This window comes from Gopherus evgoodei, chromosome 18 (genome assembly GCF_007399415.2).
Source record: "Gopherus evgoodei ecotype Sinaloan lineage chromosome 18, rGopEvg1_v1.p, whole genome shotgun sequence".
Lineage (NCBI taxonomy): Eukaryota > Metazoa > Chordata > Testudines > Testudinidae > Gopherus > Gopherus evgoodei.
Window position 1 is genome coordinate 12,439,796 of NC_044339.1, and position 143,527 is coordinate 12,583,322.

The 143,527-nt window shown below is 47.4% G+C and overlaps 4 protein-coding genes and 1 non-coding gene across 10 annotated transcripts; 2 read left to right on the top strand and 3 right to left on the bottom strand.

The window, feature by feature from the left end:
* Positions 1–519: 519 nt before the first annotated feature.
* LOC115637061 (forkhead box protein L2-like) lies at positions 520–2,751 on the bottom strand. Its single transcript, XM_030537899.1, is given in 2 exon segments — positions 520–2,153; positions 2,155–2,751. Coding segments are annotated over 2 exon segments (855 nt in total). The 3' UTR covers positions 520–1,895.
* A 1,380-nt stretch (positions 2,752–4,131) lies between these two features.
* TMEM201 (transmembrane protein 201) lies at positions 4,132–58,961 on the bottom strand. Of its 5 annotated transcripts, none has more exons than XM_030537914.1 (12): positions 58,858–58,961; positions 47,488–47,608; positions 45,225–45,419; positions 40,034–40,210; positions 38,809–39,194; positions 37,882–38,085; positions 24,173–24,396; positions 17,206–17,277; positions 14,213–14,503; positions 13,311–13,442; positions 8,397–8,488; positions 4,132–5,507 (listed from the first exon to the last, which is right to left on the bottom strand). In XM_030537914.1, exons 1-12 carry the CDS (start codon positions 58,959–58,961, stop codon positions 5,430–5,432), a joined length of 2,076 nt encoding a protein of 691 aa, XP_030393774.1. In that variant the 3' UTR covers positions 4,132–5,429. The 5 variants fall into 5 exon arrangements, 4 of the variants coding, with proteins under 4 accessions (XP_030393774.1, XP_030393772.1, XP_030393776.1 ...); XR_003997141.1 differs by having other exon boundaries at positions 5,447–5,507; positions 6,633–8,488; XM_030537912.1 differs by lacking the exon at positions 4,132–5,507 and having other exon boundaries at positions 5,858–8,488.
* Positions 58,962–62,119: 3,158 nt separating this feature from the next.
* Positions 62,120–63,192, top strand: LOC115637076 (protein AMN1 homolog). Its single transcript, XM_030537919.1, has one exon. It carries the CDS (start codon positions 62,331–62,333, stop codon positions 62,976–62,978), a length of 648 nt encoding a protein of 215 aa, XP_030393779.1. The 5' UTR covers positions 62,120–62,330; the 3' UTR covers positions 62,979–63,192.
* A 4,065-nt stretch (positions 63,193–67,257) lies between these two features.
* Positions 67,258–100,147, bottom strand: SLC25A33 (solute carrier family 25 member 33). 2 transcript variants are annotated; one of them, XM_030537918.1, is made up of 8 exons: positions 91,443–91,729; positions 83,462–83,539; positions 82,446–82,625; positions 76,271–76,348; positions 73,990–74,090; positions 71,552–71,618; positions 69,748–70,031; positions 67,258–67,714 (listed from the first exon to the last, which is right to left on the bottom strand). In XM_030537918.1, exons 3-8 carry the CDS (start codon positions 82,490–82,492, stop codon positions 67,512–67,514), a joined length of 780 nt encoding a protein of 259 aa, XP_030393778.1. In that variant the 5' UTR covers positions 82,493–82,625; positions 83,462–83,539; positions 91,443–91,729; the 3' UTR covers positions 67,258–67,511. The 2 variants fall into 2 exon arrangements, with proteins under 2 accessions (XP_030393778.1, XP_030393777.1); XM_030537917.1 differs by lacking the exons at positions 83,462–83,539; positions 91,443–91,729 and adding an exon at positions 100,056–100,147.
* A 12,274-nt stretch (positions 100,148–112,421) lies between these two features.
* LOC115637101 lies at positions 112,422–112,578 on the top strand. The gene has a single exon (XR_003997161.1). It is a non-coding gene; the product is annotated as a U1 spliceosomal RNA (small nuclear RNA).
* The last annotated feature ends 30,949 nt before the right edge of the window (positions 112,579–143,527 follow it).

The following is a 143,527-nucleotide window of genomic DNA, read 5'->3' on the forward strand; positions in this document are numbered from 1 at the left end:
TACTGTAGTTAGGTCGACCTAGAAGCCCCCCCCCCATGTGTAAATGCAGCTAGGTCAATTCATTCTTTTATCAACCTAGCTACCACATCTCAGAAAAGTGGATTAACTACAATGAGGGAAAAACCTCTTCCATGGAACTTATCAACTGTAAAATTCCAAAACTATTTCTATGTGTAGCTTTTTTTCTGCATTTAATACCCAAAGTTCAACTATCATCAGCAGGTGGTTTGTTGAACAATATATTAGGATTCACATTAAAGCAACAGTGGAAAATTACTTATGTCAGGATATTTCTTATATACACACTTGCTTCACCAAAGTCCCATAACTAAAATCTACTAAGGTTGCTAATATTTTGTTTGTGTTGTATTATGGAAGTTACTTTGAAGAACAAAAACTACTTTCAAGATTAAATATTAGAACTCTGGTCTAGTTTGGGTTACACATTCTTTTAAATCCAGGTAGATGGGAACTCAATAGTAATAAAAACTAGTTTAAATAAAGCCATACGTTTTATAAAGTAACAAATATTTATTTAAACAAGTCTCAAAATGTAACACACCAGAAAATGCTGGAATGCACACTGATAGTATCTCAACCATTCGTTTCTATAACAAACCAATCTGTGATTTCGATTAGAAATACTATTTGTGTTTAGAATCTTTTCTGGGCAGGAAAAGAGCTGAAGCCACCCCTGAAATTTAAATGACAAAAGGACTGTTGCATTGCCATTATATTACCCTGTTCACAATAATTATACTAACAAGGAACAGTATATAAAATGTCATCTGACTTCACTTCAACCAAAATAGTTTCTCTTTAAATATAACAACATAAGGATCACAACAACATCTACCCCAAAAGTCTTTGGTATTTAACATCTTTTTAAAAAAATAAAGTTATTCCTTTACATAGTGCTTACAAAAAAGTTCAGAAATCAAGTTTTGAAGGACATTTGCAAAAAGTCTTTTCCAGAAAGTAAGTACATTTCACTTTTTAAAATGATGGCACATTGCTTTCAGTTCCCAAAACAATTTCTCAGACTTGACTTAAAAACGGAATATCAGCAGATCAACTTCTCTTACTTACACTTAACAGCCCAAGGTCAGGCATTTTCAGTTTCACTAGTACCAGAGAATTTAACACAGTAAAAGAAACAACAGTTATGCAGTGGAGAATTCACGTTTCTCAGGAGCCACCGGAAAGAATGAACAAGACAAGGATACTTTAAAACACTTCAATCATCCAAAGGAATAGAGACGGCTTTTTAATTCCTAACAGATGTACCAACCAACCGTTTTCAAATCTATTGTCCTTGATGTTTCTTCAGTAACTGCATATTTTAAAGCGGCTTTCGCAAATAAACGTCTCTGAAAACGTTAACACTATTCTAACTCAAATAAACACATTACAGCTTCTACAATAACTATGTAACAGGGAACGTCTGAAACGCTTCATTCTTTCCTTGGAACAAGAAAGTTTTGACCCCAAATTAAACAGTTATTTCAAATACTTTGCAGACAGGGAATTTCTATAATATTGGGGTCTAGTTTTGCAGAACAAATAATGTCCTCGAGGACCCTCTGCCCGGAGAAGAATCAGTTTGGAGAGTTAGAGCTGCAGGGTGAATCTCCGGAGCCTCTGATATTTCGAGTGAAACTCACCCCTCGCTGTATCCGTTTGAACTTCGAAGTTTTAAGATTTGTGTTTACATTGATAATGTGGTACTATCCCAGTTCCTCCCCCTTTTCGAAGCAGGGGAAGTACAGGCTCGCTTCCAAAGTCCATTCCGCTGTGGCTCCTCTTTTCAGAATCGCTGTTCCCCTTTCAAGCGAATTCGCACCCCCTTCCTCCAGCGAGGCTCCCCCGAAACCTCTCAACGATGGGAGCGCGCGTCACATCTCGCCTGCCTGCGACACCTCTTCAGTTATTGCGCTAACAAGGGAGGGCTCCCCGTTATCAAGCCAAACGCAGCCTGGGCTCCCCCCAACGCTCAGAGTAGGAGCAGGGAGGAGGGGAGCCCCACTGCCCTCTCCTGTCCGACTGCCAAGGAACCGCAGGTCTATGCCGGCGGGCAAGGCGCCGTAGGGTCTCTCCTGCTCCCCCCAGTAACGCATGAAGGGCAGCTCCGGGGGCGGCTGGTAGGCACAGCCGGGCCCCCCCCGTCGCAGGGCTGAGCTGCTGATACGCCCCCCCTCCGGGCAGCAGCAGCCGCGGGTAGGGGCCGTAGCCGCTCAGCTGCACCGTGCACTGGGGGCAGCTCGGCGGGGCTTGCCCCGGGGGTGCCCAGGCGCTGCCCACCAGGTAGGCGGCCGGGGGGCTCTGGTGGGGCAGGTAGTAGGGCGGCTCCGGGCCGGGCCCGCCCAGGGGGGCCCGCGGGGGTCTCTTGACCCGCCGGCGGCGCCGGTAGTTGCCCGGCTGGAACATGTCGTGGAAGGCCGGGTCCAGGGTCCAGTAGCTGCCCTTGCGCTCGGCGCCGCGCTCCCGGGGCACCTTGAGGAAGCAGGCGTTGAGGCTGAGGTTGTGGCGGATGCTGTTCTGCCAGCCCTTCTGGCCCAGCCGGTAGTAGGGGAAGCGCCCCACGATGTACCGGTAGATGCCGCTCAGCGGCAGCCGCTGCTCCGGGCTCGCCCGGATGGCCATGGCGATCAGCGCCACGTAGGAGTAAGGGGGCTTCTGGGGGGCGGCCTCCCCCGCGCCCTGCCCGTCTCCCGGCGGGGGACCCGGCGCTCCGGCCGCTGCGCCGTCCATGGGACCGGCTCTCCGCGCCCCTCGGAGGAGGAAGGGGGGCCCGGCTGCGCGGGTCGCGGCTGGTGCTGGTTCCGGCTCCCCCTGCCAGGCACTGGGGGTCCGGCGCTCCCCCTGCCAGGCGCCTGTCTGCGCCCTGCTCCCTGCCTGCACTTGTGTCCTTCCCGGGGCTCTCCCCCAGCTGCCAGCGCTCCCCGCGGTTGTTTAGGGTCAGGGCCAGGTCAGGTCTTTGCTTTCATTAAAAAAAACCCAAATACAGCGGCAGGTCAAGAGGTTGCTGGTGGCACCTGCAAATCCCCCCCCCCCCCCGCTCAGAGGGCAAGAGGGGGTGAAAGGAAAACTAGTCCCCTCCCTCCTCACCCAAACTTACCAAACACAGGCTCAGCCATCTGCCTGCAGGAGAGAGAGGTGGGTCAGGGGCCAAAGTTTTCCTGCCCTGCAGTGAGAAGGGGGGGGGGTCAGGGGAGCACCCCCTGCTCTGACACATCCCCTCTTTCACTAGGCCCAGGCCCTGAGGTTGTTGGGGCTCCAGTAGACTGAGCTGAGGCCTTGTCCGCACTAAGCACCTGAACTGTGTGTAAGGGAACTAGTTCAAGCCTCCCCCCCAGCAGGGCTGGATCACACTCAGGCTCAGCCTGTAATCACCCTAAGTCAGGGCACCTGTAAGACCCAGGAGGTACAATCACCCTAGGCAGTACCTCAGCTACCAGCTGCAGAGCATGCTGGGAGATTGCACAGGCCCAGCAGTACCCTGAGGGCAGACTCTTCTAGGGTGCTGTTGCCACTAGAACAAGTGAACCAAACAGTATCTAGCCCTACTGGCAGCATAGCCCCTTCCTACAGGCATAAAGGGCCTTGAGCTAGGATAATGCTGGGGGGTATTTCAATCCTGTTCCAGGACACACAGGCTGTTCCTGGGGGATTTTGTTCTAATACAGAAAGTTGTGGGCCGAGGGCCTCACTGAAAGGGCCCGCTGGTAAATTTAAAAGAATACACAGAGCAGAACCTACTTGCCTCTTTGTTGGATAGGACTATAAATTCAGCCACAAAAAGAAAGTGCAGTTGATAAGTAGTTAAGAAGGAGTTAATTAATTGATGGGAAGTGCCTTAAGCACAGATAACTAAGATCAAGAAGAGAGTGCAAGATGGTTTAAGGCAGGGGCAGATAACCTGCAGCACGCGAGCTGATTTTCAGTGGCACTCACACTGCCCTGGTCCTGGCCACCCGTCCCGGGGGCTCTGCATTTTAATTTAATTTTAAATGAAGTTTCTTAAACCATTTTAAAAACCTTATTTACTTTATATACAATAATAGTTTAGTTATATATTACAGACATAGAAAGAGACCTTCTAAAAACGTTAAAATGTATTACTGGCACACGAAACCTTAGAGTGAATAAATGAAGACTTGGCACACCACTTCAGAAAGGTTGCCCACCCCTGGTTTAAGATCTACCACAGGAAAGTTTAAAATTAGTGCCAACAACTGTTATACTTATGAAAAGATATTAAATAATTTAAAGTAATTTAATGTTGACAGGTGAACCTCCTCCCACTGAAATCAGTAGCAAAAGTCATAGACTTCCACCACAGCAAACCTGTAAACAATATTTGAATGACAAAGTATGGGTCACTGATACTATGTGAATATAAAGTTATTTACTAGTGGATTTATACATCTATTAATTTAAATGTGAAAATTAAATTAGCAATTATACTAGATATGTTTTGCAGGGTGTGTGAGGTAGAGGCTAGTAAGGAAAATTGGGATGTGACTAAATTTTAAGTGTTTACTTACTGTCAGCATATTGAGAAAGTTACCAATCTCTAAGGAATCAACACATTGGTTTTGAAACGCTCCAAAGAAAGTGATCCGAGTTGGGCCACAAGTCAAAGTAATGAACCAGGCTCCATCTAGCACTCTTTATCCACCCTACAACAGCCCCAGTTTAGTAACCCCAGCAGCCTCCCCTTATATCAGGTAGAGGACAAGGTCTGTTGGATGATCTCATAGCTGAAGGCGGCATAGTGGCAGAATAGTACAGTGCTACGGCAGCTCCTTTCCACACTATACCTGTCTCTTATCACATTCTGTCACATTCATAAGCACAACAGTTCACCAACCACTAAAATATAAGTGAATGAGAGAGGGATAGTGTTGATCAATCTTGATTCTGGTTACACAGCAGTTCCTGTTAGATCCTTAAAGAGCCTCTGCAGCTGCTTCTAGCCACTCCCCTAACCTCACCAAAGCTGTCTTAAGTACAAGTCAAAACCTTACCTACTTCTGCCATTCAAGTTATTGGTGCTTGTTTGTCTGGGCAACAGAGGCTCTGTTCTGCAGAAACAATTTGTAAAAAATGAGGAAAGAGAAACATATTTGAGTGTCGTTTGGTTGTATTTAGATCCAAAAGCAGCAGTAGCTTGATGCTAGTGGATCATACAAAGCTGTCATGCTATGTTTAATTGATTACTAAATCTCTCATCTTTCACTCCTTGGACTTAAAAATGCCCATAAAGTAATGAGAGCAGAAATAGCACAAAGATATTCAGGATGAAATATCCCCACCACCAAATGATAGCTCTCCTTTGAAACAGTTTCTTTTGAGGCTGGTTTGTAAGCAAGTATGTACGGATTATGGAGGTGAGTCTCCTCTGCAGGAATCGAGTTACATGGTGTTTAAGTACTTGCACACTGCGAGGAGAATACATTACTACCACTGCTCTGAACTGTAGACCCATGAAATTCCAATAATACCTGACAGGAAGAAAAAAAAATCAAATGCACAGCTACAAAGAGGGGAAATAAGTATCTGGAGATTATAGCGTATCACAAATTGAACGAGAGTCAACAACGTGATGCAGTTGCGAAAAAGGCAAATATTCTAGGATGTATTAACAGGAGTGTTGTTTTTAAGACATGGGAGGTGGTAGTTCTGCTCTATTCGGCACTGGTGAGGCCTCAGCTGGAGTACTTTGTCCAATTCTGGGCACCACACTTTAGGAAAGATGTGGACAAGTTGGAGAGAATCCAGAGGAGAACAATAAAAATGATAAAAGGTTTAGAAAACCTGATTTATAAGGAACGGTTAAAAAAAACCTCTGCATGTTTAGTCTTCAGAAACAAAGACCGAGGGAGAACCTGATAACAGTCTTCAAATACGTTAAGGGCTGTTATAAAGGGGACAGGGGGATCAAGTGGTCCTGCAGGACAAGACATAATGGGCTTATTCTGCAGCAAGGGAGATTTAGTTGGATATTAGGAAAACTTTCTAACTCCAATTCTCAATTCTGCCACTACCTCACTGGGTAAAAGACTCTTACCCGCTCTGTATCTCCCTTTCCATACGATTACCTAACGGATTGTGAAGCATTTTTAGATCCTTAGATTAAAGTGATATGGCAGTATTATAGGAACAATGCTCCACATACAGGGAGGATTACTAAGGACATAAACAGGTCTTTTCCGTTTAACTTTGATTGTTTTAGGATTATTATAAAATTCAAAACACTGAGCCTTGAGATAAGAAGGAATGAAAACTATCCAGTAGATTCCAGCATGAAATGGAAGGGAAAAAACATACCGAATAAAGAAATTGAAGAACAAAGAAGTCTCCCACACTGGAAGAAAAAGTGTCTATAAATTAGCATCCCCTGTTCCATAACAATAAATAGATTTTTTTCCCCCAGAGAAACTTCAGAAAGAAGAGACATTGGCAACCTTCAGGACACGTTAACAAAGAAAACACTAGCAATAAAAGGGGGGGGGGAAGTGATAGTCTTTAAAGTCTACATTCAAACAAGCAGCTCTGCTTAATTCACCCGAACTTTCAATATTTTAACTTCCGCTACAAAATTAAAAGCAATGAAAACATAAGTTTACCTGACAAGTATAAGCAAAACCCTGCCAAAGGAGAACATAAATCACAATGTTGTTGTCATAATTGGACCATCTTGATACTGAAGAGCTTGCACGTGAGTTCGGGGGGGCTCAGTCTAGTGGCCCTTATGCACTCACATGACTAATCCCGACTCATGCAAAGTTGTGCCATGGAAGTAAATAGCACTACTTGCATATGTTGATTGCAGGATCAGGATCTAGGCATCTTCACTCTTACTGACATACACACCTTTCCCTATGAAACACTGGAAGACATAATGGCAAATTACTGTTTGTATTACAGTATAGCCTAGAGGTCCCAGCTGAGATCAGGCCCGATGGTGCCAGGTGCTTTACCTACAAATAGTACGAGTCCCTGCCTCGGCGGAGATTAAATGACAAAGTCTACCAAAAGACGCAACTGAATGTGGCTAACAATTAAGAACATTAAGTTAGCTATAGGAAATGGTTTTCCTTTCAGCTGGAGCAGCTCAGGCTTCTAAAGATGATCTCTCTCAATTGTCCCCCTCTCTGCTCTCTAACCTTGGTCTCTTCCTTGCCTTGAATCATGGGCCTCTCCTTATCTTGCCAGGTCCCATGACAACAAGGCTCAGGACTCCCAAGTAGTAATGCAAAGATATTGGCTCAGTCCATGTTGGAATTGTAGCAATTCCATTCTGGGTTGTCATGATGTCCCATCCTCCATGCTATTGCTTTGAAATGGAGTTAAGGGAGGGTGCTCATAAGCCGTGCATTTTGTATCCCACCCAGCCAGCTGAAAGTTGTCCTTCCCGAGCCCCAGCCTGCACAGGGAGCAGTGGCCTGATCTTACACACAGATGCAGCTCTGGGGTATTACCATGTGATGCTGCTGCCAAGACAGGTATCACAAATAACCACATTTTTACTTACCTCCTCTAAATGAAAATCAGGCACCAAAGACATTTAAAAAACCAATACATCTATGAAATCAACACATTGGATAGTAGGATTATAAAGCAGTTTCCCATCATGCCAGTATTTATAACTATTTGCAATAGAGTCCGAAGGCTCCCATCAATGCTGAGACCCCACCATGCTAGGCAGGTAGGTCAGTATCTATCCCCCAGTCTCATTTTTCTATGCTTAAGTTGCATTGTATTTGGCACAGAGAAACCCAACAGGCATAGTGCATCCCAGCTAGCTAGCTGGAGTGTGAGACTAGCACTGGGTTCATAGACAAGTTACGTACCACTGGGTGGCCAGACTGATAATGGAGAATAAATAGGGGACCATACACAACTAGCAGGAACAAACTCTCGCCATTAAAAAGACATTCTGGTCCATTTCCCATGGGTAGGCAGCAGGAATCCCAAACGGTAAAGGAGAATTTGAAAAATGCTTCGACAGACCCGCATCATCAATAAGAAAGCAGTGAAAGGGGAAGTGCCTAATTTTTCTAGCACATCTTATCTAACACATCTCCTGTGCTAATGAATATAACTCATACGTCCTGCAGAGAGGAGTCTAGACGATTAAAGGACTGATAATGGGGAACAGACCCCCTCTCTCTCTGACTAATGATGTAATAGCAAACTAGAAATGAAAGTTACCACCAGCTAGGTGGCAGGTCAGTGGCTGACATGGTACCTGTTGGTGGGTCCCAAGTTAATTTCTAATGGATACCTGTAGACATCGCAAAATCCTGATTCACAACCGGCACCCTGATTGGTAGTCTCAATGGAGGAGAAAGAATTAAATGGCCAAGATGATCGAGTTTCCCACTCACCTTAAAGGCAATTCCCTCCAGGTCAGGGTTGCATCTCATTGGTGGGCAACTGCATAGGGGCAACTGGCATTGCCGTGAGTTGTCTGCTAACTCTGTGTAGATTTGACATCACAGCTTGATTACAAGGTGCACATGCGCATACACCTGCGGTCTCCCCTGCCCCACGTGTGTACAAACACACACACACACAAATGAGACACATTTAAGTGAGATTTAGAATTTTAACTTTTTTTGGTTTTTTTTTCCTTTTGTTTTTTAAAGAAAAATAATCCTCTTTAAACACAGAGCATGAACTAAAAACCTCCTCGGGACAGAGTTCCCCGTAACTGGAGCACAGTGTAACTAAACTGTACAGCATAAGAGCCCAAAACAAGCATACAGATAACATACAACATTTCTTTAGTAGGAGATAAGGTTTAAGACTCCTCTTCATCATTCCCTCCTCTCCCCCCACCCCAACTACCCACTTCTACCAGCAGGTACCTCAAACCCCTCCCCACTCATCGAAGGACACAGAGGATTTGATAGTCACTTCTGGAGGCAGCTTTTATGGAAACAGCTTCCTTGCACTGACCAAATAGGTGCTTTCTGACATTCTTACAGACATCTGGGATAGAAGTTAAGACTAAGATGTTTCCAGGAAGGGTGGCTGGGAAATATAGCAGTATCCAGAGGCAGCACAGGCTCCCAGCTGCATCCCTTTAGAGACCCCCAATTAGTTCGGCAATGTTTCACAATGTTACTGTCACCCAGGAATAGAGAGTGGGATTTGGACATTCACAGGCCAAAATTTGCCACCGAGTAAGCGGGCTGAACTGCAGCGAGTTCAGCCTGCTTACGTGCCAGGAATGCTTACGTCTAGGTCTGGGCTATTATAGGATATGACAACTTGTCCTTCAAACTCTCTCCACTCCCTTAACAATATACATCACACCCGCTGATACAGCCATGCTCTGGAAAAAGTAGCATTAGGAATCCAAGATACTCTTAATTCAGAGCTGACAGAATCATGGGAAGACTCTCTAAGATCTTGGGACATGGATAATAAATCTGGGCACTGAGAGGAAGGATGTGGGCATCTTTAAGGGAGAATGGGGGATGAGAGGGTGATCATTCAGCAGCAAGGCTGAGGTTCCTTTTGGTAAGAGTTCATTTACGTCCCACCTCTAAGTCAACCTTGACCTTATTTAAATAAAGCTCAAATCTTGTTTAATGTACAGAAAGTTTACATCCATCCCCACCCCCACCCCTCAAAGGCTTCTACAGCAAAAACAATTAGAATAATAAAATTCCATCCCTGAACAATATTGTACGAAGACCCATGCCACCAGCAATTCATGCACAAAGATTTTTATCGGGGAACCAGATTTTTGATTCCTCCAAACCTGTTATATAGAAACAGCAGCAGCAGCAAGATGGACACAGTGTCCGGTAGCTGGATTAAGGCTGACAATATAGTGACAAACATGGGCTCGGATCTTTCAAAATGAAGAAACTCTTCAAACATTTCTATACACATGTACACACACATGCACACACCCCAACAAGAGTGAAGGCTTTGCATCAGCAATAGCACCGCTCCTGCCTTGTTCTAGCACCAGATTTAAAGGGCTTGTGATGTTCCTCTTAAGTGATAACATCCAAGAAGTCTTTTAAACAGCTTCAGACAGGGTCACCTAATGCTTGGCCAGGAGTCCAACCAGCAGCAGATTCAGAAATGGAATTAAGGAGTTTCTGAAACAAGAAATGTGCAAAAGGGAGAAAGGAGGGGCTGGGAGCGTACAGAGTCGTGGGTGCTGGGAACAAAGAAGAAATGCTAGAAAGGGGCAAATCCAGTACTGGAGTTTGGTGGGGACAAATAAAAGCCATGTGACGTGGGGCCGTGTGCTAGATGTGGCGTTGGGTAAATGCAGCACAGACTGGGAGGTGAGAAGTGAAACGAATTTCATGGAATAAGCAAAGTCACAGTGCACATCTATCATAAGACACCCAAGGCCACCGTAGTCTACGGGATGCAGTCTCTGCTTAGGAGCATGTGGGCATGCCGAAAGTCAGGACAAGGGGCCATGACCAGGATACCACATGTTGTTGTGGGTCAGGAGTGAGTTACAGTGTCACAATGGTATGGAGAAGCTTGTGGAATGCTCACCAGCGCAGGGGCACTACCAGTTTTTTGCCTGTATGAACACTAAATACAACCCAAAGAAAGGTCAAAGGGAAACAAATCTCACAGTGAGGTTGTGGACTAGCCCAGCATGGGAAACCATTAATCCAAGTTACAAAGAGTTCTGATCAGCATCCTGCATGACCCACTATTTCTGATGCAGCTGCTAGTCTCAATCTAGGCTGTTGTGAAGGAGTTGCCTGGTAGACAGCCGGGTCAGAACACCAAAGGAAGGTCCAGACAAAGCTGCAGAGTTGGAGATCCTGCTTCCACAATCTCTTGATAAAAGCCTGTGGCAGCCAGTCAGTCTCCTCCATGTAATGAGAGAGAGGGCTTTGCTGATCAATAGGGGCTGGACAAGGGTTGCGAAGAGAATGCAAGGATACTTGCCAGACACACAGGGGGAGCAAGACTTGATTTTCTACAGCTCGAGTCACCAGCACTAAAGGCCACCCACCTGGATGGGCAGCACATTGATTAGAGTGTTAGGTTATCACTGTTTGTCTAGGAGAGGGCATGATGACTCAATAAGCAACATGAAGGAAAAGCAGTTTCTTAAAGCACCTGATCCCCACGATGAGATGAGATTTTCAGATTAATGGGGAAGTCTCTTATTGCCAGCAGACTACCATGGTGGTTGGGTGTGGAGGAGGTGGAGGAATGCCTAAAGTAAACAGTAGCAGGGCATACAGTGGGGAAGAAACATGGCAAACGCAATTCAGTAGTTCCAGAACAGAAGATGGGGAGAGGTAAGAGGATTCAAGACCAGGACAACAGGAAAGTTCTGGGCAGAGTTCTGTCATGCTTCAGAGGCCTCATCCTTAGTGTTAGCTAGGTCTCCTTTGTGCCACGTGGTTGGGATATAGGAATTTAGACACTAGGGCCAAAATTTTCAGACATGCTTAGTGATTTTGGGTGCCCAACTTGACACCTTAAAGGGACCTGATTTCCAAGGATGCTAAACACTCACCCTCTGGAAAAAAAAATTACCTGGCTCCTTTAAGGCATTTCAAGTTGGACACCCAAGAAACTGAGACTCTCAAAATTAGAAACTATTTTTGAAAGTCTTGGGCTACCACCATGGATTTTAAAGGACATCCTGGATGCTTAGCTGGTCTGGTGCATCTCTAGCTGAGAGAGACTTGCAGTTTAGCCAAGAAGGCAATACCTTAAATAGTGAATGATACAGGCCTCAGCCAACCACGAGGAGCCAGGCCTCTAGAGTTGGGCATGTTATCAGACTCCTCCCCGTTAGAAGCGCTCTTCACACAGTTTCCAAAACAGCAGGTTTATGTGGTTTACAGTACGAACAAGCTGTGCAGCTCCTGATGTCAGCAAACACACCAGTCAGAACTGCAGCCTGGAGCCCCTGAGGCATGATGCAAGTGCATCAGGGCACATCTTATGACAGTAGTATTGGCACCTCCCGGCAAGGCAAAAAACGTGGTCTGCTTTTCTGATGCAGACGTGCCCAGCTCTACAGCAGCTGTACTGGTCTGAGCAATGGACACGAACTGTTACCACGAGCCAGAATTGCAGGAAGGCTACTGGCTAGAGAGACCTCAGACAGCATATTGGATGGATGTACACCCCCCCCCCCACACACACACCTCACCCACCATGCAAGAGAATCACAGAGCAGCTTAGGTTCCCGCCATGGGTTCTGGAAACCTTAAGGAGGACATAAAACCATTCATATAGAACGAACCAGGGAGAGTGAGAGGGAGGGAGAATAGATGCCAATGAGGAAACCAGGCTGGGAAACCATTTCAATAATCAAAGCCTAGGTCCCAACTTGTCTTGTCTCCAACTTATTTGTTCAATTTCTTCTTATTCCATCACCACCGTCCATCTGAGATTGGTTAATAGGTGGGGAAGATGGGATGAGACAAAGCCAACCAGGTCATTTACATCTTCTCCAGTTCATGCCACAGACTGATTCTTTAGAAAGAAGGTGCAAGGGACATTAGCTGACCTTGAGCTGAGTATTGCAAAGAATCCCGCTGGCCACCTCCAGCATCACAACAGCCCTTCGATACGTTCTGCTCAGAAGGTGGCAGCAGCAGCTGTCTGGTTCTGTGTCACTGCAGCCTGGCAGGCAGTGGTTCATAAGCAGCATGCACCTGTGGCACAGCCATAAGTCACCAAAGCTGTGGTTGAATTCTTCTTGTGTCAGAGTCTCTTGGGAAGTAGGTGGTGCCACAGAGAGCCGGGGCAATGCAGGTCAGCGCAGGCTCTGGTAGAGGTAGGCTGATGTGAAGATCGCATTGGCTGTCAGGCTCATGGCAAGGAGACCTCGGATAACCGAGTTACCAACATGACCTTTGCAGGGGTGGGGAGGGGAAGGGAAAAAAAAAAAAGATGCTAGAAAAAGCCGTTAAGCAACTTGATGAAATAACGAACACAGAAGTCTCCCTTCCCATGCCCAACATTTTCTTTCGGCTCAGAAGTTGATGAACCATGTTTCCAGCCACAATTCAGGCAGGAAAGACTCTGATGTATTTCTCCATTCAATTCTCTCTCATTCCTTTTGAATCTCACCCACTGTTTCCTGACCCAGGAGAACACTGTAGTTCTCAGTGTTTCTCAGATGGTCTGAGGAATAAGGAGACCCTTGTAATGAAGGCACAGAGGAGATCTGCAGCCTTCTCCCGTCTCTGCCAATTATTTTTGTTTGATTATTGCCAACAGTTCATTCTCTCTCTCTTTCACACACACACACACACACACACACACACACTGCCACCCACCTCTCCAGCCTGCTAGGTCTTCTCCTTTGGTGGTCGTGTCTACCACACAGGTGGATGAATGTGACGAATTATCCTCTTTTTTGATGGAATTATTACTGCAAATACTCCCTCTTTCCATGACTGACCTCTTGTCTGTGAGAAGAGAGGAAGAGGCACCATCAGAAAAAAAATAGATGCAATGGAAATTATAAGCCTGTCACCAGAAGTGGATGGTGAAACATTGCAGAGCAACGCTGCCTAACAGGTTAGGACTGGAAGCGAAGACAAAAGCCAAATCCAGGAGCTCTTTGGCATAAATCATCAGTGTGAAACAAACAATCCTAGCATAACTGCAATGGCTGGATGAATTTCGCAAGTCAGAACGTAGTTATCCAAGCTAGAATGTGATCAGGACAATTGGGCGAACACCCGTAATCATATGAAAGCAGCTATGAGGGAAGAAAGCTCAGTGGTTTGAGCACTGGCCTGCTAAACCCAGGGCTGTGAGTTCAATCCTTGAGGGGGCCACTTAGGGATCTGGGGCAAAAATCAGTACTTGGTCCTACTAGTGAAGGCAGGGGGCTGGACTCAATGACCTTCCAAGGTCTCTTCTAGTTCTAGGAGATGGGTATCTCCCCAATTAATTATTATTATGATAATCCAAATAATAAAAAATAATGATCGGATCTTAAACAACAAGTGGAGAGGATCTTGGTTTCACCTCTAATTTGAAGGACAGGGCCTCGAGCAGTACAGTGGCCCCCTAATGACAAAAAGGATCCAATATGGACTCTCAACTACTAAAAACCATCAGCACCACTTGAGTTTTCCTTGATGAGCTCCCCTCCCTTTGCCAACTGCTTAGCTTGCAAGCTGACCGACTGTGACTGGACTGGACTCTGGGGAAGAAGTCAGGAACGTACCATGCATTCCCCGCTCGTTGAGGTTCTTTCTCGGGAACGGGGTCAGCTCAGCAGCGAAGACGTTGCTGTCAGGGTGAGTGGGCTCATCCAAGCTGATCGATGTGTGCAGGGCGTCACTCTGGGATGGAAAAAGCAGCAGCTTCTGTCCTTTCAGGTTCAGGCGTGCAGGACTGATGAGAGGCCGGCGGTAACGCAAGGAGCCTGAGCTGGAGGTGATGGACCCAGTCACCGAAGGTGCTGGAGATGGGATTGGGGATGGGGCGCAGCTTCCAGACAGCAGAGAGTAGTACTCTGAAATGGAGACGCGCCGGGGCAGAGAAAGAGGATTTAGGTTGGGAAATGTGGTAGGTGTGTTCTCCAGCTGGTCTGCGAGAGGAGGGTGTGTATGTGCCCCTATTCATTTCAAAAAGTCCTTGCCATGCTATGAGTGACAGGAGCACTTCCTATACCACCATTCTTTACTCTGAGTACACATATCTGAAGTTCAGGGCGAGGGGAATTCAAAAGTAATTCTCTGCAGTTCCCTAGGTTCAGAGCCAAAAACTATTTTTGCAAAGGAACTTGGGTTAACAAGGCATATCATAGTAGTCCTCAGTTAACTCCATTAAGGCTCTGTCTGTACACAAGTGTTGCAGCAATTTAACTAAGTTGATTTATAAAATGATGCGTTAGAGCTGTGCAACTTCTGTAGTTAGAAAAAGCACAAGACTTCGCTCCATTTAAATGGAAATAGTTTAAATTTACCATTGCCTAATAGAACAGGTTAGAAGGTCAACTCTTCTTTCACTGAACTTCTCACCTCATGCAGCCCTGGTTCAACACACTCCAATACCCCCATTCTTAATAGATCCTGAAGCAGGCTGCTAGCAGGCTTCAACCAACCAGACCTACAGCAGGGTGGATTACCTGCTCCACTCCAGGGAACTTTCCAGGTTTTCCTCCCCCCATTTCCAGATGCTTTGGAGAATACATACAAAAAACCATGAGATTCCTCCAGCATTGTGTCTGCCCCCACCACCGACCAGGTTAATAGGGGCAATTCAGCACAAACACTACTAGACTCTTACCCTTTCCATCCTTTAAGGTTCCCCAAGCCATAGATCAGCTACTTCTACTGCACCATCACCCCAGCATCTATCATGGAACTCAATGGAGTAGACTCAGCTGGGATTTCTGGTACTGTAACCGTGATGTCACATCATAGTTCATGCTGGTGCATCACAATGGGATAACTTTGGATGGGAGGGGAGAAGAACACTTAGAACAGGGGAGAAAAGGCAAGTTTTTAATGGCCTGACACCCCCTTTGGGTCTGGTCACGGGGCTCACATTTTGCATGCAGCTTATTTTTAAATGAGTGACTCTGGCAGGCACTTCGAGATAATTTGTTTGAAGAGTACACCAGGAAAGTGGTGGGTGGGCAAGGAATTAACCCAGACTGCAGCTGCATTTTGATAGTTAAAACATGGGCAGTACAAACTGGATGCAGAGGCAAGGGATCCAGACAGGGACAGAAGTTCTATCTGGGGTCAGAAGTTCAACAGACAGGTTACCGGTATGATGTGGCAACAAAGGAGTTTGATAATCAGTTCCTTGGACAGGAAAAAATAAATAAAAGAGAAAAAGGGCTGCAGATGGAAAGCTTGACATTATTCAGAGTGATCTCAACTTTTAAATGTTTTCCAATATTTTTGCAGCTAACAAAAGAAAGTGAAGCCTGGATAGCCACAGTAGCTTTTACCCTTTACTCTTCAGTTCTTCCTCCTCTTCCCATGCCTGACTCATCCCCAGTGGCCCTACAGAACATTCACCTCTCTCCAAAGCCAGTTAACCACAACTGCACACACTTGTTGCAGGGATAAAGCACTCCAGCCCACACATGCGCCCTCTTCCTGTTCTCCTCTGCCTCAAGGGTGGATGATGCTACTTCTGCAGCATTCCCCGTCCCTTTTGGCCCAAGAAATGGAGAACCTTATCTCTTATATGGCAGCATGCTATATTGCCACTGAGGGACTAAGCCAATTCAAGGTCCAGTTGTGCGTGTAACATCTCAAGCAAAAGCAGAAGTCTCAGACCACACCCCAGTGGGCAACCAAAGCCATTGCAACTGGCCAGTCTCTGAAGACGCCAAGGACTGAACGGGCATGGAAAGTAAGTTTCCCTCTTAGCTTTGAGGTGTTGCCCACCACATTAGGGTTGAAGTGCAACATACTTGCACTGCTGCTGCCCAGGCAGCTGCCTGGAGCCTGCAGGGCTCTCTCTGGCACTAAATTTAGACTTTAAAAGGGGTGAGAGTGTCTGAAATACTAGATTTTCCACCCTGTTTTTTATTCCAATGGGATACTTGTTACGAAGCCATTTGCAATAAGGTTTTATAAAGGGCAATGAAGAAACTGATGCATCACTACACTAGCAAACCGTGATCCCGACTTTGATGAGCGAGGGAAATGGTGAAGGACTTTAGCAGTGGAGTTGCACTGCAGAGACCTTTGGAGCTGTATGATCTTGAAAAATAATAGTGTTTGGGAGTCACTCTGACCCTCACCCACTCAATAGGCATCATGTTAATGTCAGGTCCAAATCCAAGGAAGGCTGGTCTTGTGTTTAAAGCACTGCACTGGACACTGGAGATTTGGGTTCAGTTCTTGATTCTATTGCAGATGCTTTAGCCCACTGGGTAAGCCACATAACCGCTCCAGGCCTGATCTACAGAATGGGGAAGTAACACTTCCTAGGTCGGTCTTGTCTACTTAATTGTAAGCTTTTCCGGGCAGGGGTTGCCTTACTGTGTAGAAGTACAGTGTGATGAGGGTCTGAGTCTCAGTTCAGGCTACCAAGCGCTACTGCAATCTTACTAACGATTATTCTGACCTTTCATCGGAAAGTGGGCAGGAGGGAAGAGATGAGGACGAAATAGGGTTAACCTTCTACCGTATGTTTTAGCAAGTCATTTCAACTCCTGGGAGCCTTGGCACTGCATGTTCTCGCCCTTACCTGATGCAGGCGACTCCTTGGACTGAGATCCCTGGGACGCTGGGCGGCTTCCACTGAACAAGTAGCCAGAATCTAAAAAGCAAACCGAAGAAACTCACCACAGGTGCTAAATACTGTAGCAAGCACCAAGAAAAGCACCTGCATTGTCCAGCCTCACTAACACAGGTGAAAAGGGGAGGCTGCAGTAGAGGGTTAACGTACCAGCTCCAGCAGCTTCCTCCCCGGACTCGTGTGCTCTGCTAGAAGGGGCTCTTCATAACCCCAAGCTGTCACACTGTGGCTAAGGGGAGACAGGCCTGACGTGCACAGGGGTTTGAGCGTTCAGTCATCCAGCCCACACTCTCTTTCTACAAAGCTGGTTTCCACCCTCACTGAGGGCGACCAGAAGGCATGCTGCTGAAATCAAACTCAACTTACTTACCTGGACCCGGGCGGCCAGGTGGCATTCAGGGACCCCGTGAAAGTGACAGCTGGCACATTGCCCTTGCGGAGGACCCCAAAGGAAAGCTGCATGGACTAGGGTGAAGCCACTTCCAGCTCTAATTCCATAGTCAGCATGATCCTGGCCCCATTTGTTGCTTCCTCTCTGCGCCTCCTTTCTTCTCTTCCCTTAAATCCTTGTTAAAGCCCCTCATGACTGGTTCCCATAGCTCCCCGCCCACAAGATAGGGATCAGAACAAAAGCCCATTTAAGACTGTGACTGAGTAGGGAGTGGGGAGTATTGACCTGGGAATGTTGTGTGGGAGTTTTACTGGTACTGTCTGCATTGGTGCTGGATGATGGTGGGATATCAGGATGTGACTTCTCTTGAGGGAGGATACCTGAGCACGTAACCTGAGCCCGGGGGGGTTGGGGCCAGGTGACACCTTCTGCCTGGGAAACTGGACAAATGCAGGAGGAGGAGCTGGGGTGTGAGGCTGGGTGAGATGGCTGGAGGGGGTCTCACTTCAGAGCTGGCTGGGGAAATAGAGGGAGGCCCAGAATCAGGGTCTGGCCTTCCTGCCCCCCCAAGATGGACCTGACTGAGGGGTCCTGTTTGGTATAACTACAAGCTCTGTTTTGGACTGTGTTCCGGTCATCTAATAAAACTTCTGTTCTACTGGCTGGCTGACAGTCACAGCGAAGCGCAGGAAGTTGAGGGTGCAGGGCCCTGTCTCCCACACACTTTGTGACAAAGACCCTCTGGAGTGTCACCCCAGGTCCTGCCCACTGCCGAGTGAAGAGCCCTCCAGTTTCAGTTCAATGTTCCCCCTTCTCATTCTCTGCCCTGCTGTGCAGTGCAGTGTTGAACAACTGTCACCTTTCCCCCTAGAAGTGGCTGCATTTCATTGACTGGTAAAACTAGAGTTAAACTATTTTGGGTGGGGGGGGGAGAGAGGAAAAAAACAGACCATGTGGCATTATTACTACACCATATGTCTCAGCTTCCCAGAGAGTCTGAGCAATGGATGCATTGTGTTAGAGCGTTTCTGGTGACCAAGGCTGCTAAGTAACTATTTCGAGGTTGCATTCCCTGCCTTTTATGGTTCAGTTCTCCTGCCTGCGCTGGAAATGTTCAGTGCTGTAGAGGGAGCCAGCACCGACTGAATGCCTGAGAAGTGCAAAGGCAAATCTAAGCACACTGAGTGCACCTGTCCTCCCTGAGGGATCCCTTCTCTGCCTAGCTGCAGGGGAACAGAGGCAGCCAGCAAACTTCAAAAAAGTTCTGGGTAGGAGGCAGGTTGAGAGTCCCACAGCAGCAAGAGGGGAACTTGCGCCCCCTCTCTCCCCACACTATGTTCCCCAGACAGCCTCTGCAGGTACCGAGCTCAGCACGCTTCTTTGCTCTACAGATCTGGACAAATGTGTGACCCTTGGTGTTTCCCCGAGAGGATCTTCATCCTTGTTTGAGTTCCTCTGAATCTTAAATGAACACGAAGCTGCTGGCCTGACGAGGAGCTGGGGAGAGGGTCTGAGAAGGCAGCAGGAAAAAGAAAGAAGCTGGCAAGGAGACTTGTAGCTTAACTGACACCAGAAGAAGATTCTACCACACTTTGCTGCACAGCACCATTTGCCAGTAACTTACAGGACTTTATTTTGGTGCTCGTTACTTTCAGGATTCCACCTCTGCTCAAAAGATCCTTCCAGTTCTCTACGATTGCAAAAGGACAAATCGAGCCAGGATCTTTAGGTTCTAAGCCCTGTGCTTGGAGAGTCCCCTGATTTGGCAGAGACTTCAGCATTTCAATGGATCTGGACCCCTGCAGCACCTTAAATGCGTTGCTAGCTCCGTGCTAATTTTAGAAAATATCAATACCAGCTCCCAGCAATCGCTTGCATGTGGCTCCCTCAGCAGGGAGCCAAGGGCCATAAGGTTCATATTTCCTGCCATACATTTGCACCATGGGGTAGCTTGTCACTATCTTAAGGGATGAAAGGTAGAGAAAAGATTCCACCCTCTCCTGCACAACTGAGCATGCAACTCTCTTGATTCATATTCTAGTGACAGAATCACACGCATTTCCATCTGTCTCTCTGGATGTGCAGCGAGGAACCTATGGTAAAGATCAGCTAAAGCAGCTAGAACCGGGAAAGCCAAGTGTTATACTCCAAACCTCAGTCCTTACGTTGTCCTTTGGGACAAAGCTATTTAAATAAACATTGTTTGAGGTGCCAAATGGGTTTGGAGACTGAAAGCCCTGTTATGCGCACAATAGATGCAGGGCAGACAGGGCAAGCTTCCATGCACTGCTCAGCCCCTGTGCCTCAGCCTGGTGCAAAGCCAGGCACAAGTATGGACCACACAAGGATGGTGGAGCGGGATTGGGGGGTGGGGAATATCACAGCTGCATGGCAGATTTGCACCTGCTGTCCCCGGTTGTAAAGGACTAGGAAGAAGGATGATGTGCCAAAAAGCCACGTCCTGCTGAAAGGTTTTTCATGGCTGTTCTTTCAACTGCTCCTGACGGATCCAGGAGAGCTGCTAGTAGCACGAGCCAAACTGAACAAAAGCGGCTCAGCTCTTATCACTGTGGTGTTATTCTAGAACCGATCAGTGGCTTGGCCTCTGACCCTTGATAATCACTCACTGACAGGGCACAGCAGAGCTTTCCTTAGATGGAGAGTGGCGTGTCCTTGCTGGTTTCAAGAACAATTTAGGCAGAGGTTTAACGCACTGGTAGGAGAGAATCTTTCAGCAGCCTTATAAATCTTCCTTGCGCTGCACAGACCCTTGTCAGAGGCCCTCCCAGCCAAGCGGGAGAAAGCCAGGAGAGTTGGAGATTGCAGGGTTGCGGCTAAGGCTGTGTTTGTGCACAGTAAAACCAGATTTAAAAGATGGGCTAATCCTCTGCCCCATCGGTATGTAGTGAGAAAAAGCAACCCTACCCGCATGCAGATGTACGCCAGCGAGAAACAGGTAAAATCAAGGTTAGTTTACACAATGAGTTACCGCTCAGCAAGCTGGTGCGCTGCCGATTCACGCCCGCCATGCCATGCAGTAACTGGTCATATAGACGAACCCTCAGTCTTGGAGTAGGAGAAGCTTAGTGACTTTTTTGTTCACTTACTTTAAGACAAAGACAGCTCTACACGTCTTTCCACAGCCACTATTGTAATTAGCTCACGCACCCCCGTCATTGGCCCAAGAACTGAACTCTTTCAAGCTTAGAAGACAGCACAATAGGTGAAGGTTGAGCACATTGGATGGGCAGCGTGCAGGGGAAATCTGCATCACTGCTGCCTGGGTTGCACTTATTTTAGATGTCTTCAAGCTCCAAAGCCAGCAAGTTTGTACCTTTGACTGGCACTGACTTCACATTAAAAAATAACCAACCAAAAAACGGCACAGCTTTGCAGCCTGGTTCTCCCCCGCATGAAGAGATTTAAAATGTAATTATTATTTAAACTCAGCAGCTCTTTTCACCTGCCTCATCCAAACACATTCCTTAAAAAAAAAAAAAACCTCCAGGAAAAGAGTGGGTGTGTTGGAAGCGTACTTTTAAATCGAGACAGACCCGGATCTCAACAGTGAAATGGAGACCACAGGCTGGGGGACTTGTTAGGGTGTTTAAAAGACCTCAGAGACACTCAGAACTCCTACCAGAGCGGGTCTGGGACCGGGGTATGGAATACAAGACCCCATTGATGGCTGTAAGTTTTCCCAGACTCTTCTGGCTCCAGTTACAGCACACTGGTCCAGACAACAGATTTGAGCAGTGTGTTTTATGCTTCTGCTGCTAAGGAGGATGGGAATGCCCCACTCTAAGGGTATGACTTTTATTAAGCTTCCTACCTCCTTCCCCCCTGCCAAAAAATACTTCTAACGCATTGTACAACCACCTGTGGGTGAAATATTTGCCTTCCCCCACTCCACCCTCCAACAAAGGCAATTTGATCTCCCATGACAGGTCAGTTGGAACAGGGCTCCCACCGAGGGCAAGGACCCACACTACATTGATTGCCATCCAGCTCCCAAAGAAAAATCTCAATGGATTGATCTTTCCCTCTCTTCACAAATGTGGAGGGTAAACTTCTCTAAGCTGCGCTAAGAGACCCGGATGTCCCTTTATTAGGGACTGGAGACTAGAATCTCTGAGGAGGCTTTGAGGACAAGATCTAGCCCACCCAGACATCTTGAGGCAGTGCTTCTATCAGAGCACTCTGTGTTGGGGAGAGAGAAGTTAACAAGCTGGTTACTTCCTGGTTTACAGCCTTACATTTCACTGAGGTCTGAAAGGGCGAGCAAGACTCAGACCTGGTCTACACTAGGAAATTGGGTTGGTATAGCTACATCCCTCAGGGAGGTGAAAAATCCACACCCCTAAGCAACACAGCTAAACAGACCTAGCCCCCAGTGTAGACAACAGTAGTTGGACAGGAGAATGCTCCCATTGACCTAACTACTGCCTCTTGGGGAGGTGGATTACCTAGGCCGACGGGAGAACCCATGGTGCAGCTGAGCCACTATGGAACTTTTTGTGTAGATGAGCCCTGAGTCAAGGAAAGCTGGAGCTTTAAAAAACCAGGAGATTGTTAAGCAAGAGTCACTTTTCAAAGACAGGCTCAAACTGACAGCGGGTAACAAGTTAACATTGCAACGTTACTCTGCAACCTACCTCAAACACCCTTTGGAGGGATGGTTCAATGGTCTAAGGATCAGATCTGCAACAAACAGTTCCCTGCGTCCACAGGTTCAAATCCCAGAAAGGTTGACTCTGCCATCCTGGCCTTTGCTACTGGCCTGTTACTGAGACAGACACTGACTATAAGGCAGGATCTTCTATCCAAGGGAGGGTCGCAACAATTGCAGAAGAGTTGGGAAGACTTTGACCTACTAGGGCCTCATAAGACTGATGGGCGACTCCTGGTATGTTTAAAATGTACTTATTGTTTTTATGTTTTCTCAGTGATGCTTTTGCTTTAGGAATAAATGTGCTTGCTTAGAATAGCAATTTATATGATGGGTAAATCACACCTGTCATCGCCCTCAGAGAGAAAGCAAAGCATCAGTACTGGCCACTAGGCAGTCTGGCTTGCTGGGGGTATTACAGTGTAAGGCAAGGGGCTGTGGAGCCTTAAAACCCCTGGTCAGAAGGCAGCGGAAACAGGGTCCCCACCCAGAGACAGGTGATGGCAGTTCTGAGTGCTGACTGGGCACTCCTGGAGTGGACCATGGAGAGAGGAATACGGATGCAGTTATCCCTGATACTGGGATAGCCTGCTGTGGGGCTGAGACATTCCGACCACTGCCTTTCGTTTCAGCAGTGGGGAAAGCAAGGCCTGTGCCTGCAGCTCATTGAGAGCTTTGGGTTGAAAGACTCTAAAGGAGACACTTTCGAAATACAAATCTGAATGACTGATCCTCTCCTCACATGATTTTTATGATTACAGATACTGAGAACTAATAACTTGCAATCTAGTTCACTGCTGGGGAATGGAACTCTGGAAAACACAAACAGAACCTCTAACTAGAAACATTAAGCTGGTCAGTCAGTGGGGGCAGTGGTCTTTATTCCTGCTTCCCACCTGCACAAACTCCACCCACAGCTACTCATCTACCAAGCTAAGAGCTTCTCTGCTCTATCTAGGCGGTGACGATACTGAAGTTAGTTGTCTAGTATTAAAATCAACTGCTTGAGCAACAGTCATGGCAGAGCATTGTAGGGTACTCTTCTGCACTGCAGGGACTGCAACCATCCAAAGATCAATGGAAAGCATTTACACGTAACCCTTACCAATAGTTGCCACACGGGCATTAAGCATTAGCTTATGTGCATTAGCACTAGCTTGCAGGCTCGAACCAGCAGGCTGGATGGCAGGCTGACCATCTTAGAAGCAAGTACTATGTCACAAATGCTGTGCCTATAGAATCTACGAGATACCTCACGTAAGACCTGCAAGGAGAGAGTGTGAATGCCCAATTCGTCACTGCCCACCAAAGTGCAGGTATTTATTCCGAATAACCAGCATTCACCACTGAGGCTAGGTCTATATTGTGTGTGTGTGTGCGCGCGCGCGCGCGCGCGCACACACCTAAGATACACAACTTCAGCTATGCGAATAGAGTAGCTGAAGTCGGCGTATCTTAGGTCGATTTACCTGGCCATGAGGACGGCAGCGAGTCGACCGCTGCCACTCTCCCATTGACTCCGCTTCTGCCTCTCGCCACGGTGGAGTTCCGGAGTCGACGGCAGAGCGATCGGGGATCGATTTTATCGTATCTACACTAGATGCGATAAATGGATCCCCGATAGATCGATCACTACCTGCCGATCCGGCGGGTAGCGTAGACATACCCTCAGTTTGCACTTTTACAAGCAACATCATAAGGTGCAAGACAATGACCTCTAACTAGACTTACTAGTCTATTAGGCAATAGGCTAGTCACACTACAGTGGGCGGGATTCCATGACTCACTCCCACTTGAGTGTGAACACAGCTATACTTTCATCTCCATCAGCTGTAGAAGTGTGGTGCACACCTTACCTGTCCTGGCTAGGGAAGGGATGGTGCCCAGCGAGAGGGCCCTGTTCAGACGTCCAGGGAGCGAGGAAGAGGAAGCCCTGCGTGGGGATCTGAAGAACTGCTGGTTCGTCAGCTGGAGGATGCTGGGGGGCGTTGGTATAAAAACAGATGGCGAGGCAGCGGAACAAGGGAAACCAATCCCAGAGCCATTGGGGAACAGAGCAACTGAATCCCCGGAAAGAAACCTATAAATGACATGCATGACAGATATTCAGCAAGGGATAAATCCCAGTATCAACTGCTCACTGTATTCTGACAGATGCACCCAGAGTGCAAAGCGACAAATCTCCACACACTCAGCAGTGCAGCTAAGTATGGGTTGGTATGCTTGGTGGGGATGCCAGCATTATGCAAATGCCTGGTCAGTCTACACAGGGAACACAGCACCAAATTAATCAGGAGTTGGCATCTGGTGATGCCAATGTGAACCCCACAGACATTCTATTTCAGCAATACTGAGAAAACCACCATGTCCACCTACCTCCAGTCAGTAGAGGGGAGGATTACAAACCAGTTAAAGGAGTTCACAACAAGCCAAGATGCTGGGCCTTGTTTACATGAGTCAGTTGCATCTGTTAAACTAAAGGGGCGCTTTTAAACTGGTTTACTTACAACCAGTGTGGACACTTACTTCAGTTTGAGTGGCTTATTTTGGTGTTGCTTGAATCAGTTCCTAATTGATTTAGGCTAAACTGAAGTGTCCGCCACAGGAGTTTTGACTGGTTTTAAGTCAGGGGTTCTCAAAATGGGGATCGGGATCCCCTCAGGGGGTCATGAGTTTATTACATTGGGGGTCGCGAGCTGTCAGCCTCCACCCCAAACCCCATTTTTCCTCCAGCATTTATAATGGTGTTAAATATATAAAATGTTTTTAATTTGTAAGGGAGGTTGCACTCAGAGGCTTGCTGTGTGAAAGGGGTCACCAATACAAAAGTTGGAGAACCACTGTTTTAAGTAAACCAGTTTAAAATCACATCTTCAGATAAACAGGTGCAACTGACACATGTGGATATGGTCTTACTCTATAGCAGAGGATCTCATAGAAAAGCAACATTGTTACCCGCTTCAGCAGTGGCCCATCACCATCAGCTCTCTCCCTTGATTTCCAGCATGGATCACAGCATTCATAGCAGGTTAAATAGAGAGCTGCAGTTTGCTCCTCCTGTATTTCGAAGTATTGCTTTTTGCTGCAGTTAAACACAGCAGCAACGTGACTAACTGATTTATTCAGGCCAATACAGAATACTCAGAAGTCTAAGACTATAGGGGTTAACTTTTGCTGATAAGCAAGGGAGCTTGTATTTTTCTTGGTTCCTGGACACTGACGAGGGTTACACATTTTTGGCGTGTCTACTGATTCATTATCACGTATCTATCAATACCGAAGTTTCTCAGCATCTAAACTGAAGATCTAAAAGAAGTTGATGTTTATACTCCAGTGGAATAATACTCAGGGGATTTCATCAATTTACATTGAGGCCTGGGGCTCAAAGCAGTTGGTGGGCCAGATTCTCCACTGGTTTAATGATCAGCTAAGAATCTGACCAGATGTTGATAACTAGAATGCCTTATGAAGTGCATAAAAATACAGTACCAATGGTGTGCACTCGGGATTGCCATGATGTTCATGGGAGCTAGGTGGTGAATGGAATAGCTTCCATCTCTAGAATTCAGAGTTAATACTCTCACCTCTGGTCATGCTAAGATACTGAACATTAATGTGGTGGGCTCTTGTTTGCTAGCACCTCAGTTCTCTAGCCAAGTTACTTTTATGACCCTGAACTACTGTACTACCTGAGCACCTCACAACCCTCAACATATTATCCTCACAACATCCCCCGCGAGGCACAGAAATGCTGCTCTCCTCATTGTACAGATGGGTCAGTGAGGTACAGAGAGACTAAGGGACCTGCCTGCAGGCACACAGAGACTCTGTGGAGGAACAGGGAGTTGAACTGAGATCTCTCAAGTCCTAGGCTAATGCCTGAATCATCCTTCCTCCTCTAGGTGCTGCAGTTCATACTGATGTGCACTAGCAAAGCTATGCAGTGGGAATTGTGCTCTCCTGTGTTGCACATTGCTTTATCAGTCTCTCTTACTTTCACGGACATACACACACAAAATATTGGAGTTCTCCATGTGGAAAAGTTTAGAAAATTTAAAAGTTCGCCTATAACCCAGAGCAGTGATTCTCAACCTATTTACCATTGGGGGCTGCATATGCAGCTGTGTGTGTGTTAAGAGGGCTGCATCCACACAACATATATACTCCCTGTATGGCCCTGAGGATGTCACATGGGCCACAGCTGTGTACTGATTGGGCGACAGATGGAGAACCACTGATCCAGAGCAACAGCCCTGTTTTCATGGGCGGCGAGTACCATCGGGTGGGGAAGGCTGTGCTTCCCCAAACAGCCAGGTGTGGCACTGCCCATGCTCTGCCCCCAGGCTCCCCCATCCTGCTTCTGCTCAGTGTTGCTCGGGGGGGGGGGGGCAGGGAGGGGTTCGGCTGCATGCTGCCCACCCTTCTGTCGCTCCAGGCCTGAGGGTATGGGGGTGTTCGTCCATGTGCCACCCGCCCTCCTGTCACTCTCGGGCTGCTGCTGCCCCTCCTGGTGCTCTGGGGCTGGGGCCGTGCTGCCCACTCTCCTTCCTCATGCTCTGGTCACAGAGCCTCAGGTGGTAGGGACAGGACTGGTGACTAGCACACCCCCCCCCCAGCTGGTTCCCTGGACCCTTTCAGAAAGCTTCCAACCAAGTCTCAGAAGGGTAGAGGACAATGTTCCAGGCCTAAGAACATAAGAGGAGATGTAAATTTAAGACAGACATACCAAAAACGCCCGTGTCAGATATTGTAAAATAAAGCTCTCACAACCATATAACAGGGCTCTATTCCATAGCTGGGACAGCCATGCCACAGGGATGCATTTTAGTTTTTTTAAATAGGGCAACACGACAACTTTCCCAATGTTTTCTCCACAGGATGACTCCATACAAATAAATATGCAGTTAGCAGAACTGCATTAGATGTCACAATTCTACCACCTACCTTTACATTGATTGGTTCATAGCCCTCTAATCAACCTAACCATCAAAAGTTTCTCCTATTTCCGCCCTCTTCCATTCCTCCTGGCAATTTTGAAGCACCCAGGGTCATCAGAGCCCCTGGATGTGTACGCATAGCTCAGGTGATCTACACAGCATCAGACACACAGAGTCAACTATGGAGCACGCAGAGTTCTGGTCTAATGACACTACAAAAAGTGATGCTTACGCAGGCTCCAGGATCCGAATCATGGGGCAGGCACAAGCTTAGGGCTATTCTACACTGGCAATGCTAAAGAATTGCCACGGCAGAGCTTTAACATGGTTTGTGTGGTCGTGGCAGAGCGCTGGGAGAGAGCTCTCTCAGTGCTCTTAAACAACACAACAAACCACCTCCATGAAGGGCATAGCTACCAGCGCTGGTGCACTGTCTACACTGTCACTTTACAGCGCCGAAACTTGCTGCGCTCAGGGGGGTGTTTATTCACCCCCATGAGCGAGAAAGTTGCAGTGCTGTAAATTGCCAGTGTAGACAAGCCCCTAGTTTCCAGTGGCTTTTTAAAATTGTTTTTTTGAAAGATGTCACAGGAAAAACCTGCTTTATTCACATTTTATACAAGATATCCCCATGTTCTATTGCAGGATTTGTAAGACAGTTAAAAACGACAGGAGAGAAAAGCAAGGGGGGGTGAGAAGCAAACTGTCAATACAATGAGGAGTAATGGGAGAGACAGTGCAATGATGTGACATCAGAGCAATCTATCTGCACACTTCAGGCCCATTACTTAGAACGTCAGAAGTCTGGGGACACTGAGATTTTAAGAAAGTGACTTCAGAGCAAAGTGATGTAGCCCTGTAGTTATACTGACTGAGCATCAACTTGTTAGAGAAATACGTTACATTTTTGTAGTGCCTGCTTGCAGAGGACTTCAGAAAGCTGAAACATCTAACCCAGTGGCTCTCAAACTTTATTACTGGTGACCCCTTTCACATAGCAAATCTCTGAGTGCGACCCCCCCCCTTATAAATTAAGAACACTTTATAATATATTTAACACCATTATAAATGCTGGAGGCAAAGTGGGGTTTGGGGTGGAGGTTGACAGCTCATGACCCCCCCATGTAATAACCTCAAGACCCCCAGTTTGAGAACCCCGATCTAACTAATCTAGTCTCAACATCTCTGTGGAGGTAAAGTATTACTCCCACTATAGATGGGAACACAGACACAGAAAAGTGAAGCAACTTGCCCAAGGTCATACAGGAAGCAGAACAGGGAGTAGCTACCAGAATTCCCTGACCCTGTGCTCAGATTTATGGTGATTTATGCTACACAACATTTTGAAACAAATAAAGCACATGCCATTCTCCTTCATGGATAATGGGGTGATAGTGACACAATACAGCAATAAGACAAATTTCTCTAGAATGAGCAGGTTAATTTAAAAAGATCACTGCACTTTCAAGGATAGAGTCAACAGCTGAAATTTTCCTCTCTTTTTAAAAGCAATCTGCAAGTATGGGACAAACGCTCAACTATCCAACTAGTTTCACTGCATCAGCCGACCTTACAGTAACCTTCTCAGGCTGGATGTGTGTTTTAATAGAAGCGAGCAGCTTATCAGTTAAACCAAAATCTTCCCTCTGCTTAGATTCCAGAGGGCCTAGAACAAGATGCGATGCTTCTCAAATCTAGCTTTACCCTTCAATGTTCCCACTCCCACAACCCACACACCCAGATCCAAGCTCCAGCTGTGGAGCTGAAACAAATGTACACAGCTGGACAGGGATGGAAATGAAACAAGACAATGAATCAGTGGAAGTCACCCATTCGAGAGAAAATACCCACTGCACACAACGCGGCCAGAGCAGCAAAGAACAAATCAAAGTCATCACATGTGGTTGGTCAGGGTGCTTTCTCCTACCGCCACACCTTGCTAAGTTTTGGGGCAAAAGGTTTGATTTTGGACAGCTCCCCTCTGTGCCTGAACACAGTGTGTCCAGCTCCCTGGCTGTTGGAGCTTTATCACTTGAAAAATATGAAGATTTTTACAGTCATTCGTCACTTTCACAGTCCATGACTGGGATTTAAGCGACTTTTTCTCCCTTTTCTTCACTGTGCACTTCCGTCCATGCGGCTCTACAGCCTTACTGTGTCCTAACCCTCCCCCGGGCAAAGGGTCTCCAGTCTCCCAGACAGTGGAAGCAGGGAGGGAAATTATATCCCTTGGATCATATTGAAACGGGAACTCTTACTGTCAAGGAGGACAAGAGTGGCCAGATAATCCGAGTAGACGGGGAGGAGAGTTCAGAAGAAGGACTCTTGGTTTGACTGACTGTGAACAAAGTTAGGTCCTCTGGCTGTTTTAAGTCAACAAGCACAGCGTAATATATGCAAAATCCTGCCCTTTCTACTACACCCATCGCTGTGGCTTGTCCAGTGGTAATGTCTTCCCCACAGCTATAGCGAGGAGTGAGTTAGGCACTGCTCAGGAGCTTGAGCGTCGCAGTAGAGCGCTCACCAAAGCAGTTTATAGAGGCAAGTGGGAAGGAAGAGGAGGAAGAACAGAGTCACTGTGCAAGCAGCCGCCACATCAGCCCCTAAAAACAGCAATGCAGGAGAGAGCTGTGACCTCTTCTCTCTGCCTCCCCAGGGGATTAAGAACGGGCTCTGAACTGTGTTGCCCCATGTTGTGCACGTACAAACACTTGAGCAGCAGTGGCGAAGTGATGAAAAAAGGCTTTGGAGTCAAACGGGTGTTGGAAATAGTCAGGGCCATGAAGCCGTTTATTTTAAAACTCAGTGTCATGAACAATAATCTAGTATCTTGAGTAGTGTTTACAGTGATTCTAAAATGACTAGACAGTCAGCCACAATCCTACTGTACAGGTACTTTTAAATATGGTTAAGTAAAACGTTGCCTGATAGGGGACAGTATGCAGGACTGGAAGAGCCGCCTCTCACCAGCAGGACCTATTCTGTGCCAAAGGCTTTCCTCAGTCCAGAACAAGGCCCACAAAGGGTGGATTTGGATGTCATCTAAGGCAACTGCACAGGGACGAACTGTCAACCTCAGGGCAGAGAGGGAGATAGGATCAGTCAGTGTTAGCATGTGCCAGCAGGGCCAACATGGACCCACTCCAGTAACTGGGCTAGCATGGAGGGGGGAAAAAAAAACAGGCAACATGCAGTCAAAACCAGATAATCTGCTTTTTCCACATATGCCTGCTCTGCCCACTGGAAAGGGCCATATACAGTCAACTTTCGGGCTCCATCTACCCCAGCATAAGTGATCCCTACACATTTCATGTCCCATCAAGGCCCACCTACAAGGATTCCGCTCTCCCTGAAGACATCCTCTTTTAGGGGACGAGGGGAGATGGCCAGAAAACCACCTGCTCCATACTCATTCACCACCCTTCCTGCGCACTCACATTCAGCACTGAGAGTTTTGGCTTCCCACCTGACCAGCAGCACTGAATGTTTTAAAGCGTGTGCGTTATGTGTAGTGAATGGCCCCTTTGGGAAGGGCGCAGGTGATTTCTCCATCGGACACCTTCTCATTGCTGCTCTTCAGAACTGAATACTGTCCCTTTGGAGAACATCCGTTACTACTAGGAAAGCCTCAAGCATTAAGCTGCACGTTTCACCCCAGCTGTGCGCACGCGGGATGCTGGTCACAAGCAGCTCTTACAAATTAAGTGCCCCACCCCCATTTCATAGACAGTCAAACAAGCTGGAGCAATGGTACCAGCTATTATATTAATATAATGTTTTATAATAAAAGCATAAATAATTCCGCTACATTACAGCCACATATATATCTGCTGCAGCATCTAACATGATTATTAGCATCACACAATTTCAGCTTGCTTTAAAGTAAGAAGAGCACACATTAAAACAAAACACTGCAACAAAAAAAAGGTTACATTTCCCTCCTTCCCTCGCCCATCTGGCACACCCAGCTCATGCACACCACAGACTTGTACCAGGGAAGGGAAGGAAAGGTTAATAGCAAGGGAAAGATGAGATATAAATACGCTAAAGTAAAAACTGCAAGGAGGTCAATTAACATGCAAAGACTCAAAGCAGGTTTCGGAAGGAGAGGAGCAGCAGCTGGGTGCGTCTTCCCGGCTGCAAATCCTTTGTGCTCTCTCTTTCCCTGCCAAGGTCTGCAAAGCACCTTGGAAATATAAAGCACCTTGGAAATATAAAGCACCATCCAAGTATCCTCTCAGCCCCAACCAGCCCCCTTGGTAGGTAACAGGACAGACGCACTAGCCCAGCTGAGGCAGAGCCATTTTGTGTTATAGAAGTTAGTGTATTCAGGGAAAGGCATGTCACTGCCCCTTATCAGTCCACTTCTAACACTGAAGCAATTGTTCCTGCTGACAAGAAGCTGCCTCCTTCAGCCTTGGAAGGGAGGCTATAGAAGGAGCAAAGTTCACAGACAGAGTTTGTCAGAGGGTGGCCAGGTTTAGACTGATGCACAAAGCCAGCCACCATTTCTCACCACCCACTACTCCGGCATGTTCATAGCATCACGCTAATAAGGCAGAGTCCTTTCTTGCCCCAGTTTGCATCCTGCACTTGGATCTGCTGGTGTGCCATCAAAATGAGGCTGATAGAAGCACAGAGCACCTGGGGCAGGAGGTTTTTAATTTGGGAACAACTATACTGCTGGTTACAGGCACATGATCACATTTGTGTGCACAGGCCTGCAAGGCTTTGGGAATCTTCAGGCAACAGCCCTGCTTTGGTGGCTGATAAAACAGACCACAAGCTTCCTTGCTGACTGATCTACAGTCCAGCTGAGAGGAGACACAGCAGGAAGGTTAGGGGAGCAAAGCACCTTAATCCCTGGTCTGGCCCACTGTGGTGAACAGCCCAGATGGCATTACGACTTGGGAGTTTCAAGAATGACCCTATGAAAAGGCAGCGTTGTGATTTATTAGCTCTAGTGACAGCAGTTCCAAAGACAGTCAAAGCAAATGCAAGCAGTCAGGCTGCAACAAGAGATGGGAGCCTTCCACCCAGATCTAACTGCACAAAAACATCCAACCACCCACCCAGTACGACTGATAGACCCTGTATGGATCACCCTGCGTATGGAAACAAGCATCCTATGAGCTACAGTGAGTTAGGCAAGATTAGCTCAAGGACGACAGGACAGATTAATTTGGAGTCTTCCAGTGAGTCAGTCACTGCCATTTCGATTTCACTGCATTGTGCAATTCCATTAAAAAAAAAAAAAAAGACTGATTCTTTCTAGCCACATGCAGCAGCACACACCTGCCAAGGTACCCAGAAATGTGAAAGTGACATGACAGTGTGTTTGATGACAGCCTCTAAGGCTAAAATAAAACTGCTTCCACTATCTTCCAGAAGCTTGTCTTGCCTTTGAAAGTTTTGATTGGAAACCTTTTAGGGATCCCAAAAATCTAGCTAAAAGCACTCTGGGCTCTCTATCCCTTCCGCAGTACAGCTTAGCAGGTACCCAAAATACCTCTCCATACACCAAGATGTTAAATTGTCAGGGCATGTATATTTCACACTCCTCCTGCCTTGGGGTCATTAACCCCAGTTTGAGTTCATGCTTCCCAGCTAGCTGTAACCGACTATCCAGATCAAGGGATTCCGGCTGTCCACAGTTTAAAGATCAATTATTGTCTCGGCTGCTTCCTGGTGTCTAACTTCCCCTGCACCCTCATCCACCCCCACAGCAGCATATCGGAGGAAAGAAAACAGGACTAGAGATCAAGCACACTGGATGCAGGATGACATAAGAACCTTACGCCAGCTTGCTGACCGTGTTTAGAAAGGTGCCAGAGACCTAGCGGCTAGAGGCAGGACACATCTAAACAGTTAGAAACAAGGGCACCATCAAAGGGAAGCGAGAGGGCAAGAAGCCTGCCACGTGACTGAGGCCCAAGTGAAACCTCAGCTGGAAAACCACCGCCGAACCTTTGGGCACCAGGAAGAAAATGGGTCAAACGGTTCTCAAAGGATTGCTGCTTGAGCTGCCATTGTGCATCTTCTTGCCAGCTGGGGAGTCAGGCAGGCTGATCCTTGGAGTGAGTCCTAGAGGGCTGTAGTGCTGGTCAGAACAGCCTCAGCCACTTTCCCTGCTCCCACTGGCAGCGTGGCAGGCTCCTGGACAGAGCAGGTGCTCAAAGCAGCACCGGAGAAGACAATTCCCCTAAGGGAACAGGCACGGACAGGTGGGCAAAAGAACTTCCACCCTGCAGAGAGAGGCAGCAGCAGCACGATATGGATTGCAGCAGCACTGAAGAGGCCATTGCCCTGCAGTGGTCTGGATCAGCTGCTGTGGCTGATGGCTCAGCAATAGGTTTGACTGGCATTGCAATCCTGGGATGGGCTCAAAACAGGTAAGACTCCTCTTGTTTGAGCGAACAAGCTCCATCCCAGCAGGCACTTGGTGTATCATTAGCCATGGAGCCTTTCAGCTCACCTGGGGCCAGCATGAACTCCCACAAGGACTTCATTAGCTCTTGAACTGGATGCGCTGGCAAGGAGGTCACAGCCCCCTTTCCTGGAACGGATTTGATGCGTTCCCTTAGCATGAGGGTCCCCACATCACAGCCTTTCCCTAGCACCCATGCTTCCACCTGACCCTGGGCCAGCACCCTTTGGACAGCCACATATCTGCCATGCACAGCATGCCCTGTGGTTACACAGGGATGCCAGAGAGGGACAAGCAACCTAGAGTGAAGAACTGGGAATGGCTGTGCAGTCACAGCCAGTGTGTCTGGCAAAAGCACAAGGGGATCAATTCCATACCAAGCGTTCACTGACACCAAGGAGAAACCGAGCTGGGCCACTGTCCTGAGCACAGTGCTCTGTGCAGCATCATGCTTCTGACGAGCTGGCAGAAATACACACAGGCAAATGATCTGATCCTTGACTTGCTAGCCCTCTGCAAACCCAGAAGGGGTCACCTGCTCATAATGGTGGAGGGGCCCTGGTCTACTGTGGAGGAGGACAAGAAGGAACTGGGACACAGCAAATGAGCAGGTGGTATTAGCTCTTTACCCTGCAAGCTACAGTGCTTTCCTCACTGACCCCCTTGTTCTGCACTCGTCTCAAAAGGTTCCGCCCCCTTGCCCTGTTCCCCTCTGCACACACACGTGATGGCTACCCACTGTACTAGCCTCTCCTGAGCTACAGACCTTACTGAGATAGAGGGCAGGCATTCAGGTGCAAATGACCTGGAAGCTGCCGACAGCTAGAGACAAGAGTGCCAGAGCGACCTCCTTTAGGTGCCTGTATAACTGGAGACTGCTGTGGGCTTAAGAATAGAAGTCTGAGTTGAACGCAAGAAGCTTTAGAGGACAGATGAGTAGAAGTGCATTTGCAAAGCTGCTGGAGCCTTGCGGCAAAAGTGATGCTGCTCATGCAAAGAGCTCACAGACGGACATCTGGCAAGTCTACCAAAACCCGCTGGTGTCATCAGAGATCCAGACCTGGCCACGAGATGATAGACATTAGCAATGAAGAGGGGAGATTATTCCCTTGGTAGATCGTTAAAGAGGAAATCTGAGAACCAGAAAGTCCTCTGGTTCAGAGCGGCCTCACAACATGAAATGAGCAAGTTTACAAGGCTAGAAGGAACCTTTCAGCAAGGCAAAGACAGAGGCTGTGGGTCTCTAGCCAGCTAAGGTGACAACACAGCAGAGGGAAAACTTGGCTCTCGCGCCATATAGACTTTGCTGGAGACTGAAAAACTTCCAAGCAGGGAAACAGAAAAGCAAAATACTGGACACTCAGCTCAACAGGACTTGCATTTTTATGCAGCTTAGCTGTGGACGGAGTGAACCTGAGTCAGATCTGGTTCAACTGCCAGTTAATTTATTATATGGTTTTACCCAAGGCAGTTCTGATGGTCAATATAGCTATAGTTACTGATGCATTTGCAAGGATTTATTAGGCAACCAGTTGGCCTGTAAGTGACCAAGAATGGCACAAATTGGGAATGATCACTTCGTTAGATGTCCATGTCAAAGACTAGGGACTGTACCACATTCATAAAGGACATGTGAGCAGACATGTGGCTTGTTCCACTTCTTAGATCAAATTCTCTCCCGCTACAATTCCATTTTGGAAGGAGAAGGAGCAAAGAGAAATACCCATGTCTCTGGGAATCTCCGGCTTGAGGGGGTGACACAAGATGGTGGCTGTGAACAAGCTTCTTCACTCCTTTCTTCCCCTGCGATGCCTTGCAGCATTTGCTTTTAACAAGAAGCCCTTTAAAGCAAAGGATTGTGCCCCCCCCCCCATCACAACTGAAGCCCTGCATGGCAATCTCAGAGAGCCTAAGAGTCAAACCACTAATAGAAAGCAAGGCCCTCACCCTGGCAGGTGCCCCATAGGTCGAGGTTGAGCAAGGCTGGCAGAATGGGGAGAAGCTTGTCTTTGCAAAGGCTGGGGCTACTGTGGATAAGTAGGTCTTGATTCTACAGAGCAGTGCTTTTTAAGAGCACCAAAGTTGCGTGCGTGCGAGAGTGAGTGAGAGAGAGGAGAGAGAGAGGGTAGAGAAGGGATTTGGATAGTAAAGTTACCTGAAGAGCCCAGCAAAAATTCTCAACAAGAGAGATTTTAGGGTAAAGCTACATGGCCAGGCTCTGTGCATGGGCTTCCTGGAACAGTCGCCGAACATGGTTGCAGGAGTTGCTGTGACAGTTGCCCAAGTTACAGGCGCACTGCTGTTTCTATAGGAAAGAGGAAATCTCCAGCAGACTTGGTTTGGTCTTACTGGAGATTTCATCAGACCAGCTCAGCATTACAACTCTGCTGTCTTGGTGAACATTGGTTACAAGTGGAACTGCAGTGAACAGTTAAACAGACATGAAAAATTGTTTTAAAAAACCTCTAGCTTTCAGATATTCCCTTCTATTTCACCATTTCTCTCGCTCTGAGTAGCACCAGCGACTTCCTCGGTGGGAGACGCAGATTCTTTATAGCAGGAGCTTCATTCTGATTGAGAGTACAACAGGGGAGATAGCTCAGCAAACACACACACGGTAAAGCAGACGACCATTTAATCTACTGTCAGGATGGCAGCTCCCTGTGCGGTTTCATAAATACAAGGCAAAAATTAAGTAAGTAAGTAGAATCTTAGGTAACGTTGCAGTTTCCCTTTTAGAACCCATCTTTTCCTGCAAGGCCTGTGTCCTACATAATCAAATGCAGGGGAATCCAGACCAGACCATCTAACCCGTGGTGGATGCCCAAATTGTTCCTCCTAGAAACGCTCAGCCAAGAGAAAAATCCTCCCTTCCCCAATGCCCCTCAGCATTTGGTTCTCAAGATTTCATTGTGACCCTACTGGAAAGAATGTAGCAGATGACATTTCATGGGCTCGTTTTTTTGGCATGGTTAACCCTAACCCTCCCAACTGCCACAACTCTAAAAAACCTAAGCACTTTCCTTTAGGTAACACCCAGCTAATCCAGATCTGTTTTCATGCAGTCCCATCGAATTAGTAACCATCCCCCTGGATTCCACCTCTCTGGCACTTCCTCCCAGCAGATGTTCTGAACTCAGATGTCTTGAATACAAAAGAAGACACTGAACGGAGTAAGGCTTATGGTTATGTATGCTGGAAGACTGACTGTACCGCACAGCATCTCCTAGTTGTGATTTGTGGCCTAGCATGTCCTCCTCCACTGCTAAGGCTACAGAGCAGAGGAGAACTCTTCAATGAAGAAATAAAAATTGTGCTTCCATTTAGATCTTCTTTACAACCCCCCCTGCCCCCTCCCCCCAAAAAACCCAGAAATTTGGAGATACAATATTTAAACAGCTGAAGTTTTTGCATCAGTCAAGATACCCTGAGTTAAATAATTTTTAAAAGCACCTCTGTTTTCAAGTTATTAATAGTTTCAGTAAAAAAAGCACCCAAGGAGCTCTTCCTGTTCAGAGTAGAAGCCAGAGCACAGCAAAAGGACATGCAGTTAGGTGAGGCTACACAATGGAGGGTGAGTGGAAGCAGGTTATTTAACAAGCTGTCTCATCCCCCTTCCCTTTAAGGATCAGCCATGCAGTGTGAGTACAGAGAGGTTAAAATGAATCCAGGAGTGCATTCCCGTCAGTGTAAACTAAAAATGATCAGCACCATTATGAGACAACGTGGCATAGCCCTTGGGAGGCTCAGGGCAGAGTATCCCTCCATGACTAGCTAGGGATGGACACGCAGTGAGAGGAGCTGGAAGGATAGAAGCAGCCAGAATCTCTTTGGCTGGAGGAGCAGAATGGGGATGAGGCTGCATTTATGGAGCAGTCTGTGAAGCAGCTGGTGGAAGATTTGGCTCTGGGGTTGCGCAGGGGTTGGTGTTTGCACCACTGGCGGAGGTTTCAGGAGGAGGGAGAATGGAGGCGGCAGAAGCGGCTTCCTTGGCTAACGGAGGCGGCAGAAACGCTATGAGCAGCTGGCTTGGTGGGAAGCAAGAGTGGAAAAAGGAGGAAAAGTCTTCACTGCGCTTCTAGGGGAAAAAATAGAAAGAAAAAAAAGAGGGGGAAATAAAGAGGAGAGAGAAGCACCAGTCGCACAGAGTTCGCACAGGCTTTTTTCCTCCTTCCCCCAGGGTCACTGCTCTGGCTCTGACCTTCGGGGCCGGTATCTCCGTTGGCCCGTTGACTTTCGTGTGGCCACTGCTGCGGTGAAGCCCACCAGGCAGCACAGAGATGTGGTGCCGAATTTGGCCGTGTCCAGCCAGCTGGGCATGTCCGCCTTCAGGTACTTTTCAGCCAAGTGCAAACCCATCACCAGGAGCCACAGGACCGAGGCGAAGGCATCGATTCTCCGCAGCCTGGAATGCCAAAAAACGAGGCTGCGCGTCAGAGCAACATGCCTACAAACCAGCCACGGCCCCGGAGGGAGGCACTGAGGGGGCGAAGTAGGTGGCAGCCTGGGATGAACAGACTGAAGCAGGTTATAGGCCACCTCCCAATCAATTGTCAACTGCAGGGTCCCCCACCTGCTCTGATAAACTACTGCTCCATTCATTAGACTACAGTACAATGAAGAGATTTGTCCATTCTTGGTAATTCAGGCCACGGTTATATTGGAATTATCTAAGACCTTCCCCCCTCGCCCACAATCTAGATCTTTCAGAGGGTCCTTGGCAATCTCAATAGCTTCCCAAGAATCCTCTCCCACAACCCAAGCACTGAATGGGAGGCCACCGCCACTCCTCACAATGATATACAGAGTCCTTTTAATCCGACAGGCGGGTAGGCATCACTCTAGGCATAGAGAGGCTCACTCACTGCCCTAGTCAGAGGCAGGGCTAGAACCCAGGTCTTCCAGTTCAACTGGCTTGGGGGATGGCTTGTGAGCACTGCAAGGGGACAGGAGGCCAGTGCTGCCAATTGCTGCATTTCCAGCCCTGTGCTGAGCCAAGGATCAAGAGGGCAGAGCAAAACCAGAGCCCCCTGCTGAGAGAGTGCAGAGAATCAGCACACCCGCCCCCCCCCCCCACACACACACCAGAAGCCCCCAGATGGACACAGAAAGCAGACAGGAGACCAACCTGATCCGTCCGGCCAGGAGCATGGCTAACAGGCAGGTGGCCAGCCCAAGGACGACGACTGCAATCTGATGGTTCCTCCCGTAGGTCCAAGCGACACTCAAGTTCCTCACCATTTTCTCTGGCAGCAGGTGGAGCAGCTCCCACCAGCCTGCAACTCCCAGGAGAGTGCGATTCTCTGAGGTCGCTGCTGGGCTTGCTCCAGTCCCATTCCTGATGGCAGTGGGGCCAGATTCCATAGGAGCAGAGGCCGTGCCTTTGAGTGAGAAGGGATCACCTGACCCATACGAGGCCATCAGGACAAGGAACACACAGCTGAGAAAGGTCAGGAACCGCAGAATTATCACCTGAGTTGGGGTGCTCATGGAGGAAGAGGATGAGCAAAAGCTCTGCAAAGAGGAAGGAGAAATATCTCTGGTCGCAAGCAAAATAAGTTGGGGGGCAGGGGAGGATCCTCAGGCTGGTGCCACCAAACATTTCTACATTATATCGACCTCCTGAGCAACTCGGCCTAACTGCGAGCCCCTGCACAGGACTGGAATAATAAGGGGCTGCAGAGAGGGGTATCAGCACCATAGCTGGGGGCGGGGGAAGCCCAGGACTGGAACTGCAGGGGATTCTAGGAGAAGGGCCGATCCCTCAAGTTATCATTCCTGCCCCTTGCTCAGTCCCACACTTGCTTCCCTACACTTCACAGTTTCCATGTGGCAGGGCAAGTTGATTCTTCCCACCCCTGCTCCACCCCCCCCTCCTTCCTTCCAGTTCAATGGTGTCCCACACATCATCCCAGTAAGATGAAGTGCCGCACAGTGAGGGGTGTTGCAATCACCCAGCCTGGCACAAACCCAATGGCAAACGTTAGAGGCCAGCTCATCAGGGCCCAAGAGGGAGAATGATACCGAGACAGATCTGGGCAGACATCTAGGGCACCATCAGTGGGACAGACAAGCTGGCAGGGGACTGTGATCACAGAGGACTCACCATTATTCACCCCTCTTGATTTATTTACAGCAGCAACATCAAATTCAGCCCAAGACCAGAGGTTAGCCCGGTGCCCAACTTAAGCCAAATGTGATCCCATTATCCCATTCAACTTGAAAGCTGAATCCATCAGAGCTATCTGAGCAGACACATGGATTTCCAGCCCCACTCCTGGGGCTGATGCCAACGTGCAGGGTTCACTGCACTGCTCTCCTTGCCCCTCACTCTACCACCCGCAGCCACGTACCTGCATATAGGGCTTGTCGGTCTCCCGGCGTTTGAAGTGGTGGCTCAGTAGCAGCGCCCGGAGCTGCCGGTTCTGGTGCTTAATGTAATATTCCACAGTGGCCTGGCATGGGCGGCACAGCTTGTAGGTCTGCTCCAAGTGGTGCTTATATACCTCGATCTCCTCGTCGTATTTACCCTTGTGAGAGAACAGGGAAGCAGATCAGAGGCACTGAACCCCAGCGGTCAACAGAGGGCACCGTCGCTCTTCCACCAATGCACAGATCCCGATCTCCATTCTATTGAGCATCCAGGTACCAGCCTGGAATTCTAACTCAATTGGGATCAAGCCACCTAACTAGCATGCGGGAAATGCCTCTCAGCCCCACACAGCCTGGGAGAGACAAACAGAACCAAGGCACAGCAGCCTTTGGAGGTTTATGGGACATGGAATGTCATCAGCCATGACCTTGCTGATTTTATCAGCTAAGGGCCGCACCCGGGGGAGAGGTGTCCCATACCTGTAAACAGGGGCCCCAGCTGGTACCTGCCCACAGCGATTTCCACTCAGCCAAGGCAAGCCAGCCAGACAAGCAGCTTCCCCTTCTGGCCTACGTTCAGCATTAGCCACCGGTGCAAACCCTCAGCTCAGATCAGTGCAATAAATCATCATCAATGGTTGTCAAAACAGCCTGTGCGAAGGGTGCATTTATCACTGTCACTGGACCGGAGATATCGCTCATCATGGCAGGTCCCAGGGCTCTTTCAACAGCATCTCCACTCCCAGGCTGTTCTGGGCTCCCTGCCCCAGCCGTGGCAACGGAAGGTCAGTTTTCTCCCAAACTTGGCTCCTGTTTCACCAGAGGGGAGCGAGGATGGGCCAGTCCCTCCCCTGCCCACATGCTTTATTGAGACTTGCAGGCTGGGCTCCTATCTCAACCCTACAGCTCAGCAGCAGCTCAGGTGTGGGGCAGCATGGGAGAAATCTTACCCTGCCCCAAGAACGAACAGGAGCCTCCATTCCCCAGAGCTGGTACCATTCCTTTTACCCTGTGCAGCTCAGAAATCCTGCTTCACAGTTATGATGAAACACAGGTGGCCCTGAACACCGCAAGATCAGGGCCCCCAACACCACAGCCCAAGAGCCTCAGAACCGCAGCTCCAGCACTCAAGGGGAGCGTCACACGGATGTTGTGCTGGCTTGGGTCTGAACTGCCAAAGGGACAGCTCCCGAGCTTTTGACAGAACCCAACATGGGCACTACTGCCCACAGGAGCAACAGCACCTCGGAAAACAGAACAGACCCAGGCTGTTCTGACTGAACTCCAGCAGGAAAACATGTCCACCCCATCCCGTCCCTTCCTCTCGTCACCCCCCGATCTGTCCCCACTCCCAGCATGGACCTGCAGAGAGATCTCGAGGATGGGGAGGTGCGACTTTGCATGAAGGCTGTTAAGCACTCCCTTTACTGGGAGGAAAAATCCAGGCACGAGGGTCACCTCTGTGTGCAAGTCTTTTTTGGGAGGGCTGGGGGAGGATAGGGGTCAAAGGCAAAGCAACTTGCTCGATGTCAAACAGCAAGTCAGACCAAGGTTCTTGATGGCTCTGGGATTGTTCCAGGGGAGATGGGCACCTTTGTCCCAACAGCTGCAAGACACTGGGAAGGAAGCCACAAAGTTGTATAGGAGAGTCGGTTTTTGGGCTAGCTGCTACTCTTACTGTGGCCCACAGCAATGGAGTGTGTGTGGTGAATGTGAAGGGGACAATGCTATTATTACTTTATATGCTGTTCGCACTTCACCACGTTCACAAGTGAGCCACAGTCCAGGAACAGGGCAGCTCTCAGCTCCAAAAATGCTTCCAAAAGTTCTGTCTCATTAACATCTTCAGCAAAGATGGGAAACATGCCAGATTCCTCCCTACCCCTATTTGATGGCTTCGTCCCCAGGCACAGCTACCCAAGCACTTGATAACTAGGTGCATCACGCGCCCTGCAGACTTCACTGCAAATGGCCCACAGCCAGGATGAGGCTGTGTGGAAGGTTTAATGCTCCTTGTTCACACAGCCAACAGGTTGCCAACTGCTGCCGTTTACTGCTCAGTCAGGTCAGAGCAGGTGTTTATTAATGTGCCGGACACAGGTAGCTTTATCCAGGGGGAAAGGTGCATCTCCCTGGCCATGGAGGGCCTGCTGGCTGGAGCGCTGTGCCAAGGGCTCCCTCTGCTGGCACATAGCTAGAATTACATAAGATGAGAGCGCTCTGCAGGCATGGGAACCCAAGGGACGGGGCTTGAAATTTGGCAGCCACTTTCGGCCCCTGCCTCTCTTCCCCCAGCTGGAGAGGAACAGTGTTCTGGAAGAGTCATTGCACTGGCATGAACTGTGGGAGGTCTTGAGGATTTGAGCATCAGGCTAGAGGGCACAAGAAAGCTCTGCAGCTCACAATGTTACTACACTGACAAAGCTCTTGGGAGGGCCATGTGACCAGGCATCTCTACAGAAGGCAGCACCATCCGGAAGGGCAGCCAGGAAACCCACATTCTCTCCCTGCCTCTGCCACTAACATGCTACTCGGCCTCAGGCAAGTCACGTCACCTCTCTGTTTAAAAGACAGGCGAGAACAATACCTCCATGGGCTTTGTAAATGATTTGTAACGGTTGGATGAAAAATGCCATGGAACTGCCACACATTATCGCCAGGGTCACAACCATCTGGACTGAGATGCTTTGGGCTCCCACCACGACACACTCTGAGAAGCTGCTCAGCTGCAGCAGGCCCATCACATTACTGCACAGCCCCTCTTTGCAGGCTTGCACAGGAATAAAGACTGAGCCAGCAGTTTATATGCTGATCCCACATGTCTAGTTAGTGTGGAACCAGCAAACTGTCAGGCAGAGGTTAATCAACCACAGAGGAAGCGAAAACTGCTGTTTCAGGAGCAAGTGGACAGAATCAGCACGAAGCAGACACAAGAGAAACCCAAACACCATGAAACTGCCAGAAGGCATCCTCATTAATCACAATCCACAGGTTCAAACCTGCGCGCTGGGAGACATCCTGATTAAGCAGGTTCCAATCACATGGAATAGATTGGATAATAAAAAGCCTATGGAGTAAAACTAACCCACTAGATCCTGGGGTTGCAACCCAGGAGGCCCAGAACTTCTCTGCTGTAATAAGGGGGCTCATTGCATGGAACAGGATGAGATCTACTGCCCTAGATACTTTGCAGGAACAGAGTTAAAATAAGAAGTTGTGGGGGAGAAGCCCACACCAGAGCTGACCATGCCCCCCCACCCCACTGGGTAGACAGCACTGATGTCAATCAGCAGCAGAGCTTCCTAGAGCTGCAAGGGCTGCAGCCTCATTGTCCCACGCAGGCGCGAAGATGAACCTACTACTCCCAGGAGAAATGTCAGCTGGACTGCACTGTTCTTTTTAAACTCAGTAGCAGGATCAGAGCAGCTCAGCTGAGGCCCTGTAGAAAAGGACAGTGTGCTTGAGAACTACCACTGTGTTGTTGTGCCCATCACATCCCACAAATTTAAGCAGAGCAAGGTCCGGCCAGAATCTAGATGGGAAAACTTCCCAAGGAAACCCAGCCTATTGGCAAGAAATTATGTTGGCTGTTCAGAAGGTGGTGCTCTTCCTTCTGTGACTGACATGGCGCTGTTTGGCAGGTTGGACTAAAGGTTAAAGTCCTAACTACGCTAGCGATCCCACGGCAACCTTTGCAAGGCTAGGGGGAGGTGGCTCCAGTTTCCTGGCCAAATTCTAACTCCGCTAATTCAATTCTTCCCATTTACAATCCCCCTCGCCAATTCCAAACCAGAACGGAGAGTCTTCTTCACTCCTGCTCCTGAACTGTTTGCACAATGTCGCTGTGCAGCACTGGATGCAGCATTCCACCCTCCAGCTGAGCAAAGGATCCCTCTCTCTCCCCATTACCAACCTCCTGGGGCCTGCTGTCATTTGTAAAGCCTTACACAAAAGGCTACTCATGCAAAGTATTAAAGGGAGGGAGTTCAAAGAGCTGCAAAAATAATTGGAAGGCTGGAGGGATTCACTCATGGAAAGATTAAAAGAAGAATACAAAACCCGTTTGGCTAAGTGATAGCTAAGGGTAAGGGGAGAGACATAACCAGCCCAGTAATGTGCTGAGAAGGGAGAGGAACTGACCTAACGAATGGGGGTATATGGGCTAAAATTCAGAGACTCTGGCTGAAGACTGGGGCGAAAATAAAGAACAGCACCCCACCCACCACCTGCATAAACAATTAAATCTATTAGGCCTCGGGGTTGCAAACACACTGCCCATCCCATATTGCTAATTGGGTCAGTGGGGTTCTGGTCCGGGAAAGGTTTAGAATCACTGTTCCAGGCTGTGGCACAGTTTCCATAGGGAAGTGATAGAAGTATCCTGGCTTGCCTCATTTCAAACTGAACAGGACAATACTCCACAAAATGGACACCCAACAGTCTGGACTCTGAATAATAAGGGAGGTGAAGACATGAAGTGGGGCTGAGTTTAACATCAGGGAAATTCCTCCCCAAGACAGACTCCGGGGGTTGCATTACCCCAGGGGCTCCTTGCTCAGAGTTCATCCAGGATTCTGCCATCAGCTCGGAGCACTTCATTTTCTTAAGCCCCTGGACAAAAAGCTCTTTGTGTAGGTGGGACAGAGTAATTCCCTGTCTGCATCATCATGCAGTTGCCATGGCCTCCCGGATAACTGGGGCAGGCACTTCACACATAGACACGTGAGCTACGCTCACAGTTAGAATGAGCAGGGGATGAGCTACCTGCAGGGTGGAGAGGAGACAAGAAACAGCCCTGCTGCCTGGAAGATGCAATCCATGGAGGAATCCAGGGCAGGGACAGCAGGAGGGCAACTTGGAGGCTGCTCCAGTGGAATTGCTGAATGTCATGCTCAGGGATCAAATCAACAGATTTGCCCTCCAGCTCCAAGGCATACATCATTCTCTGGAGACACAGGAGGGGGCTGTGGGGGCAGACAGAAAGGGTCTTGGTAGTTCAATCATCTTACAATTGCCCAGAGCTTATTGAAACGGTAGATCAGGATCAAAGACTGTTGTTCCTCCAATGCAATAGAGTGGAACATAAGATGCCTTCATGGGTAGACATGGGCACACCTGGATGTTATCTTTACCCTAACAGGATAGAGAGAGTCTGTCCAAGCCAGCACCTACCTCCTCCCTGGGTGCAAAGGATGCCAGCTGCTTGATCTTCATGGTCTGATGGTTGTTGCATTTCTTGCACAGCAAGATCTGGCTGCTCACCCACTGCTGTGGCTTGGTGGGGTCGCAAAAGGTCACAGCACCTGACACGACGTGGTTTAGGTGCTCCATGTACTGGGCAGGAATGGGCTTGTTGTAGTCTCCGTTCTGCCAAGCAGCAAAGAAAGGCATGAGCTCATGAGTCCACTCCTCTGCAGGAGTTCCACTGTCAGTGCCCTGCCCCATACAACGGGGAAGAAATAAAAGCAGAGTAAGATCCATTGCTCTTCCCCCTGTTCTGTAAGCCACTCGCAGCTGTTTTACAGGCCGTGCTGCAGGGATTTGTGCATGCTCCTGGACCATGGATTTTCTAGTGTACACACCACACAGTGGTGCAAAATCAGCACCGTACCCCACATTTCATTAATGCCCAGGAGCAGCAGCAGAGGACAGAAGGGCCCTATCAAAAACGTCCATAAGCGGCTAAAGATTACCAAGCACCCACGCCCACACAAAAATCGTTCTGCAAACGCCACTGCATATCCCGTGACAAACATATTAGCCCAGCACCTCTCAACCCTCCAGTCTAGAGCAGCCCAGCATCCACCAACCCCCAGCTGGCAAACAACGAGGTTCAATCCAGAAGACGAGTTTCCAGGCTTGTCCACACTACGTGCCGGATTGGCGGGCAGTGATCAATCCAGCAGGGATGATTTATTGCATCCAGTATAGACGAGACAAATCGACCGCTGAGCGCTCTCCCGTCGACTCTGGTGTTCCATCAGAATGAGAAGAGCAAGCGGAGTCGATGGGAAAATGCCAACTGTCAACGTACTGCAGTGAAGACACTGCGATAAGTAGACCTAAGTACGTCGACTTGAGCTATGCCATTCATGTAGCTCAAGTTGCATATCTTAGATCAACCCCATGCAGTAGTGTAGACAAGCCCTCCCATGGCACAGAGCATCGGGTTATAACCCCGAATGCAGATGAGCAGGCCACAGACTAACATCTGGGCAGGGTTTCTACCAAGATTTTAGGGTCAGTCAACATATAACAGTGCGCACACTTCAGAAGTGGGAGAAGTTTGGAAGGAAAAGAAGATGCAGGAGAGATGGCTTCTTTTGCCGTCTGTTTGATGAGCTAATTGTAGGGGAATGGCTTTAATGGAAGGGAATACATGGAAGGGCAGGAAGGGAGTCAAAGTGCCTCAAGGTCAGACTTCAAGGAAATCCTGGTTGGAGACATAAAACCAGGGGAAAGATGGTCGTGTGGTTAGAAGCAAAGGACTGGAGATCAGGAGACTGGGGTTCTATTTCTGGCTTTGTCAAAGATCCACCATGTGACCTTGAGCAAATCCTCTGTGCCTCAGTTTCCCCACTGGAAAACTGGGCCCAACCCTACTGACAGAGTGGAGGGTGGGGTTTAATCTCTCTCTGTAAAGAGAGACTCAGAGTCTTGACTAGAAGGCCCTGCAGTTAAGGCTACGATAAGGTCATTTTCTGTTACTTATTATGCCAGGTATGTCTATCCAGCAGCAGGTGTAATCCCCAGCGCAGGTAGGGCATATGCGCTAGCTCAGGTCAAGCGAGTGCCTAAAATCACCGGCATGGCCATGGCAGAACAGTCAGTGGCTTGGGCTAGCCGGCCAAGTTCAATCCTACCCAACCCTCTGGGTACATACCTGAGAAGCAGCTGTTAGCATGTATGTGTCTACCAGCACTGGGACTTACACCTCCCCACTCCTGGGTAGACATACGCTCCTGCAAACTCTCACCATTCAGGCTGAAGTTTCCCAAGCCGGGTGCCGACCCTCGGCTGAATTTACTTATTTTTTAACAAAACAAGTGCCAATGCTAGAAAGGTTCATCCATTTCAGAGAACACGGTTAGCAAAAAAATTTTATCTGTGTCAAAAAATTCCTACAGCCATTTTGTTGAGAAAAATGTAGAGTCTCCATGCTTTGGAGCAAGGACTTGAAATTTAACAGGTTCTCCCTTTCGCTGTGCCCGTGAAATTCACTCAGACTTGACCAAACTATAAACTGTTGAAAAATCTCCATTTACATGTGCTCAGCAGAGACTTGTTAGTGTATGGCAGCTAAATTCTCTGTAGATTTCATCTGCACTGGGCATGCTCTGTCATAAGGGACTAAGCAGGGATTTCCCTGCAACTGCTGCTCCCACTGGGCACAGCCCCTCCCAACAGTCTTCTGGTCAGGCAGCCCCTACGGTACCTCTTGGAAGCCATTGTATTGTTCACAGTAGGGACAGTCCCAGCAGTTGCGATTCCCGTATGGCACCACCGTGTCCTGGTTACAGAACCAGCAGTTCACAGTCATGTGTGTGGGCTTCTTCCTGTTAGAAACAGAAACAAAAGGGTGTCAAACTGAGCTGGGCCATCGAGCTAGAAGGAAAGAAACAGGGCAGCAACCTATTTGTTCAAATGGGAAAGTACAGGTGTGTTTTACATATGAGTCTGAGACTAGTAACCAACTTTCCCCACCCTATGCAGCATCAAAGTAACATCAGGATTTGAATGATCCTTCTTAGGAGGGGGCAGAAGATTTGACAGATGAGTAAAGGCAATTCCAGCACCATCCTGGCTAGCATCACTGGTGTTTGCTCAAGGAAAGTACCAACAGTGGCTTTGCTTGGAATCCCGCTCTGCTAGTTCTGCACCCCCAGAATTGCCTCTCATGCACCATCCCCAGTGTGGCTAGCATCAGTGCAACTGGAGGGTGCACGACGGTACCTGCCTCAGCAACAGAGTCCTGGCACATGTTTGCATCTGTGCTCCAGTTTCCATGGGAAAGGGAAGCTTGGGTGATATTGGAAGCTGCTGTGACCACCACATTCTATCAGGTCATGTGTGGGGACATCAGAAATACGAGAGGCTAGCTGATAACTGCTGTGTGCCCAAACTGCTCGGCGCACCTCACATTAAAAGGAACACGGGTAGATTTGGCCCAAAGTTCAGACATTGTAAACAGAAGCTTTTTACACAGCACTAGGCAAATGGATGGGCAAGGACGACTGAAGGATTAATAGGTCTTTTCTAATTCCTAAGCAGTGTTCCCATGATCTTAAAACAAAAGTCAGAGAAGGCAATTTTTGCTCAAAAGCCAACTACTTACGAGACCTCTGTATTGACAATCCAAACCCAATACACTGGGCTAGTGCATGAGAATCAGACACACTAAGCAGAACGAAACTGAGTGGTCTACTGTCATTGTGCAAGCAGAGAGCTACAGCAAGGAATTCATTGTCATAAACAGGGAACAGCTAATTAGACTGTCAGGCAAGGTGCTAGACTGGCAGCCCTGGAGACAAAATTATCCATCCACAAGACAGATCTAAAGCACTGGGCAGGAGGCCTTCCTTTGTCAACATCTCCTTTTGAGGTAAGAGGGGAGTTAAATCTCTGTGCCCTATTCAACTTGTGGTCTCTCTTCCAACAAAAATGCAGTAGTGAGATTTTGGAGATATGGATTCCTGCCCACTGGGAACTAGACTGTCACGTAAGCCACTGATTGTCAGAAGGAAACAACTTCCAATCCCCATCTTTCTGTGCCTGGGTTTGAACCATCAGCCTCGAGAGGACAGGTTCTGCAACTCCAATCCCTTGAGCCTTCCAGTCCCCCTATTTTAGAACAATCTCGATAAAATAGGAATCTCAATAAGTTTAGCCTCCTTCATGATGCGGCCTGACTGGAGAAGACCACAAAAAAGGCTTTGCTTAAAGTCTCCGTATTTGGATCTCTAGGATCTCTCGGGTAAAACTCACTGATTTGGTCTTCAACCAGGAACAGAGCCAAGAAACAAGTTTAACTCTGTGCTTTGAACTACAGTGAATCTGTTTGGGTTTATTAAAGTCAGCCAACCAGGTCTGGGAGCACAAGGACAGCTGTTCAAGCCAACAGCCAATCAATGACTGTGTACAACAGCTGTCTAGAGTGACAGGGCCAGCTGCTACCCAATCAAAAATAGCAGTCTCTAGTTATGCCACACAATGGCAGTGTCACCAATGGACAGAGCCTTGGGAAAAGCTCCCCATGGCGCACTGCAGTAAACACTTGTGTTTGGAGTCTTATTTTATCCCACAGGGTCAATCTGTACCCAGGGAGGCAGAGAGGTGGAGTTCTCCTTTGACGCTTGTCCAATACGTCTGCAGCAGCAGGGCACGCAAAAAATACACAGGAGCTCCAGCTGCTAAGAGAAACTTCCAGTCCTTCTGCTGTGTGGAATCTGCTCTCAGCCTCCAATCTCTTTCCTTTTCGGTATTTTACCAATAAGACTTCTGTCCTGGTGCCCAGCGGCAGGGCTGCCGGGGGCGGGGAGGGGAAAGGTGCGTGAGGCAATTTGCCCCAGACCCCAGGGGGCCCCCACGAGAATATAGTATTCTATAGTATTGCAATTTTTTTTTTTTTTTTTTTTTAATGAAAGGGGCCCGCAAAATTGCTTTGCCCCAGGCCCCATGAATCCTCTGGGCGGCCCTGCCCAGTGGGTATTCAAATCTGCATTAAGTTATAGGCAGAGCCAGGCATCTGTGTAACTATCATCTGGGTGCTTATATCTCACTCAACACCACTGTATCTGTGCAGCTACAGCTAGACAAGCATGCAGGACAGGCGCTTGAATGATTAAACTCAAGAAACATTCACTGGCCATTGGGACTACAAAACAAGGTGAAGTACTTATCTGGCCTGCCCTTCTTCTGGGCAGTGGGCAAGATGGTTGGGCCAGATACTCGGGCCAGATACTCAACTCAAAGAAAGGGGTAGGGGCTTGGTCTGCTGATAAATGCCAATCTGACAACCCCAGCAGGAGGTGATTGCCCACCTCAGATGGTTACTCTATAAACAAATACAGAAATCTGCCATTAAAATAAATCAGTCCAATGGCTGAGTGACAGCCACAGACTAGGGGATGGAAGAGTCAGAAACACAGCTCCAAGGAACAGCCAATGGACAGGGGATGCAGGAGGACCGGAGACTAACTGACCTGTGTAGAAAAGCCTTATAGAGCATTCAGGGCAGCCAATGGATTTGCTTAAGAAGGCTATTCTTGAGCCAAGAAGGCCCTGCCCCCAGCCCAGGTACAACAGACCTTGGGACAGAGAGTAAACCCCAACTAACCCCATTTAGGGGAAGCATGTTCTGTAGCCCCCTCCGATCCTTTCAAGTGAAATCCACTGAACAAACAGGGGGACCCTCAGTGACAACAGCTTTTCTGCAGGCCTGTGGATCACTAAGTCTCAAGGAGTTGGTGAGAGGAAGGTGGTATACAGGGTTCTTCTACCCACCAGTGTTTACATACCCTGTGCTCACTGTGAATGAAAGCTGCCTGGCCACCCAGTGCCAGGGCAAACTGAAGCAGGAACTACTTCAGTTCTCTTGGGCAGTAGAAATGCCATGGGAAGCAAGTAGAGGGGAAAAGGCTTCTTGCTGCTCTGCACATACCCAACACCATTCTCTGCAACACAACCTCATTGCAAGACACAGACGCCTTAGGGCCCCCAGGAAAAGCTGCCTTAAAGATGAAGCTGAAAATCTGCCCAAGTTCTTCTCGCAGCCACCGTCCACAGTCAATCAGCTGGCCACAAAGGCTCATTTGAACTACAGCAGTTGGTGGAACAGGAGCAGAAATGCCCATCTGTAGGCATCTCATTCTCACAAGCCCTCAGGACAGAGGCAGAAGCCAACCCACCCAGAGCATTGGCACTCGTTCATTAATGGACCGTGGCCAGCTCTGCTGGGACCCACAGAACAGCTCCCTTTGAGTCCTGGATTATCCAACCAGGGCTGGCTCTAGCAATTTTGCTGCCCCAAGCACAGTGGCACGCTGCAGGGGGCGCTCTGCCGCTCGCCGGTCCCACAGCTCCGGTGGACCTGCCGCAGGCTTCCCTGCGGGGGGTCCGGTGTTCCCACGGTTCCGGTGGACCTCCCGCAGGCATGCCTGTGGATGCTCCACCGGAGCCGCGGGACCACCAGAACCTCCGCAGGCACGCCTGCGGGAGGTCCACCGGAGCTGCCTGCCGCCCTCCCGGCAACCGGCAGAGCGCCCCCTGCGGCATGCCGCCCCAAGCACGTGCTTGGCGCGCTGTGGCCTGGAGCCGGCCCTGTACCCAGCAGCCCTTGATGAGGGATCATACTGACAACTGCAAACTCAAAAGCCAGCACATAACATGCTTATAAACCCTCCCAGTGCCTTAGCATGGGGTCTATGCCAAGAGATCAGAGCCGAGAAAGATTCTCTGAGGATGCCAACTAGGTACAGATGGTAAGGCTAGGCGCTTTCTTTCCCTTGCCCCTTTTCCCACCTTCGCGCCCCTTTCAGCCTCCAGTCCCATGACTCCTGCCATCTTTTCCCCCCACTTCTCCCTTGGTGCCTCCAAGACTGCTTTCCCTGCTCCTGCCTAAGAGACATGGCCAGAGATTAGTCACAGCAAGGAGCTCTCTGCTGGCCATCCTGGCCTCGTGTCAAAGGGAGCACTGCTGGCATTGTTACAGAATTAGTTCTGTTAAAGATCTTCTACACATTCTCTGCTGATGGGGAACTGTTCCCTCCACAATCCACAAAGGACCCTGCTGCAAGGGGAGCTACCGACTGAAGGAGTTGGGTGAATCTCAGAGAGCCAGTGAGAAGCAGCAGCCACCGTTACCACCAGTGATGAGATTATAAATGTCAGGATACGAAATGCTAGCTAGATGGCAGGAGTTAAAAGGAGTGTGGTAAGGATATGAGTACACCCCTTAATGCAAGACACTCCTATTTGAGACAGGAGACTTGGCATATAAAAAAGGGTCAGATTCAGCTCTTGAGTTTTTCCCACCCAGCCCAACAGTGCTGCTTCTTTCTACCAGCGAAGTTCAAGGTGGTGTGGGAAGTCATACAGCTGCGATAAAAATGCTGCCCTACACCAGAATACCCATCCCCATAGTGGGCTCTATGGCCATCAATAGAGTAGGTTGGGGAGGAGAAGAAAGGAGAGAGAAACAAACACATATTGAAACCAACAGTCTACTGGTTAGCAGGTGTGAATGGGAGAGTCCTGGAGATTTTGGGCCAGAGAAAGATGGTCTTCACTGGTGAGCATTCTGGATCAGAGACACAGCAATGTTAACCCCCGGCATTCCAAAAATCACGGGTACTCTTTGTCTTCCAGTTTCTGAGTCCATAAGGTACACTCTGGTCACATTTTCAAACTTTTCTTTGCAATCATGAGGGCTGGCTTTTTTAAAGATAAAAACGGATTCTCATGTAATCACAAACTGGAACATTAAGAAAAACACCAAATATCTCAACCTATGTGTAATGTGCCTCAGGTGGCACACGATCAGGATTCATCACTGAATTTGGTCCGCTGGTTGGATCATTAGCTTCCCCAGCCCAGGCCGGGTACTGACAGAGCGTGAAAAAGAATGCCCAGGCCCCCCACACCAAATACCATGAAACTCGTACTAAAATTGCAAGAGTTGGCTACCCTGGAGATAGTAAACAGTCTTATTTGCTGCCTAAGTTATAACTAAGTGGTCTTAGTACCCAGGTGTGCACCTCTCAAAAACACCAGCACAACTGGTTCCCTTCACGGCAATCTCAGCAGAGCACACAACAAGTAAGTGGGCATGAGACTTCGATCCCTAGCTCATGTTTCCTTACCACAACATTAAAACATTTGTGAGCAAGCCTGCCTAGCGGCTGTTGTGCTGTACCTGCTTTATGGTTAAGATGAGGTTGTTGGTCCCCAGGGTTGAGAATGGAGCATGAATCTCACACACACACAAACACGGTGATTTTTCATTAGGGAAAAAAAAGGCATATTCTGAACCCCAGTGGAAATTCTAGAGAAGACAAGGCAGTCTGTAGTCTTCTTATGAATTACCAGGTCCAATTAAAGACTATGAGGGAGCCTACGGTTTACCTGGACCTGCTAACTTCTGTGAAAAGCACACAGTCTTGGCTTCCCTAGGATTTTAGCTCATGTTGGTTAATGCTACTTAAGAGTGTATCTTCTCCCCTGCAGTGAAGACAAGACCACACAGAGAAAATCTTCAGAGGTTAACAGACCCATAGGTCCATTTCTGCCCCCCCCCCCATTTATTTTTATGTTGTAAATATTTTAATGCCCAACGTGCTCAAGTCAAGACAGGCATTGAAAGAACACTGTTAAAATGGGCGGGGGTAGGGGAGAAGATGCCCTTCCTATAGATTAGGTGGCCAGTCCAAGTAAGCCACAGTCTACTGGCATTCCCCTTTCAGCAGCCAAGCAGACCACCATACGGGCGTTTGAGGTCCACGTGAGGCACACTTCAGTCTACATCTGACTCCTCCTGACAGGTGTGCTAGAGAACATGCTTCTCAGGCCTTTAAGGATGATATAGTACTGGATGACACAGACACAAAATGGGGGTGGGGTCTATTGGCCTGTCTCTGAGAAACTAGGAGAAAAGGCGTGCTTTCGTCCCATCCAAAGGTTTGCTGGTACCAGAGCTACACAGCAGAACTAAATTAATACGTACAAGAGCACTTTCTACTGCAGAAAGAGCATGGAAGTTCCGTTCCCCCAAACATGCTTCTGTTTCTCACCTCCAGATTCTGCATCCTTATCAGGGCAGGTGAACGGCCACAAAGGGTTAAATATGAACCCTTCCTTCACACAAAGGATCAAGATTTCTCCAGCCCCTCCTGCTTATTCGGGATAAGAAGCAATAATCCCCCTTATGTGTCCCTGTAATGTGTTGCCATGGAAATGGGTTCAAAAATCAGAAGATCCCAACCTCACGAAGGGGATGATGGTTTGTGGTGAGAGCGCATGGGTGGGATATTACCCATCTAATTGCAGGGGAGGAGTGAGGGACGAAAGCATGGGCAGGGAGAGATTTCCCCAGGCTGGACTCCAAGGAAACTGTTCCAAGGTTCTAGAATGACCCAAGGTTGGATCAAATTTTAAAATGTATTATTTAACAAATTTACCCTTTTTTTTGGTGTTAAATCTTTCCTAGAGGCAGCCACACCCCTCTGATCAGAGAGTTAATGCTACATCTTAAATCAGTGTTCTCAATCCCCAAGACTACACCAGTCTCCCTGAGTACCCCCTCCACACCAACCCCTCCCGCTTCCAGCAAGGATTGAAATTGCTTGAAAAACTGTCCCTCAATGGAAATATGCTCCCAAGTACAGTAATTTGACTGGAAACTGACATCTACACTGCAGCTAGGAACCTGTTTCCTGCTGCAGGCAGAGCAAGGGTAGACATGCCCAGTGACCTGAGTGTAACCTAGGTCTGCAGATATTATGCAACAACGATAGGTGCTAACTACCCCATTCACCCCACTCAGAAACCCAGGTTGCCTTGGGGGTGGCCCATTAGCAGCAGGGGTTTCAGAGTTAACAATCCATTAATTTGAATGAGACAATTCACACTTCTTCCAGGTACTGCTCCAGACCTCCAGCCCAGTAGAGAATTCTGCAGAGACGTTGCTGCCACCCCATCGGCCCTTTCATGGTCTGCTAACAGCACCTCCGAGAGACTGGGAAGCACTGGTGGAATAGTTTTTGGAATATTTTGCCCCGGCAGTGCTCAGCACAGCTATGTTACCCGCAAACAGTTCTGAAGACCAGTCCCTGAGAAGGTTTTCAGAACATGGATAATTTCCCTGTATAGAAGGGGCTCAAAAAAAGCTACAATTCTCTGGATTCCACAAACACATTCCACTCGAGCCACTTAAGAAAAGCAAAGTCATTCCACTGCCTCAAGGGGTACTTTGGCTAAATCAGCACTAACCATGGTCATGGAAGCAGGCTTATTTCATGGACAATAGCTGCAGGCCATCAGTTTCTTATCTAACCTTAATATCAAATGGAAATGTCAGGTCCTGTACATGGGAGAAACACTGATTGTTGTCCTATTTATTCATTTATATAAAGCCTACATGTTTTAGAATAAACCTGAACTATTCTGCTGTAGGTGCCTTATCTCCATTTGAAACTTCAAACTGTAAATGATCCTTACACTAGTCATGGGGACCGTCTCCTACTCCAATGAAGCACTTTATGGGTGACAGGATGCCCAAGCTTGCTCTGTTACATGTCTTGTCAAAAAGCACATATCCCCAAACACTGGTTTCAAGTTATGTTAGTTCTAAACTTTTCAAATTCAACTCAGCTCAGCTCCCTGTGTGCGTTACAAATCCTGACTCCTCCCCAGATACACAAGGCTATAAAAAACAATGTTTGCAAGGAATGAGCCTGAAAAAGGGGAAAAGGTAACAAATACAAGCTTATACAAGGTTTTAAAGCTTCCTTAGGCCAGCACAACTCCGTTCGAAACAGTAGGAATCACCAAAAATAACCAAAGCCTAACAAAGCAAAACTAAAATTCATTTGCAAATTTACCACCATTAATTTGGGCTTGAATAGGGACTGGGAGTGGCTGGCTCACTACAAAAGCAGCTTTGCTTCTCCTGCAATTGACACCTCCTCATCCATTATTGGGAGTGGACTACAACCACCCTGATTGAATCGGCCCTGTCAACACTGGTTCTTCACTTGTGAGGTAACTCCCTTCTCTTCATGTGTCATTGTATAATGCCTGCATCTTTAACTTTCACTCCATGCATCTGAAGTGAGGTTTTTTTACTCACAAAAGCTTATACCCAAATAAATCTGTTAATCTTTAAGGTGCCACCAGACACCTTGTTGTTTTTTTTCAAAGCCTAAATAGCAGCATTAACCCCTGCGTACCTTTCCAAGTTGTTATATTGCACCACTGTATGGCATGAGTGTACTATCTTGGCATTGCTTTCCCTAGTGGGATACTGTTACATTGCACTTATACACCCCCCTGGTCCCCCGCAAGTCAACGAAACCAAAGTCTGCAAAACAAGCAAGTATCTCTCACCTCCCCCATTTGCTTTTATTTTTTTAATTAATATTGAAGACGGAAAGGAAATCTCAAAGCCTGAAGCCAAGTCTACACTACGAACTTACTTCGGTATAAATAGGTCGCTCGGGGTTGTGAAAAATCCACATCCCTGAGCAACACACTGACCTAACACCCAGTGCAAATAGTGCTATGACATAGAAGAGTTTCTCCAATTGACATAGCTACTGCCTCTTACAGAGGTGGATTAACTATGCCAACGGGAGCTCTCCCCTCAGCATGTCTTCACTAAGGACAGGTCTACACTCACTTTGGTATAATTTATACTCCCGGGGGAATTCTGAGCCAATGCATAATGCAGAATTAATGTTCTGTGAAGAATTTTATTTTATCCTGCAGAATAGATGCTGTAGAGCTGCTAATTCCTCCCAGCGTACACACTCCTCCAGCATGTCCCAAATACCCTCTACAGCACTCCCCAGCTGTACGCCCCCTTTCCAACTGCCCCCCACCACCACTGTCCTCTATTTAGAAACTTGAAATATGGTAACCCTATGGAGGCTGGGGGAAAAAGTGAGAATCAGCTAAGAGATAGGAGGGATAGGGGTTTTTCCCCAAGATGTGCCCAGCTGGCATGTGTGACACACCCAGACTGAGGCACTTAACCAGAGGTTTCTGTAATTCTCTACTCATGGGGAAATCATCTTGTTGTTGTCTGTATTGTTAGACATACTTGCTGACAGGTAGTTTGAAATAAATCATCAAAACAATTGAAACTGGAGTGATTATATTGTGTTCTTTTGACAAATAAAACATGGAGCACGTTAAAATATTGTGTGCAGAATTTTTAAATTTTTTGGCACAGAATTCCACCAGGAATAAACTTATATTGCTCAGGGGTGCAAATAAGCCACCTTCCGGAGCAAAATAAGTTACACCCACCTAAGCACTCATGTGAACAGTACTATGTCAGCAGGAGAGCTTCTCTGGCTGACATATTAAATCCACCTCCATGAGAGGTGATAGCTATGACAACGGGAGAACGCTCTCCCATCAGCACAGAGCATCTTCACCAGACACGGCAGCAGAGCAGCTGCATTGGTGCAAGTGCACAGACATAGCACTTCTAGTACAGATTAGCCCTTAAGCACTGTGCAGCTGCAGCTTTTAAGTGCAGAGCTGCCATGAGACTTGGGTAAATAACGTACTGTAATATAGTTAACAAAAAATGCCAGCCAACAAGCTATCTACTGGAAAAAGGGAAGACACTTTAGATTTTATGAATTTACATATCTCCTATAATAGCCAAGTGCTTGGTGTTTAGTTATGGAACAGAACAACAGAAAATACATTTTTCCACATTCCCAAAGCTATCTGGCTATCCCCTACAAATAACCGCTTCCATACTGCTCAAATTTTTGCCCATTTTGGAATTTTGTTTCCTAGACAGATACTGAAATTATGGAAGAAATTAACACAGACAGAAATGTCAGTTACACTCTCACCCATTCTACATATTTGACCATACACAATTTTACCATAACACCCCAAAGTTCCAAGAGCAACTGAGGCACCATTGTGCTTGGCACGGAAGGATCATGTAAAGACAATGTTCGCCACAAAAAGCTTATAACTAGACTTGACAGAATTTGTTTTTTTTTTTTTAAATAATTTTGACAAATACGAATTTTTAAGCATTTTTTCAACTTTTATCAATTTAAATTTTTACAGTTGTGGAAAATGAACGGCAGGAGACAACTACTTTTGGAATTTCAAAGCTTTATAACTGTTAAAACACATGTTGTCAACATCGTGTCAAAATATACAAAGCAAGTAGCCTTAAATCAAACTAAGAAGTGCTGAAGCAGCATTTTTCTGAGCAGCAAATGTTGATAATCCAGAGAAATATCTTTTTTCCGCGGTTTACGGGTGAAATTGACCTTTAGAGCCATTTGCTGATAAGCCTCCTTCGAACTTAGATACCTAGGGGATCAGGCAGAGCCATGGCACCCGAACAGGACAGCTCCCGCGGTTCATGGACTGCCTGCTCTAGGTCCCGCCTATTTCTCGTGAACTTGAGAAATTATCCGCCCTTCCTACTCCAGCCGTGCTCTGTGCCAAAGCTCTCCGAGGCCGGGGTCTTTTCTTCACGGTGCCTAATCCCTCTTTTGCTGCCTCTGCTTCAGTGACAAGCTCGGGGGAGAGGTACGTCTCCTCCCTTGCTTCGCAGAGGGCTCCGGGCTTCCTACCCCTTTATTTCCCCCCCTGCAGCTTACCCGCGCTCCACCTCCCTACGGAGTCACCCACATGGCAAGCACGGTCCCCTCCACGTGTCGTCCCCGCTCCTGCAGCCCGCTCAGCCGGCAGCGCCAATGCCACACCAAGCGCCCGAAGAGCCCCATCCGCGGCGGCGGCGGCGGCAGCGCCCGGGACCCAAGTCCCCACGTTCCCCCGCTAGGGGATTCCCCTTCGGCCGCAGCCAGCGTGCGTCCCCGAGGCAGGGCTCCCCGCCTCCCGCGGCAGCAGCAGGACCCAGACACCCATCGCCGCCTCCGTACAAAGGCGGCCCCGCGTGGGGGGAGCGAGGCAGCCGGGAAAGCCGCGAGCCCCGGCGGAGCGCGCCTCCTCCCGGCAGCGCGCCTACTGGAGGCGCCCGGCGGCAGCGGGCCGGCTCGGTTCCGGTTCCCGCGCCCAGGCGGCAGAGGAAGAGGCCGCCCCTTACCTCCGCGCGATCTTGTAGAGCAGCAGCCCGGCGGCAGCGCAGACGGTGACCCCCAGCCCCCCGGCCACCGGGCAGCCGGCCAGCAGCGCGCTGACGGCCTCCATTGCCGGAGCGGGGCTCGGCCGCGGCGCGTGGAACGTTCGGCAGCGGCCCGTGGAACGCGGAGTAGCCGCGCGTGGAACGCGCCGGGCCCTCCACGCGCTCCCTCGCCAGCCAATCCTCCGCCCGTGACCTTCGCCGCCGCGCTTTGTAAGCGCCGCCGGCCGCCCCTCCACACCGCAGCGCACCCGCCGCTCGGCCAATCAGCGGCGGGCAGAGGGGGCGGCTGGGGAGCTCGCAGGCTTGGCGGAGGGGAAAGCGTGAAAGTGACTCATGCTCCGGAGGAGGCCCCCGGGCTCCTGCGTCTGCAGCGGCTGGCCGGGCTGGAACGCGGAGGTGGGCGTAGGAGTGCAAGGCTGCAGCGTGAAAGGCCAACGTCGTGCCAGGAGGGGCTGTGAATCGGTGGGGGAGAAGGCGGCGTGTGTGTGATTCAAGCGCGCAGCGGCTGGCAGGGCAGGAGGAAGAGGAGGGCAGTGGTCCGGGAGCCGCACGGATTGGTCATTCCACGCACGGGGAGGGCACAGCGGGAGAGGCTGGTTGTGAAATGTTAAGATCGTGCGGAGCAAAGGAGGCGGCGAAGAACGGCGTGTTACTTACAGGGGCGGCCAGCGTGACTATCCCTCTCACAGTCAAACCAGTTTCCCTTCGTGGGTTGCAGATTTTAGGGGAGTGAAAGTCAGAGAATGCCGAAGAGCCAAACTGCGGCTGACGGGGGCTAATTCTGTGCATTACCCTCCGCTTGGACTGAAGAGGGGCCCTGATTCTGTTCCATGGGAAATTTTACATCGTGTCTACTAGCCTGGGACTTGTCAACAGTGGAAAGGTCCAGAGGTGCAGCTCCATCCCTTTTCAGACTGGCGAGGTAAATCCTGGTTTTTCAGTAAGTTTCTGGTCTTGGAGAGAAAAATGACATGAAAGCATAGGGGTTTTGCTTTACAAATGCAGGTTAGTTATAGGTCACTTCTCCAGCACCGACTTTCAGAGCCTATGGCTAGAGCCAGTAATTTGATTGAAGAGTAACTGGGGCAGGGTCTCTTCCCCTCTATTCAGCTCCACCTATACTTCAAAGACCTTGTTTCTGGTCAAACACCAGGTGCAGTGTATTTACAATATTAGTTGACACTACCCATATACTCTATACTATCAGGGCCAGCACTTCAATTTAGGCAACCTAGGTGGTTGCCTAGGGCACTAGGATTTGGGAGGGTGGCAGACTGCTCTGGTAGAGCTCCCGCAGGCATGCTTGCAGAGGGTCTTTTGGTCCCGCGGCTCCGGTGGAGCATCCACAGGCATGCCTGCAGCAGGTCCACCGGAGCCACAGGACCAGCAGACCATCCGCAGCCATCTGCAGGAACGCCTGCGGGAGGTCCACCGGAGCTACAGGACTGGTGAGCCGGCCTTCGCCTACGGTGCCAAAAACCCTGGCACTGCTCCTGTACACTATGCCACTCCAGTGGTCTTGGAGAACCCTCAGCTCCTGGGGCAAGCAGGGAAAAGTGCTCTTTCTTTCTGCCTCCCCGCACTTCCTTCCTGTTCCTTTTGTGCTATCTGCCTAATTAGCCTCTCAGTTCTCCTCAGCCCATCAGTTTGGCACAGGTCTTCTTAATGAGGTCTTCTCTGGTGTAGTGAATTAGAGCTGCTGTGCCCAGCAGTCTGTCACACACCTCCCCCCCTCAATCTCCATCCCTTACCGGAGGTTCCTCCCTGTGGAGTCTCTCTATCCCTAGGGTGATCATCTGGGTCAGTCGTACTGTCTGGTCAGTCTCCACCCACAGAAATCCCACTTAGAGGGAGAAGGATACCCCCACAGCTCAGGCTCAACCCACAAGTCTTCACACCACAGGTACTTGGAGGAATTGTTCACAAAATTCTCTCTCTTTGTATCTGGCAGTGGATCAAGGTTACTCCCTTTTCCTCCCTGTTCACTCTGGGCCCCAGGTTCTCCCAATCCTCAAAATTATGCCTGGGTTTTTTCTCCTTGGGGCTGTATGGCAGGTGACTTCATAGGTCCCCCGGCCTCTACTAAGAAGTTGGGGCTATTTCCCCTGTACCTCCTTCTTCCATTCCTATCCTCGCACCCTCAGTTTCCAGAAGGACTCTCCTTTCCTTCTCACTTAGGCTTTGTTGTCTGGAGACTTCTACTGCTTCTCCTTTCACCTCATTCTCTTTTCTCTCCCCTGTAGCTTCCTTTTCCCCACCCTGGGATTCCTTATACTGCCTTGTTTCCCTAGTGGGAGAGGGTTCCAGTCAGTGCCCAGTACAATAGGATAGGGCAGCCCGTCTACTACCTTGACCTGTTTCCAACAAAACCTCCCACAGAACTCAAGGGGCACCCATGCCATAGGGTGCCCATGCCTCTTATCCGCATAGACTCACTATGTTCATAGTTGCTCCTAGAACAGGGGTTCTCAAACTGAGTGGTGGGACCGCTCATGGGGTTGTGAGATTATTACATGGGGGGTCCTGAGCTGTCAGCCTCCACCCCAAACCATGCTTTGCCTGCACCATTTATAATCGTGTTAAATAGATAAACATTATAAACATTATAAATCGTGTTTTCAATTGATAAGGGAGGGGTCACATTCACATAGCAAGCCTCTGAAAAAGGTCACCCGTGCAGAAGTTTTAGAACCACTGTCCTAGAATCATCCAGTGAGACTTCAACGGGTCCCTCCAGACCAAAGAGCAAGCTGAGGCTGTATCCACAAGGCCCCTCCTGAGTTTCCTCCCCACCATAACTGAAGTGTAGACAGTTTGTCCATTGCTTCTCTCTAGTTCTGGCCCAACTACGAAACTCACCAAACCACAGTCCATGTACAGGCAATCCCTTTCTGTGTGTCCCTGTCACATGTCTCTCTTCCCTTCCTGCTGAGGGTCTCTGGTCTGCCTCCCATGCTCCAGACCCCTATAGGGTTGTCCTCCTTTCCTGGGAAAGTCCACCTCTTTGCATTCCTCAGTTAATATCATGGCCGAATCCATCAAACCCAGTAGATGCTTCCTGACCCACACTGGTATGTTCTCAGGAAGGCCCTGGGGAACTGTTCTAGCACTGGAGCTCCCATTATTTCCCTCCCAGTTTGGGTGTATGGTCTCAGCCAGAAGATGACCCAGTCCATCTGCCTTTGGGTGAATGCCCAGGACCATAAACCCCCAGCCCACCTTGCATATCAGAACTTTCAGTGGCACTTCTCAGTGGACAGCCCCACCTGCTCCAAGATGGCTGCCCTCACTGCCTTGTAATTCCTGGCCTAAGTCTCATTCAGAGCCTTATAGGCCACTTGGGCTTCCCCCTACAGATAGGGAGCCAGACTCAGGGCCCAAGTTCCCCTATTAAGCCTTTGCCTCCCAACATAAAAGATAAGCTGATAAAATTAATGAGTATGCAAGGGCGGATAAATGATTCAAACATCAGTGAGGTGCTGCACCCAGCAGTGGAGATGCTAGATCTTAGAGATTGTGATATTTCAGATACTGCCCTGCTGCAACTTTGTAATTGCAAGCAACTGAAAAAAATTAACTTAAATTCTTGTAAAGAAAACAGACTAGCCATCACTTCAGAAGGAGTCAGAGCTCTGGCCTTGTCTTGCCCTTATTTACGTGAAGCCTCATTTAAAAGATGCTGCAATGTATCAGACAGCGGAGTTCTTGCTCTGGCACTCAATTGCCATCTTCTACAAATAGTTAACTTAGGCAGCTGCTCAGGCATCACCGATGCATCCCTGCATGCACTTGGACAGAACTGCAGATTTCTACATAGTGTGGATTTTTCATCTACTCAGGTGACTGATAATGGTGTCATAGCACTAGTTAGTGGAATGTGTTCAAAGAATTTAAAGGAGATCCACATGGAACGCTGTGTGACTCTAACAGATGTAGCTGTGGAAGCTGTCCTTACCTGCTGTCCAGAGATCTATATTCTGCTGTTTCATGGATGCCCACTGATAACAGATCGTTCCCGAGAAGCCTTGGAGCAATTAGTTGGACCAAACAAAATTAAGCAAGTGACATGGACTGTTTATTGATTTTTATATAAAGTTCCCAGATGGTAAAGCTTTTTCAGGAAACAACCATCTCTGGGGAACAGCTTTCCCTCTGGTAACCACTGTCTTTTGTAATACCAGATTCCTTCATTCTTTGTTTCCACTAGAGCTCTCTGTCAGCATCCAAGTCCTTTCATGTCTTAGGTGTGCCTAATACCCTGTTAAACGATATTTCTTGTAATTAAAGCAATGCCTCTCTTTAAAAAAAAAAAAAAAAAAAAAAAAAAAGTTCCCCTATTCCAACCTGCACCCATAGCTACCCTCTCAAAAGTGCCCAGAATGCATCAGGATCATCAGCAGGGCCCATCTTCCATAGGCCCTGTGTCTGGTTATCATTCCCCCATCATGGGACTCACCATTCTGTAGGAGCTGCTACATATTGGCTTGTTCTCTCATGAAATCCTGCAAGCTTTGCTGCTGCGAGGCCTGCCTCTCCATGTGATAGGGTTGTTGGAAACTTTGCAGGGACTTCTCAGTTTCTTCTTGCTGTTTTATCAGCCACTGTAGGGTCTCCTCCATCGTCCAGGCCGCCAAACCTTTGCACTGGCTAAGATCCCAGACAAACCCCCATGTGTGGCAGGGCCCTCTCCCACCCACCTCTGCTCAAGTACACAGAGTTCAGAAACCTTTTTTGGGTAAAACACCCCCAGTGCAGTTTATTTACACTATTATTCTGCACCACCTCTACCTATGTTCTCCATCCAACAGTCCTGTGGAGCCCTCAGCTCCGAAGGTGAGCAGGGAAGAACAGACTCTCCTACCCCACCTTCTTCCTGTGCCTTTTGTACCATCTGCCTAATGGCCTGATTAGTCTCTCAGTCCTCCTCAGCCCCTCTTAATGAGGTCTGCTTTGGAGTCAGTGATTAAAGCAGCAGTGACCTGAATGCTGGCTCAGCTACTATTTCCCAGCACCCCTCTGGCTTCCTGCTTTTGACCTTGTGACCCTGTTTCATCATTCCTTGTCCCCTGCCTTTACTTGAACCCTGGATTTAGTGCTTCCTCCTCTCAGGCTAGGGGAGGGGCCTTCTGATACAGGCAGGCTTGTTCCTCCCCCACCCCCCAAACTCAATAGGTGCTATTGCCCAGCACTATCACAGTACCTCAGCCCAGTTTACGGCTGTAAAAGGCAAGTGGCACCTGGGTTGCTGCTTCTGTCTGGCTGCAAGTGGGACAGCTCTTTGGCTGAGCAAATGTTGTGCCATTAGCTCTAAAGAGGGTCAGTTCAATAGAGAGGTGCAGCCTAGGATAGACAAGAGGGGCTGCTTTTAAGAAACTGGCACTAGTTTTATGTTTCTCAACTTCTGGACACCCATATTGGGCCTAATTTTCCAGAGGTGGTAAATACCCACAGTTCCCACAGATATCAAATGAAATTCCAGGTGTGAGCAATTTTGATAACCAAAGACCAAGCTGTTTCAAAAACTGGGCACCCAGAACCAATGGACAATCAGAAAATTTGGCTGACACACCCATATTCTAATCCTAGCTCTGACACACTCCCTCCTTCTGGCATTGGTCAAGTCGCTTATAATTTCTGCCTCCTTTTCCTTCAGCTGTACAAGAAATACATTCCTGCTTCATAATTATGAAGCAAGGCTGCTTCCACTTGAGTACTTACTACAAATGAAGCAGGACCACAAAGACAGATGGGGATAAGGTAGAACATAAAAGAAAAGGGGAATAGAGAATGGAGTGAATAAAGACTAAAAATCTTCAAAGTCTAAGGAAAAAAATGACAAGTGAAGACTGACCACTTCCTCTAGGCACTACCGTAGTATCTAACCACTCATGCCAACAGCCTTATGAGGGGCCATGAGCCATCCTCTCACCTGTAGCTAGACCCCTCAGACCTCAAACAGTCCCATCAGAGCTAGCACAAAAATTAAACTTACAGAAACTGGCATCCTGAACCCCTGTACAGCTTGTTTTAACCGTTCTACAGTGGGTGAAATCCCGGCCTCACTGTTGTCAGCGGGAGTTTTGTCACTGACTTCAGTGGGGCCATGATATTACCCAGTATTTGCAACATGGTGCTAGGAAGCAAGAACCTGGAAGTGAAACACAAGTGACATTGACTAGTATATTTTCATTGCCCAAACAGTGAGAGACTACTCACAAAGCCTGACAGTAAATATGTCTAAATCTTTACAGGATTAGGGCCTTAGACTTTTATTGAACTTTTTGGATTTTAGTGTAAAGGGGAGGGAATAATTTAAACTTGAATTCATTTTCCAACAGCTGTCAATATAGTATGTTCAGTCCCCATCAAATTATTTGACAGGGTCATTAGTAAAAAACCCAAAAACACCTTATTGAACAGGCTTAGATATTTAAAAAAACCCTTTTTATAATCAAGTTTCGTGGCTTTCAAGCAAAGCACTAATTTCCCTTTTTCTAAAAGGGAGACACAAGCAGCCCAGACACTTGACTAATGCTGTAAAAGTGAGCCCATGTACATGAAAAACAGGAACAGTTGAAGAAAGCAGGTCTCAGATTCAAGTTTTGAAGGAATAAGCAGCAAAAATCTTTTGGTTTCAGAACTGACAGTTTTGATTCCCACAAAGGTTTTAAAGAGAGACAAGAAGCAAAACTATTTAAAGAGTCCTTTCACAATTTCTAGTTTATTCAACTCTTTCAATTTTTTTTATTTTAAATTCAAACAAATGTTACATTCTCTCCTTTCCAATGAGCCTCTGCAGGATTGAATAAATTCTTCTATAGTCACATTGGGCCTCATCTGTAGGGCACATACGCTTCACTTTCCTCCTATCTCTGCAATTGTCCTCAATGGGGGCTTAACTGTTAGCATCCAGATGGCATTTTGTTAGATACAGAGTGGGTCAGTAATCACATTTCTAACCATCACGCTTATTCTCATTAGCTTTTTACAAGCAGACAGGATTCTAGAGCCCTAGCCTCACTCATGGGCTTTTTCCTAACAATTTGTAACACCCTCCCAAGTCCGAGTTTGCTTCTTGGTGAAGTTAGAAAAGTAAACACTGGATATGCCCAAGAATTCAACACCTGCTGAAGTCACGAGCAGCTCAGCTCAGTTCAGCTGTAGAAAAAGACAAATGATCTCTCTTGCACTGCAGCATTTGTCTCAGCTGTCAAAGCAAATTACACTAATGGGTACAAGAACACAGTGACCAGTCAAAAAGGCAAAACCGAAAGTCTCCCCAATATTATCCAGAAACACCCAGCAATTATACCTGGAGAGTGATATCTAGGCCACTGAGTGCTATCATATAAATGACTGCTTAAGTATAAGCACATTTCAATAGCCCCATGAAAGGATTAGAGCTATGCAGGATGTGTAATTTAAAATTGAGAGGCAGGAGGTATGTCATTGACTAGTGGTGAAAGATGACCAAAGTGGTGGGGGAGGAACCATTCAATCTGGTGGTCCCTTTGGAGCACATGAGATTACTGAACCTACATGAAGTGGGGTGAGAGCAGTCCAATAGGTTGTACTGGAGTAGGAGATCTGTCCCTCTCCATTTTTAACTTTATAAATGGTTTCCTTAAGTCTCATTATATAGCTTTATATGGTTTTTACTTAGCCCAGTGAGGTAGGAAGGGTTATGAGGAGGTAAGATGTGCATGATTGCATTCCAATCACCAAGTTATTATTGTTTCTCAGGGGCAAGTCAGATTAAGAATTATTGATGGCCAATTAAAACTGTTTAGCTCCTAGATATTGCACCAGAAAGTGGAGCTCTAGAGTTGGCTTCATACCGTGAAGAATTTGTTCTGACTCCCCCATGCCATTCAGAAAAGAAGTCACCACTGGAGATGAGGACAGTGCTAGATTAGAGAAGATTTAAATGATGCAAACATTACATTAGGTGCCCTCAAGTATGGTTTAAGTTTCTCTCAAGGAAGCTATTTTGCTTAACCTTTTTTACAGGAATGTCTTCCAATATAGCGGCTCATCCCGGAGAGTCCGGCATGAACGTTTTATAACTGGTCAAGTTGCTTGTTACAAAGCTGCCTCGCTGTGCTCAGGAACCCATTCTGAAAGCTCCCATGGGTGATGAATATTACACCCAGGAAGCACACTGAAAGGTCTCAGGACTCCTGGAAAATGATATTTTGTGACACCAGTAGTAGAAGGTCTCTGTTTCAGACTCCAAACCAGTTCCTCTCCCACTTCAATACAGTTTTAATGACTATCAATCCAAGGGGTATCGCAAATAGCACAGATACATATATGCCACATATACCTGTGCTTAAAGAAAAGGACAACCAAAAACATACATAAATTAAATAGCATGATTTAATTTAGTAGCAGTTTAATTCTGAATCATCTCTCCTTAAGTTAAAAAGTTATAATTAACTATTAACGTTAATGAGTTGAAACCTTCCAGAAAGCATGAATCCAAAAGGAAAAAAGTGTCCAGCAGGTGATCGGAGACTCATAGCTCTTCTCCATCTTCATCACCTGTATCAGTCTCTTAACGGCTATTTGCTCAATGTCAGTTTTTATTTTCCAGAGGATGCTCCCTGGCTCTGCTACTTAGTGCGGTCTTCCAACAGGTACACAATTAGCTCATAGGTGGACAACACAATGGCTGTGTTTGGTATCTGCCTGATGAGCTGCGCAAAGAGTCCTCTATAGAAAGCCATGTAGCCTTCCTCACGTGCTACCAGACGAGCTGTCTGAAAGAAGGTCTTGTATTTTGTGCCTTCCTCTCGCAGTCTTGTCCGTATGACCTCTGGGGAGGGGGGGGAACAAACAGATCACTAGGTTAGTGTCTCCAGTCAAATCCTCCAGCCCAGAAACGCAGGTTAGGAAAGAGTCTGCATAGCTCAGGGCAGTCAGAACCTTACCCTGGACAAGGGAGATGCCTGTTGGCTAATCCGCTCACCTACTCTTACAAACCCTGGAGTCCAGCAAGCACTGCTTGCCAGGCAAGGCAGAAAGTTAAAATTGGTTTTCCATTTCCATGTAAACACCAAACTGCACAATAAATGGATGGCTTGCTTATGACGGCTGTTACTCAGCTGACCACCTCCTCTGTTTCTGCACACATTCCTTCACACTGTGCTTTGGAAAGAGGGTACACAGTTAAGTAGGTCTGTGTTCCCCTCAAACTGGCGTATGGGGTGAGCTGTGGCTTGGTGGCATTTACCATGAAATGGAGGGAAGCCACTTTTGATTTGGCACAGCTACGGTGTTGTTCAAGGCCATAGCTGTGATCAACTGATGCACTTGGGCTGGATTCCAACTGATTGAACAAGAGAGGTGGCTTGCAGTACAGTGCTTTCCGTGAGGGGCCCAGAACTCTCAAACAAACTTCCTCCTCTGCTCCAAAATAGCTGGGGTCCATTGAACGTCAGAACACCTTGCAAGATGCATCAATTTGTGTGGGCTGCTGGGGCGGGCAGCTCTGGAGAGGAATCAGATAGGGCAGGGGAAGGATCTGCACCGTGTGGGGGTTGTTTAGCTTTATGGCAGCCGCACCTACAGCCTTAGATAGGAGCCACTTGTAATCTGTATAAATCAAAACATGCCTTCTCCAAGAGGCAGGCTCTCTTCAGCCAAGTCACCCTAGATTTTTTTCATTTGCACATAAATTTATATACTGTTCAGGTATGATGGAAGTCAAAAACCGTCTCTGTACAGTTGAAATGAAAATCTGGCATCATATAATCTGCCTGGAGAGTTATGGTAGAGAAGGGCTTCTTATAGATTCAGAGCATTGATGGCAATATGAAATCTGTATGTACCTGCATCCATTAAACAAGGTACTGAGGACAATTTAAAAAGGAAGAGGAAGGCCTGGAATAGAATTAATCAAGGGTTTGGTGAATCAGATTTCATGATCTTTTCTCCCCCCACTCTTTTCCATTTGTGATGTGATCTATTACCTAAAAGTTAGTGCCGAAAATGAGGTAAAAGCCCAGAATGGCATTTTCATACTAGCATCTAAGAGTATCAGACTGAGAATTCCAGCCATGTTAACAGCCAGTATTTAGGGCTTTGATTTTAAAAGGAAGGAGAGAAGTTGGCAGAGAGAGGTGTGCAGGGAATCAGACTGATTTTTCCATAAAGCACAGCATACAGTGGAGTAAAGAAATACTGCTGGATAAGGAAAAGAGAATCATTGGCATTTTAGAGCCAGCCTCACTGCCCTGTTTCCATCTCTCACTTCAGCAGCTCTCTCTATGCTACCCCTTCTGTGTGGAATGCCCAGCAATTTTCATTGTCTGAGAGGAGGGTGATGGCTTGGCCAAATCCCTGCTAAACCCCTCTGCTGAGCTGCCTACAAGAGGTGGGATGGGCACCTATTTAACCATGACAACATGCATAATCCAAAATGCCACAACCTTGTCATTCCCCAGCCCTTTCTCCCTCATTGCATCTCTTCAGGTCAGAAACAACAGCCTGCTTGTTCTGGAAAACACAGCTCACTTTTGAGTGCTGCATAAATGACTGGAGGTAATAAAAATGAAACACTCATGCTCCAAAGACCTGTGAGGAGCTGGAAGAAGCACGAAGGGAGGGAGAAGAGAGTTAGCTTTCTGTAGCAAACCTCCTTCAGGAAGTCACAGCAATTAGCTGTTTAGCTAGCAAGGGGTAATGGAACAATGCTGAAGATCTGGGTGGATAGACAGTCACTGCAGTAACATGGCATCTGTAGACATCCAGATTAACAACAATATTACAGCACTGTCAGCCATAGAGTGATACAGACTAAAATCAATAGCTGTTCTACTGTGCCAGTAAATGGAGAGTTTAACATACCATGCGGATAAGCAATACAGGAGGCACAGCCCTTAGAAACAGCAGCAGCAAACATCAGTCCAAAAAAGTTTGTGGAGTTCCGCTTGGTCCCATTAGTAGGGGAAGGGGGCAGCTGGACATCTTTCAGGTGCTTCTTTAAACTTTCATAAATAGCAAAGCAGATAATGGTCTCCGAAATCCCAGCATAGGAGGCCGTCAGGCCTCTGTAAAAACCACGGACCCCTTCTGTCTGGTAAACGTATCTAGCACACTGCAAAGCATTCATCGGTTTTGAACCCCTGACTCTAAAGGGATCAAATTAAAACATGGTTAGAACAAGGGAAAAAACTCAGAGGTTCAAAAAAACTGCACGGACATTACAAATGAAAAGTGACCCAGGAGAAACAAGAATGGTTCTCTGCTAAGTGTAGCTGCAGGAATTTTCTAGGAATGCCGTGCAGAGACTTGTAATGTTCCTTTCATTGCTTTGGGCATTGTAGTCACATTTCAAATGCCACTAGCTGGACTGTAATGCTAAGCGTGCACATGTGGCTTTTCCAATTAGCTAATACATGCTTGTGCTAATCTTTCCAGCTCCAGTCCTGGCTCCCCTATCATAGTTTAGTGCTTTAACAACAGGACTATGGAAGGAGTATTGCTTTTTATTGAACAAGCAATTTCCTTCCTGTCTAGTTGTGGCAGAGCCAGAGACAAAGGTCTGTACCTTGGAATGATTCTTCAGGTAACATGCAGCATTTAGTTCAAAGGTGCCACCTAGTGACTTACTGGAGTTTGGCTTTTTAAATAATTTATAAGCTGCGTAAACCAACATATTTTCAAGTACTTCTTGGTGAGTAATCTCGGTATTTTAAAGATCTTTCTGATCATCCAACATATACCCAGGAAAAAAAATGGCCATTTTAAAGAGTCACATTATTAATGTAACCTTAACTATAGCAGAGCTCTCGCTGTGGTATAATCCCTCATAGCTTTTCACTAGTGACTGAAGCTATTACTGTAAGTTTTTACATACGACTATCCTTCTCTCTAAGACATATGGTGAGAATAATACAGTATTGAAGGGGAGCCAAAGGACTTTAAACCCCTGAAGGGGACCCTTTTACTGTCATTATAGTGTTCTATGAAATTAAACAGCCTCAATTATAGGAGTTTAAAAAACTTTACATTGTTCAGAACGTAGCTAGCAGGCAGTTACGGAGGGTCCTGCATTATTGAACTAGCCGAAGAGAATATAAAACCCACTTCTGTATGATTTAGAGCCCATGTTAGTGCCTTGTATTATCATATAGGGGACACAGATTGGATCCTCAGTCCTGACCTTTTCGTCGTTGAGCCCTGCCTGAGTCTCTCACTTCGGTACTTGTGTGACCTCCATTACCAAAGTATCCATGTGTCTCACGATCTTTCATGTATTTAGGTTCAACACCACCACTGTGTGTGAAGTGGGGAAAATGGGGAACTGAGGCAGAGAGAAAGACTAAGTGACATGTCCAAGGCCACACAGGAAGTCTGGGGTGGAGCTGGGAACTGAATGTGGGTCTTCAGTCCCAAGCTAGCACCAACTGGACCATCCTTCCGCTCCTCAGTAATGACCCCTCTTGTCCAATTAAGGTACAACACTGATAGGCTTACGCTGTACCCTGGTCATCTAACCGGATAGTGACTTGAACGGTATGGGTGTTGAATGGGACAGGGAACAGAAAAAGCGCTCTGTCAGGGATGCCAGAGCCACAGATGGCGGGACAAGAGTGTGTGTTTTGGAGCCTCTCAAGTAAGATGGCACCAGTTCCTCTCAGTCACTTACTTCCGTTCCAGCTGCATTCTGGTTTTCACCATCCATATAGGGTTCATCAGGGAATTTGTGACAAAAGCTGGAAGAGAGAAACAACACAAAAAAACCAGCGTAATTAAGAGAGATTGGTTGCTGCAATAACCATGACAATTGTTAAGCTTTAATGCTCTGTAGTCCCATAGGCGAGTTTCTATTTAGATTTCACAACAGGAAGTGTAGGGAGCGAGGTAGTCAGTTTGGAATCAACACATTGCTACAGAATCAAAGCAAGTTCCCCTTGGGAGGTATTTATTCTCTCTACCATAGGACTTTGTGAAGCACTAAGGAATGGTATGATTATGTAGCCCATGTTACTCTAAACAGCCTTCTATGAGATTTAGTATTTACTGATGGATTTTAGTATTTATTAACTTGTCCTTAGAGATGCAGAGAAATCCATGAACAAATCATCCATATCAGATAGTCCAAGACTCTAGGTGGTGCTGCTGAGCCATCTCCTTAACTGAACCCATCCATGCTTGAGATAATTTGAGAATGGTTTTTCATGGGCAGTTCAGTGACACAGGTCTGAGTAAGCTGGTGCAGTCATCCTGCAGTAACTTTTCCCAGAATAGCAAAGTATATTTCCAACACGGACAAAGAGAGACTAAAAAGAATAATTGGTCTGAAAACCATTATGTTTGGGAATTGGCTAATTTCCATTAAATTGCACATTTCCTTATTTTTCACAGGAGCATCATTAAAACATCCTCCTCCTTCTGGTCTGCAAATGGCCAACTTACTTTCAGAAGAAAGCTAGGCAAAGTTCTCCATAGTAAAAAGGCTCCTACATAAGCAAGATGAAATATAACTTCAGCACTAGCACACTCACTTGATACTGTAACTTCACTTCTTCCCACCCCTGAAGTCTCAATTTGAAAGGCACTTATAATTATAACACGCAAATGGTTTCTTCCCCAGTGGAAGGGACGATGACACATTGCTGGTCATTGCTCAAGAACTGCAATGCTTGGTCTATAACACAGGGTAAAATTTCTTTAGGACTAGGATTGTCAAAGGAGCCTAAGGCCCTGTCTATACACTAGCTGTACTGCTTGAACTATTTCGGTATAGTCTAGCACTACAAGCCCCCTAGTGGGATGCATTTGTACCACTACAAAAGTGTTTATACTGATAAATCTTATTCCCGTATGGGAAGGAGAATAAACTAGTCCAGAATAAGACATTTTTATATTGGCATAATTTTGCCTACACTAGGCACTATACTAGTGTAAGTATTTCAGTAAATACAACTCCCCCGCCCCCCAAGATTGTGTTACTTGTGTAACTATGTTGACAGAGCAGGCCTAAGGGAAAGCCCCATAGGCTTATTTGAAAATCCCAGCTTAAATTCCTTGTTCCACTGGGTAACCCATCCAGCACGCTTCAGAATATGAGATATATTAGACCCTCTGCAGTATGCCAGTTGTTAGGCATCTCTTTCTGTGGGGCGACTACAGCATGTAGAAATCTTGTGGGTATTCGTCTGGCAGGCTCCTCTAGAGTTTTAGTTCCTCCCCCCACCCCGCCCCCCAAATGCTTTACGGTGACTTGGAAAGTGTCGTTGTCAAAGCTTCCCACAACTATGTTATACAACCAGTAAAAACAACCCGTGTTTAGAATTAATTCCTCCCTAGCTGAAACTGATACTCTGTTGTCTAAGTGGAGAGCTGCAGAAATAAGGTTTTCACTAAGCCTCTGCGTGAACATTAACTTCTTTGCAGAACTAGAGGGGTTCCTTAAGAATACTTAGAGGAGCTTGCCAAGTTGCCTCCCTGTTTTGAAGAGAACTGGACATTTCTGGTCCGGCAGAGTTTATTTTCAACAATCCCTGAACTTTGATTCCTTAGGAGGTGCCTTCCCAACATCATGGTTTCATGAACTCAGCCACCTCTCCTGATCTCAATCTTTTATGGATATCATTCGCTGGATAAAGGTTTCTTAGGAAGAATGCCCGTTTCCATGGCGACACCCAGCAACACAGCAGGTGCACAAACCCAGGGAGACTGAATGAACATTTTCAGAAAGATCCGGGCATTTTTGCACTATAATACGCAGCTCAGGCGCCACTGGGCAGGGTACTAATACAAACATCATTCCCTGTTTTATGCTTACCTACCAACATTTTCCTCTGCTTTAGCTGGGAAATATGCTTGAGGCAGCCCTAGATGGCACCTACACCATACAGGGTAGCATGTTGAAAGAATTAAGGATCTGATAGATAAAACTTCTTCATTGCCCTCTATAAAGAGAGGTTCTTGGGAGTGGAGTGGAAAGGAAATGGTGTGTGACAGATTCTAAAGTAGGATCAACACAGATAACCTGTTTCTGGAAGCAGAATGGCTGGGCAGCTTTGTACTATGGCAAGACAGCCTGGGAGACAAAGGGACACCCTCCATGTGATAACATACCTGCAGAGCCTGCTGAGCAAATGTGCACAATGTTGCTGTTGGGCACAAAAATGCCATTAAATCGCTCCTTGGCTTTGGAGTAGCATGCAAAGTAGACCGCCCTGTGCCAGGAAGAAGAGAAGAACTCGCTACAGAGGATAATCTACAGACATGCAATTCAAACCAGTCACTGCTTTCCTCCCGTAGTCCAGACCAATGAGGTAGATCTCAGAAGGGCCACAACATTGTTTCTGTCTGCAAAGACTCAGCCTGCCAACCTACACTGGGACACCTGCCTGTACAACCACTAGGGCATCATGCAATTCACAGCTTCTGTGGGCCAAGCTCATTGCGCACATCAGGGACTCCTTGCATTCCTCCATTCCACCCATGCTATTTCAGGGACTCCCTTAGTCTATAAGGTGCCACAGGACACTCTGCTGCTTTTACAGATCCAGACTAGCACTAACACAGTTTCCCTTTGCACTTTCTTAGCTTGGCTCCCTTAAGTGTAGGGCTCTAACTCCCATGTCCTTCATTCACCTCAATGCCAGTGGCCCTGCCTGCCTCTCAATCCTCCCTCTCAATCTCCCCCTGCAACCAGGATCTCTGAGGGTCCCCCCCATTCCTCCCTTGGCAGAGGCTCTGCCCCCCATTCCTCCTCCCCACCACCAGGGGTTCAGAGTGTTGGCAGGAGGTCTGTGTACACCCCTAACCCCCAAAACTAGGATCCCCCAATTTCCCCTCCACTAGATGTGGTGTGCTCCCCATTTCCCCTATGCCAGGGTCCCCATTCTTTCCTCCATGCCAGGGCTCTGAGAGTGCCAGATTCTCTCCCCCCTTTCTTGTTGGTCTTTCTATCTGGGAGATAAATCATTAAGGGTACCAACATAGATGAAATACAGGTATTGCTATGCTAGAAAGCATTAATGGAGGCCATTGATCAGTTTTATCTGTAGAGCAGTGCAGAGGTGCTTGAAACTGTGGCTAGTTTGAACCGTTGGGGGAGAACAAGGGACATGGGGAGCCCTTTTTGGTTTTCCAATTTCCCCCCAAATAGAAGTTTTGGAATTGATCAGATGCAGTGTCGAACAGTTACTGCATTACACACACAGACAAAGAAAATGCCATCAGGTTGAGCCTACGGCCTCATGAGGTTGACCAATTAAATCCTGAATGGGAAGTAGTGTAGTCTTGCACACAAAGCACAGGACTGAGGAATCAGGGGGTACGTCTACACTGCATCTGGGAATGTCTCCCACTGCCCAGGCTTGAGAGGCATGCTCCCAACTGCTAGGATGGCTAGCTTCAAACCCCAGCTCTGCCACGAGCACACTGAGTAAATCTAGGTAAGTTGCTTAACCAATCTGCACCCTTCTCTCTAGATGCCATCTTCCTGGGGGTGCCGTGAAATTTACTCCATATTTAAACAGTATTTTCAGATACTCCCAGGGCAGTGCTAAATAATGTGTTAATGTGAGTCTGCAGATTTTTTTGCACCCCCATATTTCTATTTTCCCAGTTTATGCCTAGCAAGTCACCTATTCCTGATACTCATTTAAATAGCTGGTTCAGTGTACATAGTACAAGACCGTTTTTTTTTAAGTAACAGAACAATGCAATACTCCACCCATCTCCCTCTCTGCAGATCAGTTATGTGAAAGCAGTGTGTGAAACTGATAACGAAAAGCAAAGATCATAAGGAGCAGCCTGGATACACACAGAGAGAAAAATGTACAGAAACAAATAAAAATGCCAGAAAAAGCCAGATTTTTAGGCACTGTACACAGAGGCACTTGCTTTCAGTCTGCTGGTATACCTTTTCCCAGGGAGAAGGAGAGGGAAACAGACAAGGGATTAAAAGGTGCTAGGTAAGTATTAAATACGAATAATTCACACTCAGCTTTGATTTGCACACCTCAAAAACAATGGCTTGAATTTAATCTATTTATTTGTGTCACACTTGCATGGCACTTTTCTCATCCATAGATCTGCAACTCCTGTACAAAAAGGAAAGAACTTCAGTAGCCCCATTTCACAGATGGGTATACAGAAGTTAAGCAACTTGTCCCAAATCATTGAGTACATCTGTGACAGAGCTGGAATTAGAACTCAGGTCTCCTGTCTACTAGACTATGTGCTCTTATCACTTGCCAGCAGTGAGTTCATTAATGAACCATCTGGGCATTTTTGAAACTAGTTTAATAAAAACAGAGCATTTATAATACGCATAGGACAATCTTTGTGCCACAGCCTTAAAATGGACTTTATTAATATGAACTGAACCCTTTAAGATCTTTACCTTGATGGCGCCACTCCAACCAAGTTTGGACCCAATCCTCTGAAGAGTGACTTTGGTCCTTCTTTCTCCAAAATTGACCTAAAAAAACCAAAACGCAAGATTGCTGACCACCTCTCCTGGTAGACAATAACCATCAGTCCACAGATCAGAAGAGCTGTGGTAAAAGCTAACACAGTATTAAAAAAGCAACCTATCAGTGATCAGGCCATGCTCTTTGGCAGAAAGCTGGCTGATTTAGCTATTGGCTTGAGAAAGTAAGCTAATGCAATAGAACTTAGGGGTATTACAGACAAATCTGCATTTGTGTCATATGAGAGCAGCTTAATAGCTCAATTGCTTGAAAGCTATTGGAAACTGGGTTATTAAAGTTAATGGAGATCATAAGAAAAGTCAGTTCTGAAAGAAAAAAAAAGTGTTCATTCTCACACAGCTATTCCTTCGGGGGTTGCTTTTGAGCAGAAGTGGAGACTTCATTGAGAAGCAAAGGTGTGTGGGGTTGAGAGGCCTTGCTAAACAGTGCACCCCTTCAAATGGGTCACCAGTGGGGGCTAACGAGCATAGGAGGCTGTGTGGGAGTGAGACTGAGCTTGGGACCCTTTCCTAGTCTGGAGTCACTGATGCAGGGGTAGCCCAGTCCCTCTGAGAATCAGCGAACCATGAAGTTTTCCCCAAATGGGAGGAATGGGAAGATACAGACTACAGTGAAACTGCCCCCCACACTCTTTTTGGACAATCATGAGAGTATTTTGGGGGGACAAAGGGGGATAGGAGAAGAACACATTGTCTGAGCATGGGGGGAGGGTAAGGACTAGTTTCCAGAAGCAGGAAGCTACATATTCCTCCTTCCAAGGAGGAGCACATAACCCCCGTTATGCAGCTAGGAGTCTAGTCTGACCAGGCATTACACGTTCTGGTCTAGGCCTCCTAAGCGGAAGCACAGAACACTGCAGTTACAGTAATTGTCAATTCCGAGCACTGAAAAAATCATGTGTTTGATATTGCAGAGCCTAAGTTTGCCTTAAAACTCAAGAGATTTTTAAAAAAAAAAAGTTTGGATTCATTTTCTTTTGCCTTCTGGGTTTTGAACCTTTAGGTTACACCTGAATCACGTTTTCCTTTGCAATTATGATGGCTAGAAATGTATTTTTCTAAAATGAAAGCTGAGATTGTCACAATCACTAGACTCTAAAAGCTGGAGCTTTAAGACAGACACCAAATATAGTGAGAGTTGGCAAAACTGCTGAAGGGTCAAAAATTTGGACTGATCCGAGTGTCATTTTTCCTCTCCCATGGTTTAAACTCAAATGGGTGAGATGAGCTGGCACCAATATAAAAAAGGGTAAATTATTTGGATGCCCCCCTGGGGACCCTGTAAGTTTTGTACACGTTTGGCTCAACAGCATTTCTAGTGGAGAGTTCGATTCCAAGCAAGAAGCCTTGGAACAAAGGGACATTTACAAGAAAGAAAATAATGGTTGAGCCCTAACAGGTATCCATGGATCATATTTCACCCATAGCAAAAGCCACCTATATTGCCATGGAGTGGCTTTGGATTTCAGTATGGCAGCCTGCAAGGCGGTAGCAGCCCATTAAAAAAAATCTTCATGTGAAAAACGTGGGGAAATTCTAACAGTTCCTGCTTCCAAAGGTCCTTCACACATGCCTGTTCTTTTGGTTTGAATCTCCCATTTGGCAAAGTTTACTTGCCAGGTCATTAATGCTGCTGGCAGCGTTTGCCGCAGAGCCCAAAAACAAGCTCATTAGAAAGCTTCTGAAACGCATCCCCAAAGTGGAGCCGAATATTCGGTGTAAACTCAGAGGCTAAGTGTCTCCTAGGAAACAGATCCAGTGACTGCTTGTTCTTTGTCACTTTAATAGTCACGACTGTGGCTTCCAGCTGAGGTGACTCACCAAAATCTGGTTTACACACAAGCAGCTTGCCCTTCTGGGAACATTTTCGATTCTGAAAGGTTCCACAGGCAAGTTTAACCTGGTCTGTCCAGGACATTTATTTTCTTTCTAGCCTTAACAGTGTTTTCATAGCCAATATACAACTCCCTGGGAGCAATTTGACAGGGAGGCCTCTGGAGGCTTTTTCCCTTTCAGTGGAATTATTGATACCCCTCAAAGCACCTAGTTCACCCACCCCCAGCTCAGTAGTTTCAGGAGAGAAGGGCATAAGGAATTAATGCAAAAGACCCAATTTTGCTCTTCATCCTGCTTTAAGGTTTCAAGTTCACAGCAGCAGGAGGGATCACCACCAGCAGCACTATTTATTATCTGTATTGTAGTGGCATTTAGGAGCTCCAGTCTTGGGCCAGGGTATGAGCCCCACTGAGGTGGTTCTGTGTTTGCACAGCACCTACAACAATAAAAATAAGACAGTCTATGCCCCAAACCCCTAGTATTCTGCAGCCTGGAGCGCACTGAGACATCAGTAAGAGGAGCCCAAAAATTTCATAACCTCCTCTAGAAGGCTTGCTTGAGGCCAAAGCTATTAATACAGTGTCTTTGCTGAAGAATCAGTCATGAATAAGGCTAAGATTTTGTCATGGTTATTTTTAGTAAAAAAGTCACAGACAACAAACAGTTTCACAGAAGCCGTGACCTGTCTGACTTTTGCTGCTGCGGCTCCATGGTTTCCCCCGCCACTGTGGTGGCTGGGAGTTGTGGAGTACCCCCTCAGCCTGTGGCAGCTGGAAGCTGCAAGGGGGCCCCGTCACCCACAGTGGTTGGGAGCTGCAGGATGACCATATTTCCCAAAGAGAAAATGACATCCCCAGCTGCTTGCCCAAGGCGGGCCCCTCCCCTTTGCACCCTTCCATGTGAGGCTGTCACTTGTTGCGGGAACCTTGCAGGGGGCCCCCTGTCACCTGTTGCTGGAACCCTGCCCTGGCTGCCGGCTCCAGTCCCGAGGCCCCTGGGGCTGAAGCAGAGAATGTCATGGATGTCTCTGGAAGTCACGGATTCCATGACTTCTGTGACCTCAATGTAGCCTTAATCATGAAGAATCAGGTTCTGAACAGTGTGACTCCAACGATATAACTAAGAAAAATGTTGAACAAGTCCATGCTCCCGCTAGACTCCTTCATCCAATATAACTGTAGAGAAGGCAATTAATCTTGGAAGGAAAGTGCACTTCTATCTACAAGAAACACGCTTCAAATGTGGTCTCTGAAAACCTTCTTTGGTGGAGGTGGCAGCATGCAAGGCATTTACACTTTCCTTGGAGAACATGCCCATTTACACAAAGTCATGGTTAATTGCAGCATCAACGGGGTCTGATTTCATCCAACTGGGAATTGGGAGCCAGCGGCAAGGGTACACGATCGCTTTAGGGGGGTGCACTGAGGTCCTGCATGAAATCAATCTTTACAGACACTGAAGAATTTATTGTCCATGAAAAAGAAAAACAATATGATTGAGTTGCAAGATTGCTTCACAGACATCTGGAAAAGGAGTCAGGCAAGTAACCGAGTTTGAGCAGTTGCTGAAATAAAACGAGATCAAATGAATCAAGACCACAAACACTGACTTTAATGAGTCGATAAGGATGGTAAAAGACTGTCCCAGTTTTATCCAACTTCCTATCTCCCCACAAAGAACAACTCTGAAAATGAGAGTGGGTGAACCCTATCACGAGAGCTGGCTACCTTGAAATGGTTTTACTGGACTCCTTTTTAATCAGGATTGCTTTGTGTCACAAGAGGGAGGGGAGTTAGATGCATCCAAAATGCACTGATTTGCTCCGATTACCTTGGTTTTGCATCGTGTACTGCTCTAGACTCAGCAATCTGACAAAAAATGTTATAAAGGGAGTGCTTGGCCTTTGGAGGATGTGGGGGGGGGAGAAGAATTGCTTATCTAGAATACAGGATTCAAGTTGGGATGCGACGCAAGCTACACAGTTCTGCAGAGGACTTGATTGCCACTGTATTGTTATGTAATTCATGCTGCCTCACTGGGCAATGTGCCAGATTTATCAGTATTACATAAATCAACCCATGTGTTTTGCTGGCCTTTTTTGGTTTTGTTTGTGTTTTTTTTGGGGGGGTGGGGGTTGCACCAAAATTCCGGAAAAAAAAAACAAAAAATTGTGGCACTAAAATAAAGTGCAAATATTTATTTGCAACGATGCACAAACTTGGTGCAGATTAGACTTTGACTTTGCTTTCTTCAGAAATGCAGCAGCAGAGACCTAGGCCTGGGTCTCAGGGTTCTTGTTTAGGCTATACAAAACCTTTAGCTCGGGCGCACTGCCTTGCCTCAGATCCAATCTTCTTTTGTTGAATGTATGTCACGGAAAGATTAGGCCGAACAAACGGCTGAACAAACTACAGAGGCATCTGACAAACATTGGCAATTTTCCAACAGGGACATGCAGGGGGAGTTCAAACTCCCAGCTGAAGATTTATATGGGAATGACCACGTAACATGCACTGGCTGAAATCACACATTAGTAGCAGACAGACGACTGCTCATTCAGTCAGAAATAGCACGAGAGGAGGAAAGAATAGGGCGGTCTGAGGACTGTTGGTGCAATGTTTTCTAGCTGGACTGCTTTTGTGAAAGACACTGTCTCCTTCCTTTTCCTTCTCCTTCTCCTCCCCCAGGAGTTCCAGGGTGGAATGTTACAATCAGCACCTTCCATAACAGTGCAGAGAAGCCCTCATTTACACGCATTCACCAGCATCCTACTGTACCAGAAAGACCTCCACACTCAAAAGATCACCCTAGACCTTCCAACCTCCAGGTACTCAGCTAAGATTACATCATTTGGATCCTGTTTGCATCAGTTCAGGTTCTTGGACAGAAACCAAGTCTCATCTAATCTGAAGCACATAGCTGGGAATGCAAGAAGGGATGTGCATGAATGGTGTGGCAAACATGAAAGATAGGAAGCTTGTTCTGAATGCAGAAAATGGATTGTTAGTTTTATCAGTCTATTGTTTTGAAGAGGCTGGGAACAGGATACCTGGCAGCCGGGGAGCCACTGGAAAAGCTCGGTCTTGAAGCTGCCAATTCTGCAATTTTTGGCAGGATCTGAGCCTTAACAGAAAGGCAGGGATAGATTGCTTTGAAAAGCAATCCCAAGCATACACCACTGCACTACCTGCCTGCAAACCCAGAGCAGCGGCGTGTTACACACCCCTTCACCCTCCAGCATAGAGGGGTTCAGAGGTTAGTTTGGACCATAGCAATATTATTAAACAAAGGCACCACACGCTATGGCTTTTACACTCATCCCCTTCTTCACCACTTGATGGGCTCTTGGGGTTTTTTTTGTTTTGTTGAAGTGAGTTTTAGGCCAAGGCCCCAGCCTATTTGATGACCCGTGTTGATGGATTCTGCCCATCAAAGCAACTGAACACCCACCCACATAGGCAGGAGGAAGTCCTACAAAACCTTAGAAAGGTGGGTACAGCCCATCAAGAGAGACCAGGCTCCCTGAAACAGGGGAGGGGCAGACCCAAGTGAGAGTGATAGTCTTGGAGCCCACGGTCCCCAGAACAGGTACATGGCACGGACAGCTGCAATGAAAGGTTTTTCTCCCACGCTGCTCTGACTCTAAACTAGGAGGACTGACACACTGGCTCCAGAGATGGAGGAGTTCTGTCTCCGTGGCTTACTCAGTCTTTCAGTCACACTGCCAAGACAGGGGCCTAGCCAGCAGGAGTTGCCCATCACACTGCTCAGGTGCGAAAGACTAAGAAACATGAGAAATCCAAAGGATGAACAGGGCAAGAATCCACATGTTCTGAGCTACAGGGAATGCTATGGAAGAAAGGCATATTTTTAGTACTGCTTCTGCAAGCTGGCATACATATCACCTGGCAAGAGAATACTACCGACTCTTGATCCTTCAGGCTTAATACTTACCAGAAAGCTTAGAGCCAATAAGTCTATTTAAAAACCAAACCAATCCTCTTTGGAAAACGTCTCAGTACAATTTTAAATAAAGTTCCTTTGAAAATTCAAAAGGTAAAAATACATCTTGTGGAAGCAAAGGTTAATTCAACTTTTCAGTTGCTGCTGAATACATAAGGCCTAATTCCCATCTCACACCAGTGTGAATCCAGAATGACACCATTCAAGTGTAAAACCAGTGCCAACGAAACCAGAGTCAAGTCCTCTGGTTGCACAGGATGCTACGAATGCCAAGAGCTGTACTTACTTTAGAACCCGGAGAAGTCCGGGTGATACAGATGTTGGCCTGACCATTCCTTCGCCACTGATCGTCCCCAACTGGACTTGAGGACAGTAGACAGTCTGGAATGCTAGCCTTGAAGACTGGAGCCTGGTCTTTATTACTTCTAAAGGACATGTAACAATGGCACCAACTGTACCCCCGCACCTGTAGGGCACAATGCAAACAGAGTACAGGGTCAGCAAAAGAACATCACATCAAACCACCACCACATGTAACAAGCAAAGTCCTTTCCCTCCCTTCTCCCACTGCAAGGGAGAGTTACAATTGTGTTTATGTCAGTATCAGGAGAGGGGAACTTTTGGCATGGGGCAAAAGAGGAGGGTTCAGAAAGAGATTCAGGAGCACTAACTTCTTCCTTGTCCCAAAAAAATTTAGTGAATCATTTTCTACTCAATGCTTGCATAAGTTACCAGTGGCATGAGGGTTCTGAAGGTCAGTGAAACACCCAAATCAAGAGCAACTGATCAGCTGTTCGTCCCGTGTTCTCTGTTCCTGTTTGTCCAGGTCACCTGATCTTACTGTGCAAGAGAATTTGGTTTTCTTGAATGGAGTGGGGGTAATTCCAGTTTTTAGTGCATCACTGGCCCCATTATAAACAAGACTCTAGATTTAGATCCTTGGGGAATTCTTACATCAAGAAAGCCTAGTTAGAGACAGTAAAAAATAGCAACTGTAGTGGACTGGGAGGTCTTGTGCGGAAAGTGATGTGACAAAGCCTTCTCTCCTTCAGTCAGTCAGTCAAGTTTTAAAAAGCCGTTTATACACTCTTTTGAGAAGTGGTAGGTGGAGGAATCTCAGACCTCCAAGTTAATCAGTTGCCCTGAAGAACTAGCTAATATTTGAGAACAAGACCAGGGTCAAAAGGACAAGCTATGTGGTCAAATCAAATGGGTCCTTGACCCTGATCTGGGAAGCTCATATGTAATTTATATATTAACAATCTATAACACGTTTACTAACAAAAAAACAAAACAAAACACCATGGATTCCAAGCCTGTGCATTAGCTCCTATTCACAAGGGTCAAGAAAATCTTGTCCTTGACACAAACTGTTGCCACCTGATAGAATCAAAACAAAAAAGTGTAATAAAAACATTTAGTTTTATTTCAGTTTCTCTATTGTTTTCTCAACTGACACATCATGTGCTATGGTTGCTGCTCTTGTTGTTCAACCCTTCTTTTCCCACTGTTATCTGCATGCTGACAAAACCCAATTCCTGCTTTATTACTGTTCTTCCTTTTTTGACTAACAGTTTCTTCCTGTTATCAAATGGTATAGAGGGGACTTGTTTACTTGGGGACAAAGGAAAATTCATCTGAATTAACTAATAATGTGAATTTAAAGTGGATTTGTCAAACTGCATTAAATCCCTGAGTGGACACACTCATTCAGAATTAAAGTGACCTCTCAATTTAGATTAATTCACTAGTGAAAAAAACCAAATTAAGGCTATTTTAATTCTGAATGGGTGTCCACCCAGGGATTAATGTGCTGTAACTAATGCACTCTTAATTCCCAATCAATTAAAGGTGTGACATTCTTTCTTGATTGTTCCTGAGCAGACAAGCCCTTAAAAAGTGTGTCTACATTCCATCATAAATCCAGATCAGTGGGATCCAGGTTGGTGGATCAGTGTTTCCAAGCATGTGCTGAGCATCCTCACTGTATTGTACACCTGGGTTTACAATTGCTGGACCAGGGTATCACAGCCATGCTAACATGCATCCATCCTGCATTACACAGACATTCTGACTTGTTTCTACAGCTTGAGCTGCATCCACAATGCAAAATAATAGGGGGCTGGGTTAGAGCCCGAAGCCCTAGCAGGCTCCTAGGTCCTGAGTGCTTGCTGACAGGAGTTGGACTGATTTGTGTGTGCGTACAAAAGGAGAGGCTCAACCTGAATCAGAGCCTGGGCTCAGCGGCAATGTAGGAATACCCTAAATCGGGGGTTCTCAACCCGAGCCCCCCAACATGCTATAAAAACTCCACGGCCCACTTATGCCACAACAACTGGTTTTCTGCATATAAAAGCCAGGACCAGCATTAGTGGGTAGCAAGCAGGGCAATTGCCCGGGGCCCCATATCACAGAGAGCCTTGTGAAGTTAAGTTGCTCAGGCTTCAACTTCAGCCCTGGGTGGCAGGGTTCAGGGCCCTGGGCTGCAGCCCCATGTGGCGTGAAAGTCTAATGTCGGCCCTGCTTGGCAGACCCCCTGAAACCTGCTCGTGCCCCCCCGCCCCCAAGGGGCCCCAGACCCCATGCTGAGAACCACTGCCCTAAGGGACTAGCATCTACTGTGTATACATTGAGCAATGAACAACGCTAACTCACACTACCGATTGGGAAACCCTCTGAAAATTAATGCACTTGAAAACAAACGTACGTGACTGAACAACAAGGATAGTTGATAGCAAGATGTAGCTGGTTCATTTATTTTGACAACTGTTGTTTACAATGATTTAGCCTAACAGTTCACTGCATGCTAGCAACTGTTCCCCCCCCATAGTACATATTGTGTAAAGCTCCAGAAACATGTGTAACCTTTCCAGTAAGCTCCCACCACCACTCTGCTATAACATCTTTACTGAGAAGTGTGGCAAGGCTGCTGGTTAGGACAATATGCAAGTCTGTGGCTCAGAGAGGTTCTCCTGCTATGTGTCTGACTTGGGGTATGAGGGGGAGGAGGGAGATGGAGATTCAGGAAGCTATACATCTTGCAGACAGACCAATTCCACTGGCTGTATGAAGCGGTTCCCAAGTTGCCACAAGGGACTAGTGTGTTGCACCTCACCTTACATACATGCTGCTTCTTGCAATCATGCTAGATGGAGCTCTTTGCTCTATAATTAACCCTTACCAGTAAAGCAGCGATCAACAGAGGCAGTGTGACCAAGTGGACAGAGCGCTGAACTAAGACTCAAAAGAGCTGGGTTCTATTCTCATCTCTTCCACTGGCTGAGTGCCCTCGGTCAAGACTCATCACCCCTCTGTGCCTCAGTTTCCCCATCTGTAAAATGGGGACAATACTTACCTTGTAAAGTGCTTTGAGATCTACTGAAGAAGAGTGCTACAAGATATTATTATAGGAGCTAGCTAGGATGTAGAAGGGCCACACTGAAAACTTCAGCTTTCTCTAACTTAAATAGGAGAGATCTTCCACAGCTAAACTCAATGGAAGGAAGCTTGTTTACACAAGCATCTTAGCATTTCTTGAAGTGATAACATTTGTGAGATTCTCTTTGGAGACCACCATTTAATTCAGTGGATCTTATAGTGAAATTGCAATTGAGGTGTTTTCCATTAGAAGGAAGCAAAAAACTGCCCCCCATCTTACACGCAGGCAAAGCAGTGCCTGCTAGAGTTACAAGGAACTTGCTGGCAAAACTCAGAAGCACCAGAATAAAGTCTAATGCCAGGTCTACACTAGAGATAAAGAGTCCTGAGGCACCTTATAGACTAACAGACGTATTGGAGCATAAGCTTTTGTGGGTACGTCTGTTAGTCTATAAGGTGCCACAGGACTGTCGCTTTTTACAAGATCCAGACTAACACAGCTACCCCTCTGACACAGGTCTACACTAGGAACTTTTGCTGCTATAGCCAGGCTGGTTAGGGGTGATTTTCTCTGACATTTCTGTCCAGGCAAATGCCCCAGTATTAGTGGCGTGCACAAGAATAAAAATGTGGTCACTTTTGGAGGGGCACTTTCTGTGCTCTCCAAGGCTGGAGAGGCTGGCTCCCCTCCTTCTCCCCCCCCCCCGGTCAGTGGAGCTTGCTCTTCTCCCCCAGTCCTGCCCCAGGGCCAGTGGAGCTCACTCTCCCCACCCCGGCACCAGAGGACTTCTGTGCCCCTGCTGACTGGGGGCGGGGGGGAGAATTTGTGCCCCTGCTTGCCCCCTATTGCACACACCCCTATCTAGCAGGGATTCACTGAACCATTTTTTTTGGTGGCCTCAGAGTGCAGCCACCAACCCCTGCTGGTGGCCGCCCTGACAATTTTTCCAACCCGAAGCCCCACTGCCCCGGGCTGAAGCCCGAAGTCCACTGAACACACACACACACACACACACAGGCCCCACATGTCTGCAGAGGCACTGCCCAGAGCTCCCAGGAGGCTGCGTGGTGCAGGGCTGCTGATACCCTGCTGGCGGTGCCAGCAAACGGCAGGGCAGCCAGGAGCAACAGCTGGGTGCTGCAGGGAGGGGCTATTTCTTTGCCCCCCTCTCTCTGCCCCATCTCCATCCAGGAGGCTGTTGTGGCTGCAGAAAAATCCCCTGGTGACTACATTTGAGAAAAGCTGCCCATAAATGTGCTTTTGGTGATAGAGCTAATTTTGCTTGCTGAACTGATATAAACTATAAGGGCAAAAGCACTTCTTTTTGCCCGTATAAGCTGCATCTATCTATGCTACAGGGGTTTTTACAGCAAAACTTTTAAGGGTAGACTAGGCCTTACTGTAAAGATGATCACAACATCTAGGACTATTTGGAAGGGAAGAGGATACTTTAATTCCAGTTTCCCTATTATTGTTTGCATTTGCTGGATATGCTGCAAGATTCCTCCTCCCTTTACCATTAATAATTCTCCCCCATGCAAACAGCGCCCCCCCGTGAAAATTTTAGAGCCTTTAACTATGAGTAATAACTTCAATCAAGTGTGTTTTCCTTCAACTTCTTGATTCTTGCTCCTTCCTACCACAAACAGAAAGAGTTTATTAGAAAATGTTTAAAAATAAACGATAGAGAGTTTGAAAAGTCAGTTATTTCCTAAACCAGTGGCAATCCATGCATTTTACAGTAACAGGCATTCTGAGAAACAACTTGGCCTCCAGCCATTTTAATCCACTTGATTTTGACCTTGGCTGTAGAATAAAGCACTGAAGCCGCTTAGGAAGCTCGTGCACACATAGCAGTTGAAGTTCTGTTGCCTGGATGGAGGCTGAGCTACATTTACAGAAGAGCTGAAACAAAAGACTGACTTTGAACAAGCAGCCTGGCTGTTATCAGCGCTTTGTGTACAGAACCTGGGCCTGACATTAGCTATCTGCTCTGCAAATACAACTTTGGAGAGCAAGGCTTTAGCACATCTTCCTCAATGCAGCAGCACAGCTCGTGCTGTCCATGTGCTCACCTGAACACAAAGAAGGCGGAGGGGGAAGGGACTAGGGCCCTGGGCAGGGAAAACCCTTCACAACAAAACCTTTACCCGCTCCCAGAGTACAGACTTGAAAATAGTTTGGGGTTGGAACTGCATTCTGAGCATGGATCTGACAGTTACCTCAAGTCCTTCCCTCTGCTACTGAATGCCTGGATCCAACACCGGCACAACCAACCAGATTCTACCTTCACTTATGGTAGTGCAAATCACAAGTGACTCTGCTGAAATCAATGGTGTAAGAGAGAGGAGAACTTGACTCAGCCTGTCTATATCCCCATCTTAAAGGATTCATCATCTGACAGCAGGAACCAAGGTGATTAATGAATTCCCTTTGAAATGAAAAATTATATAGAGACAGTAGTAGGTTTCTGCTTTCACCAAAGAAAGTCGTCATTCCCTATTTACATAAATAATGGGACAGATGCTTGAGTCATACAATTGTCTTTCCTGGCTCTCTTTTTATAGGGTGTCTTAACTGCTAGGTGCTATTACCGAGGGGGGGGGGGCGGGACGGGATTGGAGCTACACAAAATTATATGTAAAGCCACTCAAAAAAGACAGAGCTTCATAACCACCATCTTTGCGATGTGTCACCCACATCAGTCTCACCAGCATCCGGTTATATAAATATTTTAAAAAACCCAAACCAGAGTTTATATGCTCAGCAACACCCTGAGGATTCTGGTAGGCTGCAATGGGAGCAGAGGAAGCCCTCTCACTGTTCCTGGCAAGTCATCCACCATCAGAGAATTTCAGACCTTACAACAGGGAGCCAGGCGAAAGGCAATCTTGGCTACTGGGGTCCCTATTCATTCCGGGCCTTAGGACTGCAGCCAAAACTCTGAATTGCATCTTGAAGCAAATGGATGGCAGTGCAAAGAGCATGAGCACTTGCTGCCTAATCTGTGCTTTCGTGCTGTTAAACGTAAAAACTCAAGGTTATGCTTTAATTATTTATATTACAGTAGCACGTACACTGGGATCAGGGCCCCATCATACAGGGACTGTAAGAAACTTTCCCTGCCCAAATAAACTTACAAATCTAAATGTACAAGACAGATAATGGGTGAGAGAAAGGCAGCATTATCTCTATTTTACAGATGGGGAAACTGAAGCACCGAGCCATTAAGTGACTTGCCCAAATTCACACAGGAAGTCTGCCTTAGAATCAGGAATAGCCCACAGTGCACCATGCCAAACATCTAGCTACATCTTGTTTATTTCATACGCATGATAAAAACCAAGTTAACTACTTACAGCCAGCAGATTACACAATATGAAAAGGTTATCTGATTCTAGGATTATTTTTAGAAGCAAGCTGTACAAAATAAAAGCCTAGGGTTTTACGTGAGTATGTGTACTACCACAGCCCTCAGGACTATGACATGAGAACAGTAAGATTCCTATAATAATGAGTGACATCTTGTGTTATGCAATCTCCTAACCTTCTCAGACACGTGGCCATTCTCCTCCAGCCAGCAGCTACCTCCTCCTTGCCATCCTGCCCTGTTTCCACACATGAATTGCCCTTCTATCCTACCATTAATTCAGTAACCTCAGACACATATGCAGCCTCTACTATTAAGTGTAAGTACTTCCTGGAATAAAGTGTTTAACCTTTTGATACACAGCATGAATTAGTACCTGCATCATCAGCTTTAACCGCTCAGGGCAAATGTTACCAGCATGATTTTAAACATAACACTATCTAGCAGAACAAATCTCTGGACTTCGATAGGTTGAGCAAATTCTGTTCATAATATAAATACTCTGCAGGTCAGCTCCAGTAAGTACTTCAGTGTATTAACATCTTGTTCTGATCAGCTGATTTTCTTCCCCGTGAGGTTTCCTTGCATCATCTTTCCCTGTGATGTTGTTTCCTGGGAAGACAGCTGAAAATACCCTGCTGTGCATAAAGGAAATACTTTCTAGTATTCCCAGAGTGTCTCATACTCCTACATCTGGGAAAAGGAAAAAAAGGCAACAACCTTAAACAGCTATGCAAACAAAGCTAAAACCTTGCAGTACTGGATTATGAATATGCAGCCAGACCAGAGTTTTAAACGTAAAGGTTACAGCTATCGTGTCCACCAAGACACTGTACTGGTTAAAATTATTTTCATGTATCAGTTGCAAAACTTTAGTTCTCAGGACAAGATACACAGCTTTTATTGCTTCAGCCGCTTGTAAAATTAAAATAAAAGGTGTTCTCAATCCATTTGTTCTTCATTAGGAAAAGAGAAAGCAGTCCAGAATCAGAAAGGTCTGATAGCTAAAAGTATTGTCTACTCTCTCCACCCTCACCTACACATTACAGGCAGCAGAAACAAGTGATCACAATCGAAGTGGATCTTTCCCATGATGTGAAGAATTTTCATCAGTGCCAGAAGGGCCACAAAGCAGCTAGTAAGCAGTTATGACAAGAACTGATGGGAACCCCTATGTAACTACATGCAGGCGGGGCTGGAACAATTTGTATAGTGAGGGTGCTGAGAGACATTGAACCGAACCATTAACCCTGTATATAATGGAAACAACTTGAAGTTGGGGGGTGCAATAGCACCCCCCACACTTCTAGTTCCAAGACCTATGACTACATAAGCATATGTGTTTGTTTATTGTAGCTGCAAATGCTTTCTTTAAAAATGTCTGGGTTGCTAGGCTCAACATTCGATTGTGCTTCTCTCTTTTTACCTCCCACTTTCTATATTTGCAAAGACCTTGACATTCATACTTATTGTCTGCCCCAGTACACAGTGACTTTATTCTAAAGAAGCTGTCAGCAGCCCAACAATCTAGTTTATGTGCAAGACTCCCGAAACTTAAAACCAAAACTCAACCAGAAAGAGAAACCTGAACTCAGCGTTCCTAGACCAAACATAATTGTTGGGGAAAATTAAGAACGATCAATGGTGTAACTCCAGAAAACACAGAATGGGACAAAAACTGCTACAAGACAGCCAAGGTTACAATGAAGGATAATTTGTGAGATGACCAGATTGGAAGCCCCTTGTTCACACTGTTGAGCATTTGCTAACACTTTTCTCTTACATAGCGTTTCTCATCAGTTCATCTCAAAGCACTTTACAAAGGAGGCCAGTATCATTTACCCCCATTTTAAATACTGAGAAACTGAGGCACAGAGAAAGGAGGTGACTTGCCCAGGGTTACCCAGCATTCAATAAAGTTCCAGCTAATCATTTTGTTACCAGGTACATGATTTTTTGGAAAGCATTTTCCTGTTCTTCAGATCAGTGCTGTGTTTAAACACTACTCAGGAAATAGAAAGACCTTTTTCTTATCAGAAAGTACACAGACCGGTGGACAAGCATAGGACTGGGAGCCAAGAACTCTTGAGTTCTAATCCAGATTTTGCCCAGGACTTACTACGTGGCCCTGCAAGTCTTGTTAACCTGTGTCTCCCCGTTTCCCCCATCTATAAGATAGGTGAATTAGTATTGTCCTCCTCCCAGAGGGTGTTGTAAGGATTAGTGTTTGTGCCGCACTATACAAGTATTAACCTCTGCTGGAGCAATTTGTTAGAAGGTCTTCTCTGCCCTAGTCCTTATTGATTTAAGAAAACCCCACAAGTCTACCTGCTACTGCAAGTGCTCAACATGGAGCAATATTGTAAATCCTGAAGCTAGTGCAGAGAGCGACAGCTTGTTTGTTAAATAGAGTCCTTCACCATAAACACACTACACCAATGTTTTGTGACCTGCACTGGCTACCCAGTGGCTCCCAGGTGAAGTTTAAAGGTGTTGGTTTTGATCAATAGAGCCTTAAATGGTCTGGGGCTCACCTGCTTGCAACACCTCTTGCAGATGCTGAGATCAAACTAGAGCAACTTTGGATGCAACTGAGAGTAGCCAGGAAGGTTCTCTGTGATGACTCCTTGTATCTTCCTCATCTTTGGCATCTGCCCACACACCTTTGGTTTGAAATAGCTTGAGCTGGTTGACCTCCGGGGCATACTGCAAACCCAGTCTTTTCCAGCAGGCTTTTCAAGAGGGCTTCTTCGCAAGCTGTTTCCTTATGCAATCTGCGAAGCAGGGGAACTTTTGAATTGGGCCCCAATCCTGGAAACACTTAGGTGCAAAAATTTAAAAATTTTAAGGAAAAATAAAGTTAAAAAAATTATATAATACATAGGTTGGGAAAAGAGTGTCTGTACATCTAGGTATAGTGCTTAGATTATCCACATATACAAATTTCAGAGTGGTAGCCATGTTAGTCTACTTGTTCTTTTCACATATACAAAGTTAGGTTTTTTTACAAGTCATATGATACAGAGTACATAATCAACAAGAACCCAAATTTAGGTGAATAGATGTAACAATACAGTTCAGATATTAGAATCCAAATACTTGGGTACATCACTTATGAAAAGTTGTACAGAGATTTGGTTATGGAAAGCACATATATAAATGAGTGGAGATTAAGAATTAGGTGGGTTGTCCATTTAGAAGATACAATCCATGAGGAAAATATTTGTTACTTTTCTGACTGCACTTCTCATCTGCATCCCTCCTAGTACTGCCAATGTCCGGTGATGTGTTCTATATAGATGTCCCTTGACCACCTGATGGCAGCCAACACCAAGAGTTGCTGCATCAGCTGAGCGCAGCATTGACCGATTCCGCATTCTCTCAGCACTTGCTCTTATTGGGGTCCCATGTGCCTACGGCTCCAACCATCAGTGCGCGTGTCTGGACCTGGTAACCCTTAACTCTCAAGGTTTTGGCCAGAGGCGCATATTTCTCTACCTTTCTGAGCTCGGGCATCGTGGAAGGCCAAGGTCCTGTTATTTAATGGCACTGTCAAGTCCACCATGATGATCTTCTTCTGGTCCTCGTTGGTGATGACGATGTCCAGTCGCAGTTGGCTGTTCGTTCCAGGGATGGCTGAGTTTATGGCAACCTTCCCCGGGGTGGCGGCATGGCTCTGGCCAGGCGATCTTTGATGGCGCTGTATTGCAGCTGGCAAGCCCTCTCACGGGGCTTGCAGCTACACAGGATGTGGGGTAGCATCTCATTGTCATAGCCACACTTTCAGCATCGCTTGTCCCAATTCCCGTGGCGGATGGCTCCATTCAGTGGGATGCAGTTGAGCCAGGCCCTGTGGATGAACCTCCAGTCGGCAAATCGGACGAAGCTGCCCCTGGGGAGGAAGTGGTTGCTGGCGTCCTACTTGCATGTCACCTCGAACGCCTTGCCCTAGTCCAGCTTCCATTTCAGGTTTTCCACATATTGGCAGCAGATGGCATCCTTCAGGGTCCTCTCCAGCATGGTTCTAGCTCTCGGCGTGATGATAGTGTGATATGTATTATTCACCAGTGGCACCCGGATTTCCAGCTCCTGGCGTTCCTCGCACCATGTCCAGTGGCAGCCAATACACTTCTCCAGTTGTTGTGTAGCGTTGTGGGCACGAGTCCAGAGTGAAGCAAAGTCTCTCCATCTCTTCCAAATTCGCCTTCCAACAAGCCGCTCAGGCAGGTGGCGATATCTTGGCTGGATAGGGTCCTGGCGATTCCCTTCTTGATGGCATCCTGCAGAGCGCTTTCTGCAATGTTCCTCACTGTGGAGTCCGGGGTCGTCAGAAGGTAGAAGGCATGAGTGATCACAGCAATGTCACACAGATCACTCACTTGAGGGACTTTGGCACCGTCTTGCCTGTGTGAGATGTACACCAGTTCAATGGTGGCCCTTTGTGGAAGAAACATCCACTTCTTTACCAGATGCCGGATGGTGCTGTCTGCCTTGTTCAGATATACCTTCTCCACGGCAGATTCCCTCAGGACGAATGAGAGATGGGGCATCAGGAAGTTGTTCAAGGCATTGATCTTTTGCAATGGTGCCAGTAGGGAGGAGTTGATCCTGGTCACATCTCATAGGATCTCTGTGATGATATCCTCAGGTGTCTGCTGACATGGAAACCCGTCAGCGTGCTGAAATGTTGGTACACTTGCCCGCCCTTGAGGAAGATCATGGGTTCACCGTGGATCTGAAAAGATATTGTCTGAACCGAATCCCTTCTACTGCCATCGATATGCAGGGATGCACACTTCCTGGCATTGAAGCAGAGTCCCATCCTGTTGGCCGCCTGGCTGGTGACTTACTCACACAACTGGTCTCACTGGTTTGAATTGAGACTATTCACCTGGGTAAAGCTACACAAGTGGGATGTGTTTGTGGGATCAGGGTGTTAGTTCTTAATGCCTTTCTGCTGCATGGTGGTTGTACCGACTCCCTGCCAGTTCTGGAGGAGGGGGAAAAGGGGAGCATTACAGCCTCCATTTCAAAAGGAATGGATTCCAAGGAAACTCCACCAATACATACTATTCACTATGCTGTAGGGCCATATCTTCTGCCCACTGGACTTCAATAGTGCAGAAACAGGGCCAGAAGGAGTCCAGACTCTCAAATGGGCACAGTTCTGTTTTTCAATTCATCTCATTCTTCTTTGTTGCCGATTAAATCCTTCTTGCTTCAGACTCATCCTTCCAATCCACAGCACAGGAGGATTTGCTTTGCTGTCGTTAGTGCGATCCTTAAAAGCAACACTCCATCTAACAAAACAAGAAGAAATCAGCAAGAACCACTGTGACTGCCTAAGTGTATGCAGGACTGGGGCCTTGGATTAGGGGCTCTTCCAAACACTTTGTTCGGACAATGCCTAGTAGAAGCCCAGTAGCACCCATAACTATCTACATGTCTTAGGTTTTCATATGGACTTTATCACCATAGTAACATAGCACCTAACAATCTTTAATTGTAAATATCCTCAAGCAACAAATAATGGGTGGGACAAAGATACCATGCCTGAGCTGTGTGCTGTATCAGCTATCCCCAACAGGCCCCCTACTGAGCCCTTACAGCTGGCTAATTTCTCGGATGTCTTGTAGAAACAGGTCTAGAGGAAGAATTTAAGTTCAGTGATTAAGAGTTCACATGGAAGAAAGCAGGAAGACAAATGAACCAGGGCAGAGGGAGCCTCTGGCAGAGAAGAAGAGGAGTGGTTGATCACATGGCTAGGAGCTGTAAGTGTTAAACAGGATAACCATGCTGTGACCACCTAGGAACTTCACTGTCACCACTATGCTGCATAAAACAGCGTTATGAATTTCACACAGGTCCTCTGGCCTCAAGAGTGCAGGCTGTGAGCTTAAGGAAAGACTCTACGACTACTTCGTTATTTTCATTTTTATAGACGTTTCTGTGGTGCTCGTCACGATCCTATATTCGCAGTACAGGGACTGAACACACAGATGAGCAATTCCAGCCCAATCCAATACAGGGTAGTAGTGCACATTTGCATGAGCTTGGTTTGTTACAGTACCATTACTGCTGTTGAGTGTGAACAGTTAGTCACATGGATGATTGACAGCAAGGATAGACCTTCTGCACAGGGATCCTTTTCTGTACAGGGCCTATCCTACCTGAAATCCACCTCCTGTGCCTTACTGCCAAAGCTGTGGTCACAAGGGTGCTTGAGCTAGATCCCCTCATTAGAAAAGAGGGGACAGTTGGCAGGGTGTTTCCTGTGACAGCCCAAGTTTGGTGACTTTCTAGGTACGCTGAAAAAGACACCTGTTCAATAGGATCTCTGGAGAAGCTGAGGTTAGGTGGTGAAGGGGATGGCTCAGGCCCTGTAGAGCTGATTTTAATGCGGCTGAGGATCAATTTAATTATATTTATTGTACAATTACGTTGGGGCACCTGGAACCTTGGACAGGCATCTTTATTATCTACATAAATGAACAGACATGGCCCCCATCTCAATGGCGGGATCCAGATACTACTGTACTTAAGGCAACATGTATTACTCCAAGCCAGAAGGCAAAAGGTAGTGCCTTCAGAAAACAGCTTTGTGGTTTTTAATTTACTGGCTGAATCAGTATTGCTAGCTTGAAAAACAAAGAGTATAAAAAGTTGCAATGGGTCCTGGCATTTCCAGGTAAATAACCTTCCCAGAGTGTTCTGGGCTCCACCTTTTAAGGAGTTGTAAACTTCTGCCCTATTTTTAAATTTATTTTTATGTCAAAGTTCAGTATACTACAGGCAGGATCCTGGATGTTCTGAAAGTGAGTACAAGATGGAAAAGCTACAAAAAACTCTCCTTTCTCCTCCTGGATAACTTTCTCTAGTAATGTTAAAAACTACTGTGTCTCTCTCTCTCTCTCCTCTTATGGTTGAAATTCTTAAGAGAAAAATCTTGCAATTCTGGCAGTAAGTAATTACATGAAGCTGGGCTTATAATGGAAATTGACCAATCTTTTTGCAGTTCATCTGTCTGCACTGCAGAACCCTCTTCCAAACTACTTGCCGACTGACAGTACTTCAGTGGACTAAATGAAATTGACTGCTGATCTTAATCTAGTTAACAGTGGAGCTTTGGTTACATCTCAGAACATTGGTCTGTTGCTAAATAGAGGACTTCAGTCTCCAGTATCTCCTGGCATCTTTTGGAACATTAGGTTATGCACTTTCACAGCCTTGCTTTTTAATCACAGCCTATGCAAGAAGTTCTAAATATGCTCTGAATTGGGGGAGAATGTTTGCAGTTAAGTGATGGTCTGTCAAATTGCCTAAAGACTACAGGCTAAGCTCTGCCTTTGGATGGCATCCTGCAGCTCCCATTGACTTCAACAGGACACACAGATAAGGGCAGCATTTAGTCTTAAGTCATTCGTTTAACAAATTCAGCAAAAACGTCAGTTATATATGATTTTTTAATTATATACGCTTGGCTATCATAGCAAACAACTGCCTTTTCTCAGTCTGGTCCCAAGACCCACCAAGTTAGGATATGTTTTCACTCACAACATTGCGGCACCAGCGCTGTAAAAAACCCCACCTCCGCAAGGGGAGTAGCACTGTCAACGCTGCCACTTCACAGCACTGAAATTTGCAGCGCTCAGCCAGGGGGTGGGGTGTTTCTTCACACCCCTGAGTGAGAAAGTTGTCTACACTGGCCCGTTACACTGCTGCAAGGCCTTAGACTCCTACCTTTACTGCCTAAGAGCAGACTTGCAAACCTGTCATAATTTGCCAACCCTGGCACAGAATCCATTGGCTTTTATTATGAAGACAATGAGAAGATACAGTTTTATAATTCTGATCAATACATACAAAAAGGCTTTAGTGTTAATAGCAGGTCAGCACAGAAACACACAACTGGGTAGATGCTTTTTAGGCCTCATGTTTCAAACAAAAGCCTCTGAACTGTGCTCTTATGTAATCAAGATACAAAACACAAAGCCTTAAAGCTATTGAAATTCACTTTGGACAAGACTTAATTCTAGCATTTGGTCAACCACAACTATCAACTGCCATTACCCTTCCCAAGTCATCCTCATAAAACATTCACTGCTAATCTCCACTGCTAAGATCAAGAAAAACAAAATCCACCCCATCCTTACATCCCTGCACCTGCATCTGAAAGAAACCTAAGGATTCCACGCATTCAATCACTGCATTTAAATAAAATATTCTAGCCCTGCCACACTTTTTCATGACATGGTCTCTTCTGTAGTGCAGACATGGACCTAGTGACCCCATCACAAACTGCTCTTTTCCCTTTGGCTGCTTCATCCTTCACCAGCTTTACAGCATGAATGCATAATACATGTCCTCAGAATGTTCCTTTCCCTACCAGAAATAGTCAATGCCAAAGAATAGATTATTACACTGACCATTCCAGGAAGGTAGTGACATTTATACAGAGTCCAAACTTCACTCTTATGGGGACTTTCTCAAGGAAGACACACACTTGGTCACTGAGGTGTAGGGGGGGAAAAAGCACTAAACCATTCAGCCTCTGGAGGAATGAACACAGATTGCTATGTTGCTACTCCATGGCTCTTTCTGGCTTCGTAGATTAATGGCAATTACTACTCAGGGTATCCCTGGATGTGGCACTCCAGTGCAGCCGTGTTTCCAGCCAAGAGACCCCCATATCAAATGCCCACAAAGTCCATACCAAGGGCTCTAAGCACCTCCCCTACTACCTTCTCCGTTGCCAACACCATCAGTTGCCGACGCCATCAATACTGTACCAAAAATACCTCCATTCCCTTAACAATCATAAGGCTTTAGACTTGCTTGCCCCTAATGATGCAGCACTTGGAAAAGATGTTTTATTTTGCTAGGATGCAATACAGTTCCACTGCAAGGAGGTAGCAGCAGCTTACACAGCCTTATTGCAATAGCACAAACAACAAGAATGCAGGGGAAGGAGATGGATGAGACAAGGGAAGATTTAAAAGACTGAATGAAAACAAACTAGCAGATCAACAGCAACCCAACAGCTGATTGCAGGTGACATGGAGACAGAGAAAGCAACAATACTGTAACATCAAGTGTTTGCACTATCAAAATATATGTATAAAAGGATGGGCAACTGCAGCCCAAAACAAAAGTTGCCAGTGAGGTTATGAGCAACTGAAAACAGGTTATAATGAAAAACTCGGTGCAAACCAGAACTGCAATGGTAGCAGCATGCATGCACTATGATCCAGGACACCTCCAGATACCACCGCCACTTTGGCCTGTATTGTCAGCAGGTATATCCTATGTGCCTGCACTAGAGCATGAACTTTTTGGGTCATGGATTGTGCCTTTCATATCCACACTGCACAGAGTACACTGCCAGGCAGGAGAATGAGCCAGTCTGTCCTAACCCCTAGCCTTGGCTGGGGATGAAACGCATGTTCTACCATGTGTGTGGAAGTGTGTGTGTGCAGCTAACACACGTGAAGCTCATTAACCCCATCCCTGCCCATACTTCCCCCACCCCACCCCTAGTCTTAGCCCTCTCTGAATTGACACACATTTGGGTGGGCGAGTACGTGTGTGGGGGGGTGGTACTTCCCCTTCCTCCCCATCCCATGTGAGAGACTATTCAAGTCTCACTCTTCTTATACAAGACCTCTTTAACCAGAGCCTTTTAGGAGACTGTCTTGAGCAGGCATCAGCAACCTTTGTGAAGTGCTGTGCCAAGTCTTCATTCATTCACTCTAATTTAAGATTTGCATGCCAGTCATACATATTAACGTTTTTAGAAGGTCTCTTTCTATAAGTCTATAATATATAACTAAACAATTGTTGTATGCAAAGTAAATAAGGTTTTAAAAATGTTTAAGAAGCTTCATTTAAAACTAAATTAAAATGCAGAGCCCCCTGGACCCGTGGCCAGGACCCAAGCAGTGTGAGTGCCACTGAAAATCAGCTTGCATGCCGCCTTTGGCACACATGCCATAGGTTGCCTATCCCTGATCCAGAGAGATCAGCAGGACGGGAAGGGAAGATGAGGCAGGGAAAATGAAGGGTGGGGAGGAGGACAAGTGAGGGAGCCAGGACACCCCAGGGGGAAGCAAAGAAGGAATGGGAGAAAGGGGGGGGGCTGAGCCAAGACATCCGAGGGGGAAAGGAGAGGGGGTACGGGAAGGGGGGGCTGAGCCAGGACACAAGGGGGGGAAGAGGGAAGCGGGGGGCTGAGCCAGGACACCCGAGGGGGAAGCAAGGAAGAAATGGAGGAAAGGAGGAGAGAGGGGAAGGGGGGGCTGAGCCAAGACACCCGAGAGGGGAAGAAGGAGAGGGGGGAAAACAGGAAGGGGGGGGCTGAGCCAGGACACCCGAGGGGGGAAGGGGAAGCAGGGGGCTAAGCCAGGACACCCGGGGGGAAGCAAGGAAGGAATGGGGTAAAGGGGGAAAGGAGGCGAGGGGGGAAGCGGGGGGCTGAGCCAGGACACCCGGGGGGAAAGAAGGCGAGGAGGGAAGCGGGGGGCTGAGCCAGGACACCCGGGGGGAAAGGAGGCGAGGGGGGAAGCGGGGGGCTGAGCCAGGACACCCGGGGAGAAGCAAGGAAGGAATGGGGGAAAGGAGGCGAGGGGGAGAAGCGGGGGGCTGAGCCAGGACACCCGGGGGGAAGCAAGGAAGGAATGGGGCAAAGGGGGAAAGGAGGCGAGGCGGGAAGCGGGGGGCTGAGCCAGGACACCCGGGGGGAAGCGAGGAAGGAATGGGGCAAAGGGGGAAAGGAGGCGAGGGGGGAAGCGGGGGGCTGAGCCAGGACACCCGGGGGGAAAGGAGGCGAGGGGGGGAAGCGGGGGGCTAAGCCAGGACACCCGGGGGGAAGCAAAGAAGGAATGGGGCAAAGGGGGAAAGGAGGCGAGGAGGGGAAGCGGGGGGCTGAGCCAGGACACCCGGGGGGAAGCGGGGGGCTGAGCCAGGACACCCGGGGGGGGAAGGAGGAGAGGGGGGGAAACAGGAAGGGGGGGCTAATCCAGGACCCCCGGGGGGTAAGGGGAAGCGGGGGGCTGAGCCAGGACACCCGGGGGGGAAGGCGGCGGGGCGGGGAGGCGGACGAGCCCGAGCCCGAGCACCAGCCCCCGGGAGGGCCGGGCCCGCGCACTCACCCGCCGGCGAAGAGGTGGAGCAGCGTGTTCTCCTGCGGGGCGGCCGCCATGGCTCCGCCGCCGGCTCCTACAACCGGCACCGCGGCTGCCTCCTCACTGCGACTGCGCCAGCCGGGCCCAGGACCAGGGCCAGGCGGGGGAGGAGCCTCTAGAGTCACGTGAAGCCGGCGGGATGTGAACCCACCAACCAGGGGCCGAGCCAGGAGGGACCTTCGGGGGGCGGGGCGAGGGCGCTGGCACTGACGTCACAGGGGAAAACGAAAGCTCTAACGCTGCTATAGGCGGTTGGGGAGACGAGGCTGGGGCATTGTGGGATGGGGGAACAAAGGGAGGGGGGTGCAGGGAGATTGTGGGGTGTAATGGGATGCGGTGCAGGGAGATTGAGGGTGCAATGAGATGGGAATGCAATGTCATGGGGTGAAGGGAGATTGTGGGGGGCACTGGGATGAGGCACAATGGGATGGGGTGCAGGGAGACTGTGGGGTGCAATGGGATGGGAATGCAATGGGATGGGGTGCAGGTAGATTGTGGGGTGTAATGGGGAGATTGAGGGGTGCAATGGGATGGGGTGCAGGGAGATTGTGGGGTGCAATGGGATAGGAATGCAATGTTATGGGGTGAAGGGAGATTGTGGGGTGTAATGGGAAGATTGAGGGGTGCAATGGGATGGGGTGCAGGGAGATTGTGGGGGCAGTGGGATGGGGTGCAATGAGATGGGGTGCAGGGAGATTGTGTGGTGCAAAGGGATGGGAATGCAATGGGATGGGGTGCAAGGAGATTGTGGGGTGCAATGGGATGGGGTCCAGGGAGATTGTGGGGTGCAATGGGATGGGAATGCAATGGGATGGGGTGCAGGGAGCTTGAGGGGTGCAGTGGGATGGGGGGCAGCCCAGGGACTGCAGTGGAGGTGCATGGGATGGGAGTGAAGACTTGGGGCTGGTGCAATGAGATTGGAAGGGGTATGCAAGGGTGTGAGTTTAGGGCTGGCAAATTGGGGCTGGGAAGCACAGCAGGGGTAGGGATGCAGGGGCAAGCAGGTAGGGGTACACTGAGATTAGATATGCAGCAAGAAGACTGTGCAGTGGGAATGGGGTTTCAGCAAGCAGGTTGGCAATGCACAGCGGCTGTGTGTACACCAAGGCAGCAGCTTTTGCAGTGGGGCTTGATTACATTCAGGAAGCAGTCAGATCAGTTTGTAGTGAGGTTCAGTGGGCCAGGACTTTTCCAATGGGACAGGTTGTTGGGACAAGCTGGAACCTAGGGTGCAATAGAGCAACTGTTTGCAACTATGCAGACTTGTTTGCAGTCTTTCACACAGATTGATGCTACAATATGGTGACTAGGTTGCAGATATTTAGGCCTTGAGATGGGTGGAGGTTTGAGATCAGAGGGACATGATAGTATCTGATAGGATAGTTCCAGGCTATAAACTCAAAGCCTTCCTGAGATAAGAGAATCTTATCTAATCCTCATTCCCTTATGATTGCCTTGCTGGGTGGAGTTGCTAGCTACCATACCTGGGTAAAGTCAGTGAGGATTGCGAGGGATGAAAGTGGTGGCACGATTTGTCCCAAAAGTATTTTGCTTTTGACGTATTTCAGACTAAATAAACTAAATACTGCATCTTGTCCCTGATTGTAATGTCAGCCTCTTTTGCACGCCTGATATCTCCCTCGCCTCTCCTTCAAATCTCTCAACAAAACTGTCAGCTAACATCCCATCCCCATCATGCTCCTCTATCCAGGTGTTTTCTATAGTCATTCACCTGCCTGCCCTGGCAGGATTGAAACTCATAGACTTTTAAGGTCAGAAGGGACCATTATGATCATCTAGTTTGACCTCCTGCACAATGCAGGCCACAGAATCTCACCCAGAAACCCTCTACTTGGTATTGGCAGCTCAAATTTCACCATTAAAAAATCATGAATTTGGCTTAAAGATAACACATTTCATGTTCTTTCTATTTCCAATCTGGTTTTTGAATCTTTAAAGGACCTAGGGGTCCTATTTGCCAGCTTTTCTCCACAGACATTAGGGCTAGAGGCTCTTGACTTAAAAAAAAAAAAGTACACTGACTTTCTCACAATCCCTTGACTCCTGGAGTTCGGCTTTAAGAAAAATACCAAACAAAATCCAAGAGTTGGCCACACTGTCACCCCCCAAAAACATGGCTATTCAAATTATTGTAACACACTGGGGGCATGCAAAACAAAAAATTCACTTGATTCAAGCTAGGTGTGTGCTTAAGTACCGTGGGCATATGTGAACAGTAATTAATAATCAGATTATCCTCTGTATCTTGCCAGATACAGTTGGGAAAGCAGAGACTTGCCAAAAGCACAGGCCTTTCTAGACAGATGTCAAACACAGGGCACCTGGCTCAGATATCAGCTCATATCAACAGCTAACAACTCTGTCACACATTACTACTTTAAAGAGTCAGCATGCTTTCTAATATTGTCATTGAATACAGAACTATTTCACAAATATACCGGAAGACTGTGGATTATTATTATAACAGGTATTTTTAAAGTGCTTATCACTGTAGCATCTGGACTGAAGACGCTCGGGGGGGTACAAACCAGCAGAGCTACTAACGTTCTGCACCCACGTCTTCCTTTAAGCAGATACAGATTAAGACGGCTGCTCCTCTGAAACCCATCTACATTGTGTCTCTTTATAACCTGACCCTTAAAGCTGGAGCCAGGAACTTGTGTCTGAATCACTTTAATGATCATTTATGTTGCACTTTTCTTCCATGGACTTCAAAGCAGCTTAGCAAGGTCTAGTTTGTTCTATAGAAGTTCTTATACCATGCTTATCACCGTAGTGTCTGAGCTCTTTTCATTAGCGCATGAAGCAACGTGACTACACATCTGTCATGGGTTATTTGTTCTCATGTCCTGTCCTCAGGGGGAGAAGTACATGCAGTGAAGTGTCTTGTTTTGGTAGGTTTTTAGTGTTCTTATTTTTAAACATGCCTGTTGCTGTGTGTTTATGTTGGCTAAGGCAGGTCCCAGAAATGTGCCTTGCACTTGGAGTGGAAGGCAATGAGGTTTTTGATAGTCCTTGGTTCTTGTGGGGGAGTTAATTCCACAGTCTCGGACGGCCCCTGAGAAAATTCTATCTCCTGCACAGACAAGCTTTACCCTTATTGTAGAGAGGAGTTGAGTTGTGAACTATGGTCTTCATTCCAGAGCTAGGTGATCTTTTAGATATCTTAGGCCCAGGCCATGAGGCGCTTTGAAGAGGACGGAGAAGACTTTGAAACTGATTCGAAATTGTATGGGGAAGCAGCGTAAAGAGCAGAGGACAGGTCTGAGGTGCTCATAGCAGACTGTGTTGCTAAGGAGAAACACTGCAGCATTCTGTACTAGCTGGAGCTTCCCAAGTGCTGAAGGTTTCATGCCCTGAAGATTTATCGCATTGCTGTAGTCCAGCTGAGAAGTGATGAAGCCATGAATAACTGAGGCCAAATCATTGTCCTCCAGGATGGGACGGAGTCTCTTAGCCAGATGGATACGATAGAAAGCATTACTTGCAGATTCTGTTATGTGAGATCTTAGCATCCGCAAGGAATCCAAGAGTACTCCTAGATTATGGACCAAATTGATCACTTGTGAATGTCTACCATCAACCAAAGGAAACTGCACCCTAACTACAAACTTTTCAAAATGCTGGTACATCCCTACAGTATTATCCCGAATTTGCAGATGTGAAAACTGCGACACTGAGAGGCAGCAATTTGCCCAAGGCTGCATGCTGATTCAGTGGAAGGGTCAGGAATAAAATCCAGTTCTCTTGTAGCCCAATTATCTGATCTAGCCACCAGACAATTCTGCCTCTAGCTCATTTTACCCTTTCACTGCCAAAAATATTTCAAACCACTCACCCACAGGAATGTTGTGGTTTAGAGACTAAGGTATTTCTCATATGAGTAATTGCATGTTTTCTCTGGAATGCCCATATGATATTGATTTTCTTATTAGGGTAATAATTAGGGTCTTTGATTACAAAGGATCACACACGCTACATACAACTCATTGGAATGCAGCCACTTCTGGGACAGAGGCAGGTAGATAAGTTGAATACAGGAATAAATTTTGGCTATGGACAAAACCCAAGTATTACAAAAAGTGCCATCAGATTTTACCAGTAGATTTATATTTGCATTTTGGTTCAGTCCATATCATTTTAAGATATAAGAATCCATACATTGTAAGCCATTATAAACCTAATCTATGCAGCAGAATAAGCCTATGTACCAATAAAACTGTTCTCAAGTGTTATGAAGAAGACTACGTATATGTTATTCAGGGAGTGGCTGACTGTAAATATTTTTTGCAGAATGGAAAGGTGAAGGTGGGGAAGTTTAAAATCCATCTTTGAAATGCTCATACTATACGTCTGTGTTATAAAAGGTCCCATTCCAGTTCCAACCTGTGACACATTTTGCTGGCATTCTAATACCATTCAGCAGCAGGGATCTCAGTTTCATGTGTTTGAAGCCACCAACTGCAATTCCAGAAAATCATGTTCTCTCTCACATGGTTCCCAACAGACAGCTGTCAGTCATGGGACAAGCCTTGCACAGGGATAATTTTGGAAGTAGTTTAGTTTAAATGAGGGACCAAGGTGGAGAGGCTAGAAGAGGCAATACAGATACAACATGGCTGCCACTGAAACCTGTCTCCAGGAGAAATGTTTCACCAGGATGTTATGTTATATATAGGCAAAGACACTGCAGCTAGTAGAAACTTGTGTTTGCGATAGATAAACTGATAACAAGGAAAGATGACTTAGGTTCCAGTTCCCAAAATGAAGGAGGGCGCCACAAAGGCCCTCTTGAGAATGATGCTATCTAGCAGCTTAATGTCAAAGGTAATGTGACATCCTTTCCTCTCCTGTTCAATTTCATTATCTAACTTTGGCTCAGATGATCCGGCCCTGCTCTACTGTTCTTGCACTTTCTGGTCTGATTTTTGGGCGGCATTCTCCAGTCTGCAATTTACAAGGGCTGCTTTTTCTGGGTCCAAAGTCTCTGTCCTGCTCTCCCCACTTGCTCTGTATCTGCAGCCAACCCAAACTTTTTAAAAACGCTTTAGCCTGAGACCTAGGGCATGTCAATGCAAGTGCTTACTGTGCCCCCACTAAGCTGGAGCGTCCATCTACAGCACTCCAGCATGCCACAAAGAGTGTCTAGGTGGACCCTGCTGGTGTGCACTATAGTTTCCCTAGTGCAGATTGATACAGGTCCACATAGCCACGTAGTGTGTGGCACACTGGTGCACTGTAGATTTACACCCCAGCGTGCCACACAGTAAGTGCTCATGCAGACATGCCCCATGACTGAGGCTCTCTCTGTACTCATGGTTGCATTGCAGGACCTGGTTACAACAGTAGTCACCCAACATGGTTAAAGCATGGCTCTGTTTTCACTATAGAATCATAGGGGTAGATTCCTGAATGGTGCTAAAGCTTTTGACTTTCCCAGGCTTTGAGCAGGGAGGGTCCCAAGCCTGAGCCCTTAACATCTACACCACAACTAAACTGCCCCTTATCCTGACCCCTGTGAGCCTGAGTGAGCTGACACGGGCCAGCCCTGGTGTTTAATTGCAGTGTAGACATACCCTTAGTTGAATTCCTGCAGGGGAAGCAGGGTTGCCATCTTGATGAGTTTGTCCAACAGAACGAATTCAGCTACTCTTATCTCCTGGGGCAAACCTAATGAACTGTGACAGCACTGCATCCAAACCACCAGTAAAGTGCAGTACAAACCACTTCATCACAGTGACATATTTTGGGATCCATGCAGGGCTAATACAAATGCTGCTGGAAGTATGGCCTTGTGTTCACTAACACCAAAGTTGCACTGTCCTGTAGATGTAGAGCTATATCAGTGGTAGCAATGATGGGATTGCCTAATGCAGGCAGGCCCTCGGCTCTGGACAGGGGGGTAGACAACACAGTGGTAAAAATTCCAGTGCCCTGTCTACACTAGAATCCCTATCATCGCTCCTGTGTGTGGAAAGGCACAGGTGGCAGTGCAGCAGGCATAGATCTCTCCAAAAAGTCTAGCATTGACACAGCCAATGTAGGTGTGCCCCAATACAATCAGGAAAATCCGGAGCGAATGACAGCTCTACTTGGGAGGCGTTTCCTAGTCTGCTTGGCCCTTATAGTTCATTATCAGACAAAGAATCACTAGCAATAAGCATGAGCACATTATTGTAAATTTCCAGCACTGGCCTAAATCTTATATAAAACCCACAACAATCTCCAACGCTTTTTTCTTCCTGACAAAACTGTAGCTGCCACTTGTCCTGGGGTGGAACTGAACTCCACTAAGTGGGTCCCTTATGAACCCTTCCAGGTCCCCAGATGACTTCAGAGACATCAGAGTCTCATGTTGCAAAGATAACTTATTGCTTCTATGTACATTTTAAGAACAAGGGGAAGCATCTCAGCCATTTGAACAATTCAATTAAGAGTCAACAGTTCTGTTTACCTATTCAAACCAAGCAGCTTTATTCCCATCCTTTGGCATGCCTGAGGAAAGCTCAGACAGCTGCACTCTGGCCACATGATTTAGCTGGATGTTTCTAAGAGGAATATCAACAGTGATTAACAGTGTTTATATTTCAGGGGCACATGATATAAAGCTCCAAAGTTTACAGCCTATTGAAGTTAAGGGAGGAACTTTGTCCTTATGTTAGTGCAATGGTTTACACCCAGCTCTCTGCAGACAGACACAATATGCCATCAGTTTATATGCTGCGGGTTTACTTCACAACCAGAAGGGCTACTGCAGTGTTGCCAACTCTCATGATTTTGTCATGAGTCACATGATAATTATTGTTTTCTGTAAAGCCCCAGCTCCTGGAATCAAGTCAATGTGTGATGCTTTCAGCCTTCATTCTTAAAGAAAAAGTAAGTTTCTAGCCCTCCTGGCTGTGGAGAAAGTTTCAAAATTTGACTCCAGTGCACCTGAAAGGCTCAAAAAGAAGGCGGCAAATAAAGAGAACACCAAATCTATTGGTTTTACATAATCTCATGATTTTTGAACATTTGGCGTTGGTGATACTGAGCTAGGAATGTCTGGCTTTATACATTGATGTTCTAATCCTGGGGAAAACATTAAAGTCCACAGAAAGACCCTCGCTCTGCACATTTTCCATAAATATGGTTTTCTATTATTCCTGACAATGGCTCTGAAATAATGCCCCTGCAGCCTGAATCCAGAGTTGAACTTCATGTCTCCCTCATGGAACAAACCAAACCCCTGGGTCTGAATGCTCACAAACTTGGGTGTTTGAGATCTGGATCTGAACTTCCTCAAATTTCAGGATTCAGCCCATTGTACAAAAAGGTTCAAGTAATGAACTCAGACCCATTATCTGGATCCAGAGTGTGGATTAATCCAGTATGATGGGGTCCCAAATTTGTAGTTCTGTCCCGGCTCCCCAAACTCCAAAGAGCAGTCATGTTAGGCCATTTTGTATATTTCCGCACTGACAGTGCTGATGATGCTCACAAAAGTCAGAAGTTATTTTGGAAAAATGCTTTAGTTTTCAACTACCTTGTTTGGTGGCCTGTGGGAAATGACTTTAACACCTTCATGGATTTTAAGCCTAGAAGGGACCATTGTGACTATCTAGTTTGCCCTCCATAACACAAGCCATAAGATTTCCATGAAGATTTCCTGTTTCAAGTCCAATAGCTGGGCTTGAACTATTGCCTCTCTTTTAGAAAAACAGCTAATCTTGATTTTAAAATTTCCAGGGATGGAGAATCCACCACACTCCCTGATAAATTGGTCCAAGGTTTAATTATCCTCTTAATTAAAATTTTGCACCTTATTTCTAATCTGAATTTGTCTAGCTTCAACTTCCAGCCTTTGGTTCTTGTTACACCTTTGTCTGCTAGGTTGAAGAGCTCTCTGGTACTAAATTTCTGTTTCCCATGTAGGTAGGGGGTAATAGGAGCCTTGATAAGAAAAAGTCCCAAATATTGGGACTGTGCCTATAAAATCAGGACATCTGGTCACCCTATCTGTTCCCCATGCAGGTAGATCAAGTCGCCCCTTAACCTTCTCTTTGATAGGCTAAATAGACTGAGTTCCTTACTCTTTCACTATACAGCATATTTTTCTAGTCTTTAATCATTCTTGTGGCTCTTCTCTGAACACTCTCTAACTTATCAACATCCTTTTGAACTGTGGCCATAAGAATTGTGCATGTTATTCCAGTAGTCGTGGCACTAGTGCCAAACACGGAGGTAATATAACCTCTTTACTCCTATTCAGTATTCCCCTGTTTATACATTCAAGGATCACAGTACCCCTTTTGACCACAGCATCCCACTGGGAACTCATGTTCAGCTGATTAGCCATCCTGATCCCCCAAGTCTTTTTCAGAGTCCCAGCATCCTGTAAATATGGCCTATGTTATTTGTTCCTAGAGGTACAATTTTACATTTGTCCATACTGGAAGGAATACTGTTTGCTGGCACCCAACTTACTAAGCACTCCAGATCACTCCGTATCACTGACCTGTTCTCTTCATTATTTACCACTTGCCCAATATTGTGTCAAACTTTATCAGTAATGCTTGTATGGGGTTTTTCTCCCAAATCACTGCTAAAAATGTTAAGTAGAGTAAGTCCAAGAGCTGATTCCCTACAAGATCCCACTAGTAACACAGTGGCTTGATAACAATCCCCTGTTTATAATTACATTTTAAGACCCTGTCATTTCACCAGTTTTTAGTCCAGTTACTGTGCGTCATGTTGTTTTTGTATCATTCTAGTTTTTTAATCAAGCTGTTTGGTGGGTGTCAGGTTAGTTCCCCATGGACAAGTGTGAGCCCATCCCTTGTTTATGGCTAAGGCTGTGAGTCTGTCACGGAGGTCACAGCTTCCATGACTTTCTGTGACCTCCAACTTCTGCAGCAGCCCGTGCTGGCTCAGGTGCTGCCTGGCTTGGGCAGCTCCTGGACCATCAGCAGCAGTTTTGGTGTCTGGGAGGGAGTTCAGGGCTAGGGGTGTGGGGTTGGGGACTGGGGCGGGGCGTTTACCTTGGGTTGGGAAAGCTCCCTGGCTCCCACTGGCATGGCTCCCCTGCAGCTCCTGTAGGCAGCAAGGGGCAGGATTGTGTTCTCTGCGTTGCCTGTGCCTGCAGGCCCTGCCTGCACAGGTCCCATGGGCTGCAGCAGCCAGTGCTTGTGGTGGGAGCAGCAGAGTCTCTGCCATGGCCCCTGCCTCTGCTGCCTAGGAGCTGCAGGGATGCAGAGCTGGGTAGGAAGCCTCTGCCAGCCCTGCCAAGTGCCAATGCCCCCCCCCACAGCAGCAGGGATCTCAGGCTGCATGCCGCAGCCAAGCCCCCCATCTCCCAGCACCAGTGGGGGTCCCGAGCCACTCGCCCCCAAGCACCTGCAGCACTCCCAGACCACCCCCCACAAGTTTTAGTCAGGGCAGGTCATGGACCTGTGAATTTTTGTTTACGGCCTGTGACCTGTCCATGACTTTTACTAAAAATATCCGTGACTAAAACATTGCCTTATTTATGGCCTCTGCTGAGACTAAGGTTATGTCTACACTAGGTGCTCCACTGTAAGATCGCTCGAGTAGCCGCTCTGTGCCAACGGGAGAGAACTCTCCCATCGACATATAAAACCAGTTCAATGAGCAATGGCAGCTCTGGCGCAGGAGAAGCTCTCCTGCTGACAGCACTGTCCACACTACCACTTATGCCAGGGAAACTTATGTCACTCTGGAGAGTGTTTTCTTCACTGCCCTGAGAGACATAAGTTTTGCCGACATAAGTGGTAGTGTAGACATGGCCTGTAGCTATGTTTACACTTAAACCACTACAGTGGTGCAGCTCCAGCACTACAGCTGTGATGCTGTAGCGTGTCAGAGTCGACACTCACTACAGAGACGGGAGGGGTTCTCCCATTGCTGCGGTTAATGCACCTCCGCAAGAGGCAGTAGCTCCACTGACCTAGCACTAAGTACACCAGGGGCTTAGGTCAGCTTAACTACTTCTCCTAGGGGTATGGATTTTTCACACCCCTGAGAGACGCAGCTACTCCAGTGTAACTTTTCAGTGTAGACCAGTCCTATGGGTTTGCTTTGACTATAATAGGTGTGACTGCAGTGCAGGGCCACACATCCGACCAAGCTTTGGTGCAGGCTGTACAAAGCTGCACAGCACTCCTAGGGCTAGTCCATGCTGCCATGGCTTCACTAGATTAGATTAAAGCTAGCTCAGATATATCAGCTCGAGCAGCAATCATACCCAGTGACTGCAGTCTAGACATACCCTAAGGATTGAACAGGGCACTGGGTGAAGGTTTGTATTGTTTTGTATCTTCTTGGTGGCTACAGGACTCATGGCTGTCATTTGGGTTCTCTGAAGCACAGCGACTCACTTCCTGCATGCGTAAATGCCTGTTTGAGGTTGCAGATAAGTGAGCACAAGGAGAGGCAACTTCTGAAGATACACCCTGACTGCCTGGTCTCCGTGCAACTCAGGATTCTGATTATTCTGTCTGCTCCAGCCAGACTCCAAGCAGTCCCTGCATCTTCTGTGTAGCTATCTTGGGTGTGTCCATGCAGCTCTGTAGATGTGCCAGTCCCAAATATATCTAAGGACCAGTGCTGGGAATGCTGAACTATGTGAATGAAATCAGCTAGAATAATGGAGTGCTTTCCCCTATGAGTGACCCTGATGGGCCATGGGAGTGTATGGGGGGATAGGAAAGTCTGGGAAAGAGGCAGCGTATTCAGCTTCAGAACTGACCTGGTGACCTTTGCAGGTTTATCAGAATGTAGGTGAACAAGTGAGCCTGATTAGTGTGTTTGCTGACAGTATTGATCCAACCATCATGTGATCTTTGAAGATCTTCCTAGAGTCAACAGCCTCTGATCAACTAATAAACCTTGGAACTTTGTCAAGACTTTTCCTAACCTGGCAGTTAACTATCAATACATTGAGAGCACATGACTATGCCACTTAGGGTGACCAGACAGCAAGTGTGAAAAATCGGGACGGGGGTGGGGTGGGATAATAGGAGCCTATATAAAACAAAGTCCCAGATATCAGGACTGTCCCTATAAAATCAGGACATCTGGTCACCCTAATGCCACTTGGTAACAGCCATCTAATTACAGGCACCGTGCTCTCCTCTGCTAAAGACTCCAGTCTACACTTGGCAATTATTTCCATCTCTTGGCTCCTGGGAATGTGTGAGCCCAGAGACAAGAGATTGGCTCCTAAGTGGGTGGAGACTGTGATTATGCAGCCAGAAGAGAATGATTCCCAAGGGCCAGGGGTCTCTGCTTCCCAGAAAGAAGGATCCAACTTCCAGGATCTGGGTATGAGGAAGAGTGCCCATTGTCCAGTCAAGAAGGGAGACCTAGGTGCTCATCTGGCTGCCCATCAAGTCAACAAGCAATCTATCGAGAGGAAAACACTGAAATAAAGGTGGAGGGTGCATTGTACACAGCTTGCGTGAAAAGCTGCAATAAAGCTGCTTCCATACGAGAGACTCTCTGCCGTGTCCTGCGTGAATCGCAGAATTTTTTATTGTGCTGGCAATGCCGAAAAAGTACAGGAGAAAACAGTTTCGGATTGAACTGAAAATTAAATTTTTCATTGAACTGAAAAGTAAAACCAAATAAATAGTTGAAATGAAAAGTTTTGTTTTGATTTTGAGCTTTTTTGTTTTTACTTAAAAGTAAATTTAAAGGATATTTTGAAACAAAAAGTCATTTTGAATTTAAAAAAATCAAAAGATTTTATTTAGAAAATGTAAAAAAACCCCAACATCTTAGGGATTTTTTTTCCAAAGTAAACAATTTGGTGCAATCAACACTAATTTGCAAAACGTACACAAATTCTTTTTTTGCAAAAAAAGTCAAGCAGTTCTAATCCTCTGGGCTCTGAAAAAGCCAGTAGGGACCAGTTTAATGGTGTGCCAACCCTCTCTTTCTGCTGGGATGACTTTTTGGGCTCTGGGCCAAGCTTAGAAAAACATCATCTCCAATGAGTAAAACAGCAACATCCAGGAGAACTAGATGGACATTTTCACTATCCACTGCTTTCCTGGCATTTAATAACAGCTCAGCTCAAGCCACTGCCACAGAACAAAGGATACAGGGTGAAAAAGCTAAAGGCAGCAAGTTCCCTGATGTGCACAGCTCTCAAATGTGCACAAATACATACAAACACACACTGATGCAAACAACTGTGGAATAAGCTGTCTTCTACATAACTCTCCTCCACACCTCCGCCCAGTACACACAAATGTGCAAAGCTGGCATAGCTGGGACAGCTATGTGCCTATATATACTTACTTGGCATATATACTTACTATACATACCATGATCCCGAAGGTGGTTTTCCCAGGGTGAGGCTCATCCACTGCACTGCGGGTGTGCTGACCCCTGCGATTTCCCCAAATGCGGGAAACTCGACTGCATCATTTGTGGTAGTGGGGGACTGTGTTCGCGCTCTCCCCTGGTGATTGGTTGAAAAAACAGAAACATAAAAGCCTCAGGAAGTGCTGGTCAGTGGGCTGGCTATGCTTGGTCCAGCGTGCAGCTGTGTCGTTGATTTTGACCAAAGTTGTTGGGTTTTTTTTTGTTTTTTTTTTTTACACACAACGACAGATGTGTACGCACATATCAGGGCTAGCCCTTCTACCTATACTACCATGTAAAAAAAAATAAATCACCTTTTAAGCCCCAATTTCAGGAACAAATGCCATCCCCTCCACTCTCAAGCACCCCCCACAAAGGTGGGAAGGTCCCCCCTCCTACACACACAGAAATGCAGACACACCAGTTTTTGCCAAAAGCAGTGCCAAGAGATTAGCTATAACCCAAAAGCTAGCTCAGGAGAGCAGCTCCTGGATGGAACTGGTTGGCTCAGCCTGGGGAGGTGCCAAGTAACCTTTTCACAAGCTGGAAACAGGAAATTGGATCTTGTAGCTTGAGCTGTGAGGGAGAGGAGAATCTGCTTTGGCCGGGTGACTGAGACGGGAGGGAGAAGCCAGTGTGACCAGGTGATGGAGGGTGTGGGGCAGAGGAGCCGCACCAGGCAGCTGGCTAGAGAGTGGGGAGACAGAGGGAGGAATGGAGATGCCCAGGTGACGGGGTGGGGATAGGGGAGAGGAACCAGCCTTGGCAGGTCAGGGATGGGGGAGAAATGGCTGCTTCTCTGGCAGGGGGCAGGGAGGAGAAGATGGAGAAGGAGGGAGATGTTTATGTCAGATGGAGGAGGAGGAGTATGAAGTTGCTCATGTCTGGGGATGTGGGGTGAAGTGGGGTGGGGTAGCAGAAGCTGCAGCTGCAGGGGGGACAGGAGAAGCATGCCCAGCTTAGGAGTCCCAACAGGGTGCGCGGATGAGATGGACTGTGCCTCGGTCTGCGGGGTCTTTCCCCCAGTTTAGTTTATTCAGAAGCCACCCCATTGCTGTATTTCTGTCCCAGCGCTGTACGTCTGAGGGGGAGTCCGCTGTGGCCATCACTCAGTTCACTGGGCAGCCAGCAAGAGCGATGGACAGGAATGAGAAGAACACCAGCTGCCCAGGTCTTGGGCCACAGCCCATGCAGCAGGGTGTGACAGAGGTGTAGTCTCAAGACAGCCACTCAGCAAGCAGCTCTAGGAAAAGCCCCCTGGGCAGGGGTCCTAGCAGGTTGCAAGTGACCCTGGACCTTGGAGTCGGAGGCCCCATCTGCACTGAGAGCTGAACTGTTCTTGGACACAACTGTCATGCATGGTTTGCCTGACCAGTCTGGACAGGCTAGGAATGCATCAGGGAGGTCAGGTTACAACACCCTCAGTAAAAGGTGTAGGCTTGATTCTCAGTTTCCCCATTCCTGCACTGGGAAGAAATGCAGTGGGGCAGATAAAGGTAAGTCACCTTTGTGCTGTTTGTATTCTGGAGTCATCCAAGACATACCCATCTCCAAGCATAAGTTAGAATAGCCTCAGGGTTGCTCTAATATATACTTTGTGTCCTATAGGCCCTGGGAAGCGGAGGTGGGCAATGGCAGAGAATAGCCAAAGTGCAGTCCAATTATGCTCCCCAACATACCCCGATCTGCCTCCTACACGGGGGCTGAGAGTAAAGGGCGTGTAGAACCGTTACATCAGCTCTGCACTGGTCAGGGAAGCCCTTTTGTGCAGAAGGGCATTATCAGGAGGCCATTTCCACTAATTTTTTAGGCCTCCTAGTGTAGCTGGGAATCAGCCCTGGAGTGTAGACAGAACCTGTCTGTGTTCCAGACCCAGGTTAAAGCCCTAGGGTAGTCAAGATTTCTACCCATTGTGAAGCTGTACTTAGTCCCAGCTATGCTACAATTTTCACAGTGTTGTATCCAAACCCCTGTCCCTGTGACACCTGCAGCATAGGTAGGGCCTGGGGCACACTGCTTTTTGTACTTTGGTTCATCTTTCCCCAGGTTCCTTTGGAGGCGGGATTTCCCTTACTGCCCCAGAATTCACAGGGAGCCTTTCACCAGGTGGCCAGTTCAAGCCAGCCTAGGTAGTTAGTGACCAAAAGCCATGATACTTGAAGGCTGCTTGGTGGTCTGCATGAAATGAGTTGGTAGATCTCCGCCCGGCTATCCTGTGAACAGTGTCCACATCACAAATCCCTTGGGACAGCTGTTGGTAGACAGACCTCTGTAGGGGTTGGAGGGCAGTTCAGTCCAATGGCCCATGCGATTGTTGGCCTTTCCACTGAGACCAGCACCGGTGCTTTTTGGTTAGGCAGCTGGTGAGTGAAATCACCGCCTACCACGCTGACCATTATTGTCTCATTGTTTCCCCACTCTGCCTGTCTATAGCCACCTGTTGTCTCTTGTTTTATACTTCGATTGTCAGCTCTTTGAGGCGGGGACCATGTTTTTGTTCTGTTTATATAGCACCGAGCGATCCTGCTCCATGACTGGGGATCGTAAATACGACCCCAATACAAACAAATAGTAAGAGGTGATTTAGACACTCAGCCCCACAGAACTGGGCTAACATCTCCAACTCATTTCATATATATGCCACATCCATTTTCAGATACCACCAGCCTGCCTGGATTTGAACTCATGGCCTAGAGGGTCCAGCTATTATTAGCAATTCTCTGAACCATCCAGTCCTTTTAAAGTCACCCTTTTATTCTCAACGTTAACAAAGAACAAAAGCAAAACCAGAACCAACCAACCAACCAAACAAACAAAAAAAATCCAGCCCAGTTGATTCTGGAGGATTTTTGCTTTTCACTCCATGGTTTGAAGTTTTATTTCTAGAGTTAAATCCCTCGTAGGAATTTTTAGCACCAAGTCATAAACCACCAAAAAAACAGAGGTTATAATGACAGTGGAATAACTACCTGGAGGGCTAGATATGGATTGTACATCCATAGAGGACACTAAGTAGAGGGGAGGAATATATTGAACAATGGAATATAATGGGATCTTGACTGGAACATATATTTTGAGCACTTTAGTTTGTTTCACTTGAATTGCTCTTTGTTACCAGCACAGGGAGGTAGTAGGGCGCTCAGGTAAGAATCACTGCCAGCTCTCTAAAGCCATACCAGATATCAGATCTCATTAAGGAGCCTATTTACATATGGTTCCAGCGAAGTGTTTTGTAACGTGGCTTGGCTGGTCAGTCTGAATGCAGCCAGATCACACTGGAAGCATGTTTTGTCTGAGATCACCACCATTCTGACTTAAAAGCTAGCAGAGATTGGCAATTATATTCAGAATTACTCCAGATGTTCATGTACTTCATCCTTACCTCGGCTAGAATGTGTTTCTCAAACACAGTTCAGCCCAGTCCATGCTGGCTGGCCAAACCATACTGCAGAATGACTTAGCTGGAGCAATGTCTAAGCCAAATTTAAACACTGCTCCTTTGCTCATTTTCCAACCCAGTGTGCCTGCAGATGAAGAATGCCTGCCATCCTGCTGCCTTCTAGCTCACAGTCCCCACCAGAGAGCGCTCTAAGACCAGAGTCCAGAGCACAGACAAATCAGAGCGGTGTAGAAGTTAGAGCCAGATGCAGCAGGATCTTTACCAGATCTTGTAAATTAGCTCTGCCTGTACCTCTATGGGTCTGTTTTGTCTGCACGTTTTCAGGTCTCACCAGCCTCTGTGGATTCAGAGCCCTCCTTGTGCATGCTCCCTAATATGGCCACTGCTCCTGTCAAGATACATGCCAGAGAGATCAGCATAAAAATCCAGGTGATAACAGCAGTCGATCTGAAACTCAGGAGCACAGAGCCCCCATCACCCCTCAAGCTTCTCACTCAGACTCATTAGAGATCAGGATCCCATTACAGCCTTCCTCTGTGCCCCTTTCAGATCAGTATCCTGGCCTCCCACTTCCTCTTCCAAAACACGGTGAGAACAAGTTCCTGCATTTGCCTGTATTTATTGGCTTTCTGACACTGTTCATGTCACATCCCATAGATGCAAATATGGCTTTACTACTGGCTCTGCTTTCTTTTTCCCTCCTACTCTTTCAGGATTGCTCTGAAATTGAAGGCTCTGCAAAAACTGTAGAGTCTCTTTGCAACCATAGGCATGGCATGCCCCCACCCCTGCACTGCCCATGGTGTCCAAGTCTTTCTGTTGGGCCAGCCAGACACTCTGAATGGGTTTGGACTATTGTCAAGTTCCATGCTCAGGAGCATCTGGTATTCTGGCATGCAGAGTGCCACGCCCAGGACTTGAAACAGGGAACACTGGGGCCCACAGGCAGCAGCCCAAGGAGTTGCAATCAAAGGTAAAGAGACAGGGAGCTAAGAGAGCTGTTGGAGTAATCAAAGCAGTGTCAGAGCAGCAGCAGTGTGAGTCAGAACCAGCATCCAGGGAAAAACATTGTATTTTTATGGCAGGGTTTGGGGTGGTTTTAGTGAAGTTAATGCACAGTAAAGATGCCCTGCAGAGACCTTAAAGCTTGTTTATCTAAAGAACAGGTACAGAATGTGCCTGAAACCTGATCAGGAGAAACCAGGGGGAGTTCAGGCTCTCCAAGCCTATTCAGACACTGATCCTTGTGCTGGAAAAGGGCAGCAGTTTTGTAAAGTGGATTGGTAGGAACTACACTGAGAATTTAGCAACTCACATCAGCTCCCAGGTGGCAGCTTTTCAATCACTACCAGCCTGGGTTAGATTCAACCACAAACAGCTGAAAGGCAGAGTGACCCCATTAAAATCCCCCCATTCCACTTACTGTTTTAGGGCCAGAATCAATTCCCATTTAAGATAACTGCAGTCTTTCAATGGGAGCTGGGTCTGACCTTTCCACAGCAGTCCTGTCTCAAGACCTTAGTTAGCAGAAACACTGGGATTATTGTAACAAAACACTCACCCAGCAGAACAGATCAATGGCTGTGGCTCAGCTATTTGCTGGCATACAAAGTGGAGCCAGGATAGAGCAAGTGGAATTATGATGCTTCCCTGAAGACACATGTCTGAGCTAGGAGTAGCCAGAGCACCTGGTGAAAGGAATCTGGACAGTGATGTGTATCATGGAGGCTGATGTGTATCTGAAGCTCTCTTTCCTTTTCCAAACTGCATCCCTGCCAGAAGCAGCAGCAGGGAAACATCCATGGTGTGAAGAAGGAACTGATAAAGCTCAACTGTCCCAGGAATGGCTGGCTGAGGTCTTTCCTTGTCAGTTTTGTGGCGGCGTCCACTTTTGGGGAGAGCTGCCTGTCTGGAGTCTGGGAGGGTGGAAGCAGTGTGAACAGCGGGGAGCATTATGGGAGAGGAGGGGGCTGTGTGTCATCTAGAGATTCCATCAGTTTTTTTTTTAAGGAACGTTACATGGTTTAATAAAAATCACTCAAGACTTTTATTTAATACAAACCATTTTAACTCCTATAGCTGCCTTTCTTCCTGGGATCTCACAGCACTTTGCAAGCTTGAATAAATCAAACTGCACAAGCCTTCTACGCAGAATGATTATAAACTATTCCCATTTTACACATGGGAAAGCTGAGGCAGAGAGCCAACAGGCACAAAATGAGCTAGAACAGATGAGGCTGGGGCTGGAATGACTGATCCAAAGGCCATACAAGCCTTGCTTATGCTAGCATGTTCTGCACCCATTATCAGCTGCCTTGTTGCTGATGTTCATTTAAATGCCAGCGCCTCTATCTATACTTGGATGCTGTGCACTCAGTTTCCTACCATTGGTAAGATAGGTTCAGCTTCACCAATGGAGGAAGTTCTAGTATACACAGTGGTCCAGGCAACTGCAGGTGTTTTAAGCACTGTATCATCTAACCCTGCCTAGGGGCAGCTGATGTGACTTTTGGAGCAGCAGGCTGTCCGCAAGAGGGCATTCAATGAAATTAAAAGGTGGCAAAATTCAAAACCAATCAAAGGAAAGTCTTTTTCCATGAAATGTGCATTTAAGCGGTGGAACTCACCGCTGCAGGAAGTTATTAAGGTTAAGAATTTGTAAGATTAAAACACAGACTAAAGTTTTATACGGATAACTACATTTGTGTAGTACAGAGCCCAAGTGGCTTGGCTTATGAGGAAAGTTTCAAAGGGCTAATGCATATACCTCAGCTCGGCTATGACTAATTGGTTCGGGACATGGTGGTGGGGGGAGTTGGTCAACGTGTTGCAAGGGGATGCAACTTTGAGCAATGGGCTGAAACTGAGCCTATGAAAAGGAAAATGTAGGGCAACTAGGAGGGATAACTGCTTAAAAGAGAGAGGGATTCGGCTGTGGAATAATTTCCCAAGGGAGTGCTGGAAATCCTATTGTTTGGGACTTGTGAAACTAGACTGGGCAATGCCTTTTAGAATGTGCTGCAGGGAGCAATCCTACTCTGACTGGCAGCAGAGGGGCACAAGAGGATATGGCCTGCATTACTTAACAGGTATTTTCCACCACTAGCTTCCACGAACAAAGGGCACCACTGTATTCAGCATATGCTCCCTGCACCTGCTCTGGGCTTCATCAACCCAGTTGCCCTTGGGCAATGTTCTTTTACAGGTAAAGGGAATGCTCCTGTGGGTCTGTGAGAAGCACCTGGAGCCTAGCTACTATACTGACTCAAACCCCACTAAACCCATCATCCCCCAGAGCGGGGCAGAGAGGACACCCAGTTTGATCTAGAACAAGTCATTCACATACACTCCCCTGTAGCAGATTTCACAAACAAGACAGTGCATTGCAAGTACAGACTCCAGAGGGCAGAGTGAATCCTGGATGAGAATGAGGGGCAGTGGCAAAGTAGAAGGGGAGCAGCATCTCTCATAGCTCCCCCCACAGCCCCCATAGTCAGCTTCTCTACAGGCAAAGCTTGGACTAATAGAAAGCATATGGAAGGAGAGCCTGCGATCCAGGGCTTCAGGAGCTGCGGCTGAGGCAATGAGGAACAGCCTGGCACCCATTCAGGAATGTGTTCACTGATCAAATAGCTCATGAATGGGGAGTGGGCTTGGGGGTTGGGGAGAAGGGTTAAAAGGTACATGGCTCCAGCTCCAATGTTCCCCACCCTCTTGGTGAAATAATTAGTCATAATCCAGTCTGCAGAAAGGATTCCAAGTCCATAATAATGAAAGAATGAGAATCCCTAACAATGCCCTCCGCCCTCTCCCAGCTCTCACTCTAGACTCAGAGCAAATGGGTAGAGCCAGGCTTGTACCCGGTTCAGGGCTCCGATCTCCTGATCCACTCTTCCCTCAAGACCTGCCATCCTCAGGGTGCTTCACTGCAGCTGTCTTTGCTAGGTATGGGCCAGCAGCAAGGCCAATGCTTCTGTCACCCTAGCCATGTCTGCACAGGGGGGTTAGGCTGGCATACCTGCAGCATTCATGGGTGTGGATTTTCACACACACTCCTGACCCCGACCACCGTAGCTACATGGACTTACCTTAGAAGTGTAGAACAGGCCAAAGTCCATGCACTCCAATACATGCCTCTCCTTCATTTTTCCACGCCATCACTTTCTTCCTCCTCTTCCCTTTTCCTTCCAATTTCTCCCTTTCTCCATGCCATGGAGACCCAGTCCACAACAAAGCACAGTGCTATAAAACTAAATAAAATCCAGCTGGGCATCTGATGTGGCATCCAGGTGACAACTGAAGAGCTGCCACTCAATAGAACAGGACCATTGTGGTGGCATGGTTATTTTGGGGGCAAGAGGAGTGGCTTGAAGTCTGCGGGGCTGATCCTAATTTGGTGTAAATCAGCTTCACTGACTTCACTGCTGCACTGATTTACGCTAGCTGAGGATCTGGCCCTGAATTACTAAGTCTGAGTGGGGTGAGAGACAGAGAAAGGCCCAGATTATACAAATGGCTCCTACCTTGGAGAGAGTTTGGATCCACAACTAAACTTCATAACTCACACTTCTTTCTACAATGGGCCCAAGTTGGAATCCTGGATCCAAACACCTTTGAACTGAAATCCCAGTGCCCGACTTGGCTGAGAAAAAGGGGCTTTATCCAGCACCTGTTATGCCTAAATCCTGGCCACACTGACAAACCAACACAGGAGACATCTCTTTTTCCAAGCTTCCCTCTCGCTGCGGGCTCTGGAATCCATGGCAATTAAGCTATTGCCTTTCTCATCATGGTCCCTGAGAGCTGTGGCGATGGATGTGAGGGATGTTGCAATACATATGAAGATACTGGGCCCGGCACTGCTTTCAAGACCTTGCTCACCTGAGCACTTCAGCTATGATACTCACATGACTAAGGGTAAAAGAGGCAGTGTTGTCCAATGGTTAAAGAGCTGGCCGGGCACTCTGCAGGCCTGTAGTCTATTCCTGACTGCCACTGACCTCTGTGGAGATCTGGACAAGATACTTTGCCTCAGTTTCCCCTCCCACACTTTGTCTGTTGAGATTGTAAATTCTTTGGACCAGAGACTGTCTCTTATTATGGGTTTGTCCAGCAGCTAGCACAAGGGGTCCCTAATCTTGGTCTTTGAGATGCTAGCGTAATACAATTAATCCGGCCTAATTAAGGGGACCAGATAGCAAGAGTGAAAAACTGGGACACTTTTTTTCAGGGGTGGCAGGATAATTCCATATATAAGACAAAGCCCCTTAATATTGAGTTGGTCCTGATATTATCACTATGTCTGGTCACCCCAGGCCTAATACTTTAACTATGTGGCTTGCTCCCAATTTAAGCCATGTAAAGTTCAATTAGATGCCATGGTGATTGATATCCTACAAATTCTTGTCATCATCATGCAGTAATTATAACAGCAACAAGCTGTGCAGGAGATATGTTTTTCTGATGCAACAATTATCTGAAGAGGTTTTTTTCCAATTGTGTCACTGTGCAACTTAATTAAAAAATAATGAAATCCTCCCAGGCCAAAATGTGCTGCTTGTTGCCAGTGCCCTTCATGATGAATTTACACACCACCGCTTGATTGAAATGTTTCCATACAAAAAATTAACATTTTTTCTTTAAAGGGGAGGAAAAAATTAATATAGAGACGGGTGTAATGTGCTAAGGGGATGATCTCAGCTTCCAAGCACTCTGCTGTTTTTATTAGCTAATATCGGCAGAAAATGCTTAGTGAAATAGCTGCCCATCCCATCAGATTGATTACCCTACCCATTTGCTTTTTCATTATCATTAGCTTAGCTTGAGAGGACCCCCCATGCTTCTCATCCTCTTGATTCTTTCTGCCTCGGCTCCAGCATCCAAAGTCAATGATGGATCAGGCCACATTCAGATGCCTTATTATCCAGCTGGTAGATTGATTTATTTAGGGGCTGTTTTTTTTAATTACCCACCCTGGTGCCAGTCCTGCAATCGAATCCAGATAGATTAGAAAAATGAGGACCCAATTAGAGTATCAAAACCTATGTTTGGCTTTATGATTTAGCTTTAAACCTACCAGTTCAAGATGGCTTAAGAAGCTGTTCCTTAGTAGTCCATGACTAGAATTAAGCTTTGTGGAAATAAGAGCTACAATAAGCTCCAATTAACAGTCGTTTTCATAGGTTTTGTTTTTCTTCAGTGAATGCAGAATTTTTAAAAATTCCCCTGAAGCACCGCAACTTAAATACAGCAGCAATGAATTAGCACAACTGGTCTCAGCCTTCATATCTCAAACTCCAAAGGATTTGGTGCATCACATCTATAACATCACAAGTTAAAATTGCAATGGGCTCCTATCCAGATACTATACTGAAGCTAACCTGTGTGGTCCACCTGGTTGTGGGCTACTTACCATCAGATCCAGACTAACACGGCTACTCCTAGGGCTTGCAGACAAGTGAAGCTCTCTGGCTCCCTCTATGGGTGAAAAGGGAAATTGAAGGGATTCTGCCTGGGGTCAAGTTTATTTGCATACGCTTTATTTATTAATTTGCAAATGCTTCAATGTAGTTTCAGAAAGTTTAACTTAATTTAGACATCCCACAGCTTGAGCCCCATTGAGTCTGTATATAGGAACGAAGAAGGGAAACACATCAAGCTAGGTTCACTGTCCGGTGGCCAGTGTGACGCAAAGAGAAAACAAGAAACACCATTGGAGGGAAGTAAATTCTATTTTAAAAATTCTTTACTTTTCAGTATTCCCAGGTGTTAAGTAACACGGGTGGAGCTGATGGAAAAGCACTAAGGTTTTGTGAATATTTTTGAAAACGGTGAAATATCTGTTTTTCCACGGGATTAGAAAAGGAAATTTTTTTGGTATTTCAAAATTTTTCACCAAAAAAAGTAACCAAAATAGTCACTTTAAAACAAATGCTCTGTATTAATGTTTTTTTTTTCTTTTTTGTTCCTTCTCTGCTCCCTTTTTTCCTTTTTGCCACTGAAAAAGAGGAGAAACCAAAATTCAAACTGAAAAATGTTTATTTTGAATTTTTTTTTCCATATTTTGAAGTCCATTTTTCATTTTAAAATAATTTAAAAAAGAAATATAATACCTGACCAACTCTAAACACACATTAGGCTAATTTTTAAAACTCCAATCTATGCTCCTTAAAATCCAGCCACATCATCAAACCATCACTAAGCGTCTTTACTAAGGCTACGTCTACACTACAGGATAAATTCGAATGAGCTTAAACTGATTTTATAAAACAGATATTATAAAGCTGATTGTGCGCGTCCACACTAGGCACATTAATTTGGTGGTGTGCGTCCATGGTCCGAGGCTACCGTCGATTTCTGGAGCGGTGCACTGTGGGTAGCTACTGTAAAATAATGAGGCCAATAACATCGATTTGCGTCCACACTAACCTTAATCCGATATAGTAATATCGATTTTAGCGTTACTCCTCTCGTTTTGTAGGAGTACAGAAATCGATTTAAAGAGCCCTTTAAATCGATATAAAGAGCAGTGTAGTGTGGACGGGTGCAGCGTTAAATCAATTTAACACTGTTAAAATCGGTTTAACAGCGTAGTGTAGACCAGGCCTAAGCAAGCAAATTGAGATGCTAGCCAAAAAGAGGCCTTCAACACCTCTTGCCAGTATCGTGGATCTGTTTCAGTCAATCTTCAGGCCAGGGCATGGTACAGAGGTAACACTTGCTGTTCTGGTGGATGTAAAGTTTGCATTTACAGACGGGCAAGGGAAAACAATCCAGATTCATCCTGTACCTCTGATCCTGTGTGTCTGATCACTGGATATTCCCATCCTGCCTCCAACATTCTGCAGGTGAGCAGTAATAGCCTGAAAAGGCTCTAGTCTTTCTCCTGAAACCCAGAGGGATGTTCATGGGTGATGTTTCCTCACCAGTGGAGACCCTCAAGGCTCAATCCTCTTCTTCATATTATTCAACATCTATACAAAGCCATTGGGAACACTGGTGAAATAGCATGCGCTGAGGTGCCAGCAGCAAAGACATAACCCAGTTCCGTCTCCTTTATCAGATGGCCAATGTAAAAGTCACATGATTGAAGGGAGTGTGCGAGTTACAGGCCACATGGGATCTGTTGGTAGCTCATGTTGTCGCTGCAAAGGGCCTGGCCCTGCTCCTCTCTCATCTGAGTGTATGTGGTTAAAAAGGAGGGGGAAAGTGATAGAGGGAGGAAACATAGACATCAGAGAACTCCAGGTGAAAGCGTTTGATATCATCTCCCATAAAACGATCCCTAAATCCCTGCTCTGCTGAGCAGCCCCTCGCATGTTTCCCATCTCACAGGCTGGCTGTGAAGTAGAGAACTCTACAGGGCAGGCGCAGCTCTAGACATTTTGCTGCCCCAAGCACGGAGGGTCCGCTGGTCTCGCGGCTTCGGCGGACCTCCCATAGGCACGCCTGTGGGAGGTCCGCTGAAGCCGCGGGACCAGCGGACCCTCCGCAGGCAAGCTGCCGAAGGCACCCTGCCTGCTGCCCTAGTGGCAACCAGCAGAGCGCCCCCAGTGGCTTGCCGCCCCAGGCACGCGCCTGGAGAGCTGGTGCCTGGAGCTGCCCCTGCTACAGGGTACACAGTCATTCTTGGTGGGAGAGGCTCCCCCATCTGCATACACACCTGCCGCTCATCCCCCCCACCCAGGGCAAGACATTCTCTTCTGATAAGCAATCAAACCAAGGAGGAACACAATGCAGCCTTTACATTTGCACTTCTCCTACTCCTTAATATTAGGCCCCTATATCCCTTTGTCAGATCCCCTCCGCGCTCTCTCCTCATGAGAGCAGAGCATGAGCACATCAAGAGACCTTCACTTGGGGTAGAGTTCTTTGCACTCGCAGTTACCTGGGTAATTCAAAGTCAATAGTAATATTTACATAATGAGCCCTTGGTTGGGGCATCAGCAGGGATTAATCACAGGGCCTCCAATGCACAGACCTCAGTGACTTGAGCTAAGGGGTTGATGGCAGTCGCAGACGGCTCTCCCCTGTGAATCAGCTACAGAGTGGAATACAGACACACTTGGCCAGTGTGTTACACATAAAAAACCTTCCCTCCAAGAATCTCAAAGTACTTTACAAACATTAATTAACCCTCATGTTCCCCTGCCCCCACCAGGGAGGAACTATTAAAGCTGCTTTGAAGATTGCTGCAGTGCAAACAAAATATTACAACAGAGAATTCAGTCTTTTGCTGCAGTACAGTGACTCTTTGAAGCAGCTGTATTGAGTATTAATCGGTTAATTTGTTTTAATTATATAATGCCTGGATATGCTTTGAACATGCAAAGTGCTATAAAAATGCTATTATTATTACAGTTGGACAAACTAAAGCACTGAGGTCTTGATCTCAGCATTTAAGTCTAATAAAGTTTTCCCATTGATTTCACTGGGAGCAGGACTGGGGCCTAAAAGGTTAAGTCATTTGCCTTAAATTATACAGCAGGGGCAGAGCTAAGGATAGAACCCAGGAGTCCAGCCCACTGCACACCTGCTTACCTCTCCTATCATGCACCAGCCTCCCCTAATGGTGGGTGGTGGCCCTGGCCATGGCACATCATGGGAGATGTGGCCTGGCTGGGGAGCCGGTCACTTAGAAGAGAATGGAGACATGAGGAAACTGAATAGCAACTTCCACGAAACACTGGAGCAGGATGGCGGAATGGGTTTTCTTGTGTTTGATACTTGGGTTTTCAGGTGTTTGATATTTTTTCACTAGAAAAAAATAATCAAAATGTTCCACACAGAGAGCAGGCACTTTTCGAGAGGAAATTTGCAGCCAGCCCTAACTACCTATTCTGGGGACAGAGGCCTTCAGTTTCCAGAACTGCCAGTCCAGAACCCTTCACCAGCACTCAGAATTTCACTGCTAAAGAGAGAAAACACACTGCCAGCTAGGGAGAAAATGGTTAACTTGGTTTTCTTCCTCTCCGCCGCGCAAGTAGTTCAATATGGAAGACTCAGCAGCAGAGGTCATGACCTGGTGTAATTCTGGGAGCCATCCATCCCCAGGGAGGGAGCCTGCATGAATTACACAGAAGCAGAATAGTTGTATTTTAATAAGACCTGGTAGGACAAGCCCCAGTCAGATGTTAAGATTGTCTTGTTCAGAGGCAGAGATTCACAGTGGCTTTATTCTCAGCATATGCCACCTCGCTGGGTGGGGACTCAGACCAGCTGGTACCTATTGTCTCAATTCTGCTGAGGTGAGATGCTGTCAGCCATTCACAAGTCAGACTTCAGTCCTAGTTCTCCAGGGAGGAGAGTTGAGTTTTATTTCCATAGCAGTTTGGCTCAGGGCTTCCCTGCTGGTGATTCTGTCTGTCTCTCTGTGTGTGACACACACACACACACACACACACACACACACACACACACACACACACACACACACACACACACACACACACACACACACACTTACTTCAAACTACGGCTGAGGTGCAGGTGGAGAAGAATGTGCTTTAACTCATGGCTCTGCAATCACTTTTGCATTTTCCCCATTCTCCTAGCCCTGCTGGTCTTCATTTCAGGCTCTGGCCCTAACCATTCAAACTGAATCACCCCTTCACTAGGTGATGGCAGTTACCATCCTAACTCACTGGCATTTGCTAGGGTAGCAGCCTCACAAACCACCTCCTGCTCCCTTCCCTTCATATAGCCCCCCAAAATTGCTCCATAGACTCTCTGTACTCTGGCCCCAGCTGTAAATGGATTCTGTACATGGCTTTCTAGAGTCTTTGGGCTTGTCTACATGACCACTTAGCCAAGCTGGGTTGTAAATCTACCCCGCACCAAGTGCCTGTGTGGACCCTGCTGTCCTGCATTAGATGTCCCCTAGCATGCGTTAATCTACTCCCATTTCAAAGTGAGGCGGATCACCGTGCACTATGGAACTGTTAGTGTGTGGCAGGGTCCACACAGACACTTAATGCGCAGCAAGCCACTGTGGGTTAGATCTACACCCCAGCTTTCTGCAAACTAAGGGATCATGTAGACAAGCCCTTACGGGAGCTCTAAAGCTCTAATTCAAATTAACTTGCACTTCCTCCAGACTTGGCCACTTAATGCATGGTGTGTCCTCAAACTCACTCACCAAGATGTTCAATAATTAGAGGTAAGGAAATGCTGGATGGGCTCCAAATTCCATGAGAAGCCTGATCCGTTGTTATTTGAATAATAGCAGCATCTAGTGGTGGCAACTGAGATCAGAGCTCCATTGTTCTAGGCATTGTACAGACAGTAAGAAATGGTCTATGCCCCAGGGAGTTTACATTCTAAATAAGCAAGACAGACAAAGGAAAGAGCAGCCTCATTCTACAGGCAAGGAACAGAGGCATTAAATGATTTGCCCCAAGGGTGCACAGGGAGCATGTGGCAGAGCCAAATACTGAACCCAGGTTTCCTAAGGCCCAGCCTAGTGTCTTCAATGCAAGACACCTCTTCTATCTGAGCTGGATCTCTAGGGACCTTCTAGCCTCAGGATGCTACCCAACCTAATTCCCATGATTTCTGGTATTGGTGGGGATGTCCTGTGCTACGCATGCTACAACCAGCATGCAAGACATGAGAGCACCTGCAGATTCAACACAGCGTCATTGCATTGTGATGTGACAATATCACACCATGCAAACATCACACTCTTAGAGGTGGCCTCCCTACCTGCAACTCTACCGTGTGGCTCTGGAGCTGACATGAGGCCAAGAGATGGGGTGGATTCTGGTTCCGCTTCTGTCTCTCCCATTATTTTTTCCTCCAGTTAGTCATACAGCACCACTTGCTGGTGCTGCCTGACCCAGGAGAGCTCCTGGGGTATCAAATCTATTCCAAGGACCAATTTCTCTACATGCATTCTAATCCTGGAAATTTCCACTACATGCATCTGAGGAAGTGGGTATTCACCCACGAAAGCTCATGCTCCAAAACGTCTGTTAGTCTATAAGGTGCCACAGGATTCTTTGCTAATTTCTCTACAGTGGCTTTGCCTTTGTGTAACTGGGGAGCACTTAGCCCCCGGACACCAGAAACAACAATTCAAACTGGAAACCAACCAAAATGGGAGATGGAGGGAAGAGCAGTCTGGGCTTGCAAAACTGCTTTCAGTTGGGATTTGGTTTCATTCAAACGGTGGGTGATTCAGGGCCCTCTTGTTTATCTGAACCCCAAAGTTTGGGGTCTGTAGTTCCAGCTTTGGCCCAGCTCGGCTCACATAGGGAGGAAAGGGGCCTTTCTGGGGGGACAAGGAGTCAAGCTGGAAGGGGCAGCAATGTGTGTGGATTTTTAAAGGGAAATTAATTGCTGCATTCAGGGCAAACGGCAGCCTGCTGATATATCTCACCCAGCGGGGTGGTGGGAAGGTGGGTAACCTCCTGCTGCTTGTGAGCTACAGTCCCTCCCATGACTACAAAATACTGAAGCTCTGTCTGCCTGAAGGCATGACCCCACCACACCCAGGGCCAGCTTTGCCACAGAGCAGAACAGGGCAGGCAATCTGTATTGGCTCTCTATTGCAACATTGACTCTGGTCAGGGAGGGACAGACTTTTTTCACCGAGCCTGGGGGGGGGCAAAAAGACCCACAGTCCCCAAACGCTGGGTCCTGTGCTGCAGGGTTCACCCACGATGTAAAGTCACATGGGGCTCAGTCAGCCACAAGTATGTTACCTGGTGATACTGTTATAGTCCTTTGCTATTTGTATTACTGTAGCACCCCGGCATCCCAGCCGGGGAGCAGGACCCCACAGTGGTAGGTGCTGTATGAAGAAAGACCACAGAGATGATCCCTGCTCACTGCCTCAATAATTGGTGGCCCATGAGCCCACATACTAGTGTTTGGGAGGAGCTGGCTTTTGGGGGTATCCCCCATAACAGTCTGATCTGGCATTACAAATCCTATGAAGCCTGGCATAGAATCATAGAATCATAGATTATTAGGGTTGGAAGGGACCTCAGAAGATCATCTAGTCCAACCCCCTGCTCATGTGCTAGAGAGGAAGCTGTAATCCATGCCCATGGTGCATCCAGCCCCTTGAGCAATGCTGCAGCTGCTGGGAACACAGATCTCCCCGAGGCCAGAGGGAGAGCATAACAAATGGCAGTCAGAGCCGCAAGAAGGTTCCATGTCATCTGTCCAGGAATATGCCCACAAAGGGCAAGGAGAAGACACGGCCGCATTCTCCCCAGGAAGACTTCTCCTCCATGTCCCCGCCACCTGACTTCTGAAGACAAGTGTATCCAAGGCACACAAGCACAGGAAGAGCCTGCTGCTTCCCCACCCAGCCAGCCCTCTCTTGCCACATCACAGTAAGACAAGTGTCTGCTGAGCCGGATGTGCAATATCCAGGCTGGGTTCAGCAAGGGCAGGCTTGGACTCCAGCCCACAATCACACACACACACGCAGCCTCCTGGGATCAATCAGAGAAACACCTGTGCAGCCCCAGAGGTACCGTCCATAGTTTATCTCGAGGAGGAAGCAAAAGAGTGAACAGCTGGCAAAGCACTTGGGGACCGCAGTGGCCCCAGAGACAGGCCAGAGGGTGGCCTGAGGCTGTCCAGAGGCTGTACCGTACCCAGGCTGGGGGGAGGAGAGGGGAATGACAGGGTGCCCCTCCAGAGTTGGAGGATGAGAGTCAGGGCAGCACGGAGGTCTCAGAGACATGCTTCCCTCTCTACCTGTCTTTTCCCATCCAGGAGGAGGGCTAGAGGCAAAGGGCTCCAAGTCAGCTTTGAGGCTCAGACAACTTGGCTCGCATCACTAGCTTTTCGCTGAGGATTTTATGGGGCTTCCTGGAACAATGAGCAGTGGCAGCCCCCTCCCCATGGCCCCAGTGCAAAGTTATTTTACAATTCTTCTTTGAAGGAAATGTTTAGTTGTCACCCAGGCAACGTCTCAAACATGCCTCACCTCATGGCCTCCCTGCAGCCTGACATGACTGCTGGGGAGCTGGGAAGCAGAGGCAGTGCCAGGCGCCGAAGAAATGAGCTCGGCAGCCTCCCCTGGACAGAGACCTGATATGGGAAACATCCCCAGGCAGCCTCCTGGGCAGTCACCTCATTCAGCCTGCCGGCCCTAACACACACACACACACACACACACACACACACACACACACACACACACACACACACACACACACACACACACACACACACACCCCTAGCATATGTGAACATCACCATCCCCCCCACCACATACACAATTCCCAGCGTTCCTCCAGCAGGTATGACCCCCCCCAACACAAACACACACATGCAGCTCCCAAAACATTCACCTCTAGGTGTGACCCCCCTCAACTCAACACTCCCCTCACACTCTAGTAGGCATAATCCCATTAACACACACCATTCCAAAACCCCTTTAGCACATGTGACCTCCCTCGCAACACACCCAAGACCCCCAAAGCACACCTCTTTAGCAGGCATGAACCTGCAACACTCACAAGCAAACCCCAACACACACCTTTAAGAAGCACAAACCACCCCAAAATATACGCACACATGCACCCCACCTTGCACACCTCTCACATGTATGTACACCCTCAACACATCCAGCTCCCAATGCGTCCCCCTCTCCTTGACACACACCGCTAACTGGCATGAACCCAACACACAACCCTTCCGTCCACGTGAGGGGTTACCTAACCTATGACCAATCCCTCAGCAATCCTGCACTCCTAACGCAGGCAAGACTCCCACTGAAGTCAACAGGAGCCCTGCCTGCGTAAGGAGACTGAGGTCAAGCTTGAGGTCTCCATATCAAATATGTTCCGCTAGCAAGTCAAAACAAAGATCTTCCAGCACTGCACCCTCTGCCTGCTATCAGGGACTGAGCTCATCACATCACTGCCGATAACGAGGAGGCAGGAGGTGATGCCGTCAGAAGATCAGAACAGGGCTTGCTCTTCTGTGCCTCCAGGGTCCTGCGTGTGACACTAGCACCAACAACACATAGGTGTTACTTTAGCCAAAGTAGGGAGAGAAATCAAGCCAGAATACAGGCAGAACTGGGGCGGGGGGAAGGAGGAAGAAGAGTCTGGGATGACTGGCACACTTGGTGCCAGAGAATAGGCCAGGCAAGGAGTACACAGGAAGAGACACAACCATCTTCTGGTCTACATTCTTCTGAACACACCATCATGGTATCCAAGCACCTATGGAGGGATTGCTTCTTATTATCCCTGTGCCAGGAGCTGGCTTCTGGCAGATATCTGTAAACGGACAGCTGTGATGCATGTGAGAGAGAGTACAATTACACTTGGGTCAATCGCTGGCTGTGACCTACTTCCACTACACACTGCTCCTCCTCCTCTTCCCCCTCCTCACCCCAAATGGGCACATATAATGAGCATGGGATGGTGGCGTCAAATGAGGGACCAGGCAAATGAACAAGCCACATCCCAACATGTCCCTCTGCAGCACCAGCCCAGCCAACACATGTAGTGGCCTCCCTGTGAGGTTACAGAGGGGTCCAAGTAACATCAGTTACCTTCTGGTCCACGAGCACGCGGCTGGCTGTGGGTTGTCCAGCTATATGCTGCACCAGCCAAGACTGAGTCCTGCATCTTTAAGGTTAGACAATACATGTGAAATAGCAACCGGGCCTAGTTAGGGCCAGAGACTGCAGACAAGACATGCCATGGTTTCAATAGTTTTAGATGTGTAGGGAATGTAGGACAGTGCCTATTGTATTGTACACATTGAAATCCTTCCTCTACCTACAAAAATCATCACTGCTTGGAATTGGTCCCTACCTGAATGCTAAAAATCAGTCATTGGCAAAGCAAACCTGGGGGATTCTGCAATCGCTTTAACATCCGAGTCTGGGGAGGCTCCAGAGTATTTCTTATTTGAACTATTATGCAGTTCTTTTTGACTGTCCCTCTGCCAGAATCCTTGCTCTGAAGCAATGTTTAACGCTATGACTGGGAGCAGCTCCGAGCAGTACCAAAGGGGCTAGCTTGAGCTCGGACTGCTGGAGCAGGTAGCAGGTGCTCGGGCACTAGCAGCATTTGGATGCAGCAATGCACTATCATCTGCTGCAATTTTCCATGCAAAGAGAGATTCCCCTGAATGCAAGAGGAGCATCCAGTCAAGGCCTCTGGAATCCTTGCATTTCAATAACAAACAAGAAGCCAGACTCAGCCCTGCCTAAAAGCTCAATAGTCAGGGCCAGAAAGTAACTGAAACCTGCAGAACTTTCCCCTGTGTTCCCTGCCAGGGCTGATCTCTCCTTTCAACAATTCCAAGGTCTCTCAGCATGAGAAAGACTATGGCTCTGTCTCCTGGCAGCTGCTCTGGGAACCTTGTGGTGGGGCGGAGGTTTATACCTGAAGGACTGGCCTGTTTCCAATATTCCCCATTGGATATAGAGATTCTGACACTGAAGGTCTTCAACTAGAGGGGGATAGGAAGGAGACAGCTCCATCCTGACCACCCCACTGCCAGATTTCCCCTCTTGGGGCCTGGCAGCTGAGAGCAGGGGCAAGGAGGAACCGGCCCTGAGGCAGCAACAATGCACAGGCAGGAGAGCAGGCAGGGCAGGTGGCAGCTCTGCATCTGCCGGGAGGAGAGGACCTCTCGTGGGGGTGGAGGGTACTGATGCCTCATTGCCCAGAAGGGGGAGAGGGCAAGCAGGAGCTGGGGAGGCGAGTGCACCTCCTGCTGGGTTGACTGAGTGGACAGGAGACCTCTGCTGCCTTTCAGTGAGCATACACAGTAGTGACAATGGTTTGCACTTCCATAGCACTCATCATCCAAGGATCTCCAAGCATCTGGCAAACATCAATCAGTGCTCACAATGCCCCTCTGAGACGGGAATTACCCGCCCTTTTACAATAGGGAAACTAAGCCACAGTGAGGTTCACTAATGCATCTAAGGAAGGCTGTGGTAGTACCAGGAACAGAACCCAAATATAGTCTTTCCCACTCCCATCCCTGAACCGCAAGAACATCCTCCATCCACATCACCTAGCAGGAACTTGCTTAGAACCTCCCTGGAGAGCACAGCAACAGGATTAACCGTGCCTCAGGATGCCTGCCAGAAAACAGTGAATGCCTATGAACTGGCTGTTCAGCGTGGCAGTCTCCAGATAACTTCTAATTGGGCAAAGATCAGTGCATGCTGTGTAAGTGTGACTGCATAAAAATGTGCTGCTGTACCTCAGTTTAAAGCCCTGCTTTGGTCAGGATGAGAGAAGCATGCTGCCTTCTTAAACCCTGCCAATGTTTCTGTGAGATGCACCAAAACCAGAACCTCCACTCCCAACCACACTGGAGTTTGTGTGACCACAAAAGGTTTGGGTTCAAACCTGTCCCCACTCTGTCAGATCCCAAATTAGAAGTGTGTGTGGGGGGGGGTCTGTTTCCTAGTTCAGATCCTGCGGAAGCCTCCCAAGAACCACTGATCTCAGACTTCCACTGCTTGAAGCTGAGATCTCCTGCAAGCAGCTCACACGCCATTGCTGTACCTTTGAAACATACTCCGATTCTGAACCATAACCCTGTGTGGGCCTTGAACTCAATTCCAGGACTCAAATGATGCTGCCTTGGCATCATTTAACCACTGTTCAGCTACGTATTTTAGGCCAAATAGCCCGCATTCCTGCGAGGATGCAGGGATAGATACACGGGTACATCTCTACGGGTGAATATCCCCTGTTGCAGCTGGCATTCCCTATAGGTACTTTGTCAAACTGGTAGCCACACTGCAGCCAACTCCTCATTGCCCCTGATGTGAACACGCAGCTGCACCGTGAACGTCTGTGAGGCGCTCAGGCATGGTGGCAGCTGAGTATAACCACGAGCTTCACTTGGGCCATCTCAAATTAGCGAGACTCTTCGTGATTAGTGACAGGAACCCTGCATCTCATGGGGCAGAGGTGGCCTATAACCCGTGGATAGTGTTGCCAATTTTGGTTGGATGTATTCCTGGAGGTTTCATCACATGATATAATCTTTAATCAAAGATTAATCTTTAATTCCTGGAGACTCCAGGAAAATTCTGGAGGATTGGCAACCCTATCCGTGGACCATAAACCATGCAGTGGGCTGAGGCACTAGTGGGAAGAATTCTCTACCACAGTAAAAGGTTATTCAGTTGCAGGGGACAGAAATCACCAGCCCTGGCCATGCCGCTTAGGCACTGTGACACTTTGCTACATACGCTAGAGGGCACCACATGCTGCCTTTAGCATTGCATATGTGCCAAGTCAGGGATGCACAGAGAGACATTTGTAGGGAGCTCTCACCCCCAAGAGAGCAGCTGTGCTGGGAGCATGTCAGCCGAGGCTCTTGTGCACCTGCACGTTGAGCCACAATTATCCACCACAGAGCGGCTGAGTGAGTCACTGACCCGCCACGTGTCTGCGTGCATGTGGGGAGGTGTAAGTGCTTCCAGCCTGAATGCTCATGTGCAAGGCTTTGTAACTAACTCAGCCTGAAACTCCTGCAGAGAGCTGTGCAGAGAAACCCCCCATGTTTAAAGAGGATGAGAGCCATTTTGACTCACTGACGCTATTCCCCTGCTCAGACGGAGGAGTCAGGGTGATTGTGATGACTGGTGTGTGTCTTGCCTTTCTGCTCCCTGTTCTTGTTCCTGTATGTTGCGTAGTTCCCTCTCCCTGAACTCAATGTTCCAAGTCCTCTTCCTGTGTGTGTGTGTGTGGGGGGGGGGGGGAGGTGTATTCAGGGCCTGCTGTTTCCTACCTGCCATCAGGACTGCTGTTATGTTTTGTTCTGGCTGTTGATGACTTAACTGGTTTATGGTTATTACATGTTTTGATGGACCCTCTACCTGTGTGTCTGGCTTCGATTTCCTTGTGTTTTGGGATTGCTGTTCTGGGGCACATCAGAGCATAACAGTGACTCTAGTCTAGACCCCCTCAGCAAGCTAGACTAGACCCAAAATGTGCCTGAGTGACCCTCGGGCCTCTTCTGCCCATAGAGAGTTTGCCTGGGTGATTGGCACCCAGGTCAACCCAGTCTGGGTAAGAGCAGCCACACTGCAAAGCCAGGCCCCACTTACTGCGTATTCACTGGTGCTGCTCTCCCCTGAATGTCACTAGGGCTTCTGGGGGCATCTCCCAGGGGTCCTTGTGCTGCAGTAAACCAAGATGCTCTGATTCTTTCCTAGCGAATGGCATGAGAATGCATCTGGGCACATGGGGAACTGTGGGAACACACTGGAGGATTATGAGCACTCCATCGTTTAGCCTGGAAAGTGAGTGTGTTACCAGCCCAGTCGAAACACGTATCTGGGTTAAGCCTATAGCCCCCCAGCTAACCTGGGTTGAGAACACCACTAAACGCATGTCAAAGGGAGGGCTGCAGTGAAGACTTGCCCTTAAGCCCAGGTCTCCAGAGTCCCAGGCCAGCGCCCTAACCACAAGGACACACCTTCACCTCAGCTGAAGCCCTTTCAGACATGGACGTCCTTTCGCTTTGCCCCAAGATGAAGTGGTGATCAGACCCTTTTCTGTTCAGGAACATCATCTGTCGTGCTGCTGCCCTGCGCATGGTCCAGCAGTGGCCCTGTGCAGCTGGAAAATCTCTCGACAGTTGTCTCTGAGGCTTTTCTATTTGGGTGAGTTTATCCTTGACCCATTCACATCTCCCCTTTTCTGTTTCTCTGGCTCTTTCTCCACCACACCTACCTTTGTGGGTTTGTTTGATCCAAGCAGCGTGGCCACTTTTGGGACAGCTTCCTTTAAATGTTGTTTGTACAGCAGCCCAGCTGTATGCAACAAGACACTATAAACACTCCTAGCAGAACCCTCCGTGGCCCATAAATTCTTGCCTTGCATTCGACTAGCTCATAAAAGACTAATTATGCCCCACTGCGCTGGGATCCCCCCTGCAGAAGTTCTGTTCTGCCCCACGTTTGTCTGGAAGCCCCACTGGGTGACCTTGCACATGGGAACTGCAGCATGAAGCAACCAGGATACGTTTGCCTGGTGCTGTCAGTATCCAGTATGGTTACCGTTTACTCTGGGAACAAGGGAGGACAGTTTGGCAGCGGTAGGTCTTTTGTCCTCTGCAGTTAGGAGGATGCAGGGAATGGGAGCTCACCACATTAACATCACCTCTGAAAGCTGCAATCAGCTACATTTCCCGCTGTCCAGTGATGGACTCAATGAAGTGAGATGTACAGTGGTTCCCAGCCCCCTCTCCCCTATTATTTCCCCTTTTCTAATGTTATTTTAACATTGTGCTGGTAGGAGGGAAGGGCGGAGCCATTCTCGCTAATAATCACGTTGCAGAGAAGCAGCAGGAATTTGTAGGACTCCCACCGGAAAGCTGCCAAGCTCTCTTGGTTGCAGAAGTGCCTCATGTGCTTGGAGTCTGGGGCGTGCTCTTCTGCTCTTCCTCCAGTGAAATCTCTTCTGCCTGCTGCAGGCACCAGCTTCTGCTCATTCTGTGCCCTGTGGTTTTTTAACTGCATGGGGGACCACTTGCCATTCTTCCCGGGCGAGGAGGGGAGAGTTTGGAAACCAGGAGGGCCTTTGCACTCATGCTTTCTGCCAATGCCACGCTGGAGGGAAAGTAGCGGCTGGGGGGAGGCCGTGTGTGACTCTCGCTCATTTCAACATTAAGGCAGTTTCCTGTGCCCAAGCTTCTCCCCAGCATTGCGTGCAATGGGATGATTCACCTCTCCTTTGGGCTTCGTGTGCCGGAGGCATGCAATGCTCCCCAGTCAGAACAGCAAGACTCTATGCCTCGCTGTCAAGTGATCCATAAAGTGCAGGGTGATGGAGAAGCCGGGTCCCTGCACTTGGACTTGGAGAAGGGGCACGAGAGGCCAGTCTCAGGGAGTGGGAGAGTAAACCCCCTCCTTTAAAGAGGGTCCCTGCCAGTGTAGCAGCCTTGCTGGGGAGAGAGGCTGATCTCATAGTTAAAGCATCGGGGCGGGACTTGGGAGCTCAGGGTTCAGTTCCCACTCACTCCCTATGACTGTGGGCTTGGGCCCTTCACCTCTGTGCCTGAGTTACCCATCTGTAAATAGGGTCCTGGTTAATGGGAGGGGTGGAGTGCGCATTGTGGAAATCAAAGTGTATTGGCTCCTTAGAGGAAAAGCACTGCATTTGCACAAGCTATTATTAAAGTTAATTATGCCTGTAAACGTTTTTTAGAGGCTACGGGGTAGGGTGTTTCATAACATACAAAGGACACAGGAGAATATTTATTTCCACAAGTCCAACCTCACTCTTTTTGGCACCCACCATCACCTGCAGAACCAGTTCTTCCCAGTTTGAGGCAGTAACTCTTTGCAGCACACTGGGGAAAGAAGAAGGAAGTGCAGCTGTGTCCTGTTCTTGTTGTGACACTCCTTTCCCTCCAGGGCTGAATCTGAGGATGGCCTCCTGCACCCTGTTAACACTGAAGGACCCTGTTCACTCAACTGGTTCTTTCAGCCATCCTTCCTCGCATCTCACTGACGCTGGGTAAGCGCTAGAACAGTAATGGCTCCCTGAGAGAACTGATCAGTGCCACAACAATACAGCAGAAAACTACTGTCTGACAAGAGGTTGGCAAAGGGTTAAAAAAACCCAACAGATTCTTAGGACAAAGAGATACGGGGACAGAAAGTGTCACAAGTCCATTCCAAGGATGCAGGGTGGGTAAAAAAAATTGGACTGGTGGTTGAGAGATCAAACCTAGGTATAAATAATAATAATGCACTGCATTTCCAGCTCATTTCATCCAAGGATCACAAGCAATTTACAGATATTAAGCCACAGTAGGTCAGAGTTATCTGCAATTCATAGATGGGGAAACTGAGGCAGAGAGGTTGGGCTATGCCCACGGTAATGCAGCGAGTTGCTCCTAGTCCTATGCTTTCACCACTAACCCATGTTTTCTCCCTTTGCAAATAGAACTGTATGTCTCAGACCCACCTTGTCCAATTGCTAGCACTGTGTTGGGGCACAGCTGGCTCTCAGTGTGGTCACTAGCCAACCCAGCAAGCTCAGCTGGACCCAATGAGCCCCCTCCAAATGGCTGCACTCCCTGGTTAGGGCCAGGGAGCCAGCAGTTGGCTACTTGAGCCTTGCAGCAGCAAAGCAGCTGCTCAATGTACATTATGCCTGCAGCTGTGCGTACCCTGTTCTTACTCCCACTTTCGTCTCCAGCCCTTGCTCCAAACCTTGTTTCTGCTCCATTTTGGTTTCTGACTCCGTCTCTGATTCCGACTCCATCTTGTCCTTTGGCTTAGGTTTTGGCTTCAGATCTTTGGCTTGGCCCTTTGACCCTGACTCCAGCTACACACTTGGACCACTGCTGGATTCCTGGATCTATGGGCCCAAACGGCCTCCACAACTGCCAGGCCAGGTCCTGCTCCATCCACTAGGCCAGCTGCCCGCGCCCTGGCAGTTTACATACTGTTGCTCCTCTAGTTTTTCCTTAAGGAGGAAGAATGGTCTCCTGGCTGATACAGGACCAGGAGATCTGGGCTGTGTGTGTGATGTGACCATCTCAGCATCTCCCCCCAGTCAAAGGGGTGTCATGAGACTTAATTAACTTGACTTCGTACAGTGAATTGAGATCCTCAGAAGGAATGTGCCAAGGAACAAAAGCCCACATCAACTGTTTGGAGCCATAAGCTGACCTACTTAAAAATGGTTACACTGGGGAGTGCACGGGGGCTGGGAAATTACTCTCCACCCCTCTGTCTCCTAGATTAAGCCTTTTTGAGAGCCACGTAGGACAACAGCAGCCAAACTTTGCCTGACTGAAAACTGTCCCTGAGTCACATGAAAAGAAACAGATCGCAGGAATGTGGTCCACCAAGACTGCCTGTCGCAGCATGCCACGCTCCCTCTCCCGGCTCCTGCAGCTTACAGGCTCACTGGGTTGTCCTCTCGTATTCAAGATGCAAATAATTTATACGGCACCCTCTGCTTGCTTGCGTTACTGGCATGAGTTTGTCAGATCTTAGCCTTGCGAGAGAGTTGACGTATGTCTATTGACTGGATGCCATGAAGCCATTAGCAGAGCTCCTGATCCTCATGGCGCTTACTAGGCATGCACACTGTCGCTGCTGCAGCTTGAGCTAAGACCCACCTAGGTCACAGGCAGCAGCGCAGCCATGAGCACTACCCAGAAGCTGCCTTCTGGCTGAGCCTGTAAGAGCTGGGCTTAGCCTGACTCATGGTATGTCTACATCTACAATTTTGCAGCGCTGGTTGTTACAGCTGTATTAGTACAGCTGTATAGGGCCAGCGCTGCAGAGTGGCCACACTTACAGCAACCAGCGCTGCAAGTGGTGTTAGATGTGGCCACGCTGCAGCACTGTTGGGCGGCTTCAAGGGGGGTTCGGGGAACGCGAGAGCAAACCGGGGAAGGAGACCAGCTTCCCCGCGGTTTGCTCTCGCGTTCCCCGAACCCCCCTGCAAACCGCAGGGAAGGAGACCTGCTTGCTCGGGGGTTCGGGGAACGCGAGAGCAAACCGGGGAAGGAGACCTGCTTGATTACCAGAGAGGCTTCCTCAGGTATGCTGGGATACCTGCTTATTCCACGGAGGTCAAGAAAAGCGCTGGTAAGTGTCTACACTTGATTACCAGCGCTGGATCACCGGCGCTGGATCCTCTACACCCGAGACAAAACGGGAGTACAGCCAGAGCTGCAAACAGGGAGTTGCAGCGCTGGTGATGCCCTGCAGATGTGTACACCTCCTAAGTTGCAGGGCTGTAACCCCCTCACCAGCGCTGCAACTTTGTGATGTAGACAAGCCCTCAGCTGCTAGTTACCCTGAGTGTGTCTTGCACTCAGTGGGCCAAATTCCTCCTCAGGGTCATGCCACTGCAATCAGTGGAGTTATAGCACGGATGAGCTTGGCCCCGTGTCTGACTACCACTCAACTCCAGAATTAAACAGTGAGTTTAACTCATGTCACCTCCTGCTCTCCCCGCCGCCCACCACAACTGGAGGGGCAGCTCCTCCACATCAGCTGTGGATTCTCTGAGTTGTAAATTGCAGCCTCTGTCCCTTGAGTTGCACGTCTCTAAATTCAACACCCCAGTGGTATAAATAGCGTTGCCTCTCACCATCTCTGAATGCTGTTTATACCCCACTGGCTGCCACGTCATGGGCCAGGGTTATAAATACACAGGCTGTGTCTAGACTATGTCTAAACTTGGCCTTGGGTGCCCGTTTCAGGGAATGAACAGTTCCATCTATTAGCAAAAACAAAGGGGCAGCCCCAACATGCTCAATCCAAAGTTGAGAGAGGACTTGGCTGGAGACCCCCTCTCCTCCTGCCATGCTAGACAGGCACTGGCATTGCTTTCTGAAGGGGCCTTGGAAACCCTCTTCCTCCCCCCTCCAAAGTTACCGGGCACCCAGCCCAGAGGAAATACCTTACCTGATCCTTTCCTGATGTGCTTCAATGCACCATTGAGTGCAAGAGGCCCAAGACGTCACAGGCTCACCTTCACCAGCCTGCTCAGAGTGGAGCCAAGGCTGGGCTTGGATCAGCAATGCAGACTCCGGGGGGAATGCTGTAAGATCAAGCTGGAAAGGAAGAACAAACAGGCATTAGGTTCTCCACACCACCCCCTGTGAGCCTGCACTTCAAACCAGCTTCAGCTCTGGCCACCTCTATGCTAGAAACTTCTACTGGGGTAGCAATGTCAGGTGTGGGGGCGTAATTTTTATGGCATTTCTGTATGAACAAAAGCCCTAGCTTAGATACAGTTACACCACCACACAAATGCTTTCTCTAATACTGTTTATTTTGCTTGGGGAACCTTTTCTAGGGTAAACTAGGTGACAGACTGCACCAGTGCATTTCCACACACCTCTTTCCTAAAGTGTAGCACCCAGAATTGGACATAGTACTTCAGCGGTGGCCTCACCAGTGCTGAGTAGAGTGGGACAGCTACCTCCTGTGTTTAACATACAGCTTTCCTGTTAATACGCCCTAGAACATTAGCTTTTTTTGCAACTTCATCACACTGTTGACTCATATTCTATTTGTGATCCACTATAACCAGCGGATCCTTTTCAGCAGTACTACGACCTAGCCAGTTACTGCTCATTTTGCAATTGTCCATTTGATTTTTCCTTCCTCAGTGAAGTATTTTGTCTTTGTACTTGTCTTTATTGAATTTCATCTTGTTGATTTCAGACCAATTCTCCAATTTGTCAAGGTCGTTCTATATTCCAATCCTGTCTTCCAAAGTGCTTGCAATCCCTCGCAACTTGATATCATCCGCAGAGTTTATAAGCACACTCTCCACTTCATTATCCAAGTATTAAAAATATTGAATAGTCCCAGACCCAGGACTGAGCCTTGCAGGACTCCACTAGATACACTCTCCCAGTTTGACAGTGAACTATTGATAATTACTCTTTGAGCTCAGTCTTTCAACCAGTTGTGCGCCCACTTTATAGTAATTTAATATAGACCACATTTCCCTAGTTTGCTTATGAGACTGTTGTGAGACTGTATTAAAATCTTTACTAAAATCAAGACATATCACATCTGCTGGTCTCCCCCACCCCCAGCCCCTAGGCCAGTAATCCTGTCAATGAAGAAAATTAGGATGATTTGACATGACTTGTTTTTGAAAAAAATCCATGCTGGCTATTCCTTACAAACCTATTATCCCCTAGGTGCTTACAAACTGACTGTTTAACCATTTGTTCCAGTATCTTTCCAGGTGTCAACGTTAGACTGACCAATCAATAATTCCCTAGATCCTCTTTGTTCCTTTTTTTAAAGCTAGGTACTATGTCTGCCCTTCTCCAATCCTCTGTGACCTCACTCGTCCTCCAGGAGTGCTCAAAGATAACTGCAGCATGTAGGTTATTCTTAGATATAGCCCATCCAAATACTCACCAGGCCCAAAGCAGTTTAGCTTGTGAGAACTGATTACAGCCTAGCCCTAGGAGGCTGCCGACTACAATTTCACTGACTTCAGAGCTATGTTCAAAACTCTGTAATTTACCCCACCTCTAATACAGAAACCCCAAAGCATTTCCCAGTGGAGTGTCTTAGCAGAATTACATCAGATTTGTTGCCACTGCACCACCAGCTGTGTGAGGTCATATCTTCAACTGGGTCCAATCCATCTGTGCCGCTACGTATGGGGGAGAAGGTAATAAATGGACTGTACTAAACACAGACATTTCTCCCAGAATAACTTCAAGCTGAGAACGTAGAAAGAAAAAGAAATAGAGTTTTCATGTCAGCTCTGTTGTAGAGAAGATATTTAAAACAAATGCAGCAATAAATATAAGGTAGATCTACATTGGCCTTAAACTGCTAGAAAGTCAGACTCTCCTTTAACTCAGGTGGGTTCTAGTCAGTGGCCACTAGCTGAGTAGACAGAGTGTCCTAGGTGGCCACAGGTTTGTTACAATGGGCACATGTTTCTATAGGTGCATAGATGGGAAGGCTGGAAAAGACCATTGTGCTTGTCTCGTCTGACCTCCTGCATAACACAGACCATAGAATTTCATCCTGGATAAGAGCTGTGCAGTGTAAGATGTATTGTGCTAACATGAAAAACCAGAAAGGGTTGGGGTGGGGCAGTGAGAAAACAGACCAAGTTGCCCAAAAACTCTTTGCAAAGACCTGTACCCCCCATCTCTTCTACCCTCCTCAAACAGCTGCAGGGCCTTTCTTGGTTCATCTTGGACTTGGGGGACACACTCAGGGAAGCAGGCTATATTGTCCATTTAGACTCAAGAGTGTTATTTAGTCTAGAGACTCTCAAAGGAAATATCCAATTGCATGTGAAAAATCTCTGGAATTTCATTCACTCTCTCCAGTGTCCCTGTATCTTTGAAAACTCCAAAACACAATTGCTCCTTTATCTACCTGCGCCTGGCTCAGGACTTTACCAGCACCTCCTGCCTTGCCCAGTGTGGTGCATTACTGCCTGCCCTAGAGGGTTAAACAAGAAGGTGAATGTCTTTGCCCCTGCTCCCCCTGCCCCAGGCAGATCCGTACATTGAAGGGTTTGCTGGTGACTACGTGGAAGGGAAAGTTTTCAGGCTTGTAATGGAAGAGGAATCACAGCGACACAACCAGGCCAAGGTTTGCTGTCAGATGAAGGGCTGAGACATCCCCGTGACAGGCGACCTCAGAAGAGCCCTAGGCAGATAACTTAAAATTTTTCCTTCACATTTAAGTTATGAAAACAGACTGGCCACTTTCATTCTCTGTTTCTGATCAGTTTCATTGCCTCCTTCTCCTGCACTAGCACAATCTTATTGCGTTCAAGTTTTCAGTAATTCAGGAAAAGTTTATATCTGCAGGGCTTAGGGACAGGGGCATTAAATTGCTGAGTGGATACTATCATTCAGAAGATAAAGGGGCCTTAATTCAGTTTAGTTAATTCTCTTCCAAAGCAAATTAAGATAAACTGAATTAAGGCCACTTTAATTCTGAATGACAGTGTTCACACAAAGGTTTAATGCAGTTTAACTACACCACTTTAAATTCACACCACAACTGTAACTGCCCCTTATGGATGTGCCCACATGGAGGAGTTACAGCACAGCACTTTGGTGTGCAATGCTATTTACATCCTTATAATCTGAACTGCGGGATAGTGTAGACATAGCCTAAGTGACTTGCCCAGGGTTACACAGAAAGTCTGTGGCA

What these genes read in the sequence shown, in the direction of transcription:
- SLC25A33 (XM_030537917.1), bottom strand. Translation starts at nt 100,105, where the DNA reads ATGGCGGCCGCCCCGCAGGAGAACACGCTGCTCCACCTCTTCGCCGGC. An exon ending in GTTGGAGTGGCGCCATCAAG is followed by an intron (nt 74,091 to 76,270) that starts GTAAAGATCTTA and finishes TTCCTGGCACAG; the next exon opens with GGCGGTCTACTTTGCATGCT. An exon ending in CTGTATTGCTTATCCGCATG is followed by an intron (nt 67,715 to 69,747) that starts GTATGTTAAACT and finishes CCCCCTCCCCAG; the next exon opens with AGGTCATACGGACAAGACTG.
- LOC115637076 (XM_030537919.1), top strand. Translation starts at nt 62,331, where the DNA reads ATGAGTATGCAAGGGCGGATAAATGATTCAAACATCAGTGAGGTGCTG.
- TMEM201 (XM_030537912.1), bottom strand. Translation starts at nt 58,961, where the DNA reads ATGGAGGCCGTCAGCGCGCTGCTGGCCGGCTGCCCGGTGGCCGGGGGG. An exon ending in CTCCTGGCCGGACGGATCAG is followed by an intron (nt 38,086 to 38,808) that starts GTTGGTCTCCTG and finishes TTGGCATTCCAG; the next exon opens with GCTGCGGAGAATCGATGCCT. An exon ending in CAAGGAGTCGCCTGCATCAG is followed by an intron (nt 14,504 to 17,205) that starts GTAAGGGCGAGA and finishes TCTCCATTTCAG; the next exon opens with AGTACTACTCTCTGCTGTCT.